The sequence below is a fragment of the Pyxicephalus adspersus genome, chromosome 3 (genome assembly GCF_032062135.1).
Source record: "Pyxicephalus adspersus chromosome 3, UCB_Pads_2.0, whole genome shotgun sequence".
Taxonomy (NCBI): Eukaryota; Metazoa; Chordata; class Amphibia; order Anura; family Pyxicephalidae; genus Pyxicephalus; species Pyxicephalus adspersus.
Genome location: NC_092860.1, coordinates 72,662,256 through 72,806,434, shown reverse-complemented (window position 1 = coordinate 72,806,434; position 144,179 = coordinate 72,662,256). Strand labels below are relative to the sequence as shown.

The 144,179-nt window shown below is 37.4% G+C and overlaps 6 protein-coding genes and 1 long non-coding RNA gene across 13 annotated transcripts in view; 4 read left to right on the top strand and 3 right to left on the bottom strand.

The window, feature by feature from the left end:
• TMPRSS9 (transmembrane serine protease 9) overlaps positions 1–37,314 on the top strand; it is a 56,558-nt gene extending 19,244 nt beyond the window's left edge. For both annotated transcript variants that reach the window (XM_072405206.1, XM_072405207.1), the window contains 20 exons: positions 1,103–1,224; positions 4,689–4,843; positions 7,569–7,696; positions 8,283–8,350; positions 10,273–10,445; positions 12,421–12,462; positions 12,844–12,957; positions 14,599–14,770; positions 16,180–16,454; positions 18,132–18,268; positions 20,972–21,314; positions 30,470–30,641; positions 31,372–31,643; positions 31,834–31,970; positions 32,045–32,480; positions 32,862–32,975; positions 33,840–34,011; positions 34,797–35,062; positions 35,161–35,297; positions 35,950–37,314. In XM_072405206.1, the coding sequence (XP_072261307.1) occupies positions 4,699–4,843; positions 7,569–7,696; positions 8,283–8,350; positions 10,273–10,445; positions 12,421–12,462; positions 12,844–12,957; positions 14,599–14,770; positions 16,180–16,454; positions 18,132–18,268; positions 20,972–21,314; positions 30,470–30,641; positions 31,372–31,643; positions 31,834–31,970; positions 32,045–32,480; positions 32,862–32,975; positions 33,840–34,011; positions 34,797–35,062; positions 35,161–35,297; positions 35,950–36,111 (3,465 nt within the window). In that variant the 5' untranslated portion in view covers positions 1,103–1,224; positions 4,689–4,698 and the 3' untranslated portion in view covers positions 36,112–37,314. The remainder of the gene's footprint in view (positions 1–1,102; positions 1,225–4,688; positions 4,844–7,568; positions 7,697–8,282; positions 8,351–10,272; positions 10,446–12,420; positions 12,463–12,843; positions 12,958–14,598; positions 14,771–16,179; positions 16,455–18,131; positions 18,269–20,971; positions 21,315–30,469; positions 30,642–31,371; positions 31,644–31,833; positions 31,971–32,044; positions 32,481–32,861; positions 32,976–33,839; positions 34,012–34,796; positions 35,063–35,160; positions 35,298–35,949) is intronic.
• On the bottom strand, positions 37,113–43,277 carry TIMM13 (translocase of inner mitochondrial membrane 13). The gene is made up of 3 exons (XM_072405208.1): positions 43,033–43,277; positions 40,965–41,033; positions 37,113–37,964 (listed from the first exon to the last, which is right to left on the bottom strand). The coding sequence occupies exons 1-3, from the start codon at positions 43,162–43,164 to the stop codon at positions 37,866–37,868; spliced, it is 300 nt and encodes a 99-aa protein (XP_072261309.1). The 5' UTR covers positions 43,165–43,277; the 3' UTR covers positions 37,113–37,865.
• Positions 43,278–47,321: 4,044 nt separating this feature from the next.
• LMNB2 (lamin B2) lies at positions 47,322–67,198 on the bottom strand. The gene is made up of 12 exons (XM_072405204.1): positions 66,836–67,198; positions 63,734–63,870; positions 60,484–60,640; positions 59,957–60,082; positions 59,699–59,869; positions 57,914–58,039; positions 57,390–57,610; positions 56,903–57,224; positions 56,660–56,767; positions 55,968–56,087; positions 55,639–55,728; positions 47,322–55,317 (listed from the first exon to the last, which is right to left on the bottom strand). Exons 1-12 carry the CDS (start codon positions 67,064–67,066, stop codon positions 55,276–55,278), a joined length of 1,851 nt encoding a protein of 616 aa, XP_072261305.1. The 5' UTR covers positions 67,067–67,198; the 3' UTR covers positions 47,322–55,275.
• Positions 67,199–83,464: 16,266 nt separating this feature from the next.
• On the top strand, positions 83,465–87,754 carry RPL36 (ribosomal protein L36). Its single transcript, XM_072405203.1, has 4 exons — positions 83,465–83,603; positions 84,621–84,714; positions 85,797–85,931; positions 87,577–87,754. The coding sequence occupies exons 2-4, from the start codon at positions 84,622–84,624 to the stop codon at positions 87,664–87,666; spliced, it is 318 nt and encodes a 105-aa protein (XP_072261304.1). The 5' UTR covers positions 83,465–83,603; position 84,621; the 3' UTR covers positions 87,667–87,754.
• A 4,818-nt stretch (positions 87,755–92,572) lies between these two features.
• On the bottom strand, positions 92,573–107,221 carry LONP1 (lon peptidase 1, mitochondrial). Its single transcript, XM_072405202.1, has 18 exons — positions 106,745–107,221; positions 104,195–104,283; positions 103,129–103,248; positions 101,970–102,189; positions 100,612–100,673; positions 100,224–100,353; positions 99,975–100,058; positions 98,648–98,868; positions 97,869–98,007; positions 97,143–97,321; positions 96,650–96,737; positions 95,772–95,894; positions 95,478–95,594; positions 95,222–95,362; positions 94,942–95,107; positions 94,572–94,780; positions 93,545–93,709; positions 92,573–93,014 (listed from the first exon to the last, which is right to left on the bottom strand). The coding sequence occupies exons 1-18, from the start codon at positions 107,219–107,221 to the stop codon at positions 92,865–92,867; spliced, it is 2,880 nt and encodes a 959-aa protein (XP_072261303.1). The 3' UTR covers positions 92,573–92,864.
• On the top strand, positions 106,443–118,651 carry LOC140326531 (uncharacterized). 4 transcript variants are annotated; one of them, XR_011919889.1, is made up of 3 exons: positions 106,443–106,616; positions 108,164–108,333; positions 116,694–118,651. It is a non-coding gene; the product is annotated as an uncharacterized lncRNA (long non-coding RNA). The 4 variants fall into 4 exon arrangements; XR_011919891.1 differs by having other exon boundaries at positions 106,711–108,333; XR_011919892.1 differs by having other exon boundaries at positions 106,443–106,627.
• Positions 118,652–123,882: 5,231 nt separating this feature from the next.
• Positions 123,883–133,818, top strand: LOC140327740 (la-related protein 6-like). Of its 3 annotated transcripts, none has more exons than XM_072407092.1 (5): positions 123,883–123,935; positions 125,105–125,206; positions 129,331–129,497; positions 131,337–131,547; positions 132,308–133,818. In XM_072407092.1, exons 3-5 carry the CDS (start codon positions 129,346–129,348, stop codon positions 133,379–133,381), a joined length of 1,437 nt encoding a protein of 478 aa, XP_072263193.1. In that variant the 5' UTR covers positions 123,883–123,935; positions 125,105–125,206; positions 129,331–129,345; the 3' UTR covers positions 133,382–133,818. The 3 variants fall into 3 exon arrangements, with proteins under 3 accessions (XP_072263193.1, XP_072263192.1, XP_072263194.1); XM_072407091.1 differs by having other exon boundaries at positions 123,889–124,042; XM_072407093.1 differs by having other exon boundaries at positions 123,893–124,042; positions 125,114–125,206.
• The last annotated feature ends 10,361 nt before the right edge of the window (positions 133,819–144,179 follow it).

Below are 144,179 nucleotides of genomic sequence, written 5' to 3'. Positions count from 1 at the left end.
TGATATAATGGGGCCACTAGTGTTTGTTCTATAAAGTAATTGGAAAAATGTGACGTCCCATTGATACAGTCTATGACATGACATGTCCGGCTGACCAGGTTGTTCTCCCATTGCAGTAGTGACAGCTTTTCAAGTAGCAACAATTTTACTGGAGCACTAATTACAAGTAGGTAGATTTCAGGCACCAATGGTAATAAGTCTTTAAAAAAGCCAATTATGGCAATAAAGTACCTTCAATAGGTTGGTTTTTAGTTTATCAAAGGTGTTGCCTGATACTAAAAACCAGCAGATAGGGCAATTAGTTGCAAGCCAGTCATGTACTGTATACATGCCAAAACATACACACAATCTTTTCTTCTAGAGAAGGTTCTGCAAATAGAATACCTAATCAAATATACAGTGAGTATTCATGGAGCCACTTGGATTTGTTAACACCAAATCCTTTAAATGCAATATCAGGTTCAAAACCCTAAAATACATGGGCTCTACATATTAGAATGTGAATTATATAACAATGTATTCCATATTACATTTTATCATAATGCATAAAATACTATTACACTAGCTAAGTAAGAGCACATGCTATAAAGAAAGAAAATAGGTAAGTTGCCATTGCTGTGCTTTGCCTCTAGAAATGCTGTGTGACTGTCTCTGGTCTCCATAATTGATATGCCATTGGTATGGAACAAGAATAGGAGTTCTGAATTAACTGTGAACACTTTTGGCAAATGTATATTCGGAATCTGAGTATTAGATATTAAGAATGCAGTCATTGATGACAACCTAAATAGTTACCTATTGACAGGTATCTTTCAAACAAGAACCAGTCCATGATAATATGGTCTAAAGGAATGCCTCTTGGGCTCTCCATCTATTAATCTGCAGTAAAGAACAGTGATAGTGAATTCCTGGAATCCTGTTTTAAGGCTTTTTTTCAATTACTATTCAGTATCCTGTTATGTGTAGTGAGATATTGCCATACACAATATTTTGATAACATCAGCCAAATCACCTTTTGTTATGAAAAAACCTGATACATTTACATGTATTTTTTTTATAAATATGACTAACAACTACTTTTTATCCATCAACTTATATTTAGATTTATTGGCCAAAGCTTGGATTCTGAAAAGTAATGTTATGAAATGCTTGCAACATCAAAGGACAAGCTGAAAGAGTAATTCAAATACAACAAAATATACAGCAAAAACAAAAACATTTATGGTAAGTAAATTATTATTAAAGCATTGTCTTTATTGTTAGTTTTTCTTCTGTTTCTGAGCAAACAGATCAAGAGCAAATGTCAATTAAGAAAACTTAACCCATAAGACTTGGATAAGAGGGTTTTTTTTTATAAAGCAGTGAATCTGACAATAACTGAAACACTGAAATACACAGACCTGGAAATGTAACTCATTATTCCCAAATACCACAACACACAGACACACACACCCTGCAAGCGAGGCACTTATGAACAAATGTTTGCAGATGGTTAAACCTCACCCCAGTCTGATGCTACAACCATATTTATTGCTTGCTGTATTTTTGGAGTATTTTCAAAAACCCCATCCCCATCTTGTATAGAGAAAAAGGATAGTGCATTTAAATTCAAATATGAAATCAAAATTAACTACCTGTAATTTAACCATGTAAAAACCACAAGATGTGATTGTACCTTAGGCCAGGCCTAAATGGGAGAGTAAATCCCTTTGTTATTTCAAGGGAAAGCATAATGTTTTCTATAAATATTAGGTTTTTGAGTCTGATAAATATTGCAAAATTTATAATTACATTACCAGACATTTGAAACTTCAGACTTCTTTTCACATATTTACTAGTTTGTTCTTTCCAAACTTTTAAAATAGCTCATTGTTTATAGGGCTTAGTACCTCAAGCTCCCATTTGCATTTCCAAGAGAGCAAACAGAAACTGATTTTGGATTGGAGTAATATATACCTACTACACTTAGATTCATGCCTCAGTTTCAAGAATCCACTGCTTTTTATGTTATTTTTTATTTAGTGGTAATAATGTCATTAAACTAATAATAATGATGAACAAGATCATTGGTATCAGTAGCTATAGTACTTCTCTAACAAAAAGAAGTAAAGACTCCACTGATCTCATTCTCCTTGCTCTGTTGGTGTTGGAACTTTGCAGCAACCATGAGTCAGAAAATAATTATACTGTACATGGTATATATTGCAGTTTTCATTGTTTTAGGCTCTTTTTTCTTTTATTTTCACCTGTTGATCTTGCCAGTAACAACGCTGGGGTGTTCTTGGGTCACCCAGGAACAGAAAGTATTTTGAGATAATAAAACAGCTACCCCTCTTCTCCTTTTATTTGTTAGAGTTTAAATATACTTCATGATATGTTTATCAAACATTTACTAGGCAATTTACCCACTACATATTAGTCCAAAAGATTATCTCAAATATTTAGTAGAATTCACATATCAATTTCTGCATTCACTCTGCTTTTATTTCGGGGAGGTGACTGGAAAAACTAATGTTGCCTAGAAGAATGTCATTTACATATTTGACGTACAGTAGAGGTTACTTTTGTATTTCTGGTTAAATTTTTGGGTAAGTTTTGTTAAATAACTGAGGGCTATTTATTTGTCTGCTGGCAACTGTGGTCCATGATGCTGAAACACTGTTTTAGCATTGCCAGCCTAACCAGTTCACAATGTGTACTGATATACAGATAAATGTATATCTTTTGGTACATGTGGTCCTGTGGTGTTTTGGCCAGCCACAGCAGGTCGTCTGAAGGAGGGAGCACATTAATCCATAGCTGGATTTAAAAAATGACGTTACTATAAAAATATAATGCTCCCATTATTCTATAAAAATATCTTTCTATTTGAAAACATGAGTGTACAAATAACATATACAAAAAAAAATCATTCTATATGGCTGGTCTCCCAGTAAATATTCAGGAAACTGTATGAAGCACCCAATATCTATTTCCACATTAAACACTTTAGACCCATTTGAAACCAAGGTTTAAATATTGTGCAAGGCAAAAATGGATAAATGTGTGATGAATTTCAAAGTTCATCAACATTTACAGAGTAATAATTAGGATGAATAGTACAGTAAAGAACTATTCTCATTTAAGAACAGATGTGGGATGACATGGTCAAATGGTACTACACCTCTAAAATTGGGTCAAATGGGGGATACTCCACTGCAACACATAGAATAAGTGTGAAGTCCAGCTAAAAAATGGTTGGATGCTGGGAAAATTGCTCTTGGAAGAAAAGATATTTAATTGCCTGGAAAGTTTTAGGATAAAACTTGCAGGACCCTTAAATTTCTACTACTACTCTTTAAGTAGATGATACATCATATAACAGCAGTGACCTGCTTTCCTTTTACTATGTGCTTGATCAACTTTAAAACTAACGTGACTTGTCATACTACCTCTAGAGACTTTAAAAACAACACAATAACTCCAACGACTCCACATTTTTAGTTTTTTTTCTGTTATTCCTATGATTATCCTATGTTTATATGTATGCTATTTCCAAAGCTAAATAGATATTATAAAGCTCTGTAATCACAACAGGATTCTGGCTGCATGGCTGGTCAGTTTCTCCTGAGCCAGCCTATGCTACTGTCATCTTGTTTCTCTAATTAATTGTTTGAGATTGTTGATACTTGTCCAACTAATACCTGTTCTATCATCAGCTCATCTAGAACACCCAGCTACTTTAGCATCATATTCTTAACAAGATGTCCCAGTTCCCAGTGCCAAGCCAATATTTGACATGCATACTTTAAATTCCAAATCCTTGTTACCATTCCTAAAGACATAGCCCTTATAATACTTGTTTTCAGTGTTTGTGGACTAAACTGAACAAATATTGTCATGATTATAGGGAGTCTGCTGCTAGAATCAGATTGCAAAAAGAAAATGTTTTCTGCAAAGAAATTAGTAAATACTAACTTCTCCCACTGCTTTTTGCCATCGGACACCCCTGTTAGTAAGATAAACTGTCCTCTAAAGTAGCGGTCGCCAACCTGTGATGGGAGAGTGGGTGGGGTCAGGCATCATGATGTCACTAGAGGGGAAGTTTCTTCCCCTTTGAGTGACACACGGCTCTCTGCACATGTGTGGTCCGGAGCTGGTAAATTTAGTGGTCCGTTGGCCCAAAAAGGTTGGTGACCACTGCTCTTAAGCAGTGGTCACCAACCTTTCGGACCTCAAGGACCATTAAACCCACAGAATCTGAATGGTACATGGACACAAAAGTTGTGTACATACATGGGACATGATCAGCGGGGTCAGGAGAAGGACGCACTGGCCAGAGCCGTGGACCACTGGTTGGCGACCGCTGCTCTAAAGACAACACAGAAATTAATATATCTGGCAGTTTTAATGTTTCTGTCTCTTAAGTACATTTACTGTTCATTTTTATGTACTAAATAATTGACATAGGAAAGTCTTGCATACTATAATCAAAGTACATATAGGACTCTATTTATACAACAGGGAATTTGATATTCCCACAAACATTCTCTGGTGGGAATCACTGCCATTGAAACACATTGACCTGGAAGGGTATGTTTGAGGGGTTTCCGATTCCTTGTTTTATAAATAAAGCCCATACTGTGTTCATAATTTTATTGGTGTTTGTTAAATAAATAGTTGTCCTGATTCTTGCTTGCTGTCTACAGCTCTGTTACAATGGCAGGACAGCAGTGTGTGGGTACAGAGCCAGTGCCACACTTGGACAAGGTGAAGTACATACACAAAGCATACTGTAAATGGACATTAGCCTCTGTACTTCTTGGAGGCACAGCCATCAGTATCATCACAGGATTATTAATAAGTAAGTAGTTTATTTGTCACACTTACAATATTCTATATGTTCATTATATTGAAAATTATGTTAAAATTAAAAAAAAAATTGCAATGGTATTTATATTTTTTTGGTTAAACTAATAAATGAGACATTACTAGCTAGTGTATCCTTTACAAGCTATAGTTAATTTAACCTTAATATGTCTAGTTAAAGATTAGGGCAAGTAATTTTGGTTGGTGGTCTCATTACCATCCTTAAAAAATATCTGTTTCAAATCTCACCAAGGGCCTCTCACTTTTACCAAACTTAAGGAAACATACAAGATCCCCAACAAGGAACTCTTCTACTACCTATAAATATGCAATTTTATCCTTTCTTTGATTTGTGGACTTCAGTTTCCTTTGGCAGTAACTTTTTTTGAATGAACATGCAGGGATAAACCAATCACGAGAGGTTTCAAGAGTGGTCTCCCAATTTAACTCACCTTTATCATACATATCAACTTGGGGGAAAGAACTTTCTATAACCCTAACGTTAGATGATCATTTGAGCCTGTGGCAGGCCAACCCTAAAAGTTCTAAAAATGTACTCACATTGGAAAACTCCTACAAAGTCCTTATAAGGTGGTATTTACCTCCAGCACAGATAGCACATGTAGTTCCAGCCTATTCTCCCAATTGTTTCTAAGGCTGCCTGCTCGTGGCACTATGGGCATCTTTGGTGGCTCTGCCCCAAATTTTTATGACTATGGATCAGAGTATACCATATAATAATTCTGTTTTAGGAGTAAACTTGCCTAGAAACCCACAAAACGCCCTAATGCACTTAGCTCTGACTAATGTCGACAGGTGATCAGCAACTCTTATATCACATATTTTTATGGCTCACGCATGGAAAACCTCCTATTTTTAATTTTTTTTGTGAGTAAAGCACCCACTACAAGGGACTATGATTAAAGAAAAAATCACAGCTATTCTAAATGATACCTATGATAAAATCCTGGCTACTTGGCAGCCATGATTGGCATATTACTTACCCTCTCCTTCCTCCCTTTTTGAAACCATGATACAAACCCTATCTGGTTGCAGGATACCTTTTTTCTCTTCCCTTATCTTTCTCTTCTCCTTTTCTCCCCTTCTCCTCTTTTACTTTATATTTTTTTATATCAACACTTTTCACTTTCACTTTTCACTTGTTTTCACTTTTGACCTAATCTTTCCCTTTATGTGTTAAAGCATACCTCCATGATTGTTATGGATTTTTTTGGGATCCCCACAACTTGTTCATTTTATCTACTGTAATACCACATTCTTGTTTGTTTAATCTTGTTTTATCATTATATCTTGTATTGTAACTCTAGTATTGTTTCTAATAAAACTTTTTTGTACCAGAATATCTAAATCATTTTTTTTTTGTTGCTATATCTAATTGGGAGATTTCTCTTCACACGTCTGAGATACATGACAAGAAGTAACAATCTCTCCAGTTCTTCAGTCAGTTGTGACTGGAACAGACGTCCCTATTAGAATATTTTTTCTCACCTCCTGTCCTGAGGTGAACTGTTGCCATTAATGGCTGTAGCTGCAATGGGAGGGCACCCTGCTCAGATAGCTATGGATGCACAGCTGTACAGACATTTCATCAAAACACAGGAGTTGTGCAGTACCGCTGCTTCAGTTTCACTACTCACTCACACCTAAGCTACCCCTGTCCCTCTCCGCTCCAGACATATCTGTCTGGCTGCTGAAAAATCCTGGCATTGTTTACAAAAGGACAGGTGGGCCTTACCAGATTCCAAAGTCCAGGGCCCTGTAACAAAACCAACAAAACTGCAAGCACTTGTCACTAAAATATCCCCGACTCTTACTGCAGTATATAACTAGTTTTCATTTTTAAAGGGTACATACCATTCCCCCTAAAACGGGGGGGGGAATCTATCTGCTATTAAGGACCCACCCCAGTAGTCCTGTACAGCGCTTTTTCAATAAAGGTTAATAATATTTATATTAATCATAATTATAGTTCCTCACTGAAGAATTCTACAAATAAAGTCCAGCAGCTGGTCTATTGGACTTTTGGTCTAGCCTTTGACACAATGTTGCTGTTACAGGGCCATTTTTTTTTTTTATTATATTCATCAGAAATGATAGTATGCACAATAGTAGGCTTTTTTTTACATAGCAAATATTGTTGTCCACAGGGAAGAAGGGACAGCAGCAGGGGAAAAGGGACAAGGTGTGCTACATTTGCCTTAAATACTTTGATTAGATTTTCCTTATTTTAAACCACACAATGTACGTTCAAGTCTACTATTCAATATACCATAGCAAGCCTGTTTAGCTAGCAGACTTTCTCACAGATGAATGTCATTCCACTTCAAAAGCAGACTACTACTTTCTACATAGATTTGAGAGGAAACTACATAACACTGATATGCAATAATTCAAATTTTGTGTTTTTATGGTAAAGAAGGTGGGGAAGCTTTAGGTGCCTATTTATACCCTTTTCATGTTCTCTTGTTAAAATTATTGGACACTTAAAAGGATACTATTTTTTCAGGTTTACACCAGCCATTCTATAAACTTAAAAATATGTTTTCAAAAAGCGAATTAAAGTATCTGAAAGGATCCCAACATGTATATACAGTAGAAATAAAATAAAAGATTTATTAGCTTTAACTACCATTAACTACCATTGTGTGATAAAGATGATTCTGCTTATAGCTTGTTATTGACTTTTTTTCTACCTTTAGTGTATTTATCAACACAAAGCCTCACTTTGGTACATACTTTGGAATTACAAGGTCTTCAATATGATTCAAGTTTACAGAACAGTACCTCTATGTACTACAGATCCATAACCGCTACTCTACAGAGACTGGTAGGCAAAACGTTTAACAAGTAACTGTCATCATTTGTTTATTGAGATATATGTAGTGCTTCCTACAGAAGCACTGGATAAGTAGATGTTGATATGTTTCCAGTTAAATAGATTCAAGTGTACAGTATGTCACTGCAAAATAAAAAATATAATAAAAAAGCTGCAGTACATATTTGTCATACATTCAAATGTTTCCCATATTTTATGGCCCTACAAGTATATAACAATACCTCTTAAACCAGCATGGATTTTCTAAGTCCTGTCGTGGGCTCATAAGATCACAGCATTTTTGGGAAGGAAGACCTTGAAACACCAAAAATATGACTGTAGTAACATGACTTAGATTATGAAATAATCAGCAGCCCTAAAATGTGATGTGTTGGGTTTTTATTGAAGAACAAATAAAATTGAACTAGACAGAAACTAATATTTTGCTGCTATTTTCTTTATGTAATTTATATTTGGTTTGAGGTCATGTACTTTTCAAGTCTTTTGTATTACACTGGAATGTTCAACTTTCATCAGTGTTTAAGTTTTTCAGTTTTCATGATAGTGGTAGTAATTCTTAATATTTGTTCTATTTTAGTTGAAATCCAGTTTCAAGGGTAGTGTTATAGAAGATAGTTATACTGGATTTACTGTTTTACACTATAGGTAAGTAAACTTGTTGCCATTTATATGTAACATTTGAATCTGACATTTGACGTTTTCAGTACTGAGGAGCCCTCCAGGAAAATAAGTATACCTAAAGCAACATACATAAATCAACTCATTAAAAAAAAACATGTATGTTATGTTAAGTTTAAAAAAATTGTAATAAAATTGCTTGTAAATAAAAAAAGCACCAGGGATGAGGCTCAAGCTTGGTCCCACGGTAGGTTCGGCTTGAACTTTAGCTGTTCTCTATTTAAAAACTTATGTAAAAATTTGGATGGATGAACATCAAAGTAGTGATCAAAGTAAATGAAAGTGAACAGATTTTGCTCAAACTGCAACTAATGAAAACTGGTCAAATTCAATGTACTGGAAACTACAAAAATTCATAGCAACCACTTGGATTTTAGTAATAAAATAGGAATAAGAAAGTAAAATCTGGTTGTCGTGGGTTACTGAACTCAGTGACTGCACATCACACGCACAATACACAAATGTATTGATTACCCCCAGTAACCAAAATAGGTAAACTGTCACTAAACCATTACAAATAGTACACAAAGTCAAAATATGTATTGTAACAAAGATATAGTATGTAACTGCTCACATTATAAAATTGATTTTAAAGGCACAATGCTATAGAATAATTGATGGTATGTTTTTTCATAGCCAACTGAATTGTCATGTGAATCATCTAAACTCCTCTCAACCTTTGACTTCACTGTCTCTTTTCATATCTTTAGTAGAATCGGAAACAGAGTTTAATGTAAAGCCCAAAATTAGTGAAAACATGAGAGTTTAGAATTAATCTTGTGTCCTCAGTAAGTTCAGGAATTGAAGAATGTAACTATACACACTGCTGGCTGACCCTACTTGTCTCCATCAGACCTGACCACACTAATCTGGCTTGTGCTGAAATGCTTCCAAGTTATTTAGCTATTTGTCTCAAGTTTGATATGTTTGTTTTATTATTCAGGAACATTGAAAAAAGTCCTTATTTTTATTACAAAATACCTTATAAATCCAGTCTGTATTCAGTTTAGTTAGATTCGTAGGTTATATTGATATCTTTAGTCTGGATTTATAAGTATGGCGCTGAAAAGCTGAGATTGCAATAGTTTATAACAAATAAGCGATAGCCTCTAAACAAGCAGTGAAAAGGTTGCAGACAAATTTTAAAAGTATTGGTTAAGTAGAAATTCTGGATTTTATTCTCCTGTGTATTCCTTTTTAGATTAGTTTAGATCAGAGGGTGTCAAATTCTGGCCCCGGGGCCAAATCTACCCCCAATGTCCTTTTTTTTAGCCCCCAAAGGAATCCTAAATATGAATTGCAGCTGGCCCGCCGCTGCATTGAAAGAGCGCTGCCACTACAATTCCTGGCATCACTCACGTCTATAGACCTGCGGGCTCTCTGCCTATGCATGGCCTCGCATTGGACTATTTTATAGATGCAAATAATGCCGGGAATTTTAGTAGCGGCGCTATTTCAATGAAGAGGAAGTTTCAGCGGCGGGCCACTCATAAGATTTAGCTCCACATTGGCCGTGTCTGCCATTTCCAGCTCTCCCCCTCAGCTGTACTTTTCCTTGCTACTCCAAGGCATGGACTTAAATGGTTGGATTTTCATGAATATTTGTATTATTATTGTTAAACTGTTCAAAAAGGTTACCATTGAAATTTAACTCAAAAGGCTACAAATAGAGAAAAGATCATATTTTTTTCTTAAATAAAATTAAAAAAAATGTTATCCCTCTTTCTCTATTATAAACTTGTTCCAGATTACATTTGAAGCTATACCTCTTTTTTTAATAAATTTCAAGGTTGGCCCTCTGTGTATTTAGGTTTGCCACCCATGGTTTAGATCATTGAAAGGAATTTTGTGTACCTGCACATTTTAATATACTTTAAATGTTTTTACAGCAGGGGTAATGAAGGCGTCATCGCACATCTAAAGATGCATTTCATGTCCTCTAGCAACACAAAGGATGCAGAGAAAATTGGGGACATTCTTCGACAGGGATTGTCTTTATCACTGAGTAAACACCCCATACCAGTATACATTTATGGCAATATCACGTCTGCTATGCTTGCAGGTATTGTAATGGAAAAAGTAGTAAAACATTACATTCCTTTTATAAAATAAAAAGTTTTTGTATGTAAAAAAAAAAATATGCTTTATATTTGGATAAAGTAGGGCATGGTTAGACCAGCTATCCTCCTGCAACATCTTATCACCCCCTTCCTGGCCAGGTTTTTATTGTTCTTTGTGGCTCTGATTATGCAGACTCGCTATCTCTGTTTTGTCAAAGTGACATCAAAAGAAATCAGATAAATCATAGTGTTTGTGAGTTTGTGAAAGAACAGGAGTATGTAGGACTGAGTATGGGTGAGGAGTATATAATGCACAGAGAGCATAGGTCAAAGGTATGTTATGCACAGGATGCAGGGTTTAGGAGTATATAAAAGTGAAACTTCATGATGTAACTGCACAGAGTGCAGAAATCAGGCATATGTATTACACAGAGCACAGGGTCTTTAGTATGTAATGTACATAATGAAATTATGTAATATACAGGAGTATGTAACAAACATCCCACCTCTCCAAACCAAGATTTTCTGTACCCCATGTACCATGAATAAAAAGAAAGATTGGCATGTACTAAAAGTAGAACTAAAATAGATTATCATGGAAGAACCTGGGTGACCCCTCACACCTGGAATGTTGATATAGTCCAGGCAAGAGATGATAAGAGCAGACAAGTACAAAATTTGGACATGTGCAGATGAAAGTGGCAAGTAAAGTTTTGCCATTTTTTAAATTCTACATATTCACATCTCTGCACTCTACAGAATCCTGTTGTTCTTATTCTGTCTCATTGACAAGCCTTTTAAGAAATAAAACATATAGAAATGAGCATTGAAAAGTGTCAAGCTAGTCTTTTTAGACAACTTAAGGTTTCCCAGGGATAAAAACCTTTGCTTTACAACTACACTTTATGATCATATAATAATCTCTAAAAGGTGAAACCATTTACATGTTCACAATATGATTTTACATTTGTACAGCTAGTTTTAGGAAAAAAACACTAATAGTACCTGATCTGCACATAGTTAGGTTACACAAAAAGTCAGGTTCCAAAAGATGTGAAATATCCACATAATTTTACAACCCCATTTCTACATTGGTGTTTTTGTATAGCCCAAATTATTTTTATACTTGATATGACAATATAGAATTGAATTATTAAAAAAAAATTGTATGTCACTACCATGTTAGGGTTAAATTGTAGAGAACAAGAGTGGGGGGAGGAAGAATACCAAAAGCATTGAACATTTGCCAACACTGCCCTGTAATCTGAGCAATGGGCGAGGAGGGCATGTTCTTTATTCAGATGCCAAGAACGATTGAAGTAAATGAAAATTTATTAAAAATGGGGGGAGGAAAAATTACAGAGAGATGATTAAGGAGCAGTGGAACTTTAATAGAGAACAATAACTCTCTTTCTAAGAACAGTAGACGTCCATGTTCATAATGTCTAGAGGTCTGAGCATTGACATAAGTATATCTTACCTTAATAAAACATTGCTCAAGAGAACTATTCAAAGGCAGTTTCATCTCACTCATGATGTTGGAAGTATATTGCTCACTCATAAAATATGTAGAACTACAGAAAAACAAAAAAGTTTTACTTCTCAGATGGGCGAGGGGAGTAATAGAGTAGAGAACTCAGGATAGAAATAGGTTTCAGTACAAGATCTAAGACTTCCACAGCCTTTACCTCTTAATATGATTGACACGGAATTGTTGTTTGTATATCAGCAAGAAAACATGATATACAGTAAGCATGCTTTTAAAACATGCAACAAATAATTTTATATATCAGTTTTTACTGAAAGTCTGCTAAATGTGTTGAAAATCTACATTAATATTACTTTTTTTTACTGTTATTATTTTTTTTAATAACAATATTATTACCATGTATATATACCAAATAATAAAAATCTACATAGAATAATATTTCAGTATGTCTGTACTGACCTTGTTTTATGTTATTTTAATTACTGCAGATAATAATGGATTGTCATTCTACTCCATAGGACTGAAGTCAGGTAAATTGTTAACTATTATGTCATTTAGATATTTCCTAGGGAACAAATTCATAACTTTGCTCATCACATAAACATCTAAAGTAATCTGTTATCACACACATACAGATACATATCTGTAAAAAAAAAGTTTGCTGGTGTAGGGGTTGATATTTTATTATTAGTCTTCTCATTTCCTGATTTAGCTGGTGAATTTGAGTGCTTTGAAAGTTTGGAGTAAACATCAGACAAAGGGTGACCCTACTTGACAATAATCTGTGTGTTTTTGGAAAACTAATGAATATCAAGTAGAGTGTACAAAACGGTTTCTAAACCATTCGTTTTTACGTTATTTATAAAAAAATATATATTTACTCTTCAGTTATAAACCTTTCCTTTTTACAGGAAGTTGTCCATCTCAAGTGTATTCCTGCAAGAATAGCCAATGTATTGTCAAGCAAAACCCAGAATGTGACAGTATGCGTGACTGCAAAGATGGATCAGATGAAAAGTACTGCAGTAAGTCTCCTTCCAATGATCAATCTCATCTCAATAACATTAATTAGGCTCTAGAACGAAATGAATTCTGAATTGCATTTTAGCAAATCTGACGATGTAATAAAAGTAATGTAATAAGAATCAAAACTAGAAGGTTATAGATATTTTGTATTTTATAATTCTATTTCTTAGCTTTACAAATATCATGGGTTAAAAAATTATTATAATAATTAAATCTTTCATTATTTCATAATATTCATTCTCATCGGGTCTTTGAATTGTCAAACAGATTAAAGCTATGTTCACACTGGCCATGAAGTTGCAATGCGTTTTTTTGATCATCATGCTCTCTTCTGAGGAGACACTGTATGTAGTTTCTCCCGACAGAAGCTCCATAAGGAATGAATAGGGGCAGCATTGAGTAGCACCACTTACTGTTTCCAGCTGTTAAATGTTCGCTGGTTCATTAGAAAGAAGAAGTTTTAAGAACTAGCACTGTAACGTGGGTGTCTGATCAGCTGCCAGCCACAGGGAGCCACGTGTGATGGCTCAAACCCAAAGCAGGTTAAGATCCATTCAGATCCATTTATTGATGGATTCAATAATAACTGTGTATAACAGAAACAAAACAAGCAGTTAACATGCAGTTAGGTTAGTTGGCTTCCTCCAAATTGACCTTAGACTGTATCAATGACATATGACCTAGATAGGGACACTAGATTTTGAGCCGCAATGAGGGCCAGCTAGTGACATGACTTTGGACTTTGTAAAGCGCTGCGTAATATTTTGCTGCTGGTATTTACAAGTTATTATTAATCATTGATATGACCATCTACTGTATGCCGCTGTCCTAGCATATCTTTAGGGAAAGAATAAAATAATTTTACTAAAAAAAATTTCACAGGGAAGTACACCATGGTTTTGCTGGGAGTATTTTGAATAATAAGTTTACAGTTAAAATTTTAGAAACAAAATGTACTCTACCATATTAGCCTGGAATAATATATATTATATCTGGTAAATGTAAAGCTTTTAGTGACTAACTCAAACACTAAAACTGTTTTCTTTCATTACGAAACAACCAAAAAATATATATATTTTGCACTTATTTACTTTGATGTTATTTGTTGCCTGTGTAACTGTGTTAAAGATAACAGCTGCTCAGTTACCAACTCACACCCAGAAAACAATTTTTTTTTTATGCATGAAGGCATTCCATAGTTTTTCCTTTATTATGCTTTGTACCTGATATAAAAAAGGAACCCTTACTAGTAGTTCTCTCCTTTGAATATGCATATAACTCAAGTAAAAGAATGTGTGAGTCTCCAATTTGTTCCCGTGATGCACTGTTGCAAATGGCACCCACCTATTGCTGCATCATGGTAGGATGTCACGTCCTAAATAGCCAGATGTAATAAGTATTTAACACTACTCCGGATGGTAAACAAGGCAGCAGTGGAACAAGCAGAGATTAAATATATGCTGTGCAGGAAATATTAGGTACCTTTTATACCTCTACTTAGTATTGGTTTATTTATTTTACTTTTACCCTTCTGATAAGTGTTAAAGTCCTTGTCGTTGAAGTTTTTTTAAATATGGTTGATGCTGTTTATGGCACAGGATAATTTACTTTTTGAATGCTTTTTTTTTTTTAATGTTAAGATTGTGGTTCACGTCCTGCAATGCAAAAATCAAACAGAATAGTTGGTGGGTCAGATGCTGCAAAGGGAGAATTCCCATGGCAAGTCAGTTTGAGGGAGAACAATGAGCACTTCTGTGGAGCGACCATTATAAGTGGCAAATGGCTGGTATCTGCAGCTCACTGCTTCAATGAGTAAGTACAGCTTGATTTTGAAATCTTATGCAATAGAAAAGGTCTATTTAACACAGTTATAATAAAATATGATATTGGATTTTGTACATAAATAAAACAAAAAAGCCAAAGTAGTAATTATATCCCCTACATATTACACTCACCAGCCATTTTATTAGGTACAACTGTTCAACTGCTTGCTAACAGAAATATCCAATCAGCCAGTCATTTTTCAGTAACTCAATGCATGTAGGCATGTAGACATTGTCAAGATGATCTGAAGTTCACACCAATTGACTTGACATGGTGGTTGGTGCCAGGTAAACTGGTCTGAGTATTTTAGAAAATGTTGATCTGCTTGGAGTTTTACACATATTCCTCTCTAGGGTTTACAAAGAATGGTGCTGCAAGGGGAATATATGCAGCAAGCAGTATGTCTCTGGATGAAAAGGTCTTGTTGATGCCAGAGGTCAGAGGGAATAGCAAAACTAACTCAAACAGCCACTCATTATAGTCAACACACAGTAAGCAGAAGAGTATGTCTTCTGCATTTATTCTTTAAAGAATAAAGGCTAAACAGCAAGAGACTATGCTGGGTGCCACTCATGTCAGATAAGAACAGATACCTGAAGCTACTATTTACATGAGTTTACAAAATTTGGACAAGTGTTTGGAAGAATGTTGCCTAGTCTGATAAGTCTCAATTTCTGTTTCAACATTTGGAAGGTAGGGTCAGAATTTCATTAACGCCATGAAAGAATGGATACATTCTGCCTTGTATCATTAGTTCAGTGGTTGTGTAATAGTGTGAGGAATATTTTATAGGTACACTTTGGGTCCCTAAGTATCATCTGAGCGATGTTTAAATGTCACAGCCCTACCTTAGTATTGTTGTTGACCATGTCCATCCATTTAAGACTGCATTGTGTGCATCTACTGATGGCTATTTCCAGAAGGACAACACACCATGTCACAAAGCTCAACTCTTGGTTTCTCATATTGGTTTCTTGAACATGACAATGAGTTCATTGTATTGAAATATCCGCCAAATACCATCCTTGATGCAAATCTTCCATTCCACCATATCCCAAAGGTGCACTAATAAATTGGGATCTGGTGGAATGGGAGATTTGCATCAATGTGCTGCTGACAAATCTGCTACAACTGCATGATGCTATCATGTCAGCATGAAAAATATCTCAGGAGTGTTCTCAGCACTTTGTCATGCCACAAATTATTAAAAAGAGGGGGTCCATCCCTGTACTAGCAAGGTTTACCTAAAAAAGTGGCCAGTGAGTGTATCATGGACCCCTAAATTAGCCCAAAATAGTATATTTTATTTATCCATATTACACATTTTGAAATTGCAATAAATTATAGTTTTATAGATATACATTTTGTCATATCCTCTATTTACAAGTACTTTGCAGTTTTCAGGATCCAGCTGTATGGGTGGCTTACATAGGATCTACATCTTTAAGTGGCTCAGATGGCAGCACAGTAAAGGCCTACATTAAAAACATTGTTAAGCACCCTTCCTATGACCCAGACACGGCAGACTATGATGTGGCTGTACTAGAACTGGATTCTGAACTACGATTCAACAAATACACACAACCAATCTGCCTACCAGCTGCCACTCACGTTTTCCCTATGGGCAAGAAGTGCGTTATCACTGGCTGGGGATACCTTAAAGAAGACAACTGTAAGATATGAGTTATTATAGACCTTGGTGGAGATAGCCATAGTGCTGCTTACTGTTTAGTCAGAGTATTTCTTAAAAACTAGATCATCATGCAACACAAAACTGAAAAATTAAAGATAGAATAATATAGAGACAATGAGCCTGATTTTTAAAAGCTCCCCCAAACCCAAAGAAGATAGACTATTATGGGTGAACTTGGGTGAGCCAGCAAACCTAGAATGGATTTGGTCCAGGATTTTAAAAAAATTGCCTAATAATAGGAAACAATTTTATGAAATACATTCTAGGTTTGCTGGATCACCCAAGTTCACCCCCCATGACAATCTATCTTCTTCAGTCTTGGAGAGTGTTAATAAATCAGGCCCAATGTCTTTGTGTTTAAATGCTGTCACTAAATACATATACAAGAGTGGTAGTATAGTAAATTATGGAGATATTGAGCCTGATTTATTAAAGCTGTCCAAGGCTGGAGAGGATACCTTTTCATCAGTGAAGTTGGGTTATGCAGCAAACCTGGAATGGATTTAAGTCATTTGCTATTTGTTAGCAAAATTTTTAAATCCTGGATCCAGATCCATTCCAGGTTTGCTTCACTGATTAAAGTATATCCTCTCTATTCTTGAAGCGCTTTAATAAATCAGGGTCAAGGTCTTTGTGGTTAGGTGTTGTCACTAAATATTTATCTGAAGATGTCTACTTCAAGAGCATGGTTTTAAAGAGAGGGGGTTGTCAGGAGGGGTATCTAAATCTTAGTAAGGGTTCATACGTGCCAATATTTATCTTAAAATGTCTACTTCATGAGCATAATAGATTGTATACTTAGTAGCTTATGTGCGTGTTTATTTATAAAAATGTAAAACTTCATCAGGTTGAACTTTTGTTTTTTGACAAGTAAGATGTGAAAGTAAAGTAAACGTGATGCTGCTTAAAGAGACCCTGTTACCAGGTAAAAGTACTGCAAAATCAAGTATTTTTAATATTTTCTTGCAGGTTTTTACCTCTCCATACATTGGTTTTTAATTTACATGCAATATGCATTTGAACTCACTAGCAAGTCTGACTACTTTTGGAGCAGTCAATTTCTTAGAACAGTCCTTTCTATTTTGCACATCATAGCCCTTTGCTCTTCTGGGAGTGTCTAATTACTTTCTGTAGTTTCTGTGTGGGCCCAGGTCCACCGCCCCTATCCTACCTGTCTATGTAAACTTTTACATAGCTTCCCATGTTTGAGAGAAGACTGTGGGGTGTCATCTCTGAATATGACAAATATAGACGTCTATACAAGTTTGGGGGGGGTGGGAGTAAATAACATGCACAAAAATATTTGAAATAAACAAATAATCTTATAGGAAGATTTGTTTTAATTAATTATCTGACAAGAGCATCTTTTAATAAGTTTAATTTTGCAATTCGGTAGAATAGGACATTTTTAAAATGACTAGTAATTAAAAAATAGATTGCCAAAAAAGGATGTAGTTTTCTACCACTTTAAATTTATGAAAACATTAGATGATTCCAGTAATTTATCTGGAAACATCTATACATATATTTCTACAGAGCTCTCCATTAGGTAGGTTAATTGCAATTTCCATAATACTGTACTTAAAAAATATACACAACACTAATTACTAATTTTTACTGGTGACTAACATATTAAGATCTTTTCTTTAATTTTAGTAGTAAAACCTGAAGTTCTACAAAAAGCTACAGTCGCCCTCATGGATCAAACTCTCTGCAACAGTTTATACAGCAATGTGGTAACAGACAGAATGGTATGTGCAGGTTACCTGGAAGGCAAGATTGACTCGTGTCAGGTAAATTAGAATATTCTTTGGAATTTTCCTATGCTAAACCATCAAGATTTGTCATCATTGCATCATGCATTCATGTTTTTTTTTTGTTTGTTTTTTTTTTAATAAACATTTGAAATTTAGTTAATAAAGGCTTCATGCTCTGCTATTTTTGTAAATTACATAACAAGAAAAAACGTCAGTGTAAGGTCTGTGTAAATGTGGAATCGGCTCCCTCAGGAAGTAGTTACAGAAACTACTATAGTGATTTGTTTATTTCTCTAGTGGTTGAACTTGATGGACTTATGTGTTTTTTCAACCTGACCTTCTATGTAACTATGTAACTTCAAATGAAGGAGAGCTATGCCCACATCGTTTGCTTTAAATTGTACGCCTGATTTATAAATGATCTAGACAAATTAATATTTGTCGAGTTCAAGTTTGTCATTTGGTTTAACTTTGGTATGAAAAATTTAGTGGATTATTGTCTGTGAATCAATGAGAAAGGTTTGAGAATGATATGTGATGGAAGACAAAGAGCTGGGGATATGTGAGAATCACAGTTGTTGTAGAAGCACAAAAAGCTGTTTGTATAGTCAGCCAGTGGCTGCTGGATTAGGTGTGAATGGTACTGTAAGACAAGCAGGGGCTGCCCTGGAGCCCTGATCCCTATGTGCAATGGGCCGTGAACACTGGAAGCAGAAAAACCAAGCCTGAGACATGTCATCATATCCTTTCAGATAACTAGGGATTGAAAATGGCAATTTTGAACATAATGAATTCATTGAATCGCAACTTGAAACCTGCGCGTAAATAAGTACTTATCTATTTATGAAAATGAATCATGCTAGTACATTTATTTCAATTTTCAGAGCTATTAAATAATATACTTCTTAACGATATGTTAGTCTTTTTACTAACTGCAAAATAAAAACTTCTCTCAGTAATGTATAGCACCATTCCAACTACTGGCTTTTGATTCACGATTTACCATGGGTCTCCTATAGAGACCCCTTTCCTGTAGATACTTTCAAAGTCAAACATCATTGGAAGCATAGTACTTGCAATGAAGGACTAAAGTCCTAACCCAACTTGTCTTTGAATTCAATATTTCTTTATTAAAGGATAATGCATTGCATTGACTTTGGTAGTTACAAATAACTTATCCAATTTTAACATTAAATATACAGGGTCCACAATAGGACCAACAAAGAAAACATATAATGAAAAAGAAGAGTAAGATTAGAAGAACAGGGAGAATAAGTAAGGGGAAAAAAAAAATAAAAAAAAGAATACCACATAAATACACAAGTATATATAAACATAATACCAGTCTTACAACTATTAACAGAAACAATTGACAAATAGTATGAGTATCACTAACATTTAAAAATCATAAACATATTTTGGGTGATTCAACAACATCTCCTGTTGTTTAAAATATTGTTTATAACAGTTAAGTTTTTTTCTAAAGAACATTGGACATTAAGGTCTTGAATCACATCTGAAAGATTAGGTACATCAGTACTCTTCCATTTCCTCAGAATTGCCAGTTTAGCACTTAATAGTGCATAAATAGCAATTGATCTTGCTCCTACCAGAACTCCATCCATATTAGGATGGAGTATAGCTATTTCTGGATTGGGTATTAAACAAATATTCCAGCAATTTCAGATAATAATGTGAAAACATGGTTCCAAAAGGATTTTACTGACTTACATTGCCTTAAATAATGTTGTAGGATCCCAAGTTTCCACATTCCTTTCATTAGTCCCGGGAACTGGGTCTGAAAATGTGCTAATTTATTTGGTGTGATTGATTATTCTCTGAAAAAGATCCCAGTGATGCACTGCACATTTGGTACTATGGTATGTAGTAGTTAGAGCTCTCGTCCAGCCAACGTTATCCACAACCCCTGTTCCCAATTCACCATTGATGGAGTCTTAGAAAACTTCTTATTGTTGCTTACCAGATCATAAAACTTGGTTATCCCCTTTTTCCCCAAATGGGAATTCGGTATATATGTGAAAATGGAGTAATCTTTAGGTAGTCTAGCATGCTTATCAAACTTTGATAAACAGTGGCGAACCCGTAAATATGTAAACATTTCTGCCCTTCTTGTCGTTGGGTAATAGAACAGACAGTATCAGTAAAATCAGTTGGGTGCTTTTCAACCATGTGGTTACCTGCTTAATGTGAAAAAAAACACAAGCACTGTTAACGGTGTACATCAAACCTTTGTCAGACCTACTAGTAAACGCTCCCAGGCACCCAGTGGTTAAAAGTAAGCAACTATGACCATTTACTAGAAGTTTAGACAGACCTTGGCTGTATACAGTTGGCAGTAATTGTGTCGTTTTGCATTTGCCCTGTACTGGTTGCAATACATCATGGGATATATGCATTCCTGCTATTGTACGCAAAACTATTGAACAACACTTTTTAACTTGCAACTACTTGTAAAAGTATTTAGGATAAAGCATCTGAAAAAGTGCACCATGGGCAAATGCATGGGCATGGACAAAGAAGAAACGCTCCAATTCATTTCAATGATAACTGGGGCTTTTTGGAATGTGAGGACTGGTTGACAAAGGTAAACAACAGCGGTTCGGCTGTAAAAAAAAGTCTACTTGAACATACTCCAAATGTCAAGCTCTTCAAAAGTTTTCATTGTTAACTGAAAAAAACATGAAAGTACCAATTAATACCAATAACTTCTTATTGCAGGGTGATTCTGGGGGTCCTCTAGTCTGTGAAGAGCCATCTGGCAAATTCTTTTTGGCAGGCATTGTGAGCTGGGGAGTGGGTTGTGCTGAAGCCAGAAGACCTGGGGTTTATGTGAGAGTAAGCAAAGTTCGAAACTGGATTCAGGAAGTCATCTCAGCACCCACGCTAATGGAAACACATACAAGCTTTGTTACTACTACTAGCAATATAAAAAGGACAACCAACTCCAAAGTCACCACTGCTCGACCCCTGACTAAGCATTCAACCACAAAATCAAAGCCAGGCATTAGCACCATGCCAGCAAAACCAACCCAGAAGCCGCTCAGCACTTCTAAGCCTCAAGGTACATCGTAATTAAAATATAAAATTATGTATTTAGATTGTTGGTTTGTTTATATTTTTTATATATTTGTTTTTGGTTTGTTTTTATTTAGATTGTTGCATTGGGGTTGAGTAACTAAAGGTATAAAGCAAGTGTACTTTTCAGACCGAAAACTTAGATGAAGTTAATACCAAAATTATTACCAAGCATGGAACATTTCAAAATATTTTTATTTGCAGATGATAGCATGATTATAGTCAGCACAGCCTCACCTCATTCACTGAGCATGGAAATTATTAATATTGCACTGTACTCCATTAGTAAACTAGACCCTTTGTCTTTTAATACACACCTGTAAATTGTAATGGATCTCTGCACAAACTAAATCTGTTGTAAAATACATTACATATTGTAAGCCTATTCTATTATACCAGGTTAGAATGGTAAGGATTGTACAGATTAGCCCCAGAGGGAGTTTGCAGTAGTTTAGTGTCTCTATTTTGACTAAATTTTATAGAACCTGAGAAAACAACAAGTACAGTTCCGCTTGGCTTATCTGCAACATTACATATTGCTAACATCCAGGGAGAAAACCACATGTTCACTAATCATAAGGAGGCTGAAACCTTTTGGGAGAATGGCTCCCTACTCCAGAACAAATGCAGGAAGTGTCTCTGACGGATCAGGTTTTGGAACCCGCCGTGTCCCATAAATCACCAGGGTCACCTAATTCAGTAACCTCTACTAAATCAACTCACAGGTCGGATCATAACACCAAGACGCCACGCACTCAATCAAAAACAATGCGAGAAAAGCATAGGATGAAGAATAGATAAACACCACTTGTGAGCCGAAGCACTTATTGATCTCATTATTTGTCAGGCGTGAAGTGCTAAATATTCTTTCATATTTCATTCCTGGGGTGTGGATCCATATGTAATGGTTCTGTTCCTTACGTCATCTGTAAGGAAAAAAAAAGTCCACTCAAATTACAGTTTTGTTGTTTTTTTGGCCGCCAACCACTTTCCGGTATCTCACTTCTATGCATCTTTACCGCACAATTGACCAAGGAAAACTTGGAAGATCTATTTGTCGGAACTCTGTGAGGAATATTCACATAGGAACTATGCATGTTTTCTAGCTGAGCTGAACAACCTGGGTGAGATGTACCAACACATAGTGACAATGACTGATATAATATTCATGCTGTTACCGTGTTTATTGCTACCATGGTTCATGTAATATCATGAAACATTAAGGGACTAAGGTCTCCCAACAAAAGGATGCCTGTCCTGAGACATTTAAAACATCTGGGGGCAGACGTAGCACTCTTACAAGAGACGCATTTACGAACAAAAGATTTTGATAGGATGAAAAAATTATGGATGGGTAAGGTGATTGGATCCCCAGCAGTAGGAAATAAAGAGGGAGAATTGTTATTCTTCACAGGAAACTTAGATGTGAAGTAGTTAACACAGAAACTGACAAGGCAGGAAGAATTGTGAAAGTCAATCTGAAATTCCCAGGTACAGATTTATCACTCTACAATATCTATACACCGAATTCCCCCACTAATGTGTATTTCCAAGAAGTTACCAGTTGGCTCCTTCGCGAACCTATTGTCAAAAAAATTGTAGGGGTTGATTTCAATACAGTTATGCACGTTAACGAAGATAGAACTACAGGGCAATCCCAAGGTATAGGGGTAACTCCTTCCTACTCAAGTACTCTATTGTCCGATTTTGCACAGTCTACCCACAAGCGTAATTAAAATCGGCATGGTACACCTATACGGCCACTAACTCGGTGCACAAGGACAACCCTATTTTGTTCTTGGAAGCAGAGAAAGTGTTTATGAGAGGACGTATCATATCATATGTTGCATCCCAAAAAAAACGGGCCTTGGCTTTTATTGAAGCCCTGCAAAATTTACGTCAAGCACATAGTTCTTTCACAGACAATCCAACCCCAAGTCATAAACAATCTTGGTTGACAGCTAAGGCTAATTTTGATAACTGGGCAGAAAAACAAGAGATGTTCAAGAAAAAATATTTTGACTTGCGAAATTACCAAATTTGGCAATATGGCTGGGAAATTTTTGGCCAAACTTTCCCACCCCTCATGTAACCAAACACACATTCCAGCTTTGTATTATACATTAGGGGCAACGGAACCCAAGGATATCAGTACAATCTTGGAATTATTTTACAAACAACTTTATAAGAAGCAAGTGTTAGAACCTAGTGAGGATGCAAAATGTTTTGATAAAGGGCAGATGTCCACTTTAACTGATGAACAATCTCCTTTCTGGGAGAGAATCCTATATTAAAGTCCTTCCAAAACCGGGCAAAGATGGCAGCCACCATCATATCGTCCAATTTCAATAATAATTCTTGATGTCAAACTGCTTTCTAAAATATTAGCAGATATGCTATCAAAGTATTTACTGCACATAATATCTCCTATGCAAGTAGGGTTCGTCAAGGGGAGATCTGCTGTAAAAAATATACCTGTAGAGTGCTTACAGTAATAGAATATGCCAAATGTCATCCTAATTTAGGCCTGGCAATAATAAGTATCAACGCAGAGAAGGCGTTTGATTAATGTGCATATAAGATCTGATCTGAGCATGTAGACCCCTTAAAGGATGTCTCTGGGTTGGTAACTGGGGATAAAGAAAAGGCAGATTTACTAAACGCTTTTTTTTAGTATTGTGTACACAAAGGAAAATGGCGGAGCTCAAGTCCAAATTCATACCAGCAATGTCACTGCCTTCAATGAGTCACAATGGCTCAAAATTGATATGATTGAGAAACATTTTTAGCAAAATTAAGGTTGACAAAGCACCAGGACCTGATGGATTACATCCACGTGTCCTCAAAGAGCTGAGCTTGGTTATTTCAAAGCCATTATTTCTAGTTTTTTGAGACTCTTTAGTCACTGGCATGGTACTGATGGACTGGCGTAAGGCCATTGTGGTTCCTATCTTCAAAATGCAAAGTCATTACCAGGTAACTACAGATCCGTTAGTTTAATGTCCATAGTTGGAAAGGTCCTAGAGAGTTTGATAAAGAACCACATAGAGGAGTTTCTGCTAGAAAATAATATTATAAGGGATAGTCAGCATGGCTTCAAGAAAGACTCAAGCTGTCAAATAAATTTACTCTCTTTTTATGAGGAAGTAAGTAAACGGGTGGAATAGCAGTTGATATAGTGTACTTGGACTTTGCTAAAGCATTTGACACAGTACCACACAGACGGTTAATATGCAAGTTAGGGTTGATGGGTTTAGAAAAGTCAACCTGTAAATGGATAGAGAACTGGCTTAATGACCGCATCCAGAGAGTTGTAATTAATGATTCATACTCTGAATGGTCTAAGCTAATTAGTAGTGTACCCCAGGGTTCAGTGTTGGGACCTTTACTGTTGAACATCTTTATAAATGATATAGCGCTTGGGATGAAAAGTACCATTTCTGTGTTTGCAGATGACACCAAACTATATAAGGGAATTAAATCCATACAGGATGTCTATAATCTACAAACAGACCTAGATGTACTGTTTGATTGGGCAGCCAAATTACATTTAATATAGATAAATGTAAAATTATGCACTTGGGAGCTAACAACATGCATGCTTCATACTGTCTAGGGGGAATACATTTGGGGAGTCAGAAATGGAAAAAGATCTGGGGGTTCTGGTAGATCATAGACTTAATAACAGCATGCAATGCCAAGCTGCAATATCTAAAGCTAGCAAAGTACTTTCTTGTATTAAAAGAGGAATAGACTGCTGAGTACAAAGCATTGGTTAGACCACATCTGGAATATGCAGTCCAGTTTTGGGCACCAGTTCACAAAAAGGAACATTGTGGAAATGGAGAGAGTGCAGAGAAGGGCAACTAAACTAATAAAAGGAATTGAGGAGCTCAGCTATGAGGAGAGATTAGGTGAACTGAATCTATTCTCACTTGAGAAGAGACGTTAAGGGGGGAAATGAACACTCTGTATAAATATATAAATGGTGCATATAGAGAACTCTCTTCCCCAATATTCACTTTGAGATCATTACAAAGAATAAGAGGGCACTCTATACATCTGGAGGAAAAGAAGTTTAAGCTCTGGATAAGGAAGGGATTCTTCACTGTAAGATCTGTGAAAATGTAGAATTGTCTCCCTCAGGATGTAGTTTCAGCAACTACTATAGATTGCTTTAAGAAAAAGCTGCATGTTTTTCTTAAAGCACAGAATATAACTGGGTATTAAGGATTTAAAGTAAAGATAACAGAGACTGTTGATCCGGGGAACATCCGATTGCCTCATGGAATCAGAAAGGATTTTTTACCCCTGTTAAAGCAAATTGTACCAGGGTTTTTTTTGCCTTCCTCTGGACCAACTATGTCTTATAGTGTTTTATATCTGGGATATGTTTATTTCCCTAGTGGTTGAACTTGATGGAATTATGTCTTTTTTCAACCTAACCTACTATGTAACTATGTAAGATTCCCTGCAAGGGACTAAAATGCACAACACAGAAATAAGAGCCGCACTTTTCGCAAATGATGTTGTACTATTTACTTTAGACCCAACAAAAGACATTCCTACTATACAGCATATGTTGACATTATTCGGGAAAGTGGCAGGTTGAAAGATCAATTTTTCAAAAGAGATTCTCCCTTTGACCAATGTAGGGGACAGGCAATGGGTACACGCCTCCCCTTTTCTAATAGTCAGGGACCATCACACTTATCTGGGCATTCACATTGGCAAATCACCAACGTTCCCTATACAAATTGAACTATCTGCCTCTGTTTCACAAAATAAATAGGGAACTACAATTATGGAAGAAACTACCAGTATCACTGATGGGACGCTGCCACCTAATTAAAATGTTCAACTTTCCACATCTCCTGTACCCATTACAAACCATGCCGATCTTGTTGAAACATGTTGATGTTCAAGCTTTAAATAAATCATCCACTTGATTCTTATGGCTGGGGAAGAGACCCAGGATATTGTTAACTAAATTTTACCTTCTGGTATTAGAAGGAGGTGTATATTTTCCCAATATTAGACTCTATTTTTTAGCCTGCAATCTTAGACATGTCATAGACTGGTTAAAGGAGACTTCATACTACTCTAATACGCAACTAGAGCAGGAACTTAACCTTTGGCACTTACCTGCACTACTACATAGTAAAATCTCGCAACTACCTCAGAACCTAAAACATAACATATTTATAAGAGACACAATACTTGGAGAGAACTCAGACGCAAATTGGAGCTGCCATGCTCTCTGTCTAAATTCCTACCAATTAGAGGCAACCCACAGTTCCACTAGATTACAAGTGCTATCAGGTCTGGGCCGAAAAAGGTTTAAAGACAGTGGGCGATTTTTTCCCCCCTGGTCTTTCAAGATCAATCACCTGGAGAGTATTGATGCAACATTATGCTCTACCATCACAAGCTGCACATCCACTCTATAATTTATAGTTCTTGAAATTTTGTAATGCACAAATGATTTGACAATGATTTGCATTACAGAGACAGATTTGACAATCTTATAGCCTTTACATCGCCATCTACACCTTCTATATATCCTAGGTTACAATTGTTTAATTCTAAATCACTCTCTGAAGGTTCAACTCAGGGATGGCAAAAAGATTTTAACATTCCGAACCTCCATGATATAATTGTACAGGGTTATCTCATGGTTCGAAAAACTACTCCCAATAAAATTTGGAGGGAGACTCAATTAAAGCTTAGAAGGTATTCCGCCCTACGAGTGTTACCCAATCTACTAACTTAACCAGACACAATAGATGTCTAAGATGTGATTATGACAAGGTTACATTCAAACATAGTCTATGGGACTGTACTCAGGTCCAGCGACCATGGACAGATGTTCATTTTTATATTTAAATAGTGACTAAGTTACAGTTGGTACTAGAACCACTATTATGTGTGTTCGGGAATTGGGATATACAAGATGGCAACCTACAGAAAGGGACAAAATATTGGAAATCATTATGTCTATTGGCAACAGGTAGAGCAATAATGTTGCAATGGATCCATACTGAAGCGCCTAGATTGAGAATGATTGAATCCTCAATGCAAACTTTATATAACAGGGATTTATCAGAGGTGGAGGACTCGGGGGGATAATGCCGTAACAATTTTTTTTGACAAATAGTATGCCTATATTGAATATACCCTTGACCCAGCGGACTTAGGCCAGGTTCTACGCCGATTTCGCCATTCCACATGGCATATTTCCCATGAGTTTGGGTTCTTTCTATAGAAATTTTCTTACCTTGGTCTTTTTGAACTGATCTAGGTGGTAAAATATTTACAATGCATGGAAGTGAAATAAGAGCATGCAATAGTAATCTACTAGATTTGAATATTTTCCTGCACCCGCCCTCCAATTACCTATCCTGAGTTTACTATATTGTTGAAGTTATATCCATGGTTATTTGGGTTATAATACAAGTTTTAATGGCTACACAGATTATCAGGTATATAAAACATTTGTAAAATGGAGGAAACAGTCAGGCATAAAGTGACTTTGGTATTGTTATTTTTATTATAACAATGGTTAGGTACAACACATTGAACAATGAAAATATTATTGGACAATTGTTAGGTACTCTGTAAGATGTTTTTATTTCTATCACCTTTGTTAGTACGACAATGTAAATGGACCGGTCACTGTATTTGCATTTGCACTACTTAAATGTTTTATTACTTCACTTGTAACTGTCTGTGTGTGATTATAAATGAAGTAAAAAAAAAACAGAAACTCAACACGAGTTAAACTGCATGTCATCACCATGATGCATGTCAGTGTGTGTTATGAGTGTTGGCATCCAATACAAGGTGCATTACAATGTGGACTGAAAACACGTGGCAATGCACAATAACTCACATCAGCAACCATTGGCATGCTTTTTAAAGTGTTCCATATTGCAGGAAAACATATCCGAGTTAAAACCCATAGGTGTTTATTGTTTGTGAAGAATATGCACATAACTGATTATTGAAAGTCTGTTCACTTTAAATGTGTTATATTACCTTGAAATTTCCTTTTGCCAAGTGGTATATACACATAGTAACTACAGCAAAAAAAAAAGTAACATTTAAATTTCATCACAATCCAGGATATAGAGCAATGTGCATACTGTGCTTTTATTGCATCCCACTGGGTGGGATGCAATAAAAGCACAGTATGCACATGTTCTCATGTGCAATTATTATTTTTGGAGTTTTAGGCATGCAAATATATACCCAAGTAAAATATATGTAAAAATAGAAGTGATTAAAGTTGGCGTAAAATATCTTTAGTAGTATACTTCATGCAATTGAGTTAAAAACTTGCCACAGCCTTTTAATGTAACCAATTTTGAAACTAGACTTTGGAGTCTTTCTTGTGATATTTGGCAGTAAACCCAAACGTTATTTTGTTTGATAGGCAAACAGTGAAATTTGTCTATTTTTGTGTGCTGTTTGTTTTATGTACCAATTTTTCAGTAAAGGGAAAATACCTGGTAATTATTCAAGTCAGCTAGGCTTCCTCATTCCTACTGCAATGCTCTGTAGGCTGATCTTTCTTCAACAGTATTGCCAGTCCTCTGAAAAGAAACAGCTAAATAAAGTTTATACAAAGAAACACAAATAACTCAATCAAATCAATACAGAGAAAGACAAGTTATAATAATTAAGTTTATACAAATAAAAGCTGCAGCCTAGCCCCTCCTACAGATTGCCCTTACAGAGTGTAGGGCAGAGTGTATTAGGACAGATCATGTGCCCTAACTTTAAAAATATAAGGATTAGATTTAAGGATGAAATATTTTTTGCAATTTCGTTCAACAAGTGTGGTTTTAGGGGGGTGGACAAGCTTACACTAAATCTTTGAGAATAAAATTCTTCTTAGTGCACACATCCAGAGAGGTCAGGGGTTGTGTTACTATTCCCCGCACATATCATCTGTCCAGCAGTTTTTAGCATCCTCAGCCTCCCTTTAGCTGTGCAAAGATGTGCCTTTTCTAGCATCCCCTGCACGTATTCGGAATATGTGCAGCAGCCAATGAGCAGAGTAATTCCTGGTTCCAACCTTGTCCTGCTATTGGCTGCTTATATGTTTAGCTCAAACAGTTCAAGGCCAATTCACACTATGTGCATTGTGATTAGCTGATCAGATGGCTATGGGTTGTCAAAAAAGTAGACCTTACATTCCCATGAAAAGTTTGCTTTATTTCTAACAGAATAGTGTTTTGCAATAAAATGTTTTGCATTGTAAGAGTTCCAAACGAAAATGCAGCATGGCCTATTTTTCAAAAAGTAAATTGCCTTGTTCTTGCATTGAGACTGCTAAAGGAACCCCTGCCTATTGCAGCCACTCCATCATGGGCCCTTAACATAGTATTAAGTTATTATCTTAAGTTTATTAGCATAGTATTATCTCTTTATCTCACTAGTTGCATTTGCAAAGCAATATTTTAATTAGCAGTCCTCATGCTACATGTTGAGTGGGGGTGTGCACACTGTGCATGCCAGTTTATCAGAATGTATTTGTAATGCACATGCTTGCTCCAGAAAACAACAGAATAAAACTAGCTGTCAATCAAACTGTGGTGATTAGAGTAGGGATTTGGTTTTATAAGGACCCCTTCACTGCTGCCTGTGCTGTGGGCACACAAAGTGCCCATTTGTCTGAAACTAAAGCATGCACATTGGGGTGGCTACCCTAATATATCGAAGTGACCTTTCTGAGTTTTCAAACTGCTTGTCTTTCTAAAAGGTAGTCTGAAGACTGAAATGAGAAAACATCCAACAATGTGAGGTATGCTAAGACATTATTATGTATTGTTCAAGGGTTTAAAAGCACTTTATTTCTTTATGTCTCCATTCCCAGACATAAAAATCTACATATTCATGTTTACAGGTGAATTTTTTATTATTCATTTATGTCCCAGGCCATATTGCACATATTGAAGCCAATTGGTCTTTGACAACCAAACATCAAAAATTGCAGTTCAACAAAGACATTTTACATATTTGTGGTGGTGCTGATTTACTTTAACATAAACTGCAATTACAAGAAGAAAACATTGAGATATTAATACACAAAAATAAATAAATAAATAAAGTACACAAAATATTTTTTCATTTCAGAATGTGGAAGTCGCCCTGGCCTAACAAAACCCAACAAGATAGTGGGTGGATTTGATGCTGTCAGAGGAGAAGTCCCATGGCAGGCCAGTCTGAAGGAGGGTCCACATCACTTTTGTGGAGCAACAATAATTGGGGATCGATGGCTGGTCTCTGCCGCTCATTGTTTTAACCAGTGAGTACCCTGGGTACATTATTGCGTCTCTTAGGGCATCTGAATAGTACAAGTACATGGTAAATACATGCCCAGGGTGAAGTAGATGGGTGTTATTCCATTCTGTAAAACCACCAAAAACCCTTTCCACCTCCCACCTAAACACAAATAAACCACACAACTTATTTGGAAAGGCCATAGCAACAATTGTAAACAACAACAATTTTAAACAGATATATTCTGAATAGACACGAAGGTGAAAGGCACCCAAACTGAGCACCTCTTCCTGTGGATATTGCTGCTTTTTCTGTCAGTCCCCCGGCCCCAACACAACAGCTCAGGGACAACAACACCTGTACCCGCAGCCCCATTTTACATCAGACTTCCATAGGTTCTAACCCACTCCAGCTTATAAGGAACACCATTCCTAATCTAGGAATGCTCCAGGCCCAAATCTCAAATCATAGGCAAGGGCACCCATTTGTTGCACACTATAGGTAACTTTTATATAAATAAATTGCACATTACTTGTCTTTGAAGGTTTGTGTAAAAAAATAAAAATAAAATCGTATTTCACTAATTTTATTAACATACTATATTCTCAAGATTTTTAGGTAGGAGTATAATTGTATAAACTTGTAATGTTAACAAATCTTCACAGGTTACTTTACTTGTAGGGTGTAGAGACCTAAAAACATGACTTGAAACACAGCACTGATAATAATCCTCTGTCTATTATTGGTTTCTGCAGAACTAAACTGGACCAAGTCACTGCCCATATGGGCTCCACAGCACTTAGTGGAGCGGACAGCATGGCCGTAAAAATCAACTTGAAGAGGGTGATCCAGCATCCTCACTTCAATCCACTGACCCTGGACTTTGATGTGGCTGTAGTGGAATTATCAAGCTCATTGACTTTTAATAAGTATGTACAGCCTGTGTGCCTTCCATCAGCCCTACAGAAGTTTCCAGCTGGATGGAAATGCATGATCTCTGGATGGGGGAATATCAAAGAAGGCAATGGTATGAATATTATTTGGGGCATGTATTAAAAATGCAACAAGTCTTTTTATATATGGGCCAAGCCACATTTTCATTGTACTGGGTCTTTTTCTGTTTTGTCTTGTTTTTTTTTAAAAATTGATTGAAAAAATTGAAAAAAAGCATTATTTACTCTTCAGCTGTAAATTTACAACACCTATGTTTTGTACAGTGTCCAAGCCAGAGGTTTTGCAAAAAGCCTCCGTGGGGATAATAGACCAGAAAATTTGCAGTGTCCTCTATAACTTTTCTATTACTGAACGAATGATCTGTGCAGGTTTCCTTGATGGTAAAGTGGATTCTTGTCAGGTAAGACCAAACTGCAATTGAACAAAAATATCTACACCCAAATTTTCTACTTACTCATAGTTTATATTTTAAAGGGCGATTCTGGGGGACCCCTGGCATGTGAAGAGAGCCCAGGAGTTTTCTTTTTGGCAGGCATTGTAAGCTGGGGTATTGGATGTGCACAGGCAAAAAAGCCAGGTGTTTATAGTAGAGTTACCAAACTCAAGGACTGGATACTGGACACAGTGGCTCCTGTACTGAGGACGACAGATAGTGGTATGAATCTTCCAAAATCCTCTATTCCTTCAACAACTCCCATGACCACTACAACAAGGGCATCCACAATCCAACCACCAACTTCTGCTGGCCGCAGGACAACCACAATATCCAGGACCACAGTGTCTCAAACTAAAAGTACAAGAAGCACTCCAAAGTCAACAGCTAAAAGTACAACCAAAAGGACAACTACTGCCAAGACAAGCACTACATCACCAAGGATCACTAATCCACCCAGGCCCACACAAAGACCAGGTGAATTTATATACTAAAATGTGGATAGTTAAAAATAATGTATTTTGGACAGGTTTACGCTGCTTCAATGCACATGTATTAATAGATATTACTATACTCAGTAACTCAGAAATGTGAATCAGAAAATATAGCTGAATCTGCACAAGGAATGTAAATAAAGTACCAAAATCAGCTAAAATTTAATCAATGAAAGGGAAGTGCCAGGGACTGTAATGATGGGGTGGGTGATCCTAGATGTCCTCCATCCAGAAATGAAGTGGGAACTATTTAATTTGTTGCAGCTTCTAATGCACACTTTGAGGCATTTACCGAGTGCAGAGAAACAAGATTAAACAAGTTCAATATAGGAGCTTAATGTAGTTTATTGTCTTTTTTTTTCAGTGCCGTGTACTGCTTCTACATATAAGTGTTCTAACAGACTTTGCATTAGCAAGACAAATCCTGAGTGTGATGGAATCCCAGACTGCCACAATGGCTCAGATGAGATGAATTGTGGTGAGTTGATGTAATAAAATGAACTGCTTACAATGACAATTTTATCTGTCTGTCACATTACTTCTGCAGATAATTGGAATATAACTAGGCAAATCTTGAAAACTTGAGGAAAATGTTTTCAAACTGGATATTTTATGGTATGTTTTTTTCCCCGAGGACCAATGAGGATCAATGAGCAAAAGGGTAAATAGTAGCCAGCCATAGATTATTGTAAGCCTATTCATAAAAGTCTGGAAGCAACCACTTTTTGTTTTTGCTAATCACATGTATACTTATGATGCAAAAAAAATTTGTATGAACTTTAAGCCAATTATAAAAACTTTGCAATGATTTATTCTATGAATTACAATGTTTTATGGCTGTTTTATTTTATATACCACTCCACTTTGTGGATTATAGGGTGATATTCCTCAAGCATATGGGCCCTCTACCATTACATTTTGCAATTTTTAAAAAGAGCGTTGTTAAACAAATAGAAGTGTCTAATCGATAAATCCTAAATAAATTTTATTTACTATTATTCACAATATTCTTCACAGTAATCAAATAGTTGTTGCCTTTTTACCTTTAAAAAGGTAAAAATAGGTTTGACCCCTAAACAAATGAATAAATATCATTAAAGTAAGTTAGCCTGTTAATCAGAAATGAAAGGATTGTAGGCCTAACAAATATTCTCTTTAATGTTGTATAAAGTCCCATTCATCAATAACAATTGTCTTAAATAAACCTGAATTCATGCATATATTTAAATAAACAGAATATTTCTGGTACCAAGCATATGTGAATAAGTTTGTACATAAAACCATAAAAGTTCTGTTTATTAATAAAGTTGTTTACCACTTTTTTCTTTCATGTCTGTAACAGATTGTGGTACAGCTCCTGTAATACCCTTTAACAAGATAGTTGGGGGAAGCGGTTCCCTGAGAGGAGAGTGGCCGTGGCAAGTTAGTCTCTGGCTGCGGAGAAAGGAGCACAAATGTGGAGCTGTTCTGATTTCGGACCGCTGGCTGTTGTCTGCTGCTCACTGCTTCGACATGTAGCTATTTGCGGGGTTTTATTTATTGTGTACAGGTTACTAAAGATAAACAAACTTTACAATTCTGCAAGGAGATTTTAGTATCTGAGTTAATAGAAAATGCAAAATTAGGGTGGTTTTTATGGGTGCAATGGACTTTAAATGGCTGCTGAGAATTATTGGAACATTTTTGTACATTTTCTCATGGCAAAAATGGCCCCCTTATTTATGACAAAAAAATGTACACATAAAGAACACCAAAAAATACTCTAAAAAAATTAAATACCCTAAAAGAGCCCTACAAACAAGAAAATTGTTTTCTTTTATTTGTAGATCTACCTATTGTTCTTATCTCTCCTTTTTCATATTTTTATCATATGGTTGAATTTTCCAGAATTGTTAAGGTTTGTTTACAGCATAGCACTTGACATAATGAAAGCCACGGGAGTGTTTCAGATGCTTTTGCCTATTTTTTCTTTTTTACATCGTAGAGCATGCAAATCCATGCACAAAAATGTGCTTGAACTAGCAAAAATCTATGTGTTCAAAAAAAATAAAACCAGGTTCAATACACAGAGTAGTAACAAAAAGAGTTGCCTAGAGGTCCCTTTGAAATGTCTAGGACAGTTTTTTGGATTAAAGCACTCTAATAAAGTACTCTATAAGTGTTACCAATAACAGTGATGCTTTTGGGCAAATGGTTGAAATGTTTCAGGTATTGACTTCCCCAGAAGGGAAAGACGTTTTCACACCTTTTCTATAAACCTGTATATTTATTCCATGACTGTGCTTTTCATTATTGTCAGCTACAATGATCCAAAACTGTGGGCGGCTTACTTGGGGACCCCCTTTCTTAATGGAGTAGAGGGAAGAGTGGAAAAGATTTTCCGAATACATAAGCATCCTTTCTACAATGTCTACACACTGGACAATGATGTGGCCCTGCTGGAGCTGCCGTCACCTCTCTCTTTTACTAATCTCATCAAGCCCATCTGCCTTCCAGATACAAGCCACAGCTTTTTGGAGGGAACAAAATGTTTTATAACAGGTTGGGGATCTACTAAGGAAGGAGGTAATCATACAGCAGAACAATGCTTTAACAATAAATATCATGTAAATTATTTGCTGAATTCTGGTCCACATGTGAATTCTGTCTTGTATGTATCTCAGGTCCAATGTCCAGACAACTCCAGAAAGCCTCCGTCACTATAGTTGGGGATCAGACATGCAGAAAATTTTACCCCATTCAGATCAGTCCCAGAATGCTTTGTGCTGGCTTCATGCAAGGAGGTGTTGACAGTTGCTCGGTAAAGTATTGTTCAAACATTGGTGCCTTTATTATTTATATAGTACAATTATGTTATTTCCTCATTGACTTTTGTCTGGGAACATGGCAGATTAAGCACATATGGGAACATGGCAGATTAAGCCCCTTTTCCTTAGTTATCTTTTTCATGTTGAAGAGATAGTATAAACACATCAGCACACCCAGTGAAATTTATATATAGTTTTATGTACAATATTTTTTTTTTTTCAATTAGGTATTATAAACCTTTAGTGGCTGACGATAGAGAGATGATAGATTGATTCCATCTTGTGTGTAAATAAGAGAAAAAAACAATTAAACAAATATTGTTCTTTTATTTAATATACACACACAAGATTAAATCTATATACATTTGTGCTCATAAGTTTACATACCCTGGCAGAATTTGTAAAATGTATAGCAAGAAAACATAGGTGATTAGGCAAAACACATTTAATTTACCTTTAATGGAATTTAAATGGAACTGTAAGGCATCATCACAGAATATGAAAGCCATTAAACAAAGCATAGCAATAAGGAAAATGTTGAGATACCTGTTATAAAATGTGCATACCCTTAATGCCTAATATTGCAAATAGCCTATTTATGTGTCATGTTCTAATGTCCACTAATAGTCATTTTTTCTTTTTTAGGGAGATGCTGGAGGACCACTTGCATGTAGGGAACCATCTGGACGATGGTTTCTAGCTGGAATAACCAGCTGGGGATACGGCTGCGCAAGGCCCTATTTTCCGGGAGTTTACACCAGGATAACTTCAGTCCGTAACTGGATTGGACAAACTTTACGTTTATAAGGGATTCAAACTCAGGGAGTGGCAAAGTCAGGAGGCCAAATGGATCATTATATAATGCTTTAGGGAAAGGCACAACTGCCCCAAAAGCATGAAATGACCACAATGGACATTTTACTGCCCAGTCCACTTGTATGCAATTGAAGTGGACCACTTAGACTATTTTATATAAATAAAAGGTGACCTGTATTTATGACCACATTATGAAGAACTTGTGCAAGACACAATTGCATTGGGGTGATTCCTGGGACACAAATAACAGTACAATATCGAAGTAACATGTTAACGGGTTACAAAATCATTCTAATATAGGAATAAAATAATCAAAGTGCTAAGTCTCATATGACTAGAGGATTTATAGACTGCAGTGGTTTCATGAATTAAAGTGGCTTTATCTTCATGTTAAGCATCCAGTGCTAGCTGCCATATCCACCTTCCACTTAAAAGAAATCCTAAAATGTAGAAACTAATGCTTTAATACCCCAGTGCGAACAGCCCTAGAAATACAAACTTTGACATTAAGAAATTTGGTTGACGTCTACTACAGACGATTTGACTTTTTCCGAGATCCTGTGACCCATTACCTTGGCACTTGCTTGAGGGACTGGATGCTGTAGTATTCTGACATACAAATTTTTGCAGCCAAGGTATTTTACATCTCGCATAAGCTTTTGCCACTTTCAAAGAAATGATGGAAAAGAGGAGCGTTCGTAGGTTTATTTTAGGAAGTCCTAATTAGGGCACATCACTCCAAATTAGAGCTACCATATAACTACAAAATTATTCCATGTTTTCCTCCAAGAAATTAAAAAAATATAAGGAAATTAATTAGCAAGCGCTGGAGTAAAATCTAATAGTATAATTTAAATATACACTCTGTTCATTCACTTTACAGGCGGCCATGGTGGGAAATGACCCAATATTTTGAAAGCCATTTTAATTAGACAATAGTGACAGGAATTAGGCATTCATTTTATCAGATAATTAAAAGGCAACCACAGTGATGAATCAGAATTGTTTTTATTTTGTCATTCGTGGGTCCATCATGAGAAATGTAAAAATGAAGACAAAAAGACAATGGGAAGACAAACAAGCAAGATGACAGCAGCATTCACGTTCTGACAATCTTTAACAGGGTTGTAATGAAAAAGTATGGAATATTTTGTATGAATACCAACATTACCTATTGATTAAACACTACTTTTTCACATATGTATCATCTGGTAAACTACACAGTTGTACAGTTAAAAGCCTTGTCATAACCTATGTGTTTTGTAAAGACCATAAAAACTAAATATAGTGCACCTAGAATCTGGGTGAGTTTTACACAAAATATTCATGGCTAACTTGATAAGTGCTGCTCATTTTGCTATGGTTGTCCATAACGTTAAAAGTAAATTCTATACATATATGGGATTTTTAAGATGTCCAATTTTCTTTCAAAGGTTCAGGATGTTACATTGGAAGAAAATAGTTTTGGGAAGCCCCTGTCAATCCAATTACACTGCTGCACAGGAGATTACCAATAGGTAAATCACCACAACTGCTACATTAAGGATAAATGTTACAGCAGATTAAGGATCAGTTCGTCAATGGCATAGCCATTAGGTTTTTAATGTACAATTGAACCCTTTAACTGCCAGTAGCTGTTCCCTGCAGAATGGGAATAGTAAACTGATGGCCATTTTTTCCCAATTATCAGCAATAGAGGTCAGTCAGTGCAGGGTTCTCGAAGATGCAGATGTCCCCATTTCAGGTCACATCTTTGCACGCTCTCGCTGTAGTCTGGAGTTGTAGGCTTTGGACACAATATTCCACGCATCCATGTATCTGTCCATACACATTGCAATGCACTTCTGTGGGGCAAATCAAATCCATTACTAATTGGCAGTTGGATTTCCAAAATTTTAAATATATCTTAAAATACAAACAAAAAAACAAAACACACACAACTCATAAACATTGCATTTGCATGATGATTAGAATTATGACCTTAAAGAACATAAGGGGACTCCAACAAAACAATTTTAAGATGTAAATAAGGCTCAGTCTACACGTACTGGCTTTTAAAGACCATGTTTGAAGTCCCCATGCATTGCAATAGGCTAATCTACACCAGGATGTTTCCTTCAGGCACGTTAATGAGCTTTATCTTAAAGGTTGCTTGCAACGTTTAAAAAATTAAAACGCAGGATAAACGCGAGAAAACGCTCCCATTGAACCCAATAGAGGCTTTTACAAGTTTTTTTAAGCTTTTTATGAAAGCTTCTATTGAAAACAATGGGGGCTTTTAAAAACGTTTTTTAGCAGGTCTTTGGACTCTGGAAGCCCCCTTTAATAAGGAGACCAGATCTCCACCAGCCCACCCTGGGGAATGAGTACAGGGGTACATAAAACCCCTTTCTCATTCCCTGAAAGGGTTAAAATGTGTAGAAAATTGGACGAGACTTTAATGTTAAATATTTTATTAAATGTATCTGTGTAACTAAACTTTTTTAACTTTTTTATTGGTTATCCCAATGACAGGATGATTCCCAGGGCTTCAATCCTGACATAAGCACAGCCCTGGGACTCCTGCTGACAGTGAGGGATAGCAGGGCACTGTGTGTTAAATGAGAACAAGGCTCTCCATTCACCTTTAGTGCTTTTTGATTGGCTGAGGTTTTCCATTTCTCAGGCATTCAGTACTAGACTTGAATGAGGAAGCACTAGACTTGTGTCCAGTCATCTCCAGTGCTCTGTGATTGGCTGAGAAATAGGAAACCCTGATGACGGCTCAAGCATCATCGGGATTTCCCTTTCCTCAGCCAATCAGGGAGCGGAGCAATCAGCAGAGCTCTGCTATGCTGACAGCTCCGCTCCCCTGATTACTCCCGCAGCCCTATAGGAGCTCTAGTATCTGTTACAGATACAGAACATGTCACAGCTCATCTAGGGCTCTGGGAGTAATCAAAGTCTAGTGCTGAATGGCTGAGAAACGTAAAACCTCAGACAGACAATCACAGAGCATTAGAGGTGAATGGAGAGCCTCAGTTACACAAACACACACATTTAAAATTTTAACATTTAACATTAAAGCCTCGTCCAATTTTTTAAAACATATTTTAACCCCTTCAGGGAATGAGTAAGGGGTTTTATGTACCCCTGTACTCATTCCCTGAAAGGGTTAAAAGTAAAAGTTTTATAAACACTTATGTAAAATTGCGGTAAAACGCGTCATAGGCGTTTATAAAATTTTTTTTTGCATTTCAAAGTTAAGCTTTAAAATGCTTGTAAAAGTAAAAACGCATAGAATTGTGGTAGGAACGTTTATATGCGTTTTTAAAACCGTTCATGTAGACCCAGCCTAAAAATATGTAATTTTTCTTCTGTTATATGGTTGTAAAACATAACAGAGTATAACAAAGGTAAACATTACAGAAAAACATTGCTGGTCTTACAATGTATAAAAGCATACATGGGGGGGGCAGAAAAAAGGGGAACATTCGATTACAAATCAATACAATTATATAAAAGAAAAGTGGAGGAGACAATTGCAGACAAATGCAGCCTAACAACTCGCTGTGTTCAAACCTTCAGATCTCCTAAACCGTTGGTTGTATTAACTTGAAATGTTTAAGGTACACGTGGAGGCAAAGGAAACTGAAACTGTAGGTGCAAGTGGGGGACACTTGTGGCTAAACCTTTCTAAAATGTAATTAGTATGGCATTATGAGAACATAAATCTCTACCTAGCAAAATGTGCTGCCTGCTCTGTTACACATATCTGTCTGCATCTTACCTCAAACCCCAATTTCTCCAGAATTAAGAGGTGCAGGGAAACAAAAATATGGGTGAAAATGGGAGACACGTGTGGCGATAACCTTTCATCACCATGGCAACATTACAATATTAAAAAAAAAAAACTGTCCATCACAATGCACTTCCTTGTTACACACGACTGTAACCTTCCAGTACCTCAACCTCAATAACATTTAGTGGGCAGAGTTCATTTTCTAATGATGCCGTAGTGATGAAGTTTTAGGGGATGTTATTCACAGATGTTCCCCACTTGTACCTATATTTTTGGTTTCTTACACCTCCCCATTCCCCAATTGAAGTTCAGAATGTTAGATAAGTGGACAGGAATGTGTAACAGAGCAGGGAGGCCCATTTTAACGGGCAGAGTGTTTTATGTTGTAATGATGCTGTAGTAATGAGATTGTAAGGGGAGAATGTGCCCGCCACTTGCACCTATATTTTCAGTGTTGTACCCCCTACCCCCAGAGAAATTGGTATACAAAGAAGAGAAGCAGATAGTAGTTTGTAAGTAGGTAGTAGGGGTCCCCAATCTGCACTTTCAATTTAGGACTCCTAGTTGCACTTACATTTGTGACCCCCATATCTTAAAATTCTTTAAAGCTGGGGGGCTGAAATTGTAGTAACTAGTATCTATGAGGGTCCCCTGTACACCCTGAAAATCACAGGTCATTGTGACATACATATTAGGAGATATGGAGGTTTGTACACACAGAGCTGGGAGGATGCAGAACGGCATGCAGAGCTAGAGGTGGATACATTTTACAGGCAGAGCTCGTGCTATGAGATGGGGGCGGGGCTGCCTGTGTCTCCTTCACATGAAGGCTGAACTGTGTGCTCACCTCTCATCGGCAGCAATTCTCTGAACGGATGACGCAGAGCAGCCTCACTGAGATCTGTGCATGCAAGGATGAGAGCTGCCGAGAGCTAGGCGGGGTATTCAAATCAGCCGGGCAGAGCAACCGGCTAAAAACCTCTGGGGAGAACTATGAATTACACCGATGGGCAATCTCGGCCTGACTACAGAATTAAGCATTATTAAGGAATGAGTCATGTACCTGCTCTGAATTGTCCAAAGAGGTTCCTGGCTTTCCAATACATTTTCTATAACATTTATCCGTCATCCGCTGCCAAGATAAGAGGATACTCATTAGAAAAAGTAAGCTTTAATGCAAACAGAGGTAGCAACTGTTTTTTATCATTTTAAATGTTATCGCACACAACATAAGCTACATTATATTACATTTTTGTTTTTAAATTTAGATAAGCTGTACCCAAACAAAACTCTCAATGTATCACATTTGCCACCTTTCTACTTTTATGTGAAACCTCAAATTATACCAGAGGTTCAGAAAAACAGCTATCTACAAATCCTTCACTTCTTGTGCATTGTGTCACATGCTTCTGTGGTGGTCCCCTGGCTCTCTTGTGTTTTAAAGCCTACTGCGTCCTCTGTTTGGCACCAACAAGCATAGCCAGGTCACAGTCAAAAGCTCAAATGTGTACATATTAAGGCAGAACTAAACCCACATTACTCACCTTTCCCTGTTCAGTGCTCAACCCAGAATTATTTTTAAGTTGGGTGGTGGCCTCTGTATTGTGACCTAACTCATCGGCAACCACCCAAAGAAAGCCAGGTGGTTGCTGAAAAGTGTCAGGTGGTGCGCCTGGCTAAAAGGGTCTGGGGAGAACACTGCTGTTCTTCTTTGTTCTCTTCCAGTAGACGATCTTCAGACATCTTGATTGTCTGGGCCAGGATGATGTAACTCCTGTGTTCGTGCATTCCTGCCATGAACAGAGGAAGCTAGAAAAGCCAGGTATACTGGCAACCAAAGATGACACTGCGAATGTGCACCTCAGCTTTTTGTGGTAAAACCAGAGCAGAGGTTATTGCAGCAGGCACATTGCCAGTCCTTTTCTCCAATAATGACTGGCCTGATAATGGATTTTAAAAGGGAACTTTACTTCCACTTTAAACACTTTCAAAATAATCCTAAGCAATAATCCTCCCCCAGTAACCCCAAAATAAAAAAATAAAACACACACATTTACCTTTAATCCTACAGATGTGTCGATCCATCGGCAAGTTCCTTCCATTGGGTCCCGCGTCGTCCCAGTATCTTTCTTCAGCCCGACGCCACCATCCTTTTCTGGGTTCTTCTTCGTACATCACCTGATCTCGCACTGTGTGGGCAGAGATCAGGTGACATAGATGGGGAAAAAGATTGACAATCTCACTGCGCATGCAGAAGGAGCTGCCAAGAGCCTTTGCACTCCCATTCTGCCTTGATTGCCACTGCAAACTTTTTTTTTTTTTTAAAGAAGGGTGTTGCACATAAAAAAAAAAAAATACTTTTTTTACTTTATATATTATGCCTTATAATATATTTTTACTTTATATAAAAGAAGGGTTGGCTGGTTGTATGCCTGTTTTTATAAGCCAAGCCTTTTGGGGGAATAGTGGGAAGGTCTATTCACCTTGCACCCAGATTCTCTCCCAGCAGGTGACTGTAAGAACATTTACCTATGGCCAGACAGCAACACATAGGTTGCATCAAAAAAAAAAAAAAAAAAAAATAAGAGGAGCACCTATAGACCTGTATGGGGAGAAAAAAAAAGCAGTTCCGATCTTATGTCAGGTCCCAAATCTGTTGGTGAAAGGCACCTTCATCTGTCAGCCATTGATAGGTGATTGACATGGCCTTGTGTATATTCAACCAATATTGACATGACAGCGGAGCTTGAGCCAATGTAAACATTGATCCAGATCCTAAAGAAGGCCAGGCAATGACCAATCTGGGTTTATTTTAAGGTAAGGCTAGGTACATACATAACAGTATTTCTCATGCAATCGGCTCGGGGGGGATTTTGCACGAGAATCTTGCGTGTGTACAGCACCTATTTGTAGTCATTAACAAAAGAATAGCAAATACTTAACAGACATTTTTGGCAATATTTGTAACAAATTAGAGTAATTGTTTGAAAATCCAGATAATATGGATCAGCACTATATAAACCAGACCTGGACCTGGAAACCTGCATTGTATGACAGGCAGCACAAGGTCAGCAGGCAGCCCTGGGGGTCACGTGACCCCCCCCCACACATCACACACAGCTATATCTGACCTGCAGCAGCTCCTGTGCATTGGCCACCGCGATCTGCACCTTGACCTGCTCCATGATGGCCCCGGTGTCCACCTTCCCAGAGCCTGAGTTCGATGGCCCCGAGGGGGAGAAGTCAGAGCTGAAACCATCCATGTCTGCACTGTCCGGACCCGGCTCAAAGTCACACGTGTGGAGTACTTCCTCTAACGAGCAGGAACCGGAAATGGTGCCTTTACCCTGCACTCACAAAGCATCTCGGTACTTGAAGTCTTCTCAAGGTCACTTTTCACTTTATAAACGAGAAAACGAATGTGTAGTTTCTCGGGAAGCCTGAGGTGATGTGCGGCCACTGACTGACTTACCCGGCTCATTCATTCCATATACAGCTCTTTATATAGCAATGCTACAGCGCCCCCTTCTGTTCATGGGTCGGAACTCGTTTCTCCTGCATTGATGATTATTGAGGGATGTGTATAGTTTCTGTATAGTTATAGACATTGTCCCTGCTTTGTACAGACCATTCATACCTACAAATAATCAGTAGGGATTGTTTCATTTTATAAATGTTTGCTGTACACATAGGAATCCGTCATTGATAGTTGTCATAGCAAATTTATGTGAACAGACCTGGATTTCAGTGCTATCATTACATAGAACAAGTAAGCACAGACAATTGTTTGTGACAGGCTGTGAAGATAAGTCTGTACTAAAGACATATTCCTATGGTAGGGACATTAGATTGTCAGCCCCTGTGAGGGACAGCTAGTCACATGACTATGGACTTTGTACAGTGCTCCATATTATGTTGGCACTATAAATAAATACTGTGTAATAATATTAGTATCTCCCTCTAAGCCACACATTCTCCATACTAACACAATATGGTTTCCTAGTCACATTTATAAATGAAAAGACCTGATAATGAAAGTTACAGTAACAATACCAGTTGACTTGGGACAAAAATATTGTAGATGGAAGCAAGAATGTGAAAAACATCTCTCATTGACCTTATAAATTAATTTTTCCAAGTTTGACTACAATATATAGAAAAACCACATTAAACATTTTGTTCACTTATGCCATGTTCCTACAACTACCTCCCACTCTTTCAGGCTGACTTCAAAAAGAGGTGTCCTACTAATAATTTGATTTACATAAAAAAAAGTTCCATCGTAGTCTCTGTTTTGATCTACAGTTGTCATTGTTCTTTACATGTGATCAGCTATAACAGCAGCCATTGTATGGCTTGAAACTGCACTGAAACCAAATCCCAAAATTAAAAAAAGAGAAACACTGCTGAGTTTATCCATTCCCTTTCCCTTTATGATAACCACAAATGGAGTTGGGACAGGGGGTCCTTTGCACTATAAAGTTTCACTCTTTCTTGTCTGTGAAAGTTGGGAGTGCACTGGCAGCTGTGACAGTTCCTTGTTCTCCTTGTTCTGGGAAAAGGTAAATCAATCATAAATTCTCCTTTCCAGTTTCATCTTTTTTTTCAGCCTTTGTTGTTGGAAAGTATAAATGAAGTTCTTTAGCATAATACTGTGAATCTAGTTTAACTAAATTTGTTTTGTTATTTTATAGAAATTAGAGTGCTACCCAGTTAAAAAAAAGTTATTTTTTTCATATATTATCTCTCTATATATATTAGCTGTCCTCAGGGACCACCAAGCTCCATGTACCATCTTTGGTCTAGACTACTGTAACATCCTCCTCTGGTATTCCACTAACCACTCCACTCATCTTCTGCTGCATCTCTTTGTAGTTCTCTTCACTGGCTTCCATTACACATTAGAATCAAATGTAAGCTCCTGTGCTTTGCCTTCAAATCCCTACACAGTTCTTGTCCCACTTACATTTCTGACCTGGTAAAAAAAAAAAAAAAAAAAAAAAAAAGTACTCCCCTAGCCATTCTCTTCGCTCCTCCAATGACTTTCCACTGACTTCCTCACTCATAACCTCATCACATGCACAAGACCTTTCTAGAGCTCTAGAATGGTCTTCCTTGTCGTACTTGGTTTGCTCCTACTTTCTGCACTTAAAAGCCATGTTTTTAAACTCACCTACCGGTCTTCTTTCTCTAAAGCCCTTACTACTTCCCACCACTCCATATCCCCCACCTCTTAGATTGTAAGCTTTTCTGGGCAGGGTCCTTGCCTCTTTGCTGTGTCATTGTTTATATTTGTCTGATATTTGCAACCCATATTTATTGTACAGCACTGACAATATGTTTGCGCTATATAAATACTGAATATTATTATAAATATTATTATATTTAATAATAATGTTTCTTTTTTTGTGTATCAGTTATATCATAACTCTATATACACTAACACAGGTAAAGCAGGACTGCAATTGAAAAAAATACTATTACCTGTAAGTTAACTTTTTTTGGTATGAGAGACTCTTTTCTGCCCAAACTACTTTCTCTTTTTTGTAGCATTGTGTGTGTTTTCAGCAGATAAGCAGCACAGTTCTTAGTATCCACAAGCCAAGTAGTGAGATATTAAATACCATATTTGGAAAAGACCGTTGCTAGATATAAACGTGTCATGTCTGTAAAAAAAACACAAGAAAACAAGCCTTTTCAATGAATTATTTTTTAAACAAAAAGTATTAGTAGATATAATGGTGTACTTGGGAACTAGTAAGTACATTCTAGGTCTCAGGAGCTGGTCACTGCCCATTTTAGCACAAATGTCTTCTCAATGCCAATTTGAATACTGACCACTTTTTCCACCATTACTATTGAGATGGAAAGTCTGGAGTTAGATAAAATAGTCTAAGATTGAAACTCAACCAGTGAGATTTCCTTCACCTAGAGAAACCTCTCGACCTTCCTAACATTGGGTTAAATAATTTTTAGGGAACCCCTTCTATAATTACTATAGCCACATCTCAAAGTACATTAGTGTGGTGATCAGTAGGGTAGAAAACCTCTTAGATAGTTGGTGTCCCCTAAACTGACTGAGAAGCACAAATTGTTTATTGCTAGGAAAACCTGGAAGAACCACCAACCTAGAGAATATAGACTCTTAAGTGGTGTCAGCATTGGAGTCAGTAATGACTGGCATGTCTAAATCAGAAGAAGCCGATAGCCACTTCTGACACCATGGTCCGGGGTAGCCACGAGCTAAGTTTGCTAGGACATGAAACCCTTTGTAGCTAATGAGGATGCTTCAGCCATGAGACAGGTAGCATTGAGGGTATCCAGTGTGGAAGGACTCAGAAACAGATGCTAAGGTATTTTGGATCAAGACCTTTTTTTTACTGGTAGTTTAGGCAGTGACACAGTTTCATAAAGCCATATAGACATGTTTTTACTGGCAGTAATAATTGGCTCAAAACACTTTGCATGAAGCCACACTATAAATGTTTTCAGTAATAAGAAGTTTTTAAAAATGAGTCAGTGGTTGCCAACTAGCCAGACATCCCTAGAATCTTGAGCCATCCAGTTTTCATACAGTGTAAGCAGACTTGATCACTTCTACCACAGTGAGCAAAAACCAGCACCATGAGGCCAATCCCAGCACTCATCAGAGGAGAGTCTCATGGTTTACATTTCCTGGACAGCACATGAGAAGGTGCCACAGCACCCATCTTTTCTACTATCTACGTCTACTCAAACCTCAACTGGTGAAAAAAAAATAGAATTCTTGCATCAGAAAGTAGAATTAACATCTAATATTCAAATGGTATATAGTATAATGGAGATCGCCAACAGAGTGCATACAAAGCCACCACCTTTAAGTCGCAAAGGCCTGATTCTTGATTCGTAGTGCGGTTTATGACCTTCCTAGCCATCTCCCTTTCCACCATGAGTCCATGTGGTTTTGCAAGTACCTTTTTGGATTATGCAGAACATATTCATTCTACAGCTCAGCTACTTCCCTGTTGGTATATTTAAGCTTTTACACCTGGTTTATTCTTACCTGTACTTACTGGTACTACTGGACCCTCATGGAAGTCTGGTGTACCACCAGAGGCTTCCACTGTTTCCTTGAGCAGTTGCTAATTTTCCTCATATCTCATTGCACCTAAACAGTTCCAGGGCAAAGGCAACTTGGTTGAGGTAATAGTATGACACCAACCATTTTTTAAGCTGTCTTCAACAGTGTCATATTTTCCATTGGTCCCCAATAAAATGTTTTTTGTGGACTTCATTATAAAAGTGAAGGAGAATGGGAAAATGTGCTTCTTCCCTGATATATATATATATATATATATACACACACACACACACACACACACACATACACACACACAAACAGTTATATATACATATACACAGAAGTATTATTAAACACAACTTTTTTTTTAATAAAATCACAATACATTTTATTGGAGAAAGTTGTACAAAAGAAAATATTGCTCCAGTCATACAATGTATATTACAAATCTGAAATATTAAAAAAAAAGCACATGCCATGCATATAAAAACAACAAAAATAAATGATGAAGTCTAGATATACATTTGTATTTTGCTTATTGCGTATTTCAATAACATTAATTTAGAAAATGCAGTATACCTAAAATATGCTAAAAATAAGATTTTCTAAAACTAGTGTTTCTATGAAATCAGATTTACTGTTTAAAGCACTTACCAGTATACATATTGATGTGATTCATTTAAAAAGAAAAAAATAGCGCAGAAGCAGAGCATCTGCTTGGACAAACCAATTTAGGTAACTCCATAATTGACAAATGAAATACAAATGGTTGTTATAGGAAACTAGTCCACATTACTGTGCACGATTCATTGGAATCCATAGACACTCATTTATAAAAATTAGCACACACAAAACCCACCCAAAAAAAATGTTTATGTAGGGTGCAGTTTAGAACCAGGCACCTCCCTACATTAGGTATGGATACTTTTTTTTAATCTTTCTGCAGACAAAAAAACAAAAAAAAACAAAACTGTTGATTTGGCTTAAAGTGATCCTTTGAGGACCTTTTTCCAAAAATGCTAATTGCACATTAGTAGGGCCAGAAAACCTATTAGGGTTCCCTGGGTTAGGTAATCAAAACACTGAATCTAGGGATTCTTAAGAGAGATTTTTCTTCATTTGTATATTTCAGAAAAGGCTAGAATCCATCAGATTTTTATTTCTCTTTGTATCACTTGTAAAGTAGATTTTCCTTACTGTCAGCAGGACAGAAAGTGAGTAAAAAAAATCTGACCAGACGTTCTTGAAGCTTTACATTCTTTTGGCAGGCAGACTAGAATATCAACTTTTAATGTGCACTACTTTTAATCAAGAGTCTCTTTGAGACCTTTGGATGTGTCAGATATTTGTCTAGGTATATGTAAACAATACAAAGTCAATTTTAAACTAAACACTTAAGATTAGACATATAATGTAAATTACTATTTACAAACAGGAAACAGGAGCACAAAGAAATACGGAGGATGCCATTTCTGATCTCTCCTTTACAAATTACTGAAATTAATTATTTACTTATTAAATCAGTGACCTAAACATTTCAATTAGCACAGCTTCAACTTTGGTGATTGCTTGCATTTTCCAAGTTTGTGACTCAAAGTGCTGAATTGCTCCGGAGCAAATCTGACTAGCAGACTCCAGACTGTAGTGGCAATAACTCTGCTCCTAAATTTCCAATACTGCCTTACTTTATCTTAAAGTAAATTTATAGTGAGATATCACCAAACAAGCTGGCAAAACATTGATCACTGAAACATTAATTGGATGTACCACTTAAAGGATGATATCCTGATTATTAGCAATTTGTTCTAAAGAAATCAGTTCCATTTTTTACTACCATTCATCAGCACAAATTTCTTGTCCACAGAGGTGCACGAACATGCTTGCTCTGGAGGAAAATTCAACAAGATGCAACCCTGTTGAGACTGCTCTGATAGTATAGGAGTTCAGGGTTCTGTCACCAGGCTAAAACACAATGCAGAATCATAAATGCCCTGGATTTATGAAGGCCTGCAAGCTTCTTAAATATAGCCAAGAATGCAAAGGCTTTCCTGCACCAGGGGGCAAGCATTATGTGAAAAGCAGGCACGGATCTACTACAACTGCTAGTTATAAAAGTCAAGCCAGCATCACAAATAACTCTTCAGGCTGAATACTGGTTACTAAAGTAACCTTTGATGGAAAATGTCACTTTAAAGTCGCAAACTAGTTTGGCAGTAGCCACTTTGTAGGTGTGTGAATTAGATAGTAGCCTTTCCTCAAAGGAAAATTAGTCATATTTTAACATTCACCTTTAAAACATAATGGCTTAAACATATGGTAGCCTTAAGGTTAGTTAACAAAGCAGGTTAAATTATAAAAAAAAAAAAGTGCCAATACAATTCTATCTTATTCAGTGCATTTTATTACATGAAAACAGTGAATGCATGCTTTTTTTTTTTATTTTTTTTATTACAAGAGGTAATTTTAGGGGTCCCATATATTGCTTTAAAAATATGCCGTATGTATAAGAATAGTAACTGGTTTGATTTTTTGCACACCTTCAGGGGAAACTGTTTATGGGATGGACCTGAAATCTGAACACAGAAAGGCCTTGAAGGCCGATAATAGACCCTAGGGGTTACAACCAGCTTGAACTAGAATCCAAGATAGGGAAAGCCAAAAATGTTTAAAACCTGGCCCATTAAGTGTTTGACTTCAGATAATTGTTTAAATTGTTGTTGCCCACCTATTTTTATTTCCTCCCCTTATACCGCTTTATTACACATCATTCTGCATATAAGTTTAGAATGTTTATGTTAATAAGAACTTCTTCCTACCTTTGTATGAAGTGTTGTTCTCCAATGCAATAAATTAACGTTAATGGATCTACTGTCTCATCACTGAGGTCTTACATTTAGGACCCCCCAAAGAATAGTAGCCTTGCACAGCTTAGAAGCACAGTTTACTTTAGGTTCACATAACAAAGGTATGAAAATAAAACGAAAATTCAAACAAAAACAGTAGTATATGTCATTCAATATTCTGGTGTTAGCTAGACCTGCCTATTACAGATGAAAGATCCTTCAAAGACATAAGAATACAATCTATAAATTATTATTACTGATCAGAAGAAATCCAGGCCCATGTCCTGTATTGAGATTCAGATTCCTGTAACAATTGTAGAAATAAGTGGGTGTGAGGGACAAATATAAATAGGGATTCCAAACAAATCCTCATTCTCAGAACAAACTTGTGAAGACAAGGATTCTCAACGAGTTGGAATATGCATGGCAGTTGGACGGTAACTAAAGCAATTATTAGCAAAGATGCACTATTCATAATATAGTAAATATCAAATATTACTGAGTGGGAGTGCTACTTTATATGGTTTTCCGACACAACTTTCCTATTGAACAATGGGAAATTCAGACATTCAGGGAATGACAGCAGACACCACACAAGGTCATTTGGCCATTAAATAAAATCTAACTAGTCACAAGAAGAATATGGGGGCACATTTATTTTCAAAGTGTCCCATGATGACCACTGGCTTCAAGATATGATCAGTAAAAGGTTTACGAAACCTGGCAGAATATCTGTGACCAAGCACAATTACTCAGTACTGAGGCTATGAAGGAAACAGCTATGCTTAAAAAGAGAGACTGAATACTATTTCCTGAAACCACATATATTTAGCACCTAAGCATTTAAGCTATAGTTACATTTTTAAAGATAGCTATACCAGTTTATTTTTACTTCAGTAATGAATGAGGGACATGTGATGCAAGCTCTTTACATATTTGGTATTTTATGTAAAAAAAAGTAAGTTATATAAAACATGAACTTAGCTGCAATAATATAGGCAAGACGGTCACAGTTTAAGATTCACAGTGAGGAAATAAAAAAAAAAAAAAAAAAATCAGCGATGATGACGACTTGTAATGACCTGAATGATGTGACCTGTAAAATAAAGCACTTTAATCACAGAGGTCTTGAACCTGGGGTAAGATGTTTGAAAAAGGATCCTGATGGGCTATCTCTCAGCAGTACTCTAAGCCAAGGAAGAACCTGAGAGGTACTTTGTCATAACAAAACTATACTAGACTATGGGTATCATCCCTTCCAAGGTGGAGTCATTTTTGGAATTAAGAGTAAAATTTTGACTGGGGACAACCCGAAGTAGTGAGACTGTGTGACTAAACTGCATAGGTATAAAGACCACAATGGCTCAAGGCATGTAGAAAGGCCTAAGGTACACATGTAACCTCAAACCATGGGTGGAAGATGAGGCTCTGGCATCTATAGTGTACCTAATACCAGGATCTGGGCAGCAGGTATACAGCCTAAACTGAAGATTCACACTCATTTGCAGAGTGAGGTGCTTTATTTAAAATGAATATCAGGAAAAGAGCAGCACTTCATTAGGTCCTCAGTACCTAAGCATTATTCCTTTCCAAGTTAGAACAAGCAAAGAATTTAAAATGGATGCCCAACAACCTGATTACGTAGCTCTGTTGCTATGATTGGACTGTTTTACTCAGTTAATAAATCTTTACAGACTGGCACAGGGCATTGAAAGCACTCTGCTGCTAACTTAACCAGAAGGGGGTATGAAGAGCACCTATATGCAGAACCCAAAAACGGTTCCCACTAATCCATTCCAGCTGGGTCCAAAGTCAGCTCCTGGGTCATAGTTGACCACCCAAAAAAGCTGCATGCAAGAGGTCAGCTCTCACAGAACTGTGAAAAAAACACCATAAATTCAGTTTATTATTATGATATTTTAAACTAGCACAGCCGCATCCCAGGTCCATTCAGACTTAATGTGGGAAGAAACCACTTGTGTGTCTCAATAGTGACCACAAACAACATGGTATTCTGACAAAACATGATCAGATTCTCTGTATGCAAAGTTATAATAGCACAATCATATACTCTTGTAATATCTCAGTGTGAATACAGGTGGTCAACTGCTGCTACTACTTTTGAGGTGTACCTTCATTCATTTGCAAACACAAAAGATCGTCACCAGAATACAGTAATGGTTTAATATAACGTCCTAAAAATGTATTCCCAGTAGGGTGCGTAAATTTTAGCTGCAATAGATTGGTGCATTTCTTCTAGGTTAGTTAAGGTCAAATTATATTTTCTCATCTAAAGAAATAAAAGCAATTTTCATCTTAAGTGCATATAAATATGCATAAATAAATACCTTGACAATAACATTACGATCTAACTAGGATTGAACACAATCCTAAAGGGATTACGGAGGAAGTTAAGGCTGCCAATGCAAAATATCTTCGGAGAATGCCATTTTCATGGGCTTTACCAGCCTTAAAGTGTACCTAAACTCAGAATTTTCACTTTACATAAAAGGGCAGACAACCTGAGGCTCTTAGGTGCTCCTTCTGAGCACAGCGGAGCATCTCAGGCATGCGCAGGAGCCCTTTCGTCAAAAGGGAAAAATTGCCGATCTCACACATGCACAGTGAGATCAGCAAGTTTTTTCCCCATCTACGTCACCCAATCTTGCGCCTGTGTTGGGTGACGTAGGAAGGACCTGGAAGAAGAGGAGAAGATGGCGGCGCCTAGCGCGCCAGCCCAAAGACAGATGCCGGGACGACATGTGACCGATGGAAGAGACCTCTAAACCAATCGACTGCTCTGCAGGATTGAAGGTATCCAGAATAAGCATTACATCGGTGTTTTAGACAGGACTTGTTCATGATTTAAAGTACTGAACGGATTGGATTATTAGGACAACTAATATAAAAAAGGAGGTCTGCAATGGCAAACTACTCACTCAGAACAGATTCCTTTTGAACATAAACCCAAAACCCAGATATAGCCTCAAATTGAGACAAGCTCAAATCAAACCTAGCCTATCCTATTTCCCAAATTCTTGATTGTATTCTGTATTGTGAATATACATCTAAATTGTGGATTAACCCATAAACCTAGGTACATCTAAACCAGAAGTTAACATCAAATACTATAAAATAAACAATTGTAATCTTTTCATATCTTTTATCAGAAACATACTACCACTACTCAAATATTGCCAACATAATACTCAAGTTTACTTAAAATTGTAAAAGCGTAGTAAAAACATTTTGGTGCTGTAACAAAATTAAAAACACGAGTTACACCTTTCAGTGGAGTGGCATCATATAGAATTTTATTCCTAGCATGTCTTTTCCCTCTGAGTAAACAAAGGTTAATGGCAGCTGAGCGTGGGCAGGTTAGTAAAGCATTTCCTTACATGAAAGCATTCATGTTTCAGTACATAAAGAGAACTGGGTTATATTTTTATGAGGGAATACCTGTGTGAAAAGGCTGTAATGGGAGTTGACAAGCCACAACCAGTACACACAACATAAGTACAGTTACTGTCTTGCAACTAGCTACATGGCCCACAACAACCTTCTCATACAAGTATTTAGAATGAGTCCCTTTAAAGAAATTACACACTGCCTGCTTAATTGAACGAACACATTTATTGCAATATTTGTAAATGTCATTGGACAGTTTATAGGGATCAATAATAACAGAATGTTAGGAAAAGAACTGCTGATTCAATATTCAGAAACTATTTTAAATAACTGAATTTAGGCATATTCATAATTCTGTAACAAAAAACTCCCCTGAGCAAGTTTAAAGTGAACATGTTGCTTTGCCCATGAAGAGTAATCTGACAAGCCATCTAAGCATCACCTTCCCCAACATACTAACCTTACTTTTACTTCCTCCACTTGTCTATTCAGATGCTGGAAGCAAAGAGAGGTAAGCTTTGGGATTACACAAGGCTCTCACCTGCCTCTATGATAGTGCTAGGCACCCAAATAACCATTCAGCATGGCCAGGCAGAGAAAAAGGAGAAGTGCTGTGCGCCCCAAGACTGAAAAGCACAGGGTATTTCTTACCCTTCCTGGCGACTGTAGAGAGATAGTAGAGTAAAGGGAAGGTATGTATATGCAAGCTGGACAGGCCAGCAGTTAGGTGATCCTGTCACAATGCATATGCAAATCACATGTTCACAATAAATGGCTAGAATCCTATTAACATGGAAGCAGCAAACAATTTATTCTTTACAGGCATTTCTGTCTATAAAGTTATCAGAGAGCTTTATACATGCTGCTGACATGTACAGGAAGCAGGTCCTAAAGGATGGAGACTCTGGGCCCATGCTTTGTTAAAGCAAAGTTATCAAGAGAAGGGAGAGGATGCTGTTAACATGCAAAGAATGTCAGCTGACAAAACTTTCACTCCAAGCAACTTCCCGCTATTTTTTCTTCCATCACTATCTGCAAGCCACAAGTCTACATTCCACAGGTAGAATAATTGCTTTATGGTATCTTGGTTTTTAACAAAATAAAAAGATTCAGAGCAGTGCAATGGGTACTGCAAGAAGACATTGTTGGTGTAAATATTGAACGAGGTTCTGAAAAAGCCAGAGCGATTCCGTCAATACAGGATGTACTTTTTGATGCAAACAATGCTGTTGTGCTATCTGAAATTAGAGTCTGTTTGACCTTTCTAGGAATATGATACTTTGCAATGCAGAAACAAAATTCAAGTCTAAAACATGGTAAAAAAAATAGTTCAGTCTTTTAAAGTGACATATCTTTACCCAGCACAAAGCCTTTGCCTATGCACGAAGAATGAATTTAGCAAGCTGTGTACAAATTGGTTCAGAGTTTTATGTGTTCTTAAAAGAGCTACAAAACATTTTTTACCAACAGATGCTTTTATAAAAATGTAGTTCAGCTGTCAGGGTATAGGGAAAATATGTACATTTCTGCTTTTTTAAGCAAATTTACTACAATTGTCCCATGATAAAAAAAAAATTATGCCTCAACGGTCACTGGTGTTCTTGGTCATCTACAATGCCATTTGGAGGAAGAAGGCTGACAGATGAACAGCTTAGGAGACATGGATACCTATGCTATGTCTACTGAATAAAAACCTTTGTATTGAACATGTTGTAAAACATTACCTTTAAGCAAGAACAGTAAAGTCTTCAATTTCAAACTATTCTTGAAGTGGCACAGTTAGCCACATCAATGGCAATATTTAACCAACAAAATAAATGCACCGGTTTCTGCAGCCACATACTAAACTGTATCTCTGGCATAATAAAAACAAAAAAAAATTCCCAGATCCGGGAGATAGTGTTTGTAAAATCAGAGAAATAAAAACATTTGTAAATATGACTGGCAGTAGACTGCTATTCATGTGAACTAAAAGATACCCAATAAAAGAAAATAACCTTTGTATAGGTATAAAAATAGATTTCGGTGGCACTGGCAGTAAAATAAAGAACAATGCTAGGTAATTACATCACAGAGCAGCTTGTTGATTTTGTGCGGGGATCACCCTGTAAAATAGAAAAACAAAGTATTAATAAAATGAAAACAGGAGACCCTCCCTGACGACTACAAGAAAAGACAACATTATAAAAAAACTCCCTACCCTTATTTTACCAAAACTATGCAGCACAAGTCAGCCAACTGTTCATAACAGACAAGGACGAAAACCCAAGATCAAGTGGTCAGTGTTTTCACTTCTAATAAAAGTTAAAGTAAAAAGAAGTCTACTAAACTCTTTGATACAGAGTTTAAAGTTATGCTTCTGCAATCTAAGCAATAATGAAGAATAACTGAAATATACCAAATTTATAAAGGTTTTGTAAAGTTACCTGCTGATGAAAAAGATCTTCCTCCCCAAAATCAGCTTCTTCCTCTTCATCTTCCTCTACAGACTTTGATACTATTCTCACTGCCACTTCCTGTTGGGACACCAACATGAACATGAGACAATGAATCATTCCCATCATATAAATAAAAAGAAATCAAAATATGCATAATGCCCAATTATAAACTTCAAATAATTAATAGGTGTAGCAAATATGTCTGTACAGAATAGATTTGGTAAAAAGCAAAACAGAAAATATAAAAATTATAAGTTTTGTTTAAAGCCAGAAATATAAAAAACTTAACAGGTAAATCCCATCAAAACTTAACTGACCTCATCTTCACTGTTCACCAGACAAAACCTGATGTTGGCATCACTTCCCCAAGAACTTTGGTTTCTCCAAACCAACACAGAAGGAGGACTATGGGCCACGCCAGCGTCAGCACTATATATCTGCAAAAATAAACAATTAGTACAGGTGTAATAACAAAACATAAAAATGGCCTAAAAATTTAATCAATACAAACTTGTAAAGGAATTGTCAGGCTTGAATGAGACATTAGCACCGCATCCATTTTACAGTGCTGTGACATTCCTTTAGCTGCAATCTAGTTGGGAAGAGGCGAATGCAAATGCCACCACCTTATCAAAATGTATATATGTATATATATATATATATATATATATATATATATATATATATATATATATATATATATAAAAAATATGTGTTACCATGGTATTAACGTGGTTCCTATGTGCTAATTGGATGAGGCACAACTTCAGTTTATTTGATGGTTATACAGATGAAAACTACAATTGCAGCATAAAAGGAAAGAAAAGTTGACCAGTACAACATGGAATGTAAATTACTTTATGCACACCTGTACACTGAAGAAGCAAAGAGCTATATATCAAGGCCTCTTTATTGGTCTAAAAACATTGCTTCCCGATGTGTGTTCTAAATAAATCAACTCCCCCCCCCCCCCAAATTGCACAACCAAAAAAAAAAAAAAAAAACTTACCTTAACAGACTGTTCTGCTTTCAGTACATACTTTGGTGTGAATTTGTAAACTATTTCTTCATTGTCCCCAATTTTCACCTTTAGTCTCCAGTTACCTAAAGGCTGATCCTGGGAGGTAACAAAAAAAATGCAAGAAAATGTTAGACCTTGTGGAACAAAGATAAAATTATGATTTCATGATATAACACACTTAATACAATAACTTATACAAGTGCACCGAGGATAAAAGGGTTTATCAATTACCTTTTCGGAGCTGTTCTTCAGGTGAATAAAATTTCCCTCATTGCCACATTCCTCTATAGAGATACTTCCAGTTGCAGAGGATTGCTGTGATATATGTAATTTGCTGCTTCCTCTTTCACCAAGATCCTCCCCTTCAACAGCAGTGCTCATCTCATGAGATGATTGCCTAGCCCATGCGCTTGAAGACTGGATGGTGCCACCTTCCACACCTTCTTCAACCTCAACACGTTTTCTCTTGCCACGAAGCTGGCGGGATGAGGTGCTGCTTGAGGTGGCCCTTGACACAGTAACACGAGACTGAGGACTAGGGGACAGTTTTAACCTGTAAAACATAACCAATGTCAGTCACTGGAAGTAACAAAAGAAAGTTTTCACTCAATAGCTTCACAAAATGGACCAAACATTTTGGTAGCAAACTTCAAATTTATTAAAGGATTCTGGAGATTTTTGTACTTGCCCTTGTACTTATGGGCACAGAAGGACTCACCTTTCCTCTTCTCCCTCTAGCAGCTTGCGGTAGGCATTGATCTCCATGTCCAGAGCATACTTAACATCTAGTAGTTCTTGATATTCTGTCAGTTGTTGCTGTATGAGGTCCCTCATTGCTGCAATCTCTTTCTCTTTACCATCCAGCATTTTCCGGTACTTCTCACGATCACTGGACAGCAATTCCTCTAGTTCACGGATACGATCCTCAGATGTATTCACCTGTAGCCAAACCATTCTGTTAGTTATTATATAGTATACTCAGCTTTGAATGAAGCAGTTTAACAATCACGGTTACTATTATGCACCTTACTGGACAGAAAAATATAAAAGAGGAAAGACCACAAAGACAGAGCATGGGATCAAGACAATGAAGAATGCATCTAACTTAATTTAGACTCAATGGAAACTGCACTGCGAATAATGCAAATAAATTTATTTATATATATATATATATATATATATATATATATATATATATATATAAAAAACGCAGAAATATTTTTTGTTTTTTGCGTGATGTACCTGCTTTTGAAGTCCAGATAGTTGGTAGACCAGTGTCTCAATCCTCATCCGTGCTTCCATTAGCTCCTCACGGGCAGCTTCAGCAGCCTGGTCTGTATGGTCAGAGGAACGCTTGATATTGTCCAACTGCAATAGGCAAGGAAAACTATGTAGTAAATATCCTCTAAAATATAAATATGGTTCTAAATTTAAAACTAATTAGTACTTTATAAAGACAATTGTAGAGAAAAAGCCACAAAATAAAAAATAAATATTTAGGTATGTATGTATGTATGTATGCATGCATGCATGTTCCACCATCATTCGAAAACGCATGGAGACATTTCAACCAAACTTGCCATACATATGACTGAGACTCATGTGAGTGCACCTGTCATCTTTGTACAGCGCTGTGCTATATGTCAGAGCTATATTTGGATGAAACGCATAGAGACATCTCAACCAAACTTGCTATGTTCTACCATCACTAGGAAACCCATCAACACATTTCAACCCAACTTGCTAGACATACAGTATGACTCAGAATCATGTGAGTGGAGCAGTCATCTTTGTGCAGCGCTGAGAGACATTAGAGTGTCAGCTCCTCTGTACAGAGAATGATAGAACTGGCTCAATGATCTCTGTACAGCACTATGGTATATGTCAGAACTATATAAATTCATAAAAATAGTGTGTGACTGTGGGGGGACATTAGAGTGTCAGCTCCTCTGTACAGAGACTGATGGGTCTAGTTCAGTGTTTCATTGTACAGCACTATGGTATATGTCAGAGGTATATATATAATTGGATGTATATGTGTGCTCAAAAACGCATGTAGACATTTCAACCAAACTTGCTATACATATAACCGAGACTTGTGTGAGTGCATCTTTGTACAGCGCTGTACTATATGTCAGAGCTATATTTTGATGTATGTATGTATGTATGTATGTATGTATTTAATAACTAGGAAAGACATGGAGACATTTAAACCAAAATTGCTAGACATACTGTATGACACTCATGTGAGTGCACCACTGATCTGATGTATGTATTGCTCAGTAACAGTGTGCATTTTGCTTATATTTTTACATACTTTTTTTTTGGACTCTGGCCTGTAATAATGCCTTCGAGAAAACATAAGGCAATTGGCTGAGTGCAATCAAAGGCAAAAAAATTAAACAACACTGTAGACAAGAAAATCACTATAGCTTTATTTGATTCCTTTTCCTGTATAAAATAATTGCAATAAATAAATACCCGGGCAATGCCAGGTAATCAGCTAGTAAATAAATAAATAAAAGGAACAGGCTACTTTTTGCCTATGTTATTATTTTGGATGTCAAGATAATCCAATGGCTTCAATGCTTTACAAGACCCTAAACAAGTATAGAAATACCGAACACTGACTTGTGGTAATAGTTTATTTCAGGTATGTAATTTAAGAGTACTGAAGCCAGATACAACCAGGCACATTTAGCATGACCTGTCATATGATACACTATAACAGGTTGAAGCCAGTGACAATGGCCAAGCCTTTAGCTTATCCTTCATACAGTTCTGAAGAGATTTTTTAATTTTAGAAGATCTACAACAAAAATTATAAAAATCAAGATGAAATGGTAGGAAATAAAAAGCAGCTCATGCTGGGAGTTCTAAACCTTAACGGCACTAAAATGACTGGTTGATTCAGGCAATGTTACTTTATTTAAATGAGTCACAGTAAGAAAGGAAAACATTTATAAAGAATGACCCAGTGGCCTTTTTTTCTACTTTTATTACAAAACATAGCTCAAATCACATTACCTTTGCTTGATAGGTTTGCTCCAACTCTTCTTTGTAGAGTTTAACTTGCTCATCATGCTGTTTCCTGAGCTCATCCAGAGCTTGCGCCAGTTTGGATTCATAGTCATATCTGTTCCCCCTATCTACTTCTACCAAGCTGCGCTCATGGCGCTTCCTGGATCCTCTGGATTCCTGTAATCAACCATAAAGAAAACTTAGTACTGTTTTACCAGTCAAAGCCACCTCACTCCCATGCATTATATAAAAAAAATTCCTCACCTCTTCATATACATTCTTTCTGAACTCAAGCTCTTCCTGCAGACTCTGGCAGCGGTTCTCCATATCAACACGCATTAAAGTCTCATTTTCCAACTGTTTCTTTGCAACAGTATGAGCATCTTCAGCCTGACAAAAGCATAGGTACAGATAATTACCATAAAGTATTAGAGCTAAAATAATTTTAAATATATATATATATATATATATATATATCATCTTCAGTAGAAGCTAAAATGTCAATCCCATTTAAAAAATGTTTTTCTTTTTGTCAATACACCTTAACACAAACCATTTTAAAACAACCACTCTTACTGTGCAATACTTTTTCTCCTTTCTTTCTCAGTTTTTATGGGTGAAGCCAGGTTTAAGTTCCATCTGGTGATCGATTTGAAAATGTTATGCTATATGTCTAAGTTTTCATTACAGAACCGAAAATGAAAACTAAATTTATGGTTAATGTTGTCTTCACAAGCTGGCTTCTTTTCTGCCCATCACCTGCAAAGACCAACCTGCAAGACCAAATATACCTTAGCAAGTTGAGCACGCAGATCAGCCACTTCAGCCTCCAGCTTCCGCTTCTCTTCTAGGGTGGATGAAAGCTCTGCCTCGCTTCTGAAATGCAAAGCTTCCAGGTCCTTATTCCGATGTTGTGCAGCAACCAGTTCAGCATCTTTTTTCTTAAAACTGAAAAAAAAATGGGATAATAATAAGATACAAATCACTACAATCAGCTCAACTCAAAACAGCAACAAAACCAGAGGGATAACTGTTTTTGTTAAAAAAAGCTTCAAAATGTAACGGGTAAAGAAATTCTAACACCTATCCTGAATAAATTCTTCATAGTCCCAAAGCTGACTATACAATTATTACATATGGTCCATCCTTAGGAAGGTAGTCACCCTCATAGCCATTATCATAAAGGAAATATCAATAGTCTAATCATGCAAAAGACTTGGATACATCAAACACCATTTGTTTTTGTAACCTCTCTAATCACGGCAACCGCTGAAGCGAAAAGAAATGCTTATATGTTATAAAATGGGCAATAAGTAGACAAAATACCACCTAACTTATCCACTAAAGACAGCCCAGCACTAGCAGATTTGTTTCTGATGGTCCATGTCTAAATTAGGAGGTGTAATCTTCTAATTCATTCAGTTATAAAAGTGGACATTTCTTAACACGCCCTCAGATTTCACACCTCCTTATAGAGGATTGGGAGTTCAAATTTATGCTGGAGCAAAGGAATATTATTCACTTCTTGATACATAAGGTCTCTATCAGTAGTAGGTTTCTGGAACTTGGCTTCAAGAGAGGATGCCTCCACTACATGGCTGCTTTGTAAATTCATAAAATCTATCCAGAGGTTTCAGATCTGTGTTGGCTTTGTGGTGAGAGTGTAAGCACCAAGCTCCAGCTGTTCGAGTCCTGTCTGGTTCTGCAAGCCTTTTAGAGAACAGTAATAAAGGTTGCTTAGAAATTACCTAACCATAGGGTCCCTATTGGCCTGGCCTCTTTTTACTTTATACAGAAAAATCTGTACTCAAACATCTGGTCACAGTGGACAGGTCGTGTATTTCTTTATTCTGGAGAAAAAATATTGTACCAATTTTTAGACTTGCTAGAGAACAGGTGCAACCTTGCCCACATGTCGGTCCCTGAGCAATAATTTTGTGACTGTTCATAAAATCATCTTCACACCCTTAACAGTTCTTTTTTTCACCTGTGATGTCTCCTTCTGATTTGTTATGTTTTTATGATATAATCAATATCTTTATGGTTCAATTTTTCTTCTTGTTCTAGTTTTGCTATTGAAAGTTTATTTAATGCTGCCTATATTTACTTTGTTTAAATAAAAAATATATAAAGAAAGAAAAAAAATACATTGCCTGTCACAGTAGATTAAACATATTTCAATGCATTGTACGTGGCTTCTAAAGTAAGCATAAGCATGAAACCAAAACCCCCAATATGTAGACTTTTATAGTCCAAGCACTCTGCATGCAAATATTTTATAGGTTTGTAATCCTAGGTACACCCTCTACTTACATTTTGAGAAAAAAATGACAGTGCCTAAATAACTCAATAAGCAGAACATACGAATACTTTAATAGACTTTTTTACAGCAATTTATACACCCAGTAGCATATCTCTGGAAAATGGATGAAAATGAAATTGATCTGGAAAAAGTAAATAAAGTCAATTTAAATATGGAATTGACTTTATATAAAATAAAATATCATTCTATCCACATACACAAAGTGTATGCAGCCATTCTTCTCAGTTACCAGTTGTTGCTCGGTCACATATGGGTGAGAATGCTTTTCTATGTGAAAACAAAAAGCTGCTTTTGTGGGCACCATTTGCTGAAATATGCCATCTAACAGCTGCAAGATCTCACATGCATTCACCCAGGATCAGCCTTTTCCTAGCAGCTATATGTAGGTTTAGTTCATAGCCATTACCAGTTGTCAAATACTATCAGGAACAGATAATGTCAGACAACAACATCTTACAGCACACTGGCAGATAAACACTTAATGCTTAACTTCAGGCAAACCACTAAACACAGATACAGCTGGTACATTTATTGTACTTAACCTGCCAAAGGTTTATGTTTCTACCCACCAAGCCCTGAAATTTACACAGAGCACAACCCTGTCCATCAAGGAAGAGATGTCTATTTAGTGCAGCTTTATAATTCACAGACAGCCCCCACCCCATCCATTAACTGAACGATGAAAAGAAACTGAACTAATAAATTTATTTCTGTCACTCTGCTTTAGCCTTCTATCAGCATGTTCCTTTCATTTCTTCAAACATCAATGACTTTGTGCTGTACAATAAGACTCAAAAGGCAGATAATTGAAAATACAGAGCTTGCAAAACAATTATTGATTAGCAGTGTGTATTTAAAATTAAAGGATAAAACACAAAAAGCCGCACCAAAACATTCTCTACCGAAAACCTTCAAATGTTGTTCTTTGTTTTAAATGAATAAAAACACATTCCATACAAATTAGAAGGAAAAAATACTTTGGTTCCCCACAGGTCTTTGATTAATTGGGCATCAATCAGTAATGATCACATCGTGTATGGACACCTTTAGCTCAGGATATCTTGTTTCAGAAAAATACTTCAGAACTCCTTGTTGTCAATTCACACAACCAAGCAGTTGCTAAGGTAAACCTGGCTTGGCTTTTACGGAGAATAAACATATTTTCAATCATTACAGGTCTTTACTATTTGTTAGGTTTTGTCTTTTGGTTACTATAGTTTCCCCACATGCAGTGACGGTTCTTTAAGCACATCAGTTTAGCCACAGTGAGCAAATCTTTTCACACTGCCTCTGGAAGAACCTGAGGATTCTTTTCGGCCATTTGGTTCAGTTCCCATTAGTTACCAAAGTCCACACTTCCAAGAGACTGTATGTAGGTGAGCAGTGTACTTTCAAATAGTCAGTGACAAACAAATAGGTATGAGACAATGCACACTAGTACATGCTAATTTTAGATCAGAGAGCTGGGAATAAGAAACCTAGTTTAAGAATACCCCAAAACATCAAATTGCCAATCATTTTTACATCACAAAACATAATTTACATCATTGACTGCCTTCTGAAGTGCTTTTTGCATTCCCTACAGATTTAAGAATGCAAAACCTGTCTGAAAAGACCCGCAAACTAAATGTTTTGGGTTGTTTGGAGTTTTATCATTAAGTGGATATTTAAAAGCCAACACAAATCAATAAAATAAGTATAAAAAAAAAGAAACTTACTTTTTGGTTATTTCATCAAGATCAGAGCGACACTTCCCCAGATCTATTTGCAGCCTGGCTCTGTGTTTCGCCGTTTCATCCAGAACTTTACGAGCATCAGCAAGCTCCGCATTATAGAGGTCTTTGATTACACTGACCTAAAATTCAAAAAGTTGGAAAAAGGTATGTACTAATGTTGAAACAAGAAGTATATAAACATAAGTGGAAGTAATCCAGTAACCACTTGGGCAACTTTGAAAGGCAATAAGAATAAATCTTTCCCCTTCGCCTATAGTAGGTTTTCAGCCTGTTGGTTTAGAAATGTGAGTACACTAGGTTTACCTATTTTATCACATTTTTTATCGAGACATGTGGGGTATATTAGAATACTGTGGTCTGCCCTGCACTATATCCAAGCAGGTTGGACACATGGCTGGAATTTGTGCAGCTCATGTAACATGACAACGTCCACACTATAATCACCAATCCTTGCAACTTATGTTGCAGCTCACATGCCTTTTTTAAGTTTAAAATCAGCATGGGCATAGCTTACATTATTTTCCCGCAATCTTCCACAAACCAGTGGTTGTAAAGTGCAAGTTTCCGGCAAGGGCAGATCGCAGCTTTACAAAGATGACTGGAAGCAGTTTTCTGAACACTCAGCTGTCATTATAGGGTGACTGAGGCTACATAAAGTACAGCAGCTCCCAATCACAGTCTGGGAATTCTCGGTTTACATTTGCAGAGTCTACAAATGGTAAAATTTCTCCTATACACAGACTCAGCTGTCAATGACATCTGACATAATGAGGAAGAAGCAGTGGAAGGCAGCTAAGAGGAGAATCTGACAACCGGAAATATTGAATTCTTTCCCAAAGATTCTAAGCCTACATGCACGTTAGATGTTAGTCACTGGAAATGATGATTTCATCAGATGTACACACAGCACCCTTTCTGTTCTTTGGAGGGGACAAGCGAGTGGCACCCTGTTGTCCTCCCTTGATTTGCACAAAAGTTATTCCTAATCGCTGTTCATGAATCCACCATAAGGATCAATAAAGAAGGTTAGGTGACCACAGGACACAGGTCAGATTCTCACCAAAGATGAGAACGACCATTTGTCTTGGGCAAATTTGTACATTTTTCGTATTATCAGGAATACAAAAGAAAACGGAAAAAGAAGGCTGTCCAGACGGAGGCGGTATGGCATGGAACCTACTGGAATATGAATGAGCTCTTTGAAAGACAAAGTTTTTTTTTTTTTTTTTTTAACGAAAGTTCAGTTCCACTTTAATAACTGACAAGCTGCAAATGATTTACAAACATATGGACAAATTTGAGAAGCATTATTTGAAGTCATTTTAGCAGGCAGATGCAATTTTAAGTTCTGAAATATCTGGCATCTCCCTGTTACCACTGACATTCATTCAAAAACTTTCTTCCCACTGAACACCAAGCTAATGTACTGCAATTTAGCAGGGGATTCCTAACACTTTTAAAGTAATTTCAAAGGTTACCCCGTGTCATAAAGGCCATCTAAGAGCATGAATCACTACCACTAGGAAGGCTGCTGGGGTTGCCAACATCAAGGGGGTGCCAGGAGCAGTCTAACAGGAAGATTTCTGCTGAATTGGATGGACTGATGTCAGAAGCTCTTTGAAATAAACCTACAAAGACGCTTAAAACACACCAGTCATAAAAACAATATGGAAGCTGCCATAGCGTATCTCCTGCCCAATAGTTTGATTATTTGCAGACCTCCCATTCACTGCCCATGTGAGGTCAGCAGGAGGAACCACTAAAAACTACAGAGACCAGAAGATCAACAATCCCAAAAGTTTCACTTTCTGTGGAGGATTTTCAGCCAGGGATTTATATGGATTTTTATGATCAGGGCAAGCAAGCATTCCTTTTACATTTACAGGTTTAATAGACAAAATTTGTTTTAGATCAAGTTTAGTGCCGTCATCTACTTTGCCATACCAATCTCCAGGTCAGATAGGTAAAACACGTATGTTATCAATGTCCACCTACAGACCCCATACAATTCCCCAAACAAAAACAGATTACATCAGCCATGTAATGTAATTTTGGGTTACAGGACTGCTTGTTTCCTTACATTGTTTAATTTTTTTTTTTTTTTTTTAAAGTAAGATTTCCCCCACAACAACATAAAAGATTGAAGTATGTCACATATACCCCAGGGGGCTTTGGGGTTGGGGCACTTAAGGATGTGCTTGTAGGACATGGGGAATTTGATCATTTATGAGCACCCAGCGTGTGGCACAATCTCATATCCGTGCAGGATGACATCGGCTGCTTCCGCCACAATCTGTGCAGCTTCCTGGGATGAGACACAGGTACCACCGGAGGAAGCACAATTCTCCATCAAACTCCAGAAGCAGGGAGATTTATTACTAATGTCAGTATTAAAAAAAAATTGTATAGAAAGAATAAAAGCATCCAAAATTACATTTGACAGGTGACAAGGAAAACACAATGATGCTTGGTGTCATGAAAAGGGAAACGGTCGGATCCTGGCAGACAATACATATATAGCTGTCACCGAGAACAAAGACCAAGCGTCTACCCGCAGCGTCCCCCTACCATTATTATACACCAATAAACAATAGGGCATTCCCAGCCTGTAGTATTATTATTATTATTATACACCAATAAACAATAGGGCATTCCCAGCCTGTAGTATTATTATTATACACCAATAAACATTATTATTATACACCAATAAACGCTAGGACATCCCCAGCCTGTACACCACAAACCAGCTTTGTTAGGACCAACATAAGAGATTCATACAAAAGGAACCGAGTATTATTTTCACACCAGATTCACACAACTTTCACACATCTTGTGTGAAAACATCGATTTGATCATCTAGTGGATGCTGATTTGGTCATGAGCCCATCACATAAGGCACAGCAGAGATTTATTTCCACAAGCCAGGTGAAGTTGGAATGGGAATGAAGTATTCCCCCCATGATGGTGATGATGATGATGGTGGGGCTGCCATGTAGAGAATCCCGGCTGCTGTGCTCCTATAGGACAAGGATAGCCATGGTTCCCCACATCCCTGCACACACACACAGCAGTCTGTGCCCTCACCTCCCGGGTGGTGACCTCCTCCTTCTCAGAGATCTTCACCATTAACCTGTCATTCTCCAGCTCCAGGGAACGGACCCGGTCTATGTAGACTGCCAGGCGGTCATTGAGGTGCCGCAGTTCCTCCTTCTCCTGCAGGCGGCTAATACGAGTTGGTGAGAGAGGGGTGCGAGCGCCCCGAGCCGGGGACTGCGCTAGAGGGGGTGCCTGCCGGCTAGGGGTGGAGGTCGCCATTCTCCAGTCAGGGGTTCCCGCCAAGTAGTTATTGACAAGCACAAAAGTCGGCCCACGGCTCCTTTCTGCCCAGGCAACGGTCACTTTTTCATTCAATGGCGGGAGTGATTGGTGTCATCCAATCGCAAAGAGGGGCTGCACGTGACATCAGGGCCATGCGCTACTTTAATGCGGCCATGTTTAGTAAGGGCACGGTATATGAACAGCGCGGTGTATGGGTGAGTGTGCGGCTCTTTTCCTGTGTCTTATACCCTGCTTAAAAATGGCACTCGTGATAGTGTAGAAGGGGTGTGGTCGGCTAGTAGGCCTGGCATGCGGCCATTTTAAGGCTGTGCAGCGGAGACGCTTACTGGTAGTTGACGTTGACAAGAGGCTGCTTATTGTCTTCATGTGTTAGGTGTGTTCTGGTCTCCTCTAGGATAGGTGACAGCTTGTTCCCAAACTGAGGCATACCACGTGACTGCACATCTGCACATGCTCACTGTCCTCTAATATATTGAAATGCTGCAACATTTATGGGGTTACAGTAAGGGTTCGGTTCTGGCTGGTGGTTCTACTGATGGGAACCAAATGGGTGTGTCCAAAATCCTCTATTTGCAGGTGGTAGCAGCACTGCCATGCATTATATTGGATGTTGCATGGGGGCGTCCAGGGATAGCTTGTCATCCTGGTCTGCTCCATAGACTTCATTTGGCGCCGCTTCTTTAGCAGCTTGCCTGAAAAATCCCAGCAGTACCGGCTTATTTCTGCTCCTAGGAGCCTAATGCTTCATAGAAGTCATATGAACGCCATAGTAAACTAGTGCTAGTCTGTACATGCCATATATCTATACCCAAGAATAAAATTATATTGTAATATACCAATTAGGACTGCAATCATTCTTCTATTTTTTACATTACATCTTATGTCCCCGTACCTTACTGTGGATTGAACTGAAATCTCAGACTATGTTAAAGCCTCACTTTTACTTTTGCAGATCCCTCTAGAGGTTTCCTAGATCAGGTCCTGCATCATCCTGGTGTCCTCCTTCGTCTCGATGCAGAGAAAGAGCCTGGCGCCGCCATCTTCTTTCCCTTTCTTCCACCTACGTCACCTGCACTGCACAGGCACAAAATTAGGTGACGTAGCCTGCAGTAGATGGGGAAAAAATGCCGATCTCTCTGCCCATGTGTAAGCATTTCCTTTTTCCCCATTAAGGAAAAAGCACCTTCAGATCAGACCCCTCGGAAAAAGCAGCCGGAAGCCTCCTGGTATCCATGATGTATGTGTCTCGGGAGGCTCTGTGCCTTTTTTTTTTTAAAGGGTTTTAAACCAACCCTACAAAACAGAAGGCATTTTTTTTATACAAAAGGGTTGTCTACCCTTTTTGTAAGGTAATTTTAGTTTAGGTCCTCTTTGACAGGTTTCTCCATTATCTTCTGTAATCTACAAATCCATTCCTCTCCGCCATAGTAGATAAGGGGAGGAGAAGTGGTCTGTAGGACAAATCAGGATGACAACATTGTATCTCAGGAAGAGTTTTATTCACAGGTTCACAAGGTTAAAATAAAAAGTCTGACAAGGGAATTCAATGCACCTGCCAAATCAAAGGACTGATCTGCTGCAATATGTACATTTTTTTTTAGGGGTTCACATTTACTGGAAAGATAGTTCAGGAGGACATTTAAAGGTGTAAAATGAAGCCACAGGGTTAAATAGCGTAATTGAACACATATAATGGGGGTATTTAAACACATCAACACCAAACAAGCCCATTTTTTTTTTTCAAATAACACTTACAATGGGGTCTGCAATTTGCAGTTGTATCTCTGCCTATGGTTCTTGCTACCATATATACTGAGATCGAGGGAATAAATTAAGTGTTACTTTAATTTTTTTTTCTTTTTAAACATTCTTTGTTTATAAGTTTTTGAGGAAGGGTATGGGGGGGTTGGAAATGATGGACAATTACACGAATAAATATTAGATGAGCAAGACCAACAGGGTATATAACCAGTCAGATATATAAATTATTATAGTCGAAGATATTTAACGTATACATATAATTATACAAAGTAACAAGATCAGAATAATAACAATAAGCCCTTCTGACAGCCAATGAGCATGTTATCTTAAAATGGCAAAACATAGACTAGGGAGGCCTTTCTGTGTGCTTATTAGGGAGGGTACACCAAGGACCTAGTGTCTATGACAAGAGCTGGCAGTGATATGGTTTATATGTTTCCATTTGAATACAAGTAATGGCTCTGTTGACAGTCGCTGGCATCTGCATAGGAGTGCAGGAACCTGTTGGGACCAAGTACCTGATAATGGTGGACAGACAGACAAGGGAAGGGTTGAGAGGGTGGCACAGAGGTGGCTGGGAGCTGAGGACAGAGTAACTGGGAAGTGAGGATAGCTGACACTGTACTGTAGATTTAGGAGGCCTGACAGGTACAGCATGGGGTCTGGACATCTTACTTGGCAACAGCTTTATTCTGTAGTGGTGGTGTACTGAGACCAGTAGAACCATGTAAAGAATTTTCTGCTTCTTCCTCTAATGGAGGTCAGGTCCCCTCATTAACCCACTACAGCCACAGACACACACCACCTGAGGAGGTTCAGGTTTCCTCCAGTATGCTGTTTCTTTAACTTTTTAATTCCAGTTGTCGAATAGGATATTTAATACTATATTAGAACCCACACAAAGATTTATTACTGTAGTGTCAGCACATGCAATTAGTAAACACTTTTTATTTTCATTTAAATATTAAAGCTTCTCACTTAAGGTTTTCAGTTTTTGCAATCAGATTAGGTATTATCTGGTTATTATAAAACAAAAATATTTAAACTTATAAACCCCTATCACTGAGTGGTTTCTGAGAACAAGAAGTAAAAGCAAATCTTCAAAAGATGACCTGTTTGAAAGCGAGGAAGTTCGTTCCTTGGGGATTTCCTAAAACTTTCTTGAATAGGAAATAAAATGTTTCTAGTAGCATACAGGGAGCAAACAATAAAACTGGCAATTATTTGTATTCCTTCTGTAATAGCTATGCATAAACTATGTACATTCTGATCCATTCTCTTCTATTAAGACCAAGAAACATTACAGCACATTCACTATGCTGCATTAGTTGGCAGGAAATAAACCCAGCCTGTTTTGAGAAAATATAACTGCATCTGTATGTGCTTGTTCAAAACCCATACACAGCTACACACTGCAGGTTTAGATTATTTACATAAACTAAAAAATAAACTGTCATCAACTGAGAATCCTAGCTGCCAGGTTTTCCATCTGATCTGGTAAATTATTTCTTTGAGTCATTGAACTTGGGATAAGTATGCATCCCTTGTGTTAAACAATGTTCAGACGTACTAATAGAGATAATTGCAAAGAATACCCAGATTTGATAGTGGAGTCACATAATTATCACACAGTAAACATTTGGTAGTAAAACTTGAAAATGAGCTGCAGTTCATGCCAACCAAAACATTTGGCTTTACTGTAACTAGAGTCTGCCTAGCTCACTTGCAGTCACTCATGTTTAATAAAACACCTGCCATCATACCATAATCAGAAACAGTGCTCTTAGCAATACATAATTGTGTCCCTGTTTGAAAATAACACATGTATGTAGTTGGTCTGGCAATGAAATGGTTTTCTTTTGCGCCCTCCCCTTGGCATCATTACACTACCAAGCCCTCTTCCTCCCTCCCGCAGCTGTCTCGGTGTGTTTATATCGCTTTCCATTTGGCGCCAAGATTCAAACAAAAATATCCTCATAGACTCACATTTTGAGTCTTAGCCATGCTCCCATCTGCAAATCTAATTTTCAGAAGGCTGGGAACTATCTTTTCCAACTCAAAGAATATTTCTACTATGCAATATACATATATTATGTATTTGTAATATGAACATATGCACACCATTTAACCTGTAATCCAAGATCTGAATTGTTTAATCCTAGTGACCTTACTTAAAAAAACATTATTGTATTCAAAAATGTATTTTTAGTAGATATTGGAAAAATAAAACAAATTTTTGCATATATTCACACATTTTGTATCTTTATTACTATATACTGTAAGGGGGTTTTCCCAGTAATATAATACAGATAAGAAAATACACAATAAGAATGTACAATAAAATAACAAAAATACAGATTAAAAATGACACATTTTACTTCTAAATGCCTAGCAAAAGCTTTCACCCTGCTTTGCTTCAAAGCCACCTGCTGCTTGTGCAAGAAATAATATATATATCACATGTGATCCCTGAAATGTATGCGTCATTTGGTGCAGACCCATGCTTGTGTAAACTAATTTGCAGCCATGGGAATAGCCACAGCCATCAATGATTTAAAGGGTGGAGAAGCAAGAAAAATGCTAATGAAAATATACATCCTATTGCTTACAGCATCACATACACAGTACAATAATTTGATTCCCATACAAATGTATTCATTTTACAGTAACAATCCTTAATGATAGAATATTCTTTCTAACTTGGTATATATCCAGTGTGATAACAATGCATCTCTTTGTATAGTATATAGGATAAAACACATAATAATATGGGATAAAAAACAGGCTGATTTGGGATGTGTCTTTCAGGCAGGAAATGTGAATATGTTATATTCAGCTGCCTGGCAGTCTTCCCTAAAAGGGCCCCTGGATTCCTGTACATCTGTTTTTTGTTTAACAGATGGACATAGTTTGAGTTTTCATTCTGAGCACTTGTCCTTTTAGAGTTCAGTGGAGATTTTTCTGATACACAGACAATTATAGATTTCCATCAAGAGAAATATGCCAGCAAATATTAATTTAGTATTTTTAATAAGTTTTTTTTGTATGCAAATTGTACATAATGCTGATTGTTTTGTGGGAATAAAAAGTGGGAAATTCTGCTGCAAACAACCAAACTTTAAAATAAAGGCAGACAAACAAAAATATCACAACTGTTTAGCTTTATAGCGGTGAAAATTCCAGCCCACAGTTTTGTGCTGCCAAAATTTGGCATTTCTTGAAATGAGTCCCACCTCCAATACAGTCAGGAAAACATACACAAGTTAAAAAGTGGATGAAGAGCCAACCAGTGAGATGCCAAAGGGTTCTGATTCATAACAATGCAGCCTCAGCAGAACTTGCACTTAAGGTTCACTGATTACATTTGCCCTCCTTTTTTGCATAACTATTGGAGAATAATATAGAAACACCTGTAGGGAAAAAAAAATACTCTCTTTCTTCCAGTTTCTAACCTATATAAGGGTGACATCGTTCATCCTCCGGAAAGATCTGGGGGAATCCAGGGTAATGCAAATCTTATGAAGAAAATTAGCATCATGTGAACTTTACTAACCAGGATGTCACCCACTGCACTACAGAAGCCAGAGGATTTCCATTATGTTTTGTATTACTATTTTCAGGCTTTTTAGCAGGCGTTAGAAGGTCCCAAATAGAGGACACTGCACGTATTTAATATGCAGTAAAGGGGCTTTAAAACATGAGAATGCATTGCTTGTCGAGGAAGGATCTAAACTCAAAATCAAATGATTTGCAGTCTTATAGGGAATTTTTATATATGTTAAATGTGACTAGGCAAAAAATAAATGCAGCTTACTTCATGTACCAAGTCAGCTCTTGGTTTACAGACAACAGATATTTAGTGAGTTAGAAAGAAAAAAAATTAGGTGAGCCTCAGTCTTACTTTTCTTGTCGCTTACTTGTAGTTTTTTTTTCCTTTGCTTATGTAAGTCAGTCCTATTTTCCTGCACACTGTGACTTTCACACATCAAGCTTTAGCAGCTGCAGCAGATATCTTGAGTTCCTTCATTTTCTGCCCCACTATGGCTTGAGGTACGTACACACTTCCAATTATTATCGTTGGTAAACGAACGACGAACGATCCTGCACGATATCTGCGAACGATCGTATAGCACCGATCCTGTACATACAGATAACAACACGATCGTTCGCAGATATTGTACACACGATAGATGCGATCGTTTGAACGATACAGGAAGTGACGTGCACCACAGGAAGTGAGCGAACGTTCCTTCACCGCGCATGCTCAGACCATGGACGATCAATGAACACACGATAGATGGTCAACGATCGTCGTCCAATCCGATCCGCCGGTCCGGTCGTTCATTTCCAACGACTATCCTCGTTCGTCGGCGTCGTTGGTTACTTTTTTTACGAACGATTTTTGCCCAATCGATCGTTCGTCGTTCGTTCGTCGTTCATTTCCACGATAAAAATTGGAAGTGTGTACGCAGCTTAAGTCTCAGCTTTTATGGTTGGACTTTACCTAGGGTGGTCTGTATGCAAATACAGTGCGTTTATGTGCTGATACAGTGTGTGTGAGGCAGGGCTGTGATCTGAGAAATTCCCTTCTGTTAAACTTCTAATACAGGGGTCCGCAAAGTTTTAAGGCCACTAGGCCATTTATGGGGTGGGCGGGAGTACACTATGCTGGACCCGCCATAATGGCTCTGCCCATCACCAGGGAACGCCCCCTGAAGTAAAATTCCTCTCCTCTGTATGCATTGCGGAGGAGAGGGATTTACCTTCAGGGAGCTTTCCCTATTTACCACGGCGGCGGAATATCAACGCCTTGGGAGCCGCGGGTTGCCGGCAGGCTAGGCCAGAGTTTGCTGATCCCTGTTCTAATAAAATAGCAATGCAGTTCAGTGAGTCACTGAACAGAGGAGTTTTAGGAATGTTGACAAAGATAGTAGTACAAAGTGCATTCACGGCACAGATATAAAGCCGCATACACACGTGCAATTATAGTCGCTGGAAAAGATCTTTCACAATCCTTTCTAACGACTAAGCACTGCACGATGTATGAACGAGTGCTGTACATACAGCACCGGTCTGCTCTATGCAGAGGAGAGGGGGAGAACAATTGGGCGGCACCCCGCTGCACGCTCTCCCCCTTCCTTTTCATTAGGATCATTCATTGTCCATCGTCTGTGGTTCCGCCAGGGCGGTCGTTCAAACGATAGACAATGGGTGCTGTAAACACGCCAGATTCTCGTCCGATTTTGGCCCTGAGCCGATTATCAGACAAGATCCATTGGATGTGTTTACGTAGCTTAACGCAAAAGAGCCAGGATTCATGACTAGCTTTGCTGTCTGGCAGTAACAGAGGACTTCAGAACTGATAACAAAGGTTAGTGAAAAACTGTTTGGGTGACTAGCTCAACATAGTTAGCGCAAGATACAGATCAAGTTTCCCATTTACCCAGGGATCAGTATAAACACAGTAGAGAATGTTGTGCTCATTCTCAGAGTCCTCTTTCTAAAAACAGGTGACAGCCGTAGGACATCTGCTACCGATTATCCCAGTCCCACTGGTCCCAGAGACTATGGATTCCACCTTCTGGATTCTAGAGATAGATCTTTTAGAGAGCAGAAGGGGTAAAATACAGTACAGTGTCAAGACAAAAAAAAAAATACCAAGGGACACTACACAGTTGAGTAGAGGGAGGTTTGAGGGCACATTCAGGTGCAGGCTAGAGCTCACTGTTGTATGGGCCTTGGTTTTACACACTACATTTCAAAATGGTAAGTGGTCAGTGAAAAATCTTAGCTTGTAGGGATCTGAAAAATAGAGATTATGGAGATTGATGAAATCAATAGACTTAACCCCACATTTTAATTTTTTTAATTGTTGCAAGCAACTTTATAGATAATGCTCATAAACGTGCCTCAAGGAAACGTCCTGGTGTAGATTAGGCCATTGGAATGCATGGGAGTTTCAAAAATGGGCTTTTAAAGCCTCAGGTTAAACGCTGGGGAAAACGTCTGTGTAGACTAAGCCTAGCTTTAAAATAAAGGATAAACATAATTGTGGCCTCCCCCACAGTGATCAGTTTTTATGACTGGTACACTGTTTTTGTGTCATTTGAGGCAGGAGAAATCCCTTAACACTTGTCTTCTAACTATAACAATAAAATGTAAAATGATAGAAAAGAACAAGTGCAGTGGCCAGTAGATATCTATTGCAGATTGCTTTGCAGTTCACAGTAACAACATCAAAATCAACAGATCTAAGAACAAAAAAAAACATCATTAACATAAAGAAGTAAAAAAGTATGCACCATAAATAGGATTTTTTATTTGTAGGTGCCAGTGGCAAAAAAACAGGTAGAGCATACAAATACCGTAGATCTTAGTCACTGTGAAATACAAAGTCTCCTTTATTATCACTGATCTGTGTCATATGTGAAACTACGCATAGATTTGCTCATGTCTGTAAATCTCTATAGATTTCTCAACAGTTTAGTGGTTGAGAAATCTATAGAGATTAAATCCTAGGTAAATAGCATGATAGCTGTGGTAGAGACAAAGAATAACAGCTCCATGAGGACAAAAACAATATTTATTGTACATTATTCTCTGTAAAACACTATGGAAAATGTTGCCAATATATAAATGATTAGAAAACTAGCAGCCTTATACATTATAGGCTATTTTTTCTTACTTTAATATATTTTAGAGAATAGAAGTGGCTTTTAGTGTAACCATAGTACCGGTATGTATGCATGTTTATGCCTTGCTTAGCAACAGTCTTATACCAAGATGCAAAAAAGGAAGTTTCAAAAGTAAGAGACAAAGCCACAACACTTGCATGATGATTTAACCACAAGACCCTTTACTAATATGTGGTTTGACAGCATAGTGACTCGCAGTTTGTTTGGCAGTGGATTTTTGCCAACTTACACAGATTTTGGTATTCTAGTTTGTTTTTTTCATTAAAGTTACTATCTTTAAATATTTATATCAGATCTGTGCAGTCCTCATTTACAGTAATTTTTTAAAGTACTTTTTGCCGTAGAGGGAACAGTGACCATTTCATTATCACTAGAAATTTCCTAATGGCATTACCAGGGGCTAATAAACACTAGAATGCGTGTAACAGTTTTAGAGAAAGCATTTGCATGGATAATTTTTTGGGACAGTAGCCGTAATGGGTTCTATGTTTAATGGGTTCCTGTTTAACATGCAATGTATTTTCATTCTTACTTCAATAATGAGTCATTTAACTAAAAAAGAAAATGACAAGTCTAGACATGACAAGTCTATTTCCCCTGAAATGCACAGGCATGTTGTAGGGACCAAACAGTGGCTCATTGAACAATGATGTTGTTTTGATGTTTTTAGGTAAGGTGTCTGAGGTAAAACAGCAATGGTATGGTTATTTACAAAGTGTGTTCTGGGGCAGGTTTCACTGGGAAACAAGGGGGCAGGTGGATTTCCAATTCCCACATTTTCCTAAAGTCCACAGGCCTATTTAGCATACCTGGTGCTAAGCAGCTCTCTGTTCTTTGCTTGTGAGAGGGCAGAACCACTTAAATTATTGTTTTGCTGACAACCGTCCCCCCCCCTCCCCCCCATCCAAGGGAACGGGTTTCGTTTTTTTGCCCTTTTTTTTTTTAGGGGCCCTAAAGAGAAGCTGTTTAATGGAGTTTCTGCCATTTTTGAATCACTCACATCGTATTTATATATACAGTCCTCTGTCACCATCAGCAAAGTATATACACTACTATACCACGATGGTACCTTCCACTTCCATAGGTATATACACCCTTTTCCCACTACTAATATAACATTTTACTGCCCCACCATCATAAGAATACATACAACCAGTCAGCAACAGTTTCCATCTCCATTTATCAGAACAATTGCATGGAATATTTTTACAGTATATACACACCCTCCCACTACAGGCACAATATATATATTAACATATATTCAAAAACACAGTATATGCCGTATTGTTCGGTCTGTAAGACGCACCTGACCATAAGACGCACCCAGGTTTTAGAGGAGGAAAACAAGAAAAAAATATTCTGAACCAAATTGTATAAAGAAATATTTATTAAAAATATCAGAATAATATTTAACGAGAGAGATTGCACACTGCACAGACACACTGCACATAGCACATAGTACATTGCACATAGAACATAGCACATAGCACAGATATTGCACAACAAGACTATAGTGACAGGAAAGCTACAGCTCACCTGTCATAGGAGAGTGATGTGCTGCACAAGAAAATAAAATGCTCACCAGCACTGAACCAGCTCACACAGAAACACATCCCCAGCATCCCTATAGACATGAGCTGCTGATAAACACAGGGTGTTTTTTGTAATCCAGGCAGGGTAGGCTGCAGAACAGAGAGGGCCATGCTACGGGGGGATGCCAGGCTATATGGAACTGCATACGCCTGCTTGGGCCCCCCTTGGAAGTGCGGGAGGGTATTTGGACCATAAGACGCACCCCCCATTTTGCCCCCACTTTTGGGGGGGGGGGGAAGTGCGTCTTATGGTCTGAAAAATACGGTATACCACTCCAGCACCATGTATAAATCCCACTACTATCACAGTATATACACCTCCCCTCACTCATTAAGGACAGTATGTACATACCCCTTTGATGATTGTCACAGAATATACAACCCCTCTGCATATACTCCTACCATCACCAGTATAACACACTCCCTTCCACCACCAGTACTAAATATACCCCTTCATTTCTCAACAATAAAGTACATTCAGGGCCACTATCAGAATTTTTTGGGCCCCATACTATCTAAAGTTTATGCCCCCCCAATTGTATAGTTCCAATCAGAGTTGATTTTCACTTTGTTTAAAGCTAATCTGAATTTGATCTGACATTATAATATGTAGTGGGGCTCAGTCAATCAGGCTGTCATACTGAGTTGGATTTTTGCAACTACTTTAACTAGATCTGAGTCAGTTTTTTTTTGTTCTGACCACCTCTAGTGCTATCATTGCAAAAGTCGTGTCAAAGGGCCTGGGTTAAGTACCAAAGAAGCCCAGAACAATTGTTAGGTTTTGGATAGTAGGCAAGTAGCCAAGTGCAAATGGAGAGCGTGGATAAGCCAGAAAAGGAGAAAGGTGCAAATAGAGGGTCAGGCTTTACTCGCACCTGGCTGCCTTGCGGGCCAACCGGAGCTTCCACTTGCACCTGGTTCACCTTATGGCTAGACCAAACCCTTCACTTCCACCAGGCTCCCTTGTCGACTAGCCCAGATTCAGCACTTGCCCCTGGCTTTTTTGCTGGCTAGCCAGGTGAAAATTGAGGGTCTGAGCTAAACCAGCAAGGGAGACAGGTGCATGTCTTGGGTTTACGATAAACGTGTATGGCTGGCTATCAAGGGAGCCAGATGCAAGGACATGTGGAGAAAAAATATATATCCAATCCTGTGACTTGATAAAAAGTATTTTCTATATTGACATTTATACAGTTATCAGAATAAATTTTAACTATAGTGGTCTTGTAAATGCAGTGTCCTTTTGCAACCAATAAAAATTCATCTGGAGTCCGTCAACCATGAACTAAGACTTAGCATTGGTTGCTTTAGGTTACAGCACCCAGGGATAAACCTGTGTCCAGAATAGAGCCACATGTAGAGGGGTATCAGATTTTGCTACCTCTAATGCTAAAATCTCGTAGCGCTGTCTAATCTTAACCCCCAACTTTCTTTTTTGATGCCTAACCCAACCACCGTTTCCCAGTGCCTAACTTTCAATACCATCAATAGAAGTGGCAGAGAGGGCAGTGCTGCAAGACTAACACAGAACACGTGCCAGAGCTTTGCTAGTGGGGACACTGCTCTCAGCAGCCCTAGCCGAGTCTCATCTCATTATTTATAGATATATTTAACAGTTCCTGGAATGAGTAAGTGGTAATATGTACTGTTCCCAGTGTGGGGCAGTGAAAATCTGAGAGTCCCCTTATTAAAGAGGGCTTCCAGATTCCAAAGCCCTGCTAAAACACTTCTAAAAGACCACATTGTTTTCAATGGAAGCTTTCAAAATAAGGTTTTACACCTGTGTTGACTAAGTAAAACAGCTGTTAGCTAGTTTTATATATAACTAGCATCTAGTGGGATCTTTTCACTAAGCATCCTCATCTGTAAGTACTTTTATCATTTAACTAAATTGTGATGTAGTGAGACTCCTACTGGAGAAAATTTGAATTCTTCAAAGAAAACTATATCAGAGAAGTATCTCAAAGAAAAAATCTACATTCAACATTTTTGAATGAATTAAAACAATTTGGTAACTGAAGGCTGTTTAGAAATCCACGCAAGTTACTAGCAATGCACAGTACAGTTGTACTGCAAAAGTGAGCTGTGGCTCTGATTCACCTGATGCACTCTCTCTCCTTTACCTATAATAGGGCAAGGAGAGAAGAGGGTGTACAAATGACAGGGAATGAGAGCCATGGTTCTCAATGTTGAAGTGGCAAAAGTAGCAAATGGATCCAGGTGTATTGCAGCAAAATGAATGTAGGCATGTGCAGTTACAGAGTGGAAAGGAGACCTGTAGGTGAAACTGCCGCAGGGAAAGATGAGCCCCCTCCCCTATTAGGCAGGACTTTGCTGTGTGACAGAGCTCTGTAGAACTTTATGCCTGGATGGACAGAAGTCAAATCAGACCAAAGTGATTAAAGTGATTAAAACAATGGAAAAAACAAAATAGTTAACATTGATCCACAAGTATACATTCCTTTTAATATGATTCACATAAATCATAACTGATGAACCATTACTTAAAAAGAGATCTATTATAGTCAAGGAGGGCTTTTTATAAAGCAGTGAATCTGACATTCACTAAAACATTCTTTAGTGAACGATCAATTACTGCCAATAAAACTCCTGGACCTAGAAGTTTATCCACCAGCAAATGTTTCAGTGAATGTCAGATTCACTACTTTATAAATAAATCCAAAGGAGTTTTTCAAGATAAATTACACAATAATGCCCCTTGAAGGTCTAGTTTCTGGTAAGTCAGTATCTCAGTATAACTTATGTCATAGGTAAAATATTACTCCAAGCAATTGTGAAAATGTGACTGCAAACAGCAGGTAAGGGGATGGATACAATAAAATAAGTCAAAGCCTCCCATGGATTACAGTGAATTTAATAATTTTAAATTAAAAGGTCATGGCATAGCTCTTTTGCTTTAAATGTTGCTTTATGCAAACCTGTAAAAACAGGCCATTTATAAAATAGTGAGAAATTCTGCAGCCAACAGCCTAGTAATGAGGACCACCAAAAGACCTTGACCAAAAGTAATTTCAGAGTATAACTGGGGAACCATATAATTGTTGCCTGAGTATACTCACAACTCAGCTACTGGGAAACTAACTGGAAAAAGCTTTACTGACTGATACGATCAGAATTTAGATTTCTGCTCAATGTCAGACCAATACCTTTTTTTGCACAAACCAAACATTAAATCATTATAAACATACTATCTCCAATGTGGAGCATAGCAGTGGTGTGTCATTACCATTGATAGTATTTAAACATTTCATTACCATTGTTGATAAGGATGGGCAAGGGGGAACCAGGCAAGGTGTTTCAAGTCTGCCACAGGACTCACCTAAAGTGGTGGAGTCTAAGTGACAAGTTAGCCTTTTCACCCTACAAGGAATGATGAGACAGTAGCCCCAGTGGCCACCGGAATTCTTTGCTGTAAGATGACTCTGCCAGTGGCAGAAATAGGAAGATGACACAACATATACAGTAAGCTAGTATGATAAATATTCAGACTCATGCAGAGGTCAGGGCAATTGGAAAGCAAGGATCGTCAGGTTCCAGAATAGTTAGGTTCTAGACCAGAGATTCTCGACCTTGACCGGTCTTCAGGGAACCCCTACAATAATTACTATATCCACAACTCACTGTACGTTAGTGGGGTTTTACGTGGGAAGAATGTCTCTTACATTGCTGGCTATTGGGAAGAATGTCTCCCTTACAGAAAAATATTATTAGTGTCACTTACACTGACCTAAGAGGTACAAACTCCTCATTGCTCAAGGAACCCATACCAATCCCTGGAGGAACCCTGGTTGAGAAACACTGTTCTAGACAGAGGTCTCTGAGAAATTCTATACATAGACAGCAACTAAACTTACAGAATAAAATTTGCTTTCCCTTAACCAGTGTGACGTTGCTGCACTCCCTCCATAAGGCTAACATAGTAAAAAACAAACATCCTTATAGCAAACCCTTTTAACAAGTAACATATGACTTTAAAGTGTGCATAAAAGAAAAACTTTTGTTTTGACCCCCTGTAAAGTTTTTGAAGGTTTTGCTGTTTATGTCCCTGTTGCCCCTCTATTTTCTCCTGTTGGGGAGATTCAATCCTTTATTTGTTCTTGTTGGGGAGATTGACACCTTTATTCACCCCTCTATTTCAAAAAAATTAAGGAACAACAAAAAATGTTAAAGTTGTCACCAGGACAAGGGGTGAGGGTACATCTTCCAATGGATAAACCTGTTACTGCGAATAAAGGGGCAATTATCCTTCCTTTGGGAAAGTTCCTATTGCCTCCCTTATACATAAAGAGAAATCCCCCCCAACACAGTTAAAAAAAACAAGATGAATTCCTGTTCCTATCAAATGAGAAGACTGGACATTATATTTTGGCCAGATGTTACAGCAATGACTATTAATACTGGGAGGTAGCATTATCTTTCTGGTTTAGGCTAAACCCTGATTTCTTTTAGTTTAGGATAGATTACAGAAATATTAATCGGGTCAGGTTTTTGTTGCTGTGTCCTACTGGGAAGATTTCCCCCTCTCTTTGTCCTAATGACCAGAATCTCCACTGCAAAGTGATGGAAAATCTAACATTTTACACATCATAGTAATGGGAGATCTTACATTGGAGAAATCTGTCCAGATGAAAGTTGTCTGTATAGCTTTGAAAACATTTCTCTTACTCATGATTGGATACAGAAAGCAGAAAAAAGGTGTTAGATTGTGATCTATTTTGTCATATCCCTATCTGGATGTGCAGGTAGCAGGCGTTCCTTATTTTTCTTGCTTCTGTTCTGAGAGCTTCCCACAATTCTTGTGATTGCAGAGAGCAGAACTGATGTCATGATGTGAGCACCACTCTCTGAGGGGCACTTACCACTCAACTTACCATGGGGGAAGTATCCAACGTATTATGTGACTGACTAAATGACATTTGAAAAGGCAAATTATATATTCCCCCACCTCCTAGATCAGAGGTCACCAACTGGTGGTCTGCGATAAAATTTTGGTGGTCCTTGTCTCTGGCCGGTGCAACCCCGTGTGGGGTCAGAAGGACCATGTCTCTTGAAGCTCATGGCAGAGGGTGTGTTGTGTCTCTGGACACAACCCACCCACTCTCCTATTCCAGGTCTGAGAGTGGGTGGGTTCTGGCATCATTACGCCACTAAAGGGGAAGTTCTTCTTCTTTGAGTGACACCCGGCTCCCCGTGTACATGCGCGCTCCGGAGCTGGTAAATTTAATGGTCCGCCGGTCCAAAAAGCTTGACGACCACTGTCCTAGATTGTAAGCTCTTCGGGGCAGGGTCCTCTGCTCCTGTTTCACTGTCTGTATCTGTCTGTCATTTGCAATCCCTATTTATTGAATTTAAATCCTGTTTATTAATAATAATATTAATAATAATTCAAATGCATATTACACATGGGGAAGGGAACTTAAGTAGGAGTTGAAATTTATTTTCTTTTCAAGGAACACTTGTAATAATAAAATGTTTTCATATAAAAACCATTACCATCCCAGGATACAAAGAAAAAATGATATGATACTTATCAGTCAGGACCCTCACACATTTGTAGTATTTTTCTAATGACACCAGCACATATAGTTAGAGGTGATTTATGCAGAGAGGAACTACATTTTTAAAATGCAATGCAATTTGGCAGATTGTTTTTTTGCAGAAGGATGAGTCTTTATTCCTTCAAGATAACAAATGTATCTGCTTGTTCAGTCTTTTACATTTATTTATGTACACTGAGCTGCGCATACCCATTTGTTAGGAATTTATTAACCCTCATGTGTATGCAGTGGGAGTTATGTCATTCTAGTTTATCAAATCATGATGAGTGAGGATCAAGAACCTGGAAGAGGACCAGGTGAAGGTGCAATATCTGTATTATTATTATGTACATTTTCTTTGTATTGCTTTGTTGGATGTTATTCCTCATTTGTTACCATTTTTTAAATTTTTATCATTGAACAAAATTAATAAAAAAGATACCAGCGCCCACAATAGAGCCAAATTTGTGGATTTTATTGCAGTTTATTTTATTGCAGAAGAGACATTGCTGGCCTGCTCACAATTGTTCAATTTAGTTTTGCTTTCAGGCCATTGAGGATAGGAGGGAAAACCTAATCACCTCATTTTTCAAGTATTAGACTAGCAGATATCAGCACGTTTATGTACAGTATTTGTAAACATAGAAAACGTATACAATTTATTACAGTGTAATCTCAAGTACGTTTACAATTTCAATTACAAGGTAATCTTATTGGGACCATTACGTTTTTAAGAAAACAACACATTATTTGGTAACTGTATATTATACTTGACATTCAGTATCTATGGTTTTATTAGAGCGGCTGCTTTAGCAAACTCTATCACCTTGGAGGTCCGAGCGAAGTAAAATACGAAACTTCCGGTTTTGTTCCTTCCTTCCGGTGTGTCCGCCATCAGAGCTGCGAGGTATGAGATGGGGAGAGGAATTGTAATCCAAATTATATTTTGTGCATCCGAGGCGTAAACGGTTACAGTCTAAGTAGGTGATAGAAAGGAGAACCGGGGCTGACGGAACGTATATATATTGCCGGGTTGTGTTCCTTACGGCCCCGTTATACCTGGGATAGATGTTACCGGGAGACGGTCCTGAAAGTTTAGTGTTGTTGGTGTATGGCTGTGTGCGAAGCTTCATCCCTCGCCTGGCTTAGACAGCTGTGTGCACTTGGTTAGAAGGGCAGGAAGTTCCCATAACACAGCAGATTGGAGGCCTGTGCTGTCTACTTGCCCAGTACAATCCTCAGTGTTACTATGCCGCCCAGTGTGTGCAGTGTGATTCAGCTTCGGTCAGTGAGGATCAGCATGGCGGGCAATGAGTGTTCCCCATGGAGATCAGTAATGGCAGCCTACATGCTTCTATGGCAGGTATTATCAGTGTCCTGTAGCTCGGAGCATCAGTCAGGATTGTTTAATGAAAATCTTCCAGAGAAATGAATGTCAGCCTGGTATAGACACACATTGCAATATACCATGCAGCTTGTGAGGGATGTGTGATATTCTGTGGGTTCTAATATGACCCTACATAGGTAACAGAATAAATATCACAGATATATATGCAGCATAGATTTAGAGCAAATCTAATAGGAAATACGGCATCCCCCTGACATATATGGATCAGGAATTCCAGATAAATTCCTTCACTCGGACCACATTCATTAATTAGGTCACTCCACTCCTCTTTAAATGAACTTTAGTCTTCTGTAAATATGGTGACAATAAGATAATACAGGTTTTTATAGAAAAGCGAATGTTTCTGAAGTTTGTGTTACCTGGATCTGTCTGGTTGGGTGATTTTTCTGGTATGGAATGATTGTCGCCTTTTTAGCTATCTCGGCTTGTATTGAAGATTAATGGTATTACATTAATATTGCCCGCCTGGCTGCAGGTTATTTTATGTTCTGAACAATGTTTCTCCTTTCTTTGCAGAATGGCTATCAGGTACCCCATGGCTGTAGGCCTTAATAAAGGCCATCCAGTGACCAAGAATGTCACCAAGCCCAGACACTCTCGCAGGAGAGGGGTGAGTATATCAACAACAGTCACTTTATATGGATTAGGTACCTTGTTTTGTTTCTCTATGATAGAAATGTGCAGGTGCCAGACCCATTCACAAGCAATTTCTGCTTGCTGGTGTGGGATGAATGAAGGCATAGTGTACCGACAGCTTGGGGACACTGCCTAGCTGGCCAGGAAAACCCAATAATAACATTGTATTCTTAGTTGTCACTGCTGAAACAGAAGCCCTGCATAGAAACAGACATTTAGGAAAGGATAAACAATGTGGTACAAGATTAAATGTAATTGGTAAATACATTAGTCTTGTAGTAAGCACTAAATTTGCATATATTGTGCCATGGCTGCCTTGCCTATAAAACCTGCCTGACCCTTGCAGCATAAGTTAGCAAACTATCAGGTTCGCTCTATGCACCGGACTATTTAGTGCAGCAGTGGTCAACCTGAAAATTAAGGGAATAAAGTGTGGCCCCTGACACTCCAAGAGGGCTGCATAGAGAGCTATCATGCTTTGAAATTCATTGTCTCGTCATTGCTGTCAGCACTGGGATTGCCCCGCTGAAGTCCTCCATCATCAGTGACAGCAATGCCATCAAGCATTGGTATCTGTAACATCTATGGACACCATAAAATCTCTAGTGTGGGTGGCAACAATACCCATCTAAGAGTGGGGGCGTATGGTACTTTTATGGATGTTCTGATCCACAGTAGCTGAGAACCCTGACCCCGAATAAATAAAGCTGGCAAAGCTGCCAGTGTAATAGTTACATCTTTTTTAGGGTAGTCTTTGAGGTATTGGTGCAATACCACACGCCAAGGTTCAACCATGCACTAATGCAACCATGCAACCTCAACACACACTTGAGGTTCAACCATGCACTAATCAGAACAAGGCCATTCCTTATTGATATATAAATCAGATGTTTATCATTAAAGGTTTTTTTTTTTTTTTTTAAAACACTCTGCTGCATGTTTGACTGATACCAGCAGGCTGGAATTCCATTGAGCAGATTATGCTCATTTATCTGATTTTATTTAATTTGTGTAGACTACTTGAATGATACATATGTGCAAAAATTTGTCTTCCAGCGCCTGACAAAACACACCAAGTTTGTCCGTGACATGATTCGTGAAGTATGTGGCTTCGCTCCATATGAAAGACGTGCCATGGAGTTGTTGAAGGTGTCAAAGGACAAAAGAGCTCTTAAATTCATCAAGAAAAGGGTAAGAGTGATCTAATGTGTATGTTACACATCTAATGGACCTGCAAAGTGTCTCAAATACAGCTGCCATTGGTGTGTCCTCCTCTGTATGCTTTAATCCAGGAGAAGTTTTGACAATTGTTTGTGATTGACATTGAAAATATAAATAGCATCTGTACAGGTGCCCAGTGGTCATTTAGTGATCCACCATGCTGGATTGCTAAATGACCACTGAGGACTATTATTCCTGATCAGATCAGTTTCGGGCAACAATAAAGCCTTTTTCACACTATAAGGAAGTGCATTGTTGTGCGCTATAGTGCAATGCATTGCCAGTTGCATGGCTGTCCGCTGTGACGCTGGTCCCTTTCATTACCTTTAATGGGGGCATTGTCACAACAAACAGCCATGCAAATGGCTGTGCATCAGAAATTTTGCTGTGGTATGCAATGTCTGATATCATTACATATTGCACAGTATGTGAAGCTCAGTAAATGGTATGTAGGTGCATAGTGGTAGTGAAGCATATTTGTTCATCTGCACCCAATTCAGTAGGGGCCTAAAAGCCCTACAGATGCTAGCTGGACAGCTATTTTTGACATAACATGAACAAGTATGCAAGTCATGAAAATTTTGGCTCCTGCTCTGAATACTTGTACTGGGTCAGCAATGAAATTCTGAAGCTACTGGATCAGAATTGCAGGCAGCTAGCATTTTTATGAAGTATAGATTGTCATTGCTAATCTCTGTAAAGTAAATATGTCCTTAGGGTGGCTTAACCCCCCTAGGTGTGGATTTTACCCGCAAAAAGCAGTAATCCTGAGTCACACTTGGGGTAGCTTTAACCTAAAAAAAAAAAAAAACCTTACCTTGCTGCATTTGTTGGCCACTGTTGTCCTGCTGGTCCCCTCCAGCTGGTAAATGCAGACATGTTCTTCGGGGTTTCCCGGTGGCGTCAGTGCAGACTGGAGGATTGGCGGGAAATTCAAAATAATTTTGCATTCAAAACAAAATAGCTGTATTAAGTCCAATACAAAGAAATAATATACATACATACATACACATATGCTACTGTACACTTGCATTACATGTTTAAATTTTTAACAGATTTTTGTGTTTTTATTTATTTAAAGCCTATTAAATTGATTAAATACTGGACATATTTTGGTGAGGTATACCTAAGAATTTTATAGCCTAAAATGTAAAATAAATTTCCATGGGAAAAAAATGTAACGCTTTTTGCATGGAAATTTGGACTGAATTATATTTAAATTTTATATTTATATTACTTTGTTTTTTTAATTACTTTCCCTTTTAGGTTTTATTCTTTTGTAAATTGTTAAAAATCCAATTTGTTGTAGTTGGCTAGTGAAAAATGATTATGATCTGGTGCAGAGCAGAGCTGGATCTGTCAAAACTCACAAGTTATGCATTGTATTTCCAGACATGGATCCTTTCTTTCATGACCAATAACCTGACCATCCATTTGTGTTACAGTAAATGTGTTTTGATGTCCAGATATAGTTTACTTTGCTAATACCTACTGTTTATTTTTGCTGCTGGAAACTGCTAACAAATTTCAACCTTAATGTTGAGGGATTTATGTATACTTCTCATTGACCGTGTGACCTGTTGCACTTACAGTTTGTACTTCTCTGCCTTTTCAGATTGGAACTCACATCCGTGCTAAGAGAAAGAGAGAAGAACTCAGCAATGTGTTGGCCGCCATGAGAAAGGCTGCAGCCAAGAAAGATTAAACTGTAAAGAAGAATCTGTCATTAAACATTTAAAAAAAATCAGTTCTCTTTGGGTTGTTTTTGAGAATTAAATGACTGTTTTGTAAAACTGTTCTTAATCTATGAACTGGGTTTGAGCAATTTACTAATTTGGTAATGTTAAAGCTTTTTGGCTTTGTTCTTGGAGATGTAAGGAGTTTTCAGGAGAATGTTCTGTCAGGCCCCCCAAAAAATGCCGATCGATGTGCTGGAAATGTATTTGATTATTAGTCCTTTTATGGGCTGACAATAAGCATTTTTATGGATTACCCCCCAATATTTTATTTATATTTTATAAAATTTCTTATCTTATTTGTATAATGGGTGACACACTTTTTTTTTTTTTTTGTAGTTAATAGGGGAGAATAACACTTAGAAGTGTGCACAGGACAGCAAAAACAAACCAGTGCGCTTAAATCTCCAGTGTCTTACAGTTGCTGTAAGGTCCTTGGCTCTAGGTAAACATTGTGAGTTAAAGCATTCAATACTTTGTAAAGTAAAAGTACTTTGAATGGTAAATGGGTTTTACCTTCCATAATGGTTTTTATTGACTTGCAGTGTGTCTCACCTGCTTGTTGCTAGCAAATTTGATTGATGTCTTTTCCATAGCTGCCTCTGCTTGGTGTCAAGCAAGATTTCTGTAATGTCTCTTCGTGTCTTCTGGGGCTGCTGACATATTTAAGATGATTCTCATGGAAAGATTGAGTGGTGCTGTGACATGGTCTTGATAACACAAATATGAACAATAGACAGGTGTCACGTGGAATTTAAAAGTTACATTGGAATATCGGGCTTTGACTTAATAGTTGCATGCCTTTTAAAACCTGTGACTTGTTTTTCTGTCATCTGTACTATGGGCAACAGGTTTGAACACAGGTTCCACCACCACTGGACAATAGAACTGTGCTATATGAAATCCTCCCTCCCAAACACAATAAGATTGAGAACACTTGCTACCAAAACAAGGGAAATTATGAATAGGGGTTGCATGTATAGTGTAATGAAGAATAGCTAGAGAAATCTCTTATCTGTTACTTCTAACTCAAACAACATTATTTAACTTCATACCTGTGATGGGTCATTGATGCAGGAAATACTGAAAACAAAAAACCAGATTAACTCATTCTCAACCTTTCCTCCAGGACTGTTTATTTTAAAAGGAACCTACTAAAATGTAGGGTCTGCTTAAACAGGACAGGCCACCTCCCTCCTTCTAAACCACCGGATTAATGTAGGTCCAAAATCTGTAAAGGAAAAATTAGGATGTTTTCTTACCCAGCTTCCTTAGTGCTGGGCATTGTTTTTCCTGAATATTGGAGAAACTGCACACAGCTGCTGTTTGGGCAGAGGGGCCAGCCAACATAAGTGTATCTTCTACTTTAATGGAAGGTCCTTTTTAAACATTACATCCGGTGATAATTATGCCTAGACAAACTTTGGCAGTACTAGTACACATTGATTTGGCGTTTAGCCACCAACCATTTGAATCCAATCTTCTGCCCTGAGATGCTGCTGATCCATTGCTACAGAGGCCCTGTCTGTCCCCTCTTGTTGATGTCATTATACGGTCTGTCAAAAAGGATATTCTCACAGGCAGCTAATCAGAAGTGCTCACTCACATCAAGCAGATAATAAAATGGACGGCACAGGAACATCTCCACCCTGACATGGGAAGTGAGAAGACTGGATGTGTTATATGATTGGTTTTAGATTTATTCAAGCCAGTAATTAGAAGGGGTACCCCTTGCATGGAGTCTGATCCCAAAATATATGTGAACCCAAGGCAAAACTACAATGCTGTCACAAGGATTAATCTGGTCAGTATCCACACTGACCAGCAGTCACATGGTGAAACATATTAATAGCTGATAAAAGATAGGAGTCCCATGGGGTCCAGATTGCTGTGAATTTTTCATATCGATCATATATCCTAGCTGTAAGATGTTCCATAAGTTGACCTGGATGCAGTGAGTATGTGACACGCTAGTTTTCTATTCAACTTAGTAAGATTAGACATACCGGTAGGTAGGCCCAGCAGATGAGTAACTGCATCGAGCGAAAAAGGAATTTCCAGTATCTCTGAAAGAAGGGTATTAACTTTTGCCCAATATGGCCTTATGAGTGAACATGACCAGAAAATATGGTATAGAGTGCCAATCTCCATACCACATCTCCAACACATACTGCTGACATTTGGGAAAATCGCATGTAGTTTATTTGGAATAAGATACCACCGCATTAGTATCTTGTATGCATTTTCTTTATATATAGTGCAAATTGAGCTCTTACAAGCACTGTCCCATATAATTCTCCAGATTTCAAGAGGTAGTTCTCTGCCTAGGGTACTTTCCCATTTCATTATATATCCATGTTTGACAAAGGGGCATGCAGGTTCAGTATTTAATATCAAGTATATGGCAGAAATTAGCCCCCCGCCGGTGCACAGTTTCTCAACTTCTGTCATATGAATAAATGGGCATAATGCCGTATTTGAAAATATCCATAGAAGCAAGTATGAGGAATCATAAACTTGTCCCTCAGCTCCTAAAATGACATTAGGCATCTGGTACAGGGGTTCACAATATGGCAAAATTGAAAAAGGCAGTTATCTCACCATGGTTGAACCATGGGGTGTGAGAAATGTATAGGACCCAAAAGGGAATGCTCCGGGAAATTATGATATGAATTCCAAAGAAAAGAATTAGGGTGTATCGGTGCCAACTATAATTTCTAAATTTCCGTCCATCTGTTGAAAGAATGCAGGGTAGACCAAGAAGCAAGTTGACGCAAATGTGTCGCTAAATAATACTTGAGAAAATAAGGGATACCAAGTCCTCCTCTTCCTCGAAAGGAACATAGAACTGATTTAGACAAATGGTGTCGCCTATATACCCGAATAAAATTGAGGGCAGCCGCCTGCAATCTTCCAAAAGAAGAGCTAGAAATTGGAATGGGTAACGTTGCAAAAAAATATAAAAGTTTTGGCAGGATGGACATTTTAATTAAAGCGATACGGCCAAAAAAAGATAATAGTAACTTACACCACTTCTGCATAAAAAAAGCTCCTTTAAATAGTGAAGGATAACTAGCCGCATACAAAGTGCCATACGATGCGGTGAGAGAGATCCCTAGATATTGAACATGATCTAAGCGCTAGCAGTATGGGTATTGCGCTTGTAGTTGCTGTTGGGGAGGGAGTGGTAGATTTATAAAGAAAGCTTCCATTTTTGATGTATTAATCTTATAGCCAGACAGAGAGCCTTACTCGTTTAGTATTCTATGTAAATTTGGGAGGGTGATGAGAGGGTTAGTAAGAGTCAATAAGACATCATCAGCATATAATGCAAAGTCTTAATAGGGATCCCTTTAATATCAGGGTCCTGCCGAATCATTCTAGCTAGTGGTTCAAAGCATAGTGCAAATAATAAGGGGGAATGCGGACACCCCTGCCCAGTGCCGTTTTGAATTGCAATTTTAGGGGAATTTGCATGGGTAAGATGTACTACGGCCGAAGGGATTGTATAAAGCGCCATGATAGCTCTGAGAAAAGGGCCTGAGATGCCTATCCAACTTAGGGTTTGCATGAGGAAGGGCCAGCTAAGCCGATCAAACGCCTTTTCAGCATCTAGGCTCAGAAGCACTGCCCCTTGGTCGAGCTTATTCAGGGCAAAATTAATTGTACATCTAGTGTTGTCACCGGCCTGGCAAGAAATTATAAAGCCAACCTGGTCTTTGGAAATATTTCCAGGCAAATACATCCCTAATCTAGTGGCCAAAATTCTAGTAAATATTTTTAAATCATAATTCAAAAGGGCAGTAGGACGATAACTAGTAGGACACTGAGGGTCTTTACCAGGTTTTGGAAACACAGATATAGAAGTGTTACATAGTTTGGGGAATTGGCTTCCCCTCCAAAAAATCATTAAAAAGTGTAGATAAGTATGGAACCAAGGTATCAGCAAAAATTTTATAATAAAGTAGGAAAGACCATTAGGCCCAGGGGCCTTACTTAATGGTAGGGCCTTAATTGTGGCCGCTACTTCCTCAGATGAGACAGACTCATTAAGTTTCTCAATAGCCGCCTTCTCGAGGGCCGGAAATGCACATCGGGCTAGGTAAGCTGAGATGCGTGATCTAAGGATAGCTTGATCTCCTTTCTGTGAGTCATGTACCATACTATACAGGGAGGAGTAAAAGTCTCCAAAAATTCTCGCCATAACTTCCGAATCATACTGAAGGGTACCACTGGCATCTTTTAGTGTCTCAAGTTGTGTACAAAGAGCCCGAGTGTCCTTTTTAAGCTTAGCAGATTCTGCTATACAATGGCCCCAAAGTACCACCTTTTGGGCCTCCTACAACGTGTTAATTTTTCTTTTTTGTCCTTAGTCTAGCCTTTCCATATAATTGTTGCTTTAGTAGACTGTAACTTTTTCACTAATTACATGGCTTTCTAAACTACTTTCATTTGTAGTAAGTATGCAGAAAAGTAACTAATGTGTTGCCTACAATAGGAAAATTCTCCCATGGGAATAAATACATAGAATCATTTAATCTGATTTTGGCAAAGCAGGTGAAGTCTGTAATTAGAACTCTTGTAATATTAGAACCGTTTCAGAGATAACAAAGAAAAAAAAAATAGGGTCGAGAATGGGTCTCACTTATATTGTCGTTGTTTAAGTGGAGCTCTAGTTTTAGTTATAAACCCTTCACAGTTCTCTGTATTTTCTATGCCAGCGTGTCTTTGAAAGTTCACCGGAAAACAATACTACACTTTTTATTAATAAAAAGAAATGCTGTTTAAGGCTTTGGGGAAAGTGTGAAAAGCTGGCATTTTGTTCTTTTCTTCCTAATAGGGCAGGTATGACAGAAGAAAAAGAAGATTACCACATTGTCTGAAACATGGACAACCAAACATGTTTATTGATCATGAGGTGTCTTCTCAAATAACAATCTTTGTACTGTTCTACAAAATATACCACATAGTGAAAGAAAACAAAAAGCCAATACTTCAGGTACAAGGTTGTAGTTAAAATTCTTTAATTACTTTACTAAATGAATACCATATGTACTAAGGCAAAGAATAAATTGAGCCATAATTAAGTTGAGCTGCGCAGCAGCAAAATAATGAATGCAATTCCAGTGGTTGACACTGAAATGAAGGATCCTGGCGGGAAGTGGCATCAGGAAGCCTGGAACACAATGTCATAGATCTCTTCATAGTGCTCAACAAAATGCACCTCTAGTCCTTCAGTAATGAATGTAGCCAGGTCATAGTAATCTTTCCTATTTTCTGATGGAAGGATAATGCAGGTGACACCTGCTCTTTTAGCCTGAAAAAAGAAAAAGGTATTTTATTACAAACGTGCTCTCAATTGGGTTAAACACCACTAAATGGATGTCCAAAATCATAATTATTTCAAAATTCCTCCCAATGAATTGTAAATGACATGCTATACCTAATCTCTGGAAAGCCCTCAATTTTCTATGACTAAAGACAGTGAGGCTAAAGGGAGTGGGGGGAGGGCTCCTGACAAGAGGAACACTGCTGAGCAACTATTATATTTATAGGTCTGGTAAGTAATTTCCACTTTTGTTTTGTTATTGTGCACAGACTCAGTTGTGCAGCCATTAATATATACTCACTGTCCCAAATAGATCTTTTGACCTCGCTTATTTTATCAGGGGTAGGGAAAATCTGCTGCAAAGGTATATAAAGCCAGAATAGGAGATTTTTTGCTGATTTACTTCCACAACAAAGCCCTGATCTGATAGGCAGTTTCTTATGTCAGTAACACAATGAATGAGGATAGATGTGCATAGATTGGGATATGAATAACATTTTTGGGCTTGTCATACTTACGGCTATAGTTTTCTCTTTAATACCGCCTACAGGTAGGATTTTTCCTGTCAAAGACACTTCTCCAGTCATTGCCACATTTTGGCGAGCAGGACGTCCCAAAGCTAAGGACAGAAGAGCAGTGACAATGGTGCAGCCTGCACTAGGGCCATCTTTTGGTGTAGCGCCCTAATGAGAAGAAAAAAAAAAAAAAAACACCATTTGTTGTTAGTGAAAAAGTAAATCAGTTAAAATTTCCGTTTAAATCTTTTACACCTTGGGTTTAGTTCATGGCTCGAACATTGATATAATTTTTGGCAATTCAGAAAACATCTATAAAGTTACTTTCTAGTACAGTGACTATTCATACATGTCTAGGGAAGATGTGACCACCACATCAGAACAGAACAATGTAGCAATTTACTACAACATTTTTACACAATTTTGTAGAGCAATAAAGCATTGCTGTTTTACAAAGTTTAGGGTTAACACAAACATTACAATGAATATAAACTAACCTCAGCACATACACTGATATTTTATCAACTGAAAAGGCTACCGCACAGCACAGCTGTCAGAATACATAGTATATACATATCCAGCCAAAAAAAAAAAAAGAAAAAAATTGTTTTGTATAGAACAAGAAGAGGTCAAAACCCCTGTCAGATTATATTTTAGCAAAACAAAAAAACAGAGGGAAGCTCTCCAAAATATACAATTTTCATACATCAGGGGTGTCCTTTGAACAGGTGTCCCCTTTAAAGGAATTATATCTCACCTATTGTTTATGACTCCCATTTAAAATGTTCAGCTTCCCTTAAATTGATGAATTAGTGACAATGGTCACAAAGGTCTCACACACCAAGGACAATTGGGGGATCGTTGATAATCCTTGATAAGCACATGATTTTGGGCTTTGCTATCAAATTTATGAACTCACTTTCACATTATCTACCAGGTTAGCAGCACACAACGTATCAAATAAATGTAGCCTTAGACTCCAAATTGGGCACAGTATTGCTTTATTCTTGTAATTTTTTGTAGTTCTTACCTCTGGAACATGCAAATGAATGTGTGAAGTAACCAAGAAGTTATTATCTGGCTGTCTCTTCATAAGGAAGGCACGGGCAAATGTATATGCAATCTTAGCGCTTTCCTTCATAACATCTCCAAGCTGTCCTGTTACTTCAAGGGAACCATCTTTACTTTCTTTGTCCAATGGACGTCGAAGAGAAGTCTCAATAAATAGGGTAGAACCTCCTGAAATAAATGATGGACAGAGATATGCCAGACTCTAAAAACTGTATAACCCAAACCCACACATAATGTATAATGGTTCCGATGTATGTATGTGCTAAACATTTCACATTTACCAACATCATAAATAGAACTATTAACAGTCAAAGGTCTTTTTTCCTCACCCATAGCAGTCCAAGCCAAGCCCATCACAACCCCAGGTGGAGTGGTTTCATACATTCGGTCTACAGTAAAGATGGGCTTTCCAACAAAGTCTTGAAGGTTGGATGGTGTTACATCGACAGCCTGAGCCTCACCATTTACAATTTTGTAGGCAGCTTTCCGAAGAACCTAAAAAAATAAAATGGGAGTCAATTAAAATGCTATGCTGGTCTCACAAGTTAGTTTCACATAAACTAACAACGCTATAATATTCAGTCTTCCCCAAGGTATTATTTTACCTACCTTTTCCACTTGTTTCTGTAAGTTACGTACTCCACTCTCTCTGCAATACTGCCTGATTAATACATTAAGGGCATCAGATGTGATATGAGCCTTTCCTTCACCCAGCCCACACAATGTTAGTGCCTGTGGCACTAGATATCTCTGAAAAATAGAATAGTTGGTTTAAGCAGACAGATATGTGTTCTCTTTATATACCTAGGATTTGTATCATTTCTAGTGTCATTATTTATTTGTAAAAATACCAGGAATTACTGACCTCTGCTATGGCTAATTTCTCCTGGGCTACATAGCCAGATACATTGATCATCTCCATACGATCTCTAAGAGGCTCTGGAATAGTTTCAGTAACATTGGCTGTGCAGATAAAGAGGACCTGGAAGAGATTTATATAGAACTTGTTATTATAAAAACACCACTTTCATTTTAATGATATCCTAATTTTGGAGATCCGATATAAACATTGTGGAGCTAAAATAAATGGAAACTTAATTTTCCACAAATGTTCATTTACTTAGAACAGAACAAATGTAAGATAAATATTACATATTACCTTAGACAGGTCAACAGGAACATCCAAATAATGATCTAGAAAGTTTGCATTCTGCTCTGGATCCAAAAGTTCGAGGAGAGCAGAGGATGGATCACCTTGATACCCACGACCAAGTTTATCCACCTGGAAAGGGAAAATGTAATATTTTAATACAAGACAAAAAAAAAAAAGGGAAGCTAAAGTCCCACTACATTGTCCTGGATATTACCAGCCCAATGTCATTCTTCCCTGATCCTCAGCAAAAATAAGCACACCTGATAAATAGGATGATCATCAAGGAGAGACAACCACCTATGAAACCTTCCTACCTACAAAGACTAAAGAAATACACACTTTTACATCCATTTGAAGACTGGATAAAATCACTGCGCCATACATCTGCCATGCCAAACGTTTCTGACCAAGCCGAGCAGCTGCTGCAGAGGAGGTCAATGAAAAAACTACGAAATTCACTCATCCCATCAAAAAAACGAAGAGAAACTTAATTTTAATGAACAACTGCCTTTTCAAGCTTTAAAAAAAATATAATGATGTGGTGGTGGTAGTTTTCATACTTAAATTTAGAATTTCTATGAAGAGAGTAAAAAGAAAATGTTTTCCTTCAGACTGACTCTTTACAACAGGTGGAGCAAACAAAGGTTACATAGAGGGGAAAATGAAAAGAAGCCTAGGAGCAGACTTGTAAATAAGGAAAGATTTGAAGCAAACAGGATAAAGAGGGATGGTCCTAGTACCAAAAATAAAAAGCCGTCAATCGGAAGATTCATTTTATATATAAGGTATTATGCAGTCTCATTCAATAATATGCAAGGAACATACAACACAAAGGAGAGAAAACTAATATATATTGTGTCCATCGCTAAAGAATCCCAGCTTACCTCATCAATAAGAATAAGAGGATTTTCAGTCTTTGTCTTCTTCAGACACTGTATGATTTTCCCTGGCATGGCACCAACATAGGTTCTCCTGTGAGAACAAAAACAAAAAGCATGTAATAATAATTACTTGTAACGGTCCTTTTTCTTTTTTCAGTCACCAAAAATTCCACTTTGTGAAAAATATGCACTCATTTAAATGACCTAAAAACTTACAGTGACTATAGGAAACACATATATATTATAAAATGCATGCAATGTATGTTTTACAAATACAATACATTCTTGTGCAGGAAAAGTATACCTGTTCAAAGGTGAAATGGAAGTGATGGAACCTACACTGCAGACACTGCTCTAACACAATCAGTTTCCTAATGTTTGCTACAATTGCTCCAGCTGATTAAAGAAGATTTCTCCACTCTAGTGGATAATTTTTAAAGGATTTAACATTAACATAAAAAATTGGAATTACTGGATACATATAAGAAACTTTTACCTATGACCCTTAATCTCAGCAACGTCAGTCATTCCTCCAACACTAAAGCGGAAGTACTCCCTGTTTAATGCATGTGCAATAGAACGGGCAATGCTTGTTTTACCCACTCCAGGTGGACCATAAAAACAAAGAATCTTGCCCTGTGTACTTCCTCGCAATTGACTCACAGCAATGAACTCCTGTGGAAATATAAAAGCAAAGAACACTGATCAAATTGTAGCTACTTAAAAGATAAATACCATGCTCTGATCAGACATAGACACAACCATCCAGTTGTATCAGAACACAATGTGAAATTACATAAAAGTTAAAAGAATTGTATTTTAGATCCCTGTTGCTGCTATGACTAAAAAGTTTGCAGTTGGACACTTCAAAAAGTACCTCTCCCCTGAATAGGTGGGGGCACTAGGTTCCAAATGGCCACAGGCTCTTAACCATTAACATAGAAACTCGGCTGTGAGAAAAGAAAAGACTTGGGAGGAAGTGAAAAGAAGTAGTGGACACCACAAGTGGAAAAAAAGGGACCCAATAAAAAGTTTAATACAATAGCTTTCTTTTCCCTGAATACTGTTGGTCATACTATTATTGTTTAGTTTAAAAAAATCGCTTAATTTAGACCTAATCAATATATAAGTCATAGAAAAATGAATGATGCTGCTTCTAAACATCTATACTAAATAAAGTGCACCACTGCTTTCCTAGTGTTCGTTTTACATTTGCACTCACAAGAATTCTCTTTTTGACATCTTCCATTCCATAGTGATCCTGCTCCAGAACTTCTTCTGCTCTGCGCAGATCCAAATTCTCCTGACTGTACTTTCCCCATGGAATGGATGTTAGCCAGTCCAGGTAGTTTCGTGTAACACTGAATATACAGATGAAAACAGGATTAAAGTATTTGGCCATTCAAACTATGTAAACACATATGACTGATAAAGTTTACAATGTAGGAAAAATTGGCCAGCTTATGTATAAATTTTGTAAGGCCAAGTAAAAAAAATAATTACTAGCATCTACATTATGGGTCTCATACACTATTATAAAGTAATATTAGATGTTGCTCAGAAGTGTCAGCATTTAATTTTAGGCCACAGGCAGATCACTTATTATGCACAATACATTTTCTTTTCTTACAGATATCAATAAAAGCATTTTTTTTTAAAGAAATTAACCAATACCAATATTTAACTAGTTAGTGAACATAGCACAAACACACTGGAAAACATAATTTTTAAGAGTGTGGTATGCCTTCATACCTCACTACATTAGTGGTGTTATATTGCTTACATTTGTGTAATTGTTTGATCAACAAGTACAAACATTCTGCAGAACACTGCATAAATAACCCTGGCATCAGAGGTGGTATTTTTACATTTACCTAATTTTACTTTACTTGCCTATTGTTATTTTTATCATATCACAATGGGGAGCTAAGTGATTTGTTTGTTTAGTTTGTTATTTACTTCTAATCTAGCCTAGAGTAGAATACAATATCTGTGTCTCACTTAAACTCAGAGGAATGGTTGTCAAGTAGTCCCAATTTGCCAAGCTCTTCATCAATGACTTCCATGACATGCTTAGGAACTGCAAGCTCCTTTAAACGCTCTCGAAACTTCTCCTCAATAGCATCCTTGTCTTCTTTCTCCAGGCCAAGTTCCTTCTTGATGATCTTAAGCTGTTCTTGTAGGAGATATTTTCTGTGTGTCTGTTTGATCTTCTCTTCAACCTGTAGGACACCAGAAATAGTGAGCTTTTCACAAGAGTGGGGAAATCAGAACTGAAAATATAATGAAGAAAATGACCAGCAAAACCCTGGATATAGGTAGTTAACATTATTTCCTGTAAAAGTTGACTTTGGCTTCACCCCCTCAGTTTCCTTTTGGTCCGTTTTGGCAGATTTATCAAACAATAGATAATGGCTGTTGTAGTGGGAAACTAAAAGAATCAACAGGGCAACTTAAGTTTGCTAATAATTTTAGCTGCCTTTAGGTTTGGAGCTAAATGTGGTTGAATTAAAAAAAAAAAAAAAACAGTTGGAAACAAGGAACTTGGAATATGCACAGAACATAAATCATTAACATTATTTCAAATCACCTGGCAAGTTACCTGCCATTGATGAGGTATTATACTCACCTCTCTAGCGGCCTTCATCTCCTATCTACCCTATCAAGCGTTCCAGTCTCTGAATATTTAACATTCCACACCTCCAGGCCACACATGCCATGGCTGTCTCTTTCATCCCTTCCAACACTACAGAACAGTGAAGTGAAGAAGAGGCTGGAAAATAAAGTCACAGCACATGGCATAGGGACACAGAACTTTGAGAGTCTGGAATTATTAAACGTTTGACGGAGGCTGCAGCACTTGATCTGAAAAAGGGCAAGGGACACAAGCTGCTGATAAAGTGAGCATAATATTCTCCAACTACAGGGACCTGCAAGTTAGAAGTTTTATAATGAACATGCATTTTGATTTAAATAAAAAACACCAAAACAACAGAGAGATGTAAATGCAGACTAATTACACGTAGCCTAGGAGGGGACTCAAAGGACAGGTCAAATAACACAGACTACAGATTATCTAGCAAGTAAAACATCCTACCTATACCTTACATTGAGATTGGTGTCATCAGCTACACAAACTATTGGTCTTCATGTCTCGCATAAATTCATACAGATCCAAAAGCAAGCTGAATAGATCTTGTCTATGTCACACATGAAGTTTTAGGTAAAATTGTATGGCCACTGAAATATCTTAAGAAAATCTAATTAGTCTACAGCTAAGCACATGCAATCATAAAAGTATATGATATGGCGTTTTGCTCTTCATTACCTCTCTGCCCAGACGCTGTTGGAGCTTGCTTAGTTCAAATTCTTTCTTCAGCAACGAAAGAGATTTGTACAGACGTTTTGGGATCTGTAAAAAGAAAAACCCACAAATGGTAAGTTCCCAATAAAATAACAAATATTTGTCTTATGCGAGTCATTTAAGGGCCTAAAATAACACTACTAAACATATACGAATATAAAAGTAATTTTACTGACCAATGTATATAATCAAAATCTGATCATATCCACTTACATTTGTCTCTTCTAACACATCCTGCAGTTCGTGGGAATCAGCCCCAGTCAGTGCTGCACCCATATCACTCAAGTAAATAGGATTGTCCACCACTCTCTGTCCAGCTTGCATCATCTGCATAACGGATTCCCTTAAAAACACAGGAGAGAAACCAGCATGTTATAAGAGTTCATATTATAACCATGCAACAAGACACAAAGTTCCAAGCTGCTGTACATATATGCAATTTAGCTGTAGCAAAAAATAAAAATAAATAAATAAATAAAAAAGGGCCAGATAACCAACCAATATTAAAAAAAAAACAGCAACAACACACATTTTAATGACAACTCTTTTTGATGGCTGTTTAATGCAATTCTCAAACATATCAATACTATTTTGTACAAACCTGTACAGAGGATTCAGTGCAATAATGTCACGAATGGTTTTCACTATTTCAGCTGTCAGAGCCTAAACAGGACAAAAAAAAAATCACATTTGTTTATTATGACCCACATGACCCACAAATTGCACCTAAAAGGTGCACTTAAAATATAACTTCCAAGTCTGTACATTAATTATGTCTATTAACCCCCCTAGCTTTCAAATTATGTGCAAATTTCCATGAAAAAAAGTGTTCAATTTTTTTTTGCATGACAATTTATTTTACATTGTAGGCTTTAATTCATTGTAGGCATAATTCACAGATATTTATTAAACTTAAAAAAACTTTAAATAAAAAAACACAAAAATCTGTAAAAAAATATTCAAACATGTAATGTAACTTTACAGTAGCATAAATGATATTGATGAAATGAATATTGCTTTGTATTGGACTCAATACAGCTATTTTGTATTGAATCCAATACAAAATGATTTGAATTTCCCGCCGTTCTGCAAGCCTGCACCAACGTCACCAGGAAACCCCGAAGATCATCGTTGCATTATGTGGCTGGAGATTGAGGAGGACGGACGTGTCCCCAGGACCTGCGGGGAACAGCAGGACACACGATGGAACAAGGTGTTTTTTCTTTTAGTTTAAAGCGACCCTGAGTGTGACTCGGGATTACTGCTAGTGGGGTTAAACAACAAGTTCTTTGGAAATGTTTATATTCTCTGTTTGGCGTGTCCAGTTCCTGCTTTCCTCTTAGCCTTGTAAATCTGGGGCATGTATTATATAAAGCTTAACTTCAGTAATAGCGTATCTATATTAGGGTATTAATTCCAGATGTGGATACCATATTAACAAGGGAATGCATAATGGAATTATCACTGACTTTAATACTAACTGAACTTTAAAGGTGACAAATGCTCTCAGCTCAAAAGATCATTGAAGCTAAAAAACATTGATTGTCTTGGGTAGCAAAAACACTCATGTAGAAATGGAGCTACCAAGCCAACGGAATTAACCAGAAAATAATGTTTTGGTTTATATATTATTATTCATTTATCTGTTAAGCTGGAGTTTAAAGTGCTTCTCACATTGTAGTTTCCCAGCTATTGCAGGTGGATGATCTGCCCAAGAGTTGATAAAAAAAGGTACCTGCCATTACCGATGCCATTATGAGCTAGGAAGATACATCTGTGTGTCCTCTAGTTCGGTTTAGCTTTTTTTTGGTTTAGGAAAAGTACATATTTGCAGAGCACATTGTATAGCACTGTGTAAATATTTTTTTATTGTAAATGTGAAAAACCTAACAAGCAGCAGCTATGTCAAACCTTCAATAAATGCTTAAAGAAACCAAGGCAAAATGATAACACTCCTACCTTGACTTCCTCAGTGATCTGGAATTCTTCATGTGTCACATTGGACACTTCAACCATAAGGATTTCTGGTGGGGAGCTTGGATCCACAACAACCTGTTCTTTCTTGTCAACTTCATTGGCGTTTCGGATTGCAGAACTTCTTCGCCTCTTTTTCCCTTCTGCTTTCTCCTCGGGTTTTGGATCATCAGCTTCAATATCTAACTGCTTATTAATGTGAATCCTGCACAGGAGAATTATTAAATCAATTCTTTCTATCTGCATTAGACTTTCTATTTTTTTAACAGGAATTTTGGTCTTACTGCTATTACTTCAATAAATAACCTGTCCCATATATATATATATATAAAAAAAAAAAAAAAAAAAAACTTCTAGAGGAAACAGAAATAAAGCACATGTAATAAATAGGGGCTTTTTATTAAAAGGTTGGCAGACTGCTGTCCTGAGTCAAATCATAACAGAGAATGCTGGCAAAGGGCCCTAACCGATTAACATGTTGAAGATTTACAATACAAACAGAACACAAAATTGGAAGTAGTCAGGAGGTAGTTTCATTCGTTCACTTTCCTACATCAGATCAGCAGAGGGAGAAATGTAATATTAAAACTGAACACCTTTAATAATAATAATAATAATAATAATAATAATAATAAATGTTTCACTGCTCTTCTTTTGCATCAACTTGTTCTGGAGCAGAATTGATATTTGCTGCACTGTTTGTAACTAATGTTAGTCATGTTTGATATTTATGTTTTTGGTATATACTGAAGAGTTAAACCAATTAACAAATTGTAATATCTAATGTTAATAAAATCTCTGTTACTTAAATCCTGGGTCTACACATCTGCTGTGGTTAATAAAAGAAATGTATTTTATATTATAAACAGGTGGCGCTGAAACACCCGAAAGTGGACAGAATCCCAAGAATTCACAGATGTACACAGAAGAGCGAGAAATCAGGACAGGCAATGCTTAATGTTGAGGGTATCCATGGGAATGCAAAACCTGACCCAAACCACCAGATTGTGCCTACAGCCAAATTATCAGTGGCTTCATATCAAGATTTACCAATTACAAAGCCTACAATAGTTTAACCTACTTTTTTCCCCCAAAATAGTTCTTAACCAAAAGTGAGAACCATTAGTTTTACTGAAACACATACCTTCTATGACCCATTACAATCATACGTAGCTTGTCTTCCATGTCCTGCATCTCATGGATCTGAACAAATGTACCAGTGTGATAGATTTCATCCAGGCTTCCAACCAAATCAGACTCATTACTATTCACAAAACAAATAAATAAATTACTAACAGATACAACATAGAAAAAAAATGCAAAGTGCTAAACAATACATTTTAAAATACATCATTGTGCACAAACATTTGCCTACTGGCACTACATTGAGAAAGAATATGATATACTATTTACACATTTTTGTTTTTTCCTTGCAGCACTTCATACTGACTTCATTCTTCAGCATGAAAGAGGATCAATATTGTAACATTTTAATTTAAAACAGCATTTTATAGATTTCTGAAAGGTGTCGCTACCAAAATGTAGTGAAAATAAAACACCCTGGCCAAAGGTAAAAACTGTGGAGGTGTCAGTGATACCCCTTAAAATGACCTTCTAAAAGAAATGCTTTTCACCTCAATACCTTGGGCAAGCTATGGGTCTTCTGTTAAAGAATAAAGCCCAAATAATCTTAACTACTTCAAGTACCAACATACTAAACGCCTTCCTTTACCAGACTACTTTTTACAGATTTATATTGTTTGACATATCTTGATTTTTTTATTGAGATGTAGGAGGAAGATGAGGAAATTTTTTACCATATTGTATATATTTTAACATATATACAGGAATATATACATAAGGTGGACTTCAACTTTAATTGTGCCTAAGCAGTGCCATCTCTGCTACACAAGGGTGCCTGACCCTTCCGCTTCTGACCTCTAGTTTTAGATTCGGTGATGTCACTAGCAATGTTTTGTGTAACCTACCCCAAAACAATCCTTAAGATTGCTCTAAATAATTGAATAAAACACACATTTTACATATAGTTACATTATCATTCTTTTCTGAAGTCAAGAACATATTGCTAGTAATCCATTCAACCAACAGTTAATTTAAGATTACAAAAAAGCCACCCCATGTAGATTGGTAATCACAAACTCTACATTGTACTTTACCACCCTTGTTGTTTAGAGCCATGTCATACTTACTTGTCATCTTTCTTGAGAAAAATTCCAGCGTATGGCTGGGCAAGCCTTACTTTCCGCCTCAGAAGAGCCATAAGATTTGGGTTTTTGACCTTAAATTGGGAATAAAAATACATTTTAGTGTAATATATATATTTTCTCCCTTTTAATCCAAGAACAGAAATATCAAACGTATTTAATTTATATGGATTTCACCCTCTGCTTTGCGGATGCAAAGACCCTTCCCTCTCACAACCAAAGCTATTCTAAGTTACACCAAACTTTTTCTGTTCCATTGTGAACAGGGCAGCAGAGAAGTAAGGAGGAGGACTGGTTTGCTCAACTGATCACCTTATGCTGGCAAAACAGCATAAGGTGATCAGTTGATAGAGTGATAGAGTTCAGCTCTTGGCATTAGAAAGGGCATTTTTCTAAAAAGTAATAGTGGCAGCAAGCTGAACATTTTAGGCGTTCGGTTACTTCTAGTTCACAATAAAATGTATGGCCGTACCACTGAGTTTGTAAATAAGATCTACTTTAGAAACAGCATGGTTTATACACAATGCATTAATGAAACTAGCCTGAAACAACTGCACACAGTTTAAATGACTATATACAATTTAAACGTATCTGTACTATAAAGCAGAAGCCCTGAATGTACAGCAGATGATTACTTTATTGCATAATACTCTGTTGTAATGTCACTGAAGATATCAGGCAATAAATATCCAAGGTCATTGAACCAAGGCTGTACATGTCAAATGGTGATGCATGGGAGGTCAGTTAACTGAAAAGCATGTGAATAATATAGAAGAATAGCCGGCAGTTTGCTCTATTTAGGGGAGAAAAAGGTTTATAATTACTTACAATAGCTCGTTGTATGATCTACATGTAAATGTTGTGAAATATTTCTATGTGAACAATGGTCTTAAAACTTTAGGAGTAGCAGCAGTTCACACATAATATATGCAAAGAATGATAATAATACAGAGAATGTTAAGCTGCAATGAGTATTATATATATATATATATATATATATATAATCATTGCAGCCTAACATTCTCTGTTCTGTACAGGTGTTTTCTTTCTAAATTAAAGCATTATCCAGGATGCACTCATCATGAACATAAGGGTCTGTCTATACGAGAATTTTCTAGAACGTTACACCTTTACATTCCCTCAATGAGTGGAAACTGCTCAGGTGCTATCCCTTTTTTATATGCATCTGAAAAGAAAGGCATGCTAAAGGATTTTTCACATCCAGTGTGGAACGGCACAACTGGCAGCTCCCGGGCACACAGCAAATTGCTGCTCTGAACAAACGAGTGGCAAACTGCACCACGGGTAACCAGATTTGCATGTGGATAGGGGCAAATCTTCAAACCATGCAGCCAAAAGTGACTCGTTGCTTTTTGGCACCACGTCACAATCTGCCACAGCCACATGCAAAATTGATTCCCAAATTCTGTTATTTACTTGAATGGAAAGGGATGGGATCACAGCTGAGCCCATGGCAGGAAGCTGCAGCTCACTATGGGTCTGAAATACCCCTAATGGTATTGGGTCACCGACAGCTCCTTTATAGGGCAAATTTACAAAACTCCAATAAATACAACAATCCATAGAAAAACAAGCATGGGTAAATGTAAATATCTGATATCAAAATTATAAACAATGGAATACCAATTCAAAAATATGATCACTGAAAATACACAATACATTCTCCATATAAGAAATGTGTTGTTTTTGCAGCTTTTCTTATTTACGACAAGGATAAAACATCTGCAAAAATACTGGACTTCTGAATGATTCACAATACACCTATTATAGTCATTGAGATAATATTTAAAAATGTATTCTTGGGGCAAGGATATAATTTCTTTGGAGAGGATTACAGAGGATGTAATAACCGATTCTAGTGGTGGCATAGTTAACTGTTAGCATGGCATTAGGGTTAGAGATGTAAGGACCAAAGGGAAGCCAGAGTGTATGGTGATCATGATAGGGTCAGGAGGCAGAGAGGGATCTGACACTGTAAAAGAGAAATGGAGCGCCTGATCAACTACTAGAAATACAAATAAATGGCAGCAAGTAGATTAATGAGGTCTGATGGGGTTTGGATGTGATTAATTAGAACTGATCAAGCACAAGAAATGGGGGGGGGGGGGTATAAAAGTTTTATCACTTGTGATGTAGGACGTCACTTTCTGAAAGGGGTGGGGTTTATAACAGAAGGGGAGGGGCTTATTGACAAGCAGCATTGCCTGGAACATACAGAAGAAATTTCTAGCATGTCTTTAATATCTGCTTAGGATCTTTGTTGTGACAATGCCCTGTTGAAGATGTGAACACTGCGGAGTCACACCATAACAAGCAGGCACACTGGGCATCAGATGCAGGGCCTATGGCAGTATCATTTATATATCAGAATCTGGGCAGACTGGCTGTAGGTTTATGGTATTGTATTTTCCCACACAAGTTATAGTGGGTGGTGTGTATAAAGAATGTATTTGTGTATTTACATAGAACTTGCCCTGCAGGTAAACTCTCCAGACATCAGCTGACAGCCCTCACCTCAATGATCTTGACGAATCTGGGAAACACGGGGTTCCTGGACACTGCAATGACCGGGACATTGGGGAAGACCTCGGGGACAACGAGCGGGGTGAGAGCGGTGACTATGGGAGCGCTGTAAGCTGCTTCTTCGGCCCCTCCACCGTCCTCCCCGCCGCTACTCTCATCTCCTCCTTCCCCAGACTGTGCTCCGTCCTCTCCAGAGAAAGAGCCGCTGCCGCGACCTCCGAAGTCATGCAGGGCCCGGTAGTGCAGGCCGTGTGGCAGCGGGACATTGGGTGAAAAGGCGGCACTGAGGCAGCGGCTGAGCGGAGTCCTGGTTGATGCCCCCTGTGTGTAATAGGATGAACTGACAGCAGAGTAAAGCCTTCCCCTTATCTGCGGCCTCCAGGCATTCCCCGGGTTCGCTCCTAAAAATCCGAGCCGGCCTTGTCCCAGCCACCGGCTGCAGCTCCATAGCTGCCGATAAGCTGTCATCTTGTCCACCTTCACTATCACACCAATTCAACGCTAGCCTGCAACCACGCTACTTCCGGCTCACAGCCGTGACGTCAGTAATCGCCCACCAATCCCTGGTTCCATGCGGACAAGAGTTCCCTTCTGCTGAATTCTTGGCGGCCATATTTTGTGTGGGCGTATTATGCAATAGTTTTTCTGGATTTTTCTGACCTTGAACTCATTCATATTTTAATGTCCAGAACGTGGAAACCGTCCGACTATCTGAGACGCTCTACCTATTGCAAGTGTTTAGGCAAAGTGCACGCCACCGATATGTCAGACATAAACACAAAAATGAAGCAATGAAATCTAAATTTTCTTTATTGCAGCTTATTAAAATATTAAATACAATTTAGAGGTTCTATTAAATATTTAGGGCAGTAAAATGATTTTGCTATAAGTTTATATACATCATCAAACTTTGCAAATGTGTCCGAGTTTGAGAAAGTTTCCTTTTTTTTTACTTTTGGTATTTCTCTTTTTGGGTGGCTATGTACAGCTCTGTAAAATGTATCAAAAAGTATAATAAACCTTTCACCAAGCCTCTAAATTATTATATGCAATAAATATAGATAGTTTTATTTTCTGCAGATTGGGGGTGGTCAGGTGTGTCATCTGCCTACATATGTTTAGCTAAAAGTGTCCTCCTGCCTTTTCATTAAAGTGGACCTAACCTCAACCTTCTATATAAAGTAAAAATGTTTTTTTGTTTTTGTTTTTTAAGTACAACACCCTTTCTTTTTTAAAAGCAGCGATCAAGACTCAATACCTATGTCACGGTTTCCGGAAGGCTCTGGCTGCTCCTTCTGCGCATGCCCTGATCTCAAGCATGTGCAGAAGGGCATTTTTCCCCTAGGGGAAAGAGATGTTGAACTCACGCATGCGCAGTAAGATCGACTCTCTTTTTTTTCCAATTTACAGCAGCTAAGTCACCCAATCTCGCACCTGCGCTGTGCGAGAAACGTGACGGAGAAAGAAGACCGAAGAAGAGAGGATAGATGATGGCGCCCGTGCTTCCTCTGCACTGGGACGAAGGGGAATTCCAGGACAACACGGGACCGGATCATGGGAAGGGGTCCGCAGGATTAAAGGTAATTTTGATTTTTTGATTTTTTGTTTAGTTCCGCTTTAAAAGTTAGAAAGTATGTATGAGACCAGAAGAGCAAATGAGGTGTAGAGACCGATAGAAGAGTCATGTTAATATGCAATTATAACATTATAATATTATTATAATGTCTAAGTAGTCAATTGAAAAATAATAATGTTAAAAAATGTTAATATTAAATAATATTATTACAATCAAAAAATGGGTGTACAAAGTGCCCACACACACCATCCAAAATTCTGGTCTTGATATTCTTTTCCTGAACACATGTTTATAGCATGTAAATCTTGTGCTCTAGATCCAAATACATACAGATGTTCTATAGGGGGTGCTGAGGTAAATAACAGAGTTATGAAATAACACATTTATTCAACATATTCCTCCCAGACTGATGCACTTGGTACAGCGTAGTTGCAGCTTTTCTAGACCGTTCAAATAAAAGTCCTTTGGTTGGGCTGCAAACTAGCTCCCAGCAGCATCTATGAAGTCAGAAATGTCCTCAAAACATTGCCCCTTCAGGTGTTTCTTCAAATTCGGGAACAGATAACAGTCCGAAGGGTCCAGGTCAGGTGAGTAGGGGGGATGGTGGACCAATTGGAAACCCAGGGTGTTCAGTTTGGCAGGCACAACGTTGGACGTGTGAGCAGGTGCATTGCCCTGCATAAAAAGGATCCCTTTTGTCAACTTTCTATGGCGTTTCGTCCTAATTACCTCCTTCAGCTGGTCCAGGAGGTTAGCATAATACTGTTCGGTGATACTAGAGCCCTGAGGTAGGTAGTCCACCAACAGAGTACCGTCTTTGTCCCAGAAAACGTAAGCCATTACTTTTTTGGCAGATTTCTGGGTTCAGAACTTCTTTGGACCCGCTGTGGCGCCATTCCTTTGACTGTTCCATAGTTTCAGGATCATAGATGTGGAGCCCGGTTTCATTGTCACTAACCTAACAAAAAAGTCCTGTGCAGCTTCAAAATGGGCCAAAACAGCTTTGGATGCTTTAACTCGTTCCTTTTTCTGATCACTGTTCAAACAATTCAGCACCCACTTCGCTGAAAGCTTGCGCATGTCTGGGATAGTGATGATAAAAAACCCAACACGTTCCCGTGAGATGTCAAGTATCTGGTCTTTTTTTTTTGCGGATATTCACTGGTCCTCAGTAATCAGCTCATGGACAGCATCCCAGGTTGCCGGGTCAGTTGAGGTTGGGGGGCGCCCACTGCGGGGCTCATCTTCAGTGGTGAAATGCCAAGCCTTGAAACGAGATATCCAGGTTCTGACAGTGTTGTAGGAAAGACACTTTCCCCCCCAGTGTTTGTGACATCTCAGTGTGAATGTCCTTTGCTAACTTTTCCTGGAGAAACAAAAATTTATGACGGGCCGTACCTCCAACAACGTGAAACTTGCTTGTGCCTCTGCCATCACATCTTCTCCCTAAAAGAAAAACCACTTTTAAGATTCGCAAAGACCTGATATTTTCACAGTTACATTCTAGGATATTAGGCTGTCATATGCCCCCATGCTAATTTTTCTATTTCATCTGGAAGGGGCCAGACACTTCTCAGCACCCCCTCGTAAAACTACTATGCAGGTCACAGTAGCCCCACAAAAAACAACTTTGCAAGTCATAGTCAACCCCCCCCTCTCAAAAAAATTCCCACTCCAACAAACATACTTTTATTAAAAAAAAAAAAAAAAAAATATTTTTATACAAAACTATATTCTTTTAAAAAAATATTTTTGCAAAAAAAAATCAAACCTTGTTAGTATAGTGGTGATTATCCCTGCCTGTCACACGGAAGACCAGGGTTCGATTCCCCGATGGGGACGTGTATCTTACCTTTAAATCTCATCCAGGTGGGTGAATCTAAAAAAGAAATTAAAAAGTGTCTATCAGTAGTGTCTTTTCCCTTTAAATGATTGCAAATGAATTTTAATAAGAGAAAAAAAAGGAAAATCATGGAACAATGAAGCTGACATTGTAGGATGGACATCTTCTCCTTCAGACAGAGGAACACAACTTGTTGTTGATTGCAATTTTTACACAGTAATACACATAGAGCAGACTGGCAATCCAGATGGAGATATAATTCAAAGATACCCTGGCCAGTCCAAATACCCGGCTGAAGAAGCTTACATGGACCTGTGACAACATGGAATGCCAAATAACATGAACACCAAGCAGACACAGGTAGATCCACCGGGACAGACACTAACTGGTGACAATCTGATCTCCAGGGGGAAGACATTTATTCCTCATCCAGGTCTTGGAGTTCATCACCACTATGAATCCATTGAGTGCCATTGCCAGAAAAATAATAACCATTTGGGCAAATTAAACCTCCCTGATGGTGATCCCGAGTGTGGCTCAGGGTGAATTTTATATGCCAAGAGCGGTACCTCGAGCCACACTCAGGGTAGCATATAAAAAAATCAGACCTGGTCCCCTCGATCCAGCGGCGTCCTCTAACGAACCCCGGCCGGCTTCTGCATCACATCCTCGGCTCGATCGATGTGATGTGTGAAGCGTCGGTACACTGGGGAGGAGTGGCCTGGCGGGAAATTTAAAAGCAGATTACATTGTAATCTGTAGTGCTTTTAAAACATTGATAACAATGATAAAGTTTAAAAAAATAAATCTAAATAATAAGTAATGAATCAAAAAATGTATCTTATATTGTACCTTTGTTTGGACAATTTTTAAAAAAAATTTTTATTATTATATTTATACGGGAAGATAATACAGTATTCAGTATAGCACATAACAAAGACAGTGGAGTTACAGCATAACAAATAGTACAAACAATGGAATCATTTGTTGACCAAATTTCAATCAAATATGGCTAGCATTACAAATTATAACAAATAAGGAAGAATCAAACTTGTCTAAAAATCAACATACGAATCAACATACAATTGGGGGATTGTTGTCCAAAAGACGGTAAGCATACCACGGGGATTGTTCAAAAGTTGCGAGAACTCCCTTTCTCATATCCAACGATAAAGGAGCTATGTATGATTCCCAGACTCCAAAAATCTCTCAGCCCGCGCCACCTTCTTCAAAGAAGCTTCAACCCATTCCATCTCGAAAACAAACCATAATTTTTCCAAAAACAGTGTCAGTGAGGGGTGGTTCGGTGTAATCCAGCTATGAAGATATGTTTTATTTCGCTACCAGAGAGATTATTATCAAATGTTTCCTGCAGCCTTGAGCCACCTTTGCGCTGTGGGCTGACATTTCACCAAAAATTGCCCATTTAGGAGTTAATGAGAAATAGTTTACCAAATTTTGAAGGGCATACCATGCTACCCGCCTCCAAAAATAACGTATTTTGGGGCAATCCCACAGCATATGGAGAGATCAGCACCACATTGCGAGGAGCGGCTGAGCCCCATCTGAAATGAACGCATAGGTGAGATATATGCGTAGTGATAGACTTTCAAGGTCATTTTCCTTTACATTGATGAAGATAGTACCTTCCAAGCTCTACCAAAGTACGTTAATACATCATTCGGGGTAACTTCCGGGAAATGTTTGGACCATCGGCACAGCCCAATATTTCTTTTTTCGTAGTCAAAAACCGTTCTATAAATATTGTATATTTCAGTTACGTTTTTTTTAGCCAGGTTAAGCGTTGTCCATAGCTTCTCCAGCGGATTAGATCAATCTGTGGGGGATACATTTTTAATCACTGATTTAACATAGGAGTGCAGTTGTAAATACGCAGAGGCCTGTAGGCCTAGAGAGGGAAACAACATGCTTATAGCCAATTGCGAGATGACCTTACGAGTCAGAATATTACCTGTGGATTTAACTTTAATTGCTCGCATATCACCTTAGTCCCGCCCCTGGGGCTCCCATAATGGAGGAGATAATGACGAATGACTGTTTAGGGAGAATTTGTGTCTTTTTTATGCCAGACATACCAGCACAAATACATTAAGGGATTTTGAACACCCTCTGGTGTTCTGAGTAATTCTCTATGAATGTGCAGGATATAAATTAGATGATTCTCTGGAAACAATTGTAGCATAACTTGCAGTGCCATGTATCTAGTCTCTAATATACCTGGAAATTGTTGTCCAACTATATAATTCAATATTAGGAAAATTGAGGCCTCAGTGTGCAACAGGTTGTTGAAGTATACATATTGCCAGTCTCACTTTCTTTCCTGCCTAGATAAATGCCCGAAAAGCTTGGTAGATATCTTGGAGGTCTGTCTGTGTAATAATAATTGGTAACATTTGCATTATATAAAGAATTTTCAGGAATATGATCATTTTAATTAGGTTTATCTGTCCTACATATGAAAGCTGAAGTTTGGCCAATTTTTGTAATTGCTATGGAAAACATGTTTCCAAAGGAGGGTGATATTAGAATGACTTCGATTACTGATATAATGACTTCGATGGTGATATTAGAATGACTTAGATATTTAGATATCATAACACCCAAATATTTCAGTTTGTGTTTGCACCAAACAAATGGGTATTGGTGGCTCCAATTGGGCCTAGTATATACAGTGCCTTTGATTTATCGAAGTTTATTGCTTAGCCCAATATGGTTCCATATTGTTGTAACAGATCAGTGACCGCCGGCAAACTCTTTTTCGGTTTGCTAATATACAGAAGCAGGTCATCAGCAAAGGCTGTTATTTTAACCACTTTATTTCCAATCTGAATTCCTTCAAAACTCTTTAAAGATTCTAGAAGGCGCAGTAAGGAGTCCAGTGCAAGATTAAACAAAATGGGGGATAATGGGCATCCCTGGCGGGTCCCTCTGAACAAAGACACTGGGGCCGATTATAAGTTACCATTTATAAAAAGTTTTGTGACCGGAGTAAATTATAAATATATTGTATGACGTTAAACTTGACCAAATGCACACTGTGCCAAAATTGCATGTAGTAAAGGCCACTCGACTCTATCAAAGGCCTTCTCAGGATCTAAACCTAATAACATGGATTTCTATCATTGGAGCTATTGCAGAATGCACCCCCAGCGTGGAATATTTCCCCTTACGAATACGAATTCTATAATACTCCCCCTGACTATTGCTTTCATAGTACACAATAGCAGGACAGGAGTGTCCCAGTGTTCCAGATTGTCATCTAAACTGTTTGCTCATTGACATTTGACCATAATAATAAAATCAGGTGATTGTGCCAAATAATTGGGGAATTTCCAAAACCTAGTAGTAGGTACTAGTACTACTACTAGTACTAGTAGTAGAACAGGGGTGTGGTCTGATAGGGTAAATTCTGCAATTGATGCGTGGGTCACCCAAGAAAAAAGAGATGCCAACACCAATATTAAATGTATCCTGGAAAAGGAGACATGTTCCTTGGAGTAGCATGTATAACTCCTTTCAGTGGGATTGAGAAGTCTCCAGGGGTCCACCAGAGAAGTTTGGGCCAATAAATTCCCCTGGAGGGGCAAGAACAGTGTTAGCAGTGGTAGATCTGTCCATATAAGGGTCTAGTGTGGCATTAAAATCTTCTGCCATAATGAGGTTAGGGTAATTTCCCTCCAAAATGTTTTGAAGTATACGTTAAATTGTGTACATTGTTCCCATCAAAACCAATTTTACCAAGACATAGCGACTTTCCTCATCCAGTTTTACTGCAAGCGATTTGTATGGTAATTTTTTCTGTAATATAATTGCCACCCCTCTTTTCTTGTTTTTTTAAGTAGTAGCAATGACCTCTCCAATCCAGTTGTCTTGCAGAGTGGCTGTGTCACCTGATTTCCAGTGCGTTTCCTGCAGGAAAACAACACTAGGAGATTTACGCTTCTGGTGTATTAGTATTTGTGGACTATTAAGTCCCGCCACATTCTACTATACTAAATACAGTTTGGGGTGCAGAGTGGAATTAGGTTGGAATGTGTTTAATCCTGAAGCATTTAATGGCTGTGACATTGCAGGTTATCCTGAAGTTGATGTGGGGGGGGGGGGGGATGACGGTGTGGGCTTTTGCGCTTTTGCAAAGCTTTCCTCTTTGTTTTAAGGAGCTGTTTCTGTGATTTGGAAGAGTTTGATTTGCCCATAGGCTTTTTCATGGTTGGCGTTGTGTAGTAACTTCCAGTACACTCCCAAACAAAGCCTGCTCCAGGTCACAGTGAAAAAGTAGCAGGAATATAATTGAGGATATATCTATGTACACACACACACCCCATCTAAAATAGATTCTGCAGGTTCCAAACAGGGGGAATTAGGACTTTACATATATGCTCCCAACCACAGCTGTTGTGCAGAACATCCAGCCAGGGGAGGACATATGCACTATAGCACTTGGACTCACCAGGGCTCTTTTCTTCACAAGGAGTTTTCCTGTTGGTGGGGTAGCAGAGATTCCTATTAGCCTCCAGGGATGTTTTCCTGGAAGCTGGAGCAGAGGCTGCAGCGTATTTCTTGTTTCTCCGCAGCAGCGTAAGGTGTCCTCCAAGATGACCAAGTCCGGAGCTCCGGCTCTGGGTGGTGTGGTGGAGAGCAGGGCTAAAAATACAACTTGCTCCCACCTGCAGTCAGCTCCCATACTCGGCTTCTTGCTGTTCTAGGGTTTGAAAAAAACGCCAGAACTTGGATGACATACGCTGATCGAGACAAATTATTTTTAAAAAGATAATTTTTTATACATTTTTTATTATTTATTTAATAATTTAATTTTTTTATAATTATTATTTAAAATTATTTATATTTAATTTATGATTTGTGTTTCAAATTTATCATACCCGGGAGTTATTCCCAAGAATTACAGGCCTAAAATATTAAACAAATTTCCACGCAAAACAATGTACCGCTTTTGACATAAAAATACGGACATAATCAGACCGCCAGGGAGGTTAAGCTTGTACATCTTTGTTTTGTTCCATTATTGTCAGAGATAAAGAATCTTATGGTCAGCAAAGAGGCAAGCAGTTTGCTAGGCAGCAGCAGCCACCTTCTGCCCCTGATTCATCAAACAAAATCGGATTATCGGTCGCGCATTCGTATTAGCGATCCGGAATCGCGCGCGATCGCGCTATTCAACAACCGGACCCCTATTGCGCATGGCAGGAATCCGGCCGGCAGATTCAGGATGCGAGTGAACGCGCGCACTCGAGTCCCGGACCGCGGTAATCCGCGATCGCGGGTCGCGCGTATTATCGCGCTTCCCGCGATCGCGGATTTCAATGATGAATCAGGGGCTCTGAATCTAAAACACAGACACTTGCTTGTAGAGTAGCCATAGTAAGTGAAGAGTAATGAGCTGTATCCAAGGAACCTTATCGTGGATGTCTTCTACCATTAAAAATGTTTTTTCTGTAGTTTTATATTAAGCATTATGTTTATCTTCCTCAGACTCAAAGGGGGATATACAAAATAAAGAATTAATGCATATTTTAAGGGATATATTTAAAAAAATCTTTCCTAATCTGTCCCTGTACTGGAAGCTTTCTGAAAGCATCATATATTAACCTGAAATTCTATTTACTTGACAAGCCTGATTCTAGGTAGTTTTTTCTTTCTGACCCACACCGTGGGAGAAGGGCCCATCAGAAATATTTACAGACCCCTGTATTCTGCAGTGATGTTACAGTCTTTACGCATCAATTATTGATAAGTTTTTGTCAATCCAAAGGAATGACATTCCACTGGAGGACACCTGTGGAGTCTGCAAATACTGTACTCTTTTTACACATTAGTCTTCTCCACACAAGATATTTTGAGCCAACCTTATGTATGTAACCACTATGCTACCCTGTATAAAGGATTACAAGGATCACTGAGCACATTCCTTCCCATCTGTGCCACCCTAGCCCTCCCCTTTCGTCTTTTCTGTCCAGAAATATCTATATGCTAATGCAGTGTGTGAGAGGCAGTGCTGTCACCAGTGAAATCCACTGCCTTTGGTGAATTTACTATTCTGCTGCCATTGTGTTTATTTTACACAGACTTGTACACTAAGTGAAGCCACAAAGCAATTCGGTTGTAAGCAAAGCAGTTCCTTTGTAATGATGTGCCTGAACAAGCACAGACACTATGCAAAGTTGTGGAGGTTTGTGATTTATTGTGCTGTCAGCAGTGGCAGAGAAGAACTGATAACAAATGTTGGTGGAAAAACTGTTTGGCAGACAGACTCAGCATAGGTGGAGGGAAGTATGGAGCAAATTGTATGTTTTCCCAGAGTTCAGTGTCAACACAGGAGTGACTAAATGGGAAAGATGAAGTATTTCAGTGAATGAGAGAGATGATGTGTTGCTTTTAAATGTACTATACAGCATACCTGCAGGGTATGAGCTGAATGCAGGTATAAGACCCATGTATGGCATTCGATATTAGCTGGGTCACTGTGCTTTTTTTCTTCTCAGGGTCCCAATGTTGGAATCCGAAGGTTGCCTAGGGTGTGAGAGCAGTTACTAGTCACTGAGACTGGCAGAAGACTCTGGACTCTCCCTCCTGACCTCCAAGGAAAGATCTTTTGCAGTTACACCAAAAAGAGGCATAACACAGCACAGCATCACAATAATAAAAAAGTACCAAGTGACAGCCATTATCAAAGTTTTATTTACTACATGATTACATTACATGTATACTATTACTTTCACTTCCATGAAAGTTTGCTTTTCAGTTATTTCTACATTTCTGTGTTTTTTGAGTGTTTAAAGAAGCCATTGCTGAATTTGATTTTGTGGCATGACTTGATGGTCTCTTTTTGTAACTCTCCCTGCTTTCCCTATTCTAGATATTGCCCATCAGAAGGGTTTTGCACAGACACACTACTCATTTATAGAATAAGTCTTTTGTTTTATTTGATTCCTTGAGTAACATCATGGCTCCTATACAGTTTTTCATTTCTTCAAATTGATAACAATGCCAGTACTCACAGGCTATATCACGGACTCAGTCATGGAACTTTGTGTTTAAAGAGGGCTTAAACTAGTTTTACTTAACAATCACTCTAGAGCTTTTGTTATTTATGGGGCAGAGGGAGAGTAGTACAAAACTAGATCTTGTCCAGGGTTTAGGTCCATTTTAAAAGTAAAAGTAATGGGGTTATGTTCTTGATTATGGCCTTTGAGCTCTAGCATTTTCAAAAAGGTAAGTAACAGCAACTTCAAAAAAAAAAAAAAAATTGACATAGATGAACCAAGTCCTATAATTTGTTTTTTTTTGTAGAGGTACAGAACCACTAGATGGCAGCAAAGTCTGGGTCAGTTTCATTGCCCTAATTGGTTTTGCACTGAGAAAGCCACATATGGGCATGTTTACACAGGTCAAATGAGTTCTAAAACTGATGAGCGACAGCATCTCAAAACACATAATTATTGCATGAATTTCTTTTGATCTAGGCTGGTTTCACAAAAGTTACTTTTGAGTACCCTCTTAGTTTAATAAAAGCACAAGTTTACATTACAATAAATGTTTGCCTGTTTTAAATAGCACAAATTACTATGTTAGCTAGTCTGCAATAGTTATTTACAATGAGAATCTACTAGTAAAACACAGAAGCAATATTGGAAGCTACACAGTAAGAATTGATACCACATGGCTGCACAGTATGTACTCTAGGCAAGACAAAGCAAAAATAAATTCTAAAATGTTGGAATTAGCAAAGTGTGCGTAGAAACTTTATAATATTCTATAAATAAGCAAAACATTTCCTAAACATCTGTAAAAGTCTAAGAGCTTTTACCACAGATGCAAACTATTGTCTATGGTAGGGCAGATAAACAAGTCATTATGCACAAGTGAACGTAAAAATATCTGCTTCTCTCCTATATGCCTGATTTGCCTCTAGGATCCACTTTGTGGTAAAGAAGCATTGTTTCAGATCCAAACATTTTTGCCTTGTCCAAATGCCTTTTAGTTTTCATGGAAAAGCAAAGATCAAAATGTTCCTTGTCTTAATTCCTGCACACTATCCCTTTGTCTGAACATGTATCTAAATCTCAACGGATTATACTTTTTTTTGCGCATTTGATAAAAACGAACTTGTGCTGTTTTTGTTTGTCAGACAGTAAAAAAAATTGAAATAATAACATTTTTTTTTAAACCAGTAGAGGAGTATTAGCAGAACAAAGTTGTCATGGGGTCATAATGACAAAAAAATATATATATATTTTTTACAACAGCACTTAAAAAGCATCCCACAAAGGTAGTTGATTATATTATACTCTTTGTATATAATGCTATAATTTACAGATGGGGCAGGAAATGAGTAAGCAGAAAGAAATGTATTTTTATTTATGTGGGGTAGAGCAGAATAATTTATCAGAATATATACCAGGAAACAATGACACAAAAGTCAAGGAAGGGAAACACATGATAAGAGTTCTTTGTATTAGTTTTAGATATAGCACAACTTGCACACACTGTTGAGAGGCCTACCAGAAGGAAGAAAATATTACTCCAGCATTGACATAAACAAAACTAGGCAAACAGGCTAGAAATAAAACAATGTAGAAATTAATAGAAAAAAGTTTTTGGTCTTTGTAAATGATCTTTGTAAATGTATATTTATATATGTATTTGGATACTACCTACAGCAGGCTGTGGTTGGCATACAATGCCAGGGTAATGTAGCAGAATTACTAATAGTGGTCAGAGATCTACAATATAATACCATATTTTATTCCAATGGGAGCAATCAAGCAAATAGTTTGGGCACGGACTGGTGTTATGATGGTGATAACAAGGTTGGGCTTGGTTCTTTGTGTGATCATTGAGCTGATTTAGCCCTGAAATATATATGATAGAAAGATGAAAGATTTTCTATCTGTGCGGCTTTGATTCATCTATTGCCTTTTACACATATGCATAAGTCCGCAACTAATTTTGCTATCTGTCAAATGTGCACATCAACCCCGACACCCTATTGTCCTACAGCCTAAATGGGCTAGACAAAAAAGGCCTAAGGAACAGTGCCATAGGAAAAAAGTGCTGCACAGTTCCATTGATGTAAAAAAGGTAGACTTTTGTTGATATGGTGATACATGTCAGTCTCTACTCTTGTTTCTCCCTTCCCCATCACCAAGAAGTATCCGTATGGTTCTTGCACTAAGTCCTAACATTTAATATAGCATACCAAGAATTATTTTTATGTTTGCTACATATGCAAATTTTTTTCATGTGGTATTTTCACTATCCATGACATGCAAATCATTTATTTTTCCTGCTGGAATTGGTAGAGATCCTGCTGCATTTCCAAGTGGTTCTAGATGCAAGCACTACAGATCTCACAGACCCAGCACTATGGTCATTTATCTGCTCCCTTTCCTCCTGGCTATACATAAAACACAACTCCAGGCCTTATTTTATGGAGAGCCTAGAGTGGAGAGAGTAAAAACATAACTGAAGTGCTGAGGTCAATGAGATAGTAATGTCACTTTTTACACGTCCAGCTAAGAAACTTACTGGTTGTACACCAATACTAAAAGTTCTCCTTGAAAGGCAAAAAGATGCAATGACATAGGCACAGCACCAAAAAAAACAAGAAAAAATAAAGGAGGCAGACTAATAAATACCTGAAAAATGTGTGCATCATATGAATACACAAAATGGTAGTTTCCAGTTTTAATTGTAATAGCAGCACCTTGAGCCACATGGATGCCTTATGTGTGAACCAAAATAAACCCCCTGTGCTTGTGCAGTAAGCATAACAAAGCCATGCTCTTAAGTAGCTGCTGAGAACACATGTATTACAGTTTGTAGATACAACTGTATGTATGTTAGACCAACTTTCATCTGTGGAAAGATGGGCACAAATAGACCAAAATTTTTATAATGTTGATCATCGGATTCAACTAATATGATTTGTTAAAATTTTATTAGAATTGTAAAGCATAGAAACTGAATTTAATTAGATTTTTGAGCTTTTGTCTATTTTTTTGCTGGCAAGTCAATAAGCAATGGGGGAACTTTATTTATCATTCCCCAGTCAACAAATAATTGGGTATGTGTGTCACACAACCAAACGCAATACAGATTTTCTTTCTTTTCATACTGTTCATGTGTGAACAATTGACCAATTGAATGTATGGGTAAAGTCACAAACTGAAATTAAGTTGGTGGTCGGTGAGTTTTAAACTCAAGTCAAGTATAAGGATTTTGTTTCAATGCACTTTAAAATGGATGTAACCTGGCTATCATTTTTTGATATTTTCTGAGTTTTTTATTTAAAGAATATGCAACCAGTTAAATCAGAAGATCTTATCTCCATACCTGTGTCCGATTCCATAACAATTATATAAAGTACTAAGAGGAGTATATAGTTGGCCATTGCTTTAAAAAAGGCCCTGGTGGAAATCTTCCAGGTCCATGTGTTTCAGTGGCAGTATGTAATTCCCACTGGGGAATGTTGGAGGGAATGTCAGAATCCCTATTTTATAAATAGCCCCTAGTGACATTTTGTGTTTTTTTTAAATGAGATGTTAGCTCTCATCATTTGGTGGTGTTCATGCATAGCTTTAGGAACTATATCTACTAATACCAACAACATCCCTTTACACACCAGCTTACATCTGTTCACTAGTCTGTTGAAAGATGTATAAAGAACTGTTTGTGTTAATGATGGTATAGGTCAATGGTCATTCTCGGATGCTGGTATTCTTGTATAAATTTTTAGGTCTCGTCGTTAATCATAGATGTCAAACACCATCGCAGTAGCTTTAACATGACTTCTTTGTAATTTAGGTATTTAAGCATTTCAGCAGACCCTAGAATTTTTGATGGAAAAAGAATCCATTGCAATAGAGTCAAACTCAGTTCTTTCCCCAGGTATTTAGTTTTTAATCCATCTCTATATATCTATATTTAACTCACTCCTGTTATTGTAAAATTAGACTACACTGGAAAGCCTACAGTTTGATATTCTGTAATCCCTTTGAGATATACAATTTTTAATGAAATATAAATCAAATTCAGACTACACTGTGTTTGTTCCAAGTGTTTCCCCTTTTTTCTAAATAAATCCTGTTTGAATAATATGTTATGTTTGATTTTTGATTCTTGATTGATAAAAAGATTCTACAACAGTTACCAAAGTATGTAGTAGCTAATTTTTTCATATGTCCATTATGGTTTTTAGTTATTCAGGTAACGGTATAGCTGGTCACATTCAGACAAACTTTTTCTTGAATGTAGATCTTTACAGAATGAGCACAGTTGAATGCAACATATACTAACTACACTTTTGATATGGCATGAGCTGAGGAAAATTTGCAGACAGTACCATCAGGTATTTTAACTTGTGCAACTACTATCACGCCTGGGGCAAATGGAGCTAATAGGGTTGTCCACCACCCTTCTGAAATATTTGGGTATTGTTTTGTAAAGTAACATTTCACTAAGTATTTCCTCATTCCCAAAACTAAGTGAAACATTACTTTGAATAGTGAACAGGCTCTACTATTTTGGTAAATCAACACCATTACGGGAATTCCCTTTTATGCTTCTCCACCAGTTCCTATACTACTGTACTGTTCTTTTTGGTCCTTTCTGTATTACCTGATCCAACTTTAGGCTCTTTGCATGCTTTACTTTTTTGATCTATTTAATGACTCACATCACTCATTCATATGAATCTAACAATGAAAAAAATGTCTTTGCATTCCAAACAACTTAGATATTTTAGGCACATTTTTCCAGAGTTTATATTGCTATCATATGTGGTAAAACTGACACCTGTAAATAGGCTCCTACAAAAAGTTTTGGTACACAGAATGCATAGAAATGTCCTGTTTATTTTAGCTGTTTCTGTTGATACGGTGCTAGAGGGTTATGTCTTTTGTGTTAAATATAAATTAATATATAAATATTGTCATAAGCTGTCAAATGCTTCAAATATATGGATGATGTTGGCATGCTGCATTTGTTTTAAATGTTCCAGCTGTAGGCTTCTAAAACAATTTTCAAACACACTGCCGGCATATTTTTTTCCAACTTCTTGCCTAATTTTAACATTTAATTGTAAACCCCCCCCCCCATCAAATTTATCACTTACGAAAAAACAGCATACTCTCTAAAACTCTCAGTATACTGTTAGCAATGCAGCTGTCATTCCTGATATCCCTAGTAGCATGGACGGTCTCTGCCCTCAACCTTTATTTACTTGTAAAAAACATGCAACAATTTAAGTCTGAATTATTTATGTGTATACTTTATTTTGCTTACTAATGTAAAAAGTACTGGCATCTTTGGATCACCATGGAAGAGAGGCTAAAACTTTTTGGTAAAATAAGGTTGTGTGTTCCTAATGTATAAGTGCATGCACTGGAAGTCTGTTGCACTGCAATAAAAAATGTGAAAGGTAAGGTTAGATCCCCCCTATTGTGTGCTACTTCCCCCTCCTCTTAGATTGTAAGCTCCTCTGGGTAGGATTCTCTTCTCCTCCTTTGTCATTGTTTATATCAGTCTGTCATTTGCCCTCCCCTTTATTTTTTATATATGTTGGCGCTATATAAAAACTGCATTATAACAATTCACACCATTCTGTGTACGTGTTACTGTTTGGTCCCTTAGCTACAGTTCGTTCACATTACTGGGACCTAACTTGGAAGTCTAAATATTAGACTATGGTCATGAATGGGAGAATGATAGTGCATTTGTCCCCCTGTGCATGTGCATGCACTACATCTAGTGACTCTTATGTGATCACTGCTAAAACTTACAGCAAACATTCATTAAAACTGTACCTGATGCAGACACCAAGTAGTACCATCTGAAATACTTTACCTTGAGGCATTCCACACCAAAGTGCTTACTTTTCCCCATGAGTAAGCACAGTATGCACAGTTGGTAGTGACAGCTCAACTCTTGGATGTATACCGAATAAAATAATACGTGGTAATACTGCCATGAAGATACTTGGTAAAGCACTTCATGTTTTGGGATGATAATGGTTTCACTCTGACTAATAATTCTGTTCCTATATTGTCACTCAGACTTAGCAGGCAGTTATTAGGATTTTCTTTATATATTAAAAAAAAATCTGCAGTTTTGAACATATAATCCCCATCAAGAAACCCACCATGCAGTGTTTACTGGAGTACATACATGTCCAACATAAGTGGCTGCAAACAAATGCAACAAAAGAAAAAAAGTATTTCATTCAAACTAATATCAATTGTTTGTGATACACAGTACTTTTGCAAACGGAATGTGATCTAGTTAGTCTTTTCTTCTGCTTAATGGAAAATACTGTCAATGTTTGAAATATACATAAAGGATGTTTTGTTGCTGCCAATTGAGCAGTAATATGCAGCTTACCTCTTGAAATCTGCAGACTACCTATTAGATTTCCTGCAGATTAAGGTCATTATTTGCACCATATTTAGGAAAATATTACCTTATCACAAACTGGTTTGTGTTTAGTTCACAACATTGCAGATAGGATGCATATACAAGCAGGATTCCCATATCTAGGTGAACAAAACTTTGAAACTGCCCATGTACCTTTAAATTAATTGAAAGGGATTCATGTGCAGGGCGTTTGTTATTTAAATGACCTAAATTGATATAGCAGACAAAGGAAATTCTTGAGGCTTGCTCTTCTCAGTGGAGAGATTTATGTTTGGGAGGTGAAGAAATGGTAGGACAGGTTTCAGGTTTTGGTGAGTTTTATTAGTCTCCAGAAAACCTGGATTTATTTGCAACTAAAGCTGGTGACAAACACAGGTGTCTTTGGTTGTAATTGTAAAAGCCATGAAAGAAATAAACGGTAAATGCTTTGTTGGTTGTCTATTTTTGAGTTGCCTGTAAAGTTCTTAAGTGGTTGGAGATATGGTTTTGAATGGCTTTCTTGGTTATGTCTAAAACAGCATTTCCCATAGTGTTTTAGTTCTATTGCTGATCTGTGAGTTATCCAGCAATAATTCTTTGCAAATTTACCTTAAATATTTAGAGGTATTTGGTCATAAATATTGCTTTAGTCCTGTCCCATCCTTGCTGTGCTGCGGTGGTACAGTAAAGAAATTACTGGGGTGGCTTCTCTAGTCTGTTAGTCTTGTCTCCATTTTGCTGTACTGCATTTGTATGGTACAAAATAAAGTAGAGTAACATTTTGTTCTCCACATTGAACAAGTACTTTCAATCTAAAATGTAGAGTAACATTTAACTATGTAGAGTATAAATGGAGTAATGCTTTAACTATATCTACTGTGTTTTGTTTAAATGATCATCAGATCTTCCAAAATTCCAATAAATTTGTGCAAATACTATATATAGCCTTTATTATATGCTCCACACACTGTATTCAAAACATCCATGCAGAAACTCATCTTAGTTATTTATTTTAACTGTGTAGTGTGTGTCATCTTGCAAGTTACTTTTTTTCTTTTTTGTCCATATTGTTTGTGTTTATTGTTGCAATGTAAGATGCAGTGCTTGCCTTTATGTACCTAAACATACTGTATATTCAGTAATCCAAAGTACCCCGATGGCAAAATATTGACAAATGGAAGTCAGCAGAGTGGTTAATTAGCTGCTAAATGTGATGGGTCCACCAAAGCAAAAAAGGCCAGATTTTTAGGTCAAACATTAAAACTTTTAAAATACACTGAGGTTATCACCTAAGATTCTGCATTGTACACAATTGAATGCAAAATGAACCTTGACATAAAATGGCTTACTTGCTTTACCAAGCAGGGATTTTGTTCTTTCCATCTAAGCAATTAAGGTTTTATCCATCATTCTAGTTTGCATTTCTGACATTTCATTGTGTGCTTAGTATTAAATGAGTACTCCATTTTTTTTCTTCTATTTCCTGTCGTTTATCAATAAGTGGCTCCAGAATTCTGGTCTAATCCTATAGAAGTTTGAGAGCTCTGTTCACAGGCCTGGATTTTTGCCAGAAGTAGAACCATTGCACAGGACAAGGCAAGGGGTAAGTAAACACCTTGGCATGTGATGGTGCAAAATGGGTTGGGTGTAGGGCATTAGAGGAGTTTCCCCTTTACGGATTTGACATACAAATGTTCTTTAAAGCTAATGATAATTTTAATGGCCTCCATGAATACATTTAATCTGTTAGAATATCCTGCAGCAGAAAAGTAAAGTGTGAGACGTTTGGGTATTGCCAAGAACAACAAATTTGCAAGCATCAGAGATTTACGCTACCGTCATTTATGGGCCAGCAATTACATGTCAGGAGTGATGAGCAGCAACGGGTTTTATGGGATTGCTATTTTCTCCTTTGGTGGTAACAAATATATTAACATAATTTAAACCTAGTAGCACAATGGCATACAAAAAACAGTGGACCACTAGGTCTCTATACCAAAAATACTTCTCCCCTGGCCCATCTTTATTGTATGTGTAAAAGATGGGGGGAAGTAATGTCCCCACTTTCTCTTTCTTTTTTTTTTTTTTTAAGACTGTATTTGCAGTTCTCCCCACAGGGCCTTTAATATTTGCTATTTGTATATTATAAATAAATTATATTTAATAAATATATAAATATTTCAAATATATATATATATATATATATATATATATATATATATATATATATATATATATATATATATATATATATATGAGATCTCCAGAATTTAATTAGGTATTTGACGTTCGAAAGAAATATCTATAAAGCGGAATTCTTCTTCCTCTTACTAGTGATGAATCACATAATTCTTTCTATCTGGCCATTCTGCAATCATCTATAATGAGCACCCCCAAATCTTCTTTATTTTTTTTTGTGGTTTTGGTCAGCTTTGTACCCCTAATATTGTACTGTCGGTGGATATTATTTCTGTAAATGCAGTGTTCTATTAGAACTTGTGTAGATGGGAATTTGCCTATATATAAACCATTTTCTTCCCAAAAGAGGTCTATAGGATTGCAAAAGCAAGTTGCTATATACAACGTGTTCAAATATATAGAGGAAATCTGAAATCAACCTGATAAATCTCTTAACAGAACTGCTCCCAGCTCAGAAAGATCTCAAATGCAATTCATGAATACCGGTAAAAATGGGTGTGGTTGTCTAACTGTATCACCCAAACTCTTACACTTGCATGGCTGTCGTTTCAGAAAATTTGAACTTACCCTTTATAAACCAGTAAATAAAAGCGCCAAAACAATTCTCTTTTGGATAGAGCAGAGACCAGTTAGAACTTTTGAGTTTTACATTTTTTTTTTTCCTCATTTACCCTTTATCTGTCCTGATGACAATTATCAATAGAACAAAATGGGCCTGATTTATTAAAGCTCTCTGAGATTGGGTCTGGTCCAGGAGTAAAAATCTTTGCAAACAGATAATTAAGAAATCCATACCAGGTTTTCTCATCCAAGTTCTCCCATGATAGTCTTACCTTCTACAGTCTTGGAAGGATTTATTAAATCAGGCCCAATATTAAAAACCTAAAAAGTTAGTAGGTATTACAACAGGGGGTGATGGGTGATCCTCAAAAGCTAGTTTTAGTGACAATTAGGAGATTTCCTGACACTTCCTTTTGTGTCATAAGGACAGAAATTAGGGGGAACTATTCTAGAGGGCTCCTGACAGAAATAAAGCCATGTCCAATAAAAGGTGTAGCTTCAATTTAAAACATCAGAATTTACCTGGACTCAATCTGTCAAATATATTACATGTGGTTATATTCTTGTGATATATCCTATTTTACTTGCAAACTTGCAAAAAGGTTACATTTTGAAGTATTTTTTTTCACCCCATGTTATGACATTTTATATTCTCATAGTTTATATTTTTTCAGGAATATTGCAAGTATTAGACATGTGTCAACTTGATTAAGTGTTACTCTAAATAACAGCCTGATTACTTTACTGGCTAACTATGTGGTTAATTTACAGAACTGATATATATATCCACTTAGGAACAGCCAGATTTCATCTGTCATTTCTCTATTTGGGAATAATGGCTCACTGCAACAAGCTTCATATCAACATCTTTCAATTCAAACAAAACACACATCTCACAAGATGTTGCAGTTTAGATTTTCCAGTTTCTATGCGACAATCTTTTACAGTTTTATGTTTCATTCTATTATCTTATCACTGTACAGGCTCATGCATTGAGATAATCAATTTTTAGATAAATACTTAATATAGGATCCCTTAGTTTTTGTATATGTGTGTGTGTGTGTATGTATGTATGTATACATGTGTGTGTGTGTATGTATATGTGTGTGTGTATACATAATGATACATAAATCATTATAAAAGCAAACCATGTTACTGATTTTGTTGTGGTGTTACAATTGTTTTTATTTCATGGTCTACTGCTAAAAGATGTTTTAGCAAGTCACACATTTGTTTTATGAGATTTTGCAACCTGTTAACAATGTGTGTGTGTGTGGGGGGGGGGTCCCAATTCTAAAACACTCCAAAGTCTGTAAAGCAGTACAAGGCTATAATATTCTGTAAAGGATAACAGCAGGTCTCTGGGTCCCCCAAGGATAGATAGTAATCTTCCATATTTTTACTTTTAGGTAGGAATGGAGTCCATGGGTACCCTTTACTTGGTGTAAAGTAAACCAAAATCTTTTGTTCTTGTTTAGATGAGGAGAGGGATTATAACCCCTATTGAATTTTTACTTATATCTTGGAGCAGTTGTGCATACAATTGAAAATGCTGGAGACAATGTCTCTTATTGAGGATAAAGCAGTTCTTATTACTTTAATTTAAAAAGACAGTGGTCAGAGATCAGTGGGTGTAGCATCATACAGCATACATATATGCATCCAGTCCAGATGAGTGGCCATGTTGCAGGACATATCAATACATCCTCCTTGGATTGGTCAGTTGGATTACAATATATTTGTCTTCAGACTTTCACTCTTTCACAGACATTCAGTACTTTTATTTATAATATATATTTTAAGTTAATTTTATCATGATTTTCTCCTGATGGGTAGATGTGCTTCCTAGTATTTGGAGTTGCCTAGTCATTCTGTACCTATAGCATAATAGCTGCTGACTGCTAGTCTCAAGGGATTTGGAGTGTGATTTGATGGCGTCAGTGTTGTGCTGCTTACTGTTCTTCTTGCTGGAGGCTCTGCCTCTCACCGAGACATTGTGCAGAAATATGTAGAGCAGGATGCAGAGCATTATGAGTGAATTGTCCTGGAAATACAAGCTGCCTTTTTTATTTTTCCAAAACAAAGTTAGGACCTGTGCTGGGGAAGGCACAGGTTAAATCATGTGGGTTATTGCATGTACAAATATGCTACCATTAAGCAAAATTTCCTAATGAATAAACTTAAAACAGTCCACTAACTTTGGATTAGCAATGAATCGAAGCATATAGGTCTCTCATAAAATTGTGTATTTCTAAATAAAAAAAGTGTATGTTAATATAAATCAATATCTGTATATTATGTCATTTTTAATCTTTTATGTACATAAATCAAGAGGTTAATATCAAGTTTTCAAAAAATATTGTCTGCCCAATAGTTACTTTATAAATATTTTGCATAGCAAATGGTCAGTAGAACAGTTAGTCCTTAAAGGTAATATTTTGAAAGTGGGGAAAAATGAGCAACATTAAGTATCTGAGTGACTTGACGAGGGGCACATTTTGATGTATAGAGGACTAGGTATGAGAAACTCCAAAATGGCAGATTTGTGGGGTGTTCCCAGTATGCAGTGGTTTGTGCCTTTAAAGGAAGGACAACTTTCATACTGAGTCATGGGACCCTATAGCTCATTAATAGATATGGGGAGGAGGGTAGCTTGCCCACTCCTAGCCTTTCTCTTCCTCCTTTTATAGTACAAACTACTCCACATTTTTGTTCTGGTCATGAAGTGTTGAAACTCACAGTACATTAAAACTTGCTGCAAACCATTCGGTGTTCATGATGACACCTGGCCACCAAACCTGGCTACAGGACTGGACCATGGAAGAAGATGGTTTAGTCTGATAAATCACATTTTGTTTTTAACCATATGGCTGGGTGGGGAAGAGCCAATCCATAAGTGCCCTACTACCTGGCAATTCAGTATGAATGTTGCAGCTACAGGGACTAACAATAACTCTTGTGTTTCAGCCTCATGTGAACATCATGGCATCTCCCGGGTATCCGTATCCAAGATCTCCTTCAAACTGCATCCGTAGCCTACCTGTTAAGGTTAGCCCAAATTCATTTAATTCCAGCCTGGGCCATGGAGAAAGGAGGGAGAGGTCCCAGAATGATTACCTAAACTTCTCTGACAGGTAAAATAAAATTGAATTTGTTTTCTAACACCATTTCAATTTTAGTTAATGGCCTCAATTTTTCACTGCCTGCTACACTTTATGTATGAATTTCTGCAATTAAATTCATTCACAAAGTGGGCAGTACAGTGGTAATATAAAGATGTTTATTATTTTACAGTAACTTCCAATGTTTAGAACCTGTATAGTTTGTTGCTCCCACCCCATTTTGACTTTTTATGCCTGTAACACTTTCTGGCCTATGTGGAGGACAGCATTGTCAGCAAGAAGTGTTAAGAATACAAAATACTTTTGCCTTCTCCATAACCTAGCGGGAGTTATGTAGTCCTAACACACTTGCTGATACTATTAATACTAGGAGTACTGGATTGTTAGGCTCAATCTTTGCACTTATTGAACGGAACAAAATAGAGCAAACAGGGGTTGTTCAGTGTTTTGGCAAATTTATATAACATTAAACTGTGTATATTTAAACCTTTGTTTATTGAAGTGTAACTGCAGTTATCAAAATTATGGTAATTGACCTAATACTGAGCAACCACTACAGTTGTACTTATCCTTTTCCCTCAATCTGCTGTAACAACTGTTCTGCAATCCACTGCAGGCAGAATAAAGGGAATATATCATAATTTCACTCAGCAAATGTTAAGAGTATGAGTAATGACCTACCCTGTTTTCTGTATTGCTAATCAGTTTGACCAGGGTAGATTTTTATTTCTGCATGTGCAAGCCATCAAAGAGTTTCAGCAATTAGATTTGTGAACTCCTGCCCTACATCACAAGTGGGGATTCCTGGAATACCAACAAAGTGAGATGAACTGGTATGCTACAGCAAAACCTGTGTCTAATATACACATCTAAACACTTTTTTTGCAGTTTAGCATTGTTGACTAAATGTTTACCTCCAGTCTACCCCAGTGCTTCTGCATTGCAGGTCTGGGCCTAATGCTGCGTACACACTTGCAATTTTTGTCGTTGGAAAGGATCTTTCACGATCCTTTCCAACGACAAGGGAGTGCACGATGCATGAACGGTGCTGTACATAGAGCACCGTTCATGCTCTATGGAGAGGGGAGGGGGAGAGCGACGGAGCGGCACCCTGCTGCGCGCTCTCCCCTTCCCTTTCATTAGGATCGGCTGTCGTCCATCGTCCGTGGATCCGGCAGGTCGGTCGTCCGGACGATGGACGACACCGACTGTACACACGGCAGATTTTCGCACGATAATTGGCCGATGCCGATTATCGGGCGATAAAAATCTGACGTGTGTACGTAGCTTAAGGCTTACAGAATTGTCTAGTATCAACAATCTTCTGGTTTGATTCAATGTGGATGTCTAATTTGTTAAAAATATTGTTAGGAAGATGGTTACCGTAAGATGGGGTACAAATGTAGTTGACCTAGACATGTTTTACTTTTTGTTTACACACAAATGGTTGAATAAATAGAATAATAGAACCTCCTATAGCAGATTTGCTAGCATCTATATTTAAAGTGAAACTGGTAACTAACCTATCTATACATACATTTGTATGTTTTTGAGCCCTATCTTCTAGGGGCAATTTCATTTGCAAAAAAGATGGTCGAGCCTTTGAGGTTGGGTTTTTTTTTTTCTTTTGTTTATTGAATACATTGGCCCTATAGTGTCTTGGACCTGAATAATAAACCGTGCCAAAGGTCTTTAGAAGGCCAATTGTAGGTTTCCTTTGTGAACAATTAGGAAAATTACTTGGGTTGACACTACTGTTTTACCTGTAGAAGATTGGTACTGTACATAGTGCACAGGGATAAGATATTTGCTGCCTTTCTGAAATTTATTGGCGATTATTCTTTCCTACAGAAGTTTCTGTGATTTGAATGAAACCTTTGATGAAGACTCCTTTGATGGTGATTGTGGGGTCCCTGATGCAAAGCTTATTCAAAAGATTTTAAGCCAAGTAGAGTTTTACCTGTCTGATGAGAATTTGTCTCGTGATGCCTTTCTGCTCAAACATGTACAGAAAAACAAGATGGGTTATGTCAGCATTAAATTGCTTACATCCTTCAAAAAGGTGAGGACTTTGCTAAGGAATAGCATGGATAATAGTACTAGTGACAATTGTAGTCTGCCCTGGACTCTTTTAGGTAGCTGTCAGTGTGGTGCAGCTGATGTTTTCATGCATGCTTGTAGACAGAAAGTGACTAAAAAATATGAAAGGAAATGCTGAAGACATTTTGAGAGATAGGTAATTGTTTAATGCAGAAAAACTTTGTATACCTAATGTCTTCTGTTAGGGCTTCAAGTGGTTGCCTGGTAATGTAATAAGGTCCACGACCCAGCCAAGCTATACACACATCGATTGCACATAATACCTGCAAACAAATAATGGAATACTGGCTCAAGTGACTATATAAAACAGGCTAGTACTGGGGGAATGGAAGGTGCCATGTATTTGAAGCACAGTACCCTCTTTAGGGAGGTCCATACTAAAGATGGCATGCTTAAGTAGTCTGTATCCATCCAGACTTTAGAACTTGCACACATGCCCTCTTGATGGAGGTAGGTACGGTAGTAAAAAAACCAAAAAAAAAAAAACCCCAAACTAATAGTTCAGCTTTGAAGTTTGAACTTCTGGTCTGCTGGCTGCCTAATTCCTAGGCATACTATGTTTTCTGCAGTGAGGATTTCTGAAAATGTAGAATTTTTTTTTTCCTATTACAGTATAGGAACTGATCAAATGACAATGGTAGGCACTCTCTCAAATAACAAAAAAGCTGTGGTTTATGAACAAAACATATTTTATTTATGCTGATTTTTTTTTTTCTTTTAAGATTAAGTCCCTTACAAGAGACTGGAGACAAACCCTGTATGCACTGCAGTTTTCAGACATCCTAGAGGTTAATGAAGAGGAAACTAAAGTAAGGCGTAAAATCCCAGTTCCACATTCTTTGCTTGGACTACCTCCCACAAAACTACTGTTGGCCTGGAATCTAGATTCTACAGATGAGACCAGTCTTGTAAAACCCCCAAATTTCCTGGAAACAGTCACTTCACTTTTTGCTTCATTTGGAATTCTTACTTCTGTACGTATCTTAAAACCTGGAAAAGAAGTACCAAGTGATGTCAAGAAATATTTGGTTAGATATCCTGAGCTGACAACCAAAAATTGTGCACTTATAGAATATGAGAACCTGGAAGGAGCTCGAAAGGCACTAGAGGCATTTGGCATCAAGCAAAGTGCCTCCATTGGTGAAAGTACTATAAGAGTTGTACCGGTTAGTGGGAGAGGAACACGCAAGAAAAGTGGCATGGAGTCTGATGAACATGAAAACTGTGAATTGCCAGATACAAAGTTGGCTAAGAAACATGGTAAACTTCCAGTAAAGCTACAATACACAGTGGAGGATGCTTCTTTTTATAGCTCATCAGAATCTGACAGTACTCCAGCTTCTCCAATTTTGGCACCTCGTTTTCCTTGTGCTATGAATTTTGCAAGCCCAGATATTTTGTTTAAGCCAAGTTCTTTCAGCAGCCCTCGGTCTAGTCCATTACTGGCGCAGAAGTGCATTTCCCAGCCCTATTACAACCTTTCTCCTTTGGCTACAGATCACAGGAATAGAGTATTTTCTAGCTCTGGGACAAGCCCAGAAATGTTTAGGAGAAATCCTGAGCATTCTCATGACAGCGGGATTTACTCTTCAAATTCTTGGGTGCAAAGACGGAAAGCTGCTACTCAGAATCTATGTATGGAGAACAAGTCCGGGCCTTGTAGCCCTCTAGCACTGAAAAAGGCTCCGGGCTCCCTTGGACTTCCCAGTGGGATACTTAGACTTCCATATGGGCCAGATGGTAGCAGAGGCTTTCACAATAGTATTGGCAGAGGAAAACTAATTCTAAGGCACTAAAAACTCAGTTTTTTCTTTGACAGTCCTGTTGCTGTTTACTGTGTTTTCTTTATTTGGACATGGGTGTTAAGACCAAGTTTCAATGGGAAGCACTTTGTACTTTTCAAATCTTCTGCTGATCTTTGTGAATGTTTAACTTATTTTCATGTAAAGATTAGGCAAAATTAAACTTCCAGAGCAAAATAAAACTAATTTGTTATTTAAATTGGTATAGCAGACAAAGGTTTCAGAAATTATTTGTGATTTATTGGCCCATTTAGAGCCTCTTGTGGAATGACTGAGTTTCAGGTTTGTAGACAGTCTGAACTGTGTAGAAAATATCCATAAATATAATCTATTAATGTGTAAATAAAAATATTGCAGACAATTTTATTAAATTGGAAAAGGTTTCCTTGTTTGAGAGTTATGGATAAATAAACTATGTAACTTTGCAAGTGTTCTTGAAAATTTTCTTCTTCTCATTTGTTAGTATGAAGCAGCCGTGATGTTTAAATTTCACCAAATATGCTATGCAACCATCGACTGCCGATTTGTCCTTACATTTTTAGGTTGGCTTTCTAATCTATCTGGTACATAGACATAAACTAGGTGTTCCATGGCTTATATTTTTTTAAAACAAACCAACCACTGAGTGATTATAGACTGGCAGTTCTTTTTTTTTTTTTTTTCCTGGTATATGCTGGTTTGTAGTATTGTTTATTTCCCTAGAGGTTTTGAACTTGTGTGTTTTTGTTTTTGTTTTTTGTTTTTCCAGAACTTACTATGTAACTATATTGGTGTTATTCTAAGGGGTTCTTTAAGCAATTTGTTCCTCTCGGGTCCGTTACCACTGACACCAATGATACCAATTTAGGTATCTGTATTGGTGACCTTCTTCCCTCTGGCCAACAATGTAGGAGTTTTTCATTCTATTGGCCACCAGGTAGTGTACCATGAATTGGTCATGTCATACATATTGTCAGGGGCTCCCTGGGACCTAAAATTATTTAATTAGTTCCTCCATGTTGACAAAGGTTGGTGTAGACTATTTTATCATCTTGCCTAAGTGTTCTAAACAGGCTTTGTGTGGTATATTTGAAGAAAGGTATATGGCAGTAAATTTTATAAGGCTTTAAAAAAATCTTGTATTTATATAGTGCCATTAAATTATTTAATGCAGTAGATGGTTTATAGTCTGTTCCAAACAGGAGCTTCAAATCTAATATTACTAACATAAATATATAATAAAGGCTATATTTAGGGAAATGCTAGCTAACCAGTCTTTCCTAAGGATGTGGGAGGACACCATAGTGATCAGAAGATGCATACAAACTACATGAATGGCTCTTTTGAAGAGTCCAGAATAATAGTACCTACCAAAAAAAAAAAAAGAGAGAAAATGAAAGCGGCTCTAACTATTGCACCTTGCTGAAATTCCCAAAGTGTACATAAAAAAGGCTTTTCTAACCACTCAATAGAAGCCAATAGGGTTTCAATATGCAGGTGGCAACGGGTGCAAATTATGAGAAGAAGCTGTGGCCATTGGGAAACATTTGAATATCTCTAGGTACAAATGTGTGGTGGGTGTTTTTTTTTTGTTTTTTTTTGTTTTTTTTTTTTTTTTAAACAGCAGAGGGTGGGCAGAGACCTAGGGGGTATATACATTTTGACCTTACCGCAGACTAGTACTTTTTAACTGATTTTTCACAAGCTGTGAAATGTGTTTTGTCACAAAAAAAAAAAAAATCTCCAGGCTTTTTGTTGCTGCTTGCAATCCCTGACCTGGACAAGACTCTGACATGCTAGCTACCTCTGTAGGACCATTGTAACAATCCTTTAATAACTAAGGGGAGTATATATATATATATATATATATATATATATATATATATAAATATTATATAAGTTAACATTTATCTAGCCTGGTGGACCCCCCAGGGAAGCAGTATTGGCAACCCGGCCACTCTCTTAAGTTTTACTTAAAGATACCTACTAGAGGCAACACATACCTAAGCCATTCAGGTACATACCCTACTTCCAATTAAGGTTAATTATCTTCCATACTTTACCTGACAATGAAATTCTTCCATTTCACTATATCCCTGTATCATCTGTACATCTCTCTGTTGCCCTGAGGAAGCCAATACAAGGCAAAAAGTGTCAGCAGTGACACCAATAGGACTGAAATCCTCCATACAATAAACTTTACTTTTGACGCTTACATAAAAACAATGAATACCTATAACCCAAGTTCAAGGACTTATTTTTGTATTGTACACCTTGTGTTAAATTGTTTGGATACACAAATTGATCACACATTTGTATTTATCACTCAAATTATTGTTATACCCTCTTAAATACACTGATATACATCTTCATAAGACTACTTGTGTCACATTTTCTATGAAATCTATGATACCAAAAAACATGTTACCTACCTTGCACTGTCAAAAATACTTACCTTGCACAATATATGGTTAATTTACCCCCTTCTTTCTTTCCTGACCCCCCATATGTCAGTCGAAACTACTTTAATAAACTACTCTAATAAAACCTCCAGCAAACATTACTATTCCCATTTTTTTTTTTTTTGTTATACAAATGTTTTAGTGTGTTTTAAGTGACATACTAGTGTTCTACCTTTTCAGACCTCCTAGTTTATGAGGGAAAAGGTTCCAGATAGGAGCTGCATGTGATTTTTTTACCCATGGAAGTTACCTCAAGACACCTTGGCTGGTAGCCCCTCTACATTTGGCCATTGTACATTAGCCAAAAAACTGTTTATATAATTACCTTTTTTAGACAGTGTAAATGATAGTTTGCTTCTAAGCAGCCTTTCATAACATGTAAGATGAATTATTGCCTGGGTGATTTACTATACTCACTATGAAATGTTTACTGATTGGGGGGGGGGGGATTTACTGAACTGCATTATTAGTTCGTTTGAAATAAAGTTATTTCATATATACCACCAAGAATTTCCCATAGGATATGCACAGGTATTTCATAAACTATACCAAATATGATTGATTACACTGTGTACCTGCCCAGTAATGAGTAGTAGTGACATGGATAAACATTTTCAAGGACTTATTTTGAAATACGTTTTTTAATTGCTCAAACTTACTATGATCGTTGCATAACTAGTAGGTTCTTACCATAATAAGGATGGTATTAAGAATAAGTAAGTTATATTTTGTAGGAAAGTGGCTTGATATATTGTGAACATTTTTTGTCAATATATACTAACATTGAAGAATATAGACAACTGGAACTATTTCCTGACTGTTACTTTTATTTGATACAATAAAAAGGACAGATCGGGGGAGCTGGGTTTTTTTAGGCAAGGTAAAGGTTGCATTGAGCATAAGCCAAATCATACAATCAATCATCAGTACAATTCGCATTGCTTATCAGTGAAACGCGTTGGGTTTGAGACCCATATATAGAAGGAAGGGTGACCCTCTCTTGTATTACCTGTTACTTTTATTTGCCTGCTGAACCAGAGGAAAAGGTTTGTGAGTAACATGGATGTGTATATAAACGCAATTTATTAGTTACAAAGTAGTGATATAGGGATAAGCAGATGGAAATTACAGTAGCAGGTACCCCCAGAATATTCCGTAAAGTGTATATAACCTGAAAGAAGTAAAGGTAGGAGACATGGGCCATTTAAAAAAAGAAGTATAATACTTTCTTTTGCAGGAAACTGCTTAAAGGATTCTTTAGCAGCTATATTTGACATTTTTTTTAACTGTACCATATTTATAATATCCTGTATATCATGTATTGTTGTGATTTTACAAATGAAAACGTTTAGGCGCTGTGGTGTTTTCAGGTTATTTTCTAGTACATTCCTGGACAAGAGTTTAGTGGCCACCGTGGATCCAATGGAAAGTTATCAAATTATTTGTAAGCAGGATGCTGACTGAATGTTATTTAAACATGGCCAAAACAAATAACCAAGGATCTCCCTGTTGTCAAAACAGCTTCAGCAAAGATCCACAGCTTATGAGTGTGAAAATAAACATCATATTCACCAAAAAATGATCTGCATCCCCATTCAATGCTGTGTCGTTTTTATTCTAGAATGCATATAGCACACTACCCAGTATCAATGTCACCAGTAAATTTACAGACATGGTATATTCCCATTATCTCTTGCTAAATACCATACATTTGGTTTTTGCACTTTCAAGTTTATTCTATAAATAGTACAAATGCAACAGAGGTATGAAGAGGGTAACCTAACTAAGGAACAAATTATAGTTTAGCTTACTAGTTTAGTTCAGTTTAGCTTACAAATTATTGTCTAATATTGCTTCTATGGGTTAATGCAATTTATACATCCTTACTATACAGCACTGACCTATTGGATGGAATTTTTCTTTAGTCTTTCTTTTCTTTCTTTAATAAGCTTTGAAGACTTTCACAAGACTTTGTGTCTTGTATGCTTGTCTAAGGCAGGAATTTCATTGTGACCCTAATCCCACTTTGGTCTCTCTCACCTTTGGAGCTCTGTGAATTATTAAATCCCAGCTTTTCTCTTTCACATTGAGATAAAACTTATTTCCCACTACCAAAGACTGCACTTTCTATTCTTCAGCTTATGATGGATATTCTATACTAGACTTTTTCTTGGTGTCCCAAAGGGACCTTACGCACTTGACTGGGTCAACTATAGAACCAATTACTATTACTGAATATGCCCCAACAACTTTCAACTTAGCCTTTCTAGAGATAAATAGAAGAGTTCCATTTTGGTGAGTTATCCTTTCACAATTATCAGATGAGGCAATGGTGCAGGACATACACACTTAGCCCAAGGTGCAATAAATTTCAGCATCACAATAATCTTCATTTTCAGATTCTTGAATTGCAATGCACAGAAAATTAAGTTTAAGATATGATCACATTGTTATAGAGTTCCCCATATTGAGAAGAAGTTTTATCCAAGTTGTTACAAAAAGTGTTAGTACTGTGGTGTTTAAAACGGAACTTTCATATATATGTGATGGTGTTGCACAGTTATTCAAAATATCCAAAACTTTTGAAAAAAAGTCTGAATGTTTCTTTCCTATGCTTTTAGGGGTCTCCTTTACCATTACTCTTGTGCAGAGGGTATTGCATCATAGCTCATTGCCAACCAATATAAAATAAAAACCTATTCTTTTTCACATCCAAACACACTAAACCGCTTGTTCCTACATTGTGAAAGTCAGCATGTTGACCCTTTAGTAAAGACAGACAGGGTTCTAATATTGGATCAAATTGCTGAAATGGAGGAGCTAATTTACACAGCCAGAGATGACATGTCACATTATAGACCTGATTTATCAAAGTTCTACAAGACTGGGGAAGAAAGACTATCATGGGTGAACCCGAGTGATTTGGTAAACTTGGAATAGATTTCTGCTATTAGTTGGCCTGAATCCTGAGCAAGATCCATTCCAGATCTGGATCACCCAGGTCCTCCCATTATAGTCCTTATTATCCAGTCTTGGAGAGTTTTATTCAATCATGTCCTGTGCACGTAATTACATTACTGCATAACCCATGCCTACAAATGTTTGTTTGCAGGGCTGGGGTAAGTGATGGATATTGGTTAGGGTAAACTTGCTCTCATCTCCCTTTCCCCACTTTTTTTTATTCCTTCCATTTTAAGTCCCCCTCCCCCTTCTTTACATTTTAAATTTACCCCATGTATCTGACTGACAGAAAACTGTTGTCAGCCACCATAGGTTATTCTCTGCCTAACCTTATCTTGATCCCACCTAATGAAGCAATCTTGCTTTAATAAACTTGACTTTATTTGTACTTTTTTAATTGTGAATGTGTATGATGTAGCATAAGGTTGTATCTAAATAAAGCTTTTTGATGAAAAACAGTCCCCATCCACTTGGTAAAGAAATTGATACAAAATGTACTAGTTTCTGCCTACTTTAAATAGGCAGCAGTACCTAATTGTGGAAATAATGGTAAAGCTGTGGATCCCGAAGAGTTTCAAAAGGAAGCCTTAGAACAGTGCAGGGGCATTGTGATGGGATTTGGGATACTCAACTTTCCCAGAATCCTGTGAGAAGGCCTAGTGATGCCACCCTTGTCTATGCCAGGGTACCAGAAGCCATTTATCTTCACACTTTGTTGTTGCTTTCAACAAGCATTTTTTAATAGGAGTGGAGGGCTCCAAGATAATTGGTATTTTATGCAAGGCCTGCTTTAAATTACACTTAATACATTTCAGAAAATGTTCTTACACCTCTGTGTATAAGTAATATTTAAAATTAGGCAGGGTGTGGACTTTTGGCTGCAGTGATAACAAATCTTAACTTCATTAAATAATGAATTATCTTTCTGTGTGTCCTAGTACCATATGTGTGTCTGCTGGAACTGTGTTTATCAAACAGCAATCAGTGCGTGGTTGTGAATCTTAGAACAGATTAACTAGGTCTCATGCTGTCCAAATCTTGTTGGCTCACCCTCTGAGCAGAAGAACATGAGTTAAAAATCAGACAAACTGTCTGATGTAATCTCTTTTATCATAATCGCCTGAAAGCAATATGGAAGAAATTGAGAGGCATTAAAAATGTAATTTTTCTATTAGTTGTTGGATTACTTTATATTAGGGTTGGCTACTGTGCCTTGGAGTGGACCAAAAGCTTATTGTAGAGATTCTTTACTCTATGTCTACTGATGACGGGTGTCAGACAATGAAATCTCCTCTACAGAAACACATCAAAACTAAAATCACAAGAACACTTGCTGTGTAATGAGTGAATCCTGAGGATCTACGGTTCGGGCTAAATTCCAGAAGGTTTAAATTAATTTATTTAAAAAAATTTTCCTCTACTCCATGTGTACAAGTTTTTAGTAATTGGGGAGCTTCCCTACAGGTTCTGCAGGCTCCTTACCAGCAGCCAGGCATTTTGCATAGGCAGTTGTCCACCTGTACTAAAAGGGTAGAACATTGGTCCTCTTTTTGAGCGCAGATCTTGTGACCAGATATCTAGGCCACAATGGGTTTATAAAGTAGAGGTTTCTACAATAAAATGGTTTTACTTTATGACTTTAAGGTAGCAGAGAGGAAAAAATATGGGTGGTGGGGTTTTAGTGACTGTAAATCAAACACTTTTTTAATATATATTATGCAAGGGGTATTACCTGATCAAGTTATTTTTTGTTATCACTTTTCCACTGACTGACTAAGGCACCTTTTGCCTTATTGGCAATGGTCACCAGGAGGAATAGAGGGGGTAAATCACCAAAACTACCATAAAAATCTAACAAATGATATAACCCTTACTGATATCCAAATAAAACATAACATTTTACCTTGAAATACATTAAAAGCACATATAGTCCCCAAAATAGGAATGTTATTACATTGCTGTTTACCAGTCCTTAAATTTACAGGTATATTTTGTACTTGTCACACCATTACTGGAAGTTTCATTAGGGGCAGTGCAATGACTGGATAAACTAATATTTGCAGGTGGACTAAAAGAAAACTGTAAGTGCATTTGCTGCAGCACAATTTTGTTAATGGGACACCATATTCTAATTTAATCAATAGTACTGCACTAGGCATTTATAATACTCAATTTCTTAGTTACCTTTAAAAAATGAAATATTACTGTTTTTGTAGTAAATGCCTGGCTGCTGGTAAAGAGCCTGCAGATTAATAAGTAATGTAAGAAATTATATAGTAGGTATACAGCATACCTGCAATATCATGGTGGTAAAGTTGTCTGTGTTAAAACAAGCTTTACAAGTTTTACTTATTTTCAAATTGTTTGTGCAACATCTTCAAATATAAAAGGTAGACTTTCCTGAGAGGAACATGGAGTTCTCTATTCTGAAAATGCTTCTTATTAACCAGAACTTGACAAACAGTGGCAGAGGAAGAGGTCTGCGCAAGAATGTGGAGACAGAAGAATATATTTGTTCTGTTGACTATCAAGAAAATTTGTAATTTTACTTAGTTCAGACCAAATACATGTTTTTTTTTTATGTTGTTAATAATTCAAAAATAAGTATACAACATACCAATATGTAAGCTGAGGGCTAGGGAGAGTTTCATATGCATTGTTTAACAGAAAAGAGGTAGGACCAACTGAATAAAGCTCCCAGAAATCTGATATCATTTAATTTTATCTTAAACTGTTAAACTGATATCTTTGAGTTTGTAAGAGTTTATCTTATAAGAAAGGACACGAATCGTTATTATAATCACGGGACTGTTACTTTTTAATCTTATCTGACTTTGCTAGGAAAAAAAGCCCATTTACTATTTTTACTATATGTAATAAGCAATATATATAAAATATGTATGTTGAGGTGTTATCCTTTGTACTGGATTTGTGTTTGAGACTCACTTTGCTGAAAAGCTGAGATTTTTGTTGTGATGTATATAAAAATTGGAACATTCTTTATGAAATTCTATGCAACAAATACAGGAAAGTGAAAGGACAAAGCTTGTGTATTATACTTGCTAATATGTTTCATGGTAACAATTTAATACAACCCTTTCAAACCAACTTATTTAAAATGGTTATTGTCCAACTAAAAATATCAGATAAGACAAACATGTCACTTTTTGAATACTTGTATTTTTGTAGATCCAGATTGAGCCCAAGCTATACTCCAGCCTCACTTTTCATTTGCATTATTAACCCCGTTTCCCTGCAAAGTGCAACCTTGACATAAGAAGCATTAAAAGTTGCATCAAGTGTTTTTAGCCAACCCTATTTCCTGATCTGTTCCTGATCCTATTCTAATCATGGGCTTTATTTCACACAGACTTTCACTAAACTTACTTAGAAAGCAGTATAACACAATTGACACAATGCAAAATAGCCAAGGTATGTGACTTTTTGTGATATCTGGTAGTGGCAGAGGATTTATGAAAAGATAAAGTTTAGACTACCTCTGCATAGGGGAAGGAAGGTATGGAGCAAGTTTGGGGTTTGCAAGTGTTAACACAGAATAGAGGGTTATGATATGTCTAAATCCTCTCAAAACTGCTGTAGAAGGTTGTAAAAGCCATAGACATGTCTGACCTATCTTCTCTGCACTGTAACTTACTTTGCCTCCAATTGACCACTGGTCACAGAGACTGGCAGAGACTTTGGACTCATCCTCCTGGCTACTGGGTCAGTATTCGGCCAAAGTAATTTAAAAAAGTAAAAAAAAATTTTCAAACTTTTTTTCTTGGTTTTGGATAGAGTGGAAAGGGTATTTTTCTGCTATTTGGGGATTTGTTAGGGAGATTTGCCCCCATTTTCTGCCTGCTGATAACGCTTTATCAGACACCAAGTAAAAGAAACAGCAACAACAAATAAAATTGATTTTCTTTAATTGAGAAGGGGAATGCTGTAAGCATTGTTGATTTATTTTTATAACTATCTGTGTCACTTTTGAAGATTTAAACTCAGTTGCTACCTAGTGCAACTGTTATGTATAAGAAAAGTGAGGAAAAAATACTGTAACAGAAGTTCTAATCTTTTCCCCTGTATCCAAAACCAGTTGTTTTGCTTGATATTCCTAAAGCAACCCTTTAGGAATAAAAACAAAAAACAAAAAAAACACTATTTTCGTCAGGGGGGTTGCTCTCACCCAAACATGCATACATAAATGTGAGTCCAGTCTTGGTAAACTAAAAAAGGAAATGTGTCATCTTTCCCTCTGAAATTAATAATTTTTTTTAAACCCAATGCTCCCGTTTAGTAGACATTGTCTTTCCCCCTATCCCAGGAATCAAGCAGTCTCAATGTTCCAAAAAAGGGTCAAAAGATAAAACATTGCACTCAGTAAAAAAAACAAAAAAAAAACACCTTTTTTTGCGGGGGTTAAAAGGGCAAAAAGCTCTTCTATGAATTAGCAGAAATTCATTCAAATACAAGAACACCCCACATATTGATTGAGCTGATAAAGCTGGTATGCCGAAGATGCAGATGTGTAGTACAAAGATAGATATTGGTGTATGTAGTGCATGTGTCGGTCATAGGGATGTAATTAATGTCACAGACGAGGTTATTAGCTGTAAACTGACATCAGAAGGATATGGTGTGTGATTCCTGTGTTTTGACAGCTATATAAGTAATAGGAAACAGTAAGGGGACTTTATGGGTCATCTCTACTTTAAAGATCCTGGACCGCCACATGCTGAGCTCACAAACTTGATTAAAAACAGTGTTCTGCCTACCTCTTCTTTTTTTTTTTTACAATTTACACATATCTATATAAAAAAAGCACATACACACATAACATTCCTATAATAATGCAATCTATGTTTATATATATATATATATATATATATATATATATATATATATATAAATATTTATACATTTATGTCACTGTTTCTGGTAGTAACTGCTGTTCATTGGGTTCTTCCAATGCATGCCTAGGTATAGGATCAACAAGGAAAATCAGGGCAGTGATCTGTCACTAGAAATCCCCTCCTATTGTGTGTTTCTTCCCCCATCTCCTAGAGAGATGTAAGCTTTCCTGGGCAGGGTCCTCCTGTGTCACTGTCTGTATTTGTCATTTGCAACCCCTATTTAGGGTATATGTGTTATGGTATATATGTTGGCGCTATATAAATCCTGTTTAATATTCTTCTTATTATTATTATTATTGTTATTAATAATAATAATAATAATAATATTAATATTAATAATAATAATAGTAATAATAATAATAATAATAGAAATCGCTTTAAATTCATATAAAACAAGGCTAGCTTTCTCCCACAACAAAACCATCAATTTTATCCTAGTGTGCCTTGAAACATGCATGTAATTTGAAAGTTATGCCT

What these genes read in the sequence shown, in the direction of transcription:
- LONP1 (XM_072405202.1), bottom strand. Translation starts at nt 107,221, where the DNA reads ATGACAGCTTATCGGCAGCTATGGAGCTGCAGCCGGTGGCTGGGACAA. An exon ending in TTTCTCAAGAAAGATGACAA is followed by an intron (nt 103,249 to 104,194) that starts GTAAGTATGACA and finishes TTTTGTGAATAG; the next exon opens with TAATGAGTCTGATTTGGTTG. An exon ending in GCACTGAATCCTCTGTACAG is followed by an intron (nt 100,354 to 100,611) that starts GTTTGTACAAAA and finishes TGTGTTTTTAAG; the next exon opens with GGAATCCGTTATGCAGATGA.
- RPL36 (XM_072405203.1), top strand. Translation starts at nt 84,622, where the DNA reads ATGGCTATCAGGTACCCCATGGCTGTAGGCCTTAATAAAGGCCATCCA. An exon ending in GACACTCTCGCAGGAGAGGG is followed by an intron (nt 84,715 to 85,796) that starts GTGAGTATATCA and finishes TTTGTCTTCCAG; the next exon opens with CGCCTGACAAAACACACCAA. An exon ending in TTAAATTCATCAAGAAAAGG is followed by an intron (nt 85,932 to 87,576) that starts GTAAGAGTGATC and finishes CTGCCTTTTCAG; the next exon opens with ATTGGAACTCACATCCGTGC.
- TIMM13 (XM_072405208.1), bottom strand. Translation starts at nt 43,164, where the DNA reads ATGGATGGTTTCAGCTCTGACTTCTCCCCCTCGGGGCCATCGAACTCA. An exon ending in ATGCACAGGAGCTGCTGCAG is followed by an intron (nt 41,034 to 43,032) that starts GTCAGATATAGC and finishes TTATCTTGGCAG; the next exon opens with CGGATGACGGATAAATGTTA. An exon ending in CTTTGGACAATTCAGAGCAG is followed by an intron (nt 37,965 to 40,964) that starts GTACATGACTCA and finishes TTTGCCCCACAG; the next exon opens with AAGTGCATTGCAATGTGTAT.
- LMNB2 (XM_072405204.1), bottom strand. Translation starts at nt 67,066, where the DNA reads ATGGCGACCTCCACCCCTAGCCGGCAGGCACCCCCTCTAGCGCAGTCC. An exon ending in GAAAGAATGTATATGAAGAG is followed by an intron (nt 59,870 to 59,956) that starts GTGAGGAATTTT and finishes GGTTGATTACAG; the next exon opens with GAATCCAGAGGATCCAGGAA. An exon ending in AAGCAGAACAGTCTGTTAAG is followed by an intron (nt 56,088 to 56,659) that starts GTAAGTTTTTTT and finishes TTATTTTTGCAG; the next exon opens with ATATATAGTGCTGACGCTGG.
- LOC140327740 (XM_072407092.1), top strand. Translation starts at nt 129,346, where the DNA reads ATGGCATCTCCCGGGTATCCGTATCCAAGATCTCCTTCAAACTGCATC. An exon ending in TACCTAAACTTCTCTGACAG is followed by an intron (nt 129,498 to 131,336) that starts GTAAAATAAAAT and finishes TCTTTCCTACAG; the next exon opens with AAGTTTCTGTGATTTGAATG. An exon ending in TGCTTACATCCTTCAAAAAG is followed by an intron (nt 131,548 to 132,307) that starts GTGAGGACTTTG and finishes TTTTCTTTTAAG; the next exon opens with ATTAAGTCCCTTACAAGAGA.